General features: G+C 41.5%; 9 protein-coding genes across 13 annotated transcripts; 5 read left to right on the top strand and 4 right to left on the bottom strand.

Moving 5' to 3' along the window:
* Window positions 1-1,626: 1,626 nt before the first annotated feature.
* Window positions 1,627-57,215, bottom strand: si:ch211-232b12.5 (zinc fingers and homeoboxes protein 3). 3 transcript variants are annotated; one of them, XM_034212313.1, is made up of 4 exons: window positions 57,195-57,215; window positions 56,919-57,020; window positions 4,149-6,964; window positions 1,627-3,239 (listed from the first exon to the last, which is right to left on the bottom strand). In XM_034212313.1, the coding sequence occupies exons 3-4, from the start codon at window positions 6,875-6,877 to the stop codon at window positions 3,206-3,208; spliced, it is 2,763 nt and encodes a 920-aa protein (XP_034068204.1). In that variant the 5' UTR covers window positions 6,878-6,964; window positions 56,919-57,020; window positions 57,195-57,215; the 3' UTR covers window positions 1,627-3,205. The 3 variants fall into 3 exon arrangements, with proteins under 3 accessions (XP_034068204.1, XP_034068203.1, XP_034068206.1); XM_034212312.1 differs by lacking the exons at window positions 56,919-57,020; window positions 57,195-57,215 and adding an exon at window positions 15,552-15,809; XM_034212315.1 differs by lacking the exons at window positions 56,919-57,020; window positions 57,195-57,215 and adding an exon at window positions 12,584-12,607.
* Window positions 15,432-28,409, top strand: fam83d (family with sequence similarity 83 member D). Its single transcript, XM_034212317.1, has 5 exons — window positions 15,432-15,715; window positions 18,530-19,359; window positions 21,462-21,629; window positions 22,272-22,396; window positions 26,714-28,409. Exons 2-5 carry the CDS (start codon window positions 18,883-18,885, stop codon window positions 27,549-27,551), a joined length of 1,608 nt encoding a protein of 535 aa, XP_034068208.1. The 5' UTR covers window positions 15,432-15,715; window positions 18,530-18,882; the 3' UTR covers window positions 27,552-28,409.
* Window positions 49,390-56,988, bottom strand: mafbb (v-maf avian musculoaponeurotic fibrosarcoma oncogene homolog Bb). The gene is made up of 2 exons (XM_034212319.1): window positions 56,923-56,988; window positions 49,390-50,931 (listed from the first exon to the last, which is right to left on the bottom strand). The coding sequence occupies exons 1-2, from the start codon at window positions 56,971-56,973 to the stop codon at window positions 49,984-49,986; spliced, it is 999 nt and encodes a 332-aa protein (XP_034068210.1). The 5' UTR covers window positions 56,974-56,988; the 3' UTR covers window positions 49,390-49,983.
* Window positions 54,683-57,753, top strand: si:dkeyp-97e7.9 (DEP domain-containing mTOR-interacting protein). The gene is made up of 9 exons (XM_034212318.1): window positions 54,683-54,789; window positions 54,899-55,077; window positions 55,403-55,526; window positions 55,674-55,852; window positions 56,039-56,248; window positions 56,359-56,484; window positions 56,591-56,661; window positions 56,930-57,034; window positions 57,150-57,753. Exons 1-9 carry the CDS (start codon window positions 54,707-54,709, stop codon window positions 57,273-57,275), a joined length of 1,203 nt encoding a protein of 400 aa, XP_034068209.1. The 5' UTR covers window positions 54,683-54,706; the 3' UTR covers window positions 57,276-57,753.
* Window positions 57,754-58,151: 398 nt separating this feature from the next.
* adnpa (activity-dependent neuroprotector homeobox a) lies at window positions 58,152-62,439 on the top strand. Its single transcript, XM_034212316.1, has 4 exons — window positions 58,152-58,539; window positions 59,412-59,524; window positions 59,729-59,821; window positions 59,920-62,439. Exons 2-4 carry the CDS (start codon window positions 59,417-59,419, stop codon window positions 62,236-62,238), a joined length of 2,520 nt encoding a protein of 839 aa, XP_034068207.1. The 5' UTR covers window positions 58,152-58,539; window positions 59,412-59,416; the 3' UTR covers window positions 62,239-62,439.
* Window positions 62,440-64,166: 1,727 nt separating this feature from the next.
* On the top strand, window positions 64,167-67,546 carry LOC117543686 (bcl-2-like protein 1). 2 transcript variants are annotated; one of them, XM_034212138.1, is made up of 3 exons: window positions 64,167-64,309; window positions 65,391-66,025; window positions 66,923-67,546. In XM_034212138.1, exons 2-3 carry the CDS (start codon window positions 65,510-65,512, stop codon window positions 67,061-67,063), a joined length of 657 nt encoding a protein of 218 aa, XP_034068029.1. In that variant the 5' UTR covers window positions 64,167-64,309; window positions 65,391-65,509; the 3' UTR covers window positions 67,064-67,546. The 2 variants fall into 2 exon arrangements, with proteins under 2 accessions (XP_034068029.1, XP_034068028.1); XM_034212137.1 differs by having other exon boundaries at window positions 64,206-64,358.
* Window positions 67,547-71,933: 4,387 nt separating this feature from the next.
* gata1a (GATA binding protein 1a) lies at window positions 71,934-77,575 on the bottom strand. Of its 2 annotated transcripts, none has more exons than XM_034212132.1 (6): window positions 77,401-77,575; window positions 75,103-75,342; window positions 73,787-74,254; window positions 73,160-73,305; window positions 72,952-73,077; window positions 71,934-72,553 (listed from the first exon to the last, which is right to left on the bottom strand). In XM_034212132.1, the coding sequence occupies exons 2-6, from the start codon at window positions 75,311-75,313 to the stop codon at window positions 72,275-72,277; spliced, it is 1,230 nt and encodes a 409-aa protein (XP_034068023.1). In that variant the 5' UTR covers window positions 75,314-75,342; window positions 77,401-77,575; the 3' UTR covers window positions 71,934-72,274. The 2 variants fall into 2 exon arrangements, with proteins under 2 accessions (XP_034068023.1, XP_034068024.1); XM_034212133.1 differs by lacking the exon at window positions 77,401-77,575 and adding an exon at window positions 75,983-76,107.
* Window positions 77,576-85,326: 7,751 nt separating this feature from the next.
* On the top strand, window positions 85,327-88,171 carry si:dkey-13a21.4 (uncharacterized protein LOC494576 homolog). The gene is made up of 5 exons (XM_034212221.1): window positions 85,327-85,461; window positions 85,688-85,814; window positions 86,409-86,627; window positions 87,139-87,264; window positions 87,377-88,171. The coding sequence occupies exons 1-5, from the start codon at window positions 85,406-85,408 to the stop codon at window positions 87,461-87,463; spliced, it is 615 nt and encodes a 204-aa protein (XP_034068112.1). The 5' UTR covers window positions 85,327-85,405; the 3' UTR covers window positions 87,464-88,171.
* On the bottom strand, window positions 87,325-106,626 carry hcfc1a (host cell factor C1a). Its single transcript, XM_034212220.1, has 28 exons — window positions 106,355-106,626; window positions 105,074-105,259; window positions 104,374-104,522; window positions 103,204-103,364; window positions 102,886-103,094; window positions 102,557-102,641; window positions 102,345-102,451; window positions 102,075-102,254; window positions 101,739-101,981; window positions 101,480-101,628; window positions 101,210-101,389; window positions 100,905-101,126; window positions 100,505-100,606; window positions 100,158-100,386; window positions 99,775-99,908; window positions 99,516-99,663; window positions 98,345-98,565; window positions 96,718-97,552; window positions 96,473-96,630; window positions 96,167-96,283; window positions 95,872-96,079; window positions 92,441-92,725; window positions 91,809-91,915; window positions 91,593-91,727; window positions 91,330-91,515; window positions 90,901-91,198; window positions 89,925-89,988; window positions 87,325-89,808 (listed from the first exon to the last, which is right to left on the bottom strand). Exons 2-28 carry the CDS (start codon window positions 105,252-105,254, stop codon window positions 89,769-89,771), a joined length of 5,133 nt encoding a protein of 1,710 aa, XP_034068111.1. The 5' UTR covers window positions 105,255-105,259; window positions 106,355-106,626; the 3' UTR covers window positions 87,325-89,768.
* Window positions 106,627-107,774: the final 1,148 nt, after the last annotated feature.

Genomic DNA, 107,774 nt, shown 5'->3' with positions numbered 1-107,774 from the left:
CCTCCTGTTATATTCGTTTTTTGTAACAGCAATAACCATCGTGGGTCAATTTGACCCAGTGCATGTTTCATTATCCAAAAATGGTCAGAAGAAGTATTTTGTACATAGTTTGTACCTTTGTATTACTTTCAATGAAATCAATATTTAGTGCAATTGTGTTATCTCACAGATCATGGTTCCATTAGAATAAGTCACTCGTTTTTCACAAAACATACATTCAAACACATGTTTCTAGTTTCTTTTTTACATTGGAAAAACCTTGATATAAAATACATTAGTTTTGCATTGCATTTTTTAAATTACTTTCAAAATGTTCCAACTTTTTTTCCAATATGTTGATAGAGACGAGACACCTCTTCTCTTCAGGGTCAAATTGACCCGTTCACTTAGAATCAAGCCAAATGAGTCAAGGATTTGTATTGAAAGTATTTTATTGTAACAGCAATTAAGAACGTGGGTGTGTTCGAGTGGGGTAGTGTGTCCCCTTCTAGCCTCTACTTTCACTGCCAGGTCCCATTTGAGCCCCCTCTGACCCCTTCTAGCCTCCACTTTCACTGGTGTGTGTGTGTGTACATTTCTGACCCCTTCTAGCCTCCACTTTCACTGCCGAGTCAGATTGACCCGAATACCATCTCTGATATAGATCAATATTTACCAGAGTGGTTAAAAGTTCACATTGCACCGTTTAGTCTTGACATATTGAAGAGATAAGAGATGTCCAAAGCCCCAGTTTAAAGAGGCCTTTTATGCTTTTGGGATTATCCCTTCATGTAGTGTGTTAAGATTAATTTGTTGCATGTTCTGCAAAGGTTACACTCCTTGTTTCCTCCAGAGAGAGTTTCTCTCCCATTACCTGTCTGAAATTCCTCCATTGGACTGTATGTCCTCTGTAACAGTGCCATAAATGTGATTGGCTAAGGGGTGGGACATTTCTGAGTTTGTGACCAATGGGCTCTGGTTTCAGACAGAGGGTGAAAAGCGGTGCTTTCAGCACAGGCAGAATGAGGTACAAATAAAGAGCTTTTTGAACATAGTCACAGGCACATATTACAAATATGAACCTAGAAATGATACCCCAATCATTAGCATAATAGGACTAAAAAACATGCATAGAGGACTGAGATTATCAGCCTGTGAGGTGGGTTTAACAGCATTTAAAGACAAATGAACAGTACCAAGAATAAATTATATCCAATCCTAATAATTGAACTTCTCCTTATGGATGGATGTAGGCATTTAAAAAATGTCTGGTGTACTTATTCCTGTGATAAGTAGGCTGTAAGTCTGGTAACATCTGGCAGGCTTGAAGCATATTATTTGCCCACTTTATTAAATAAGACACCATCTGCATTCATACATAAGGCCTTATGCCTAATGATACACCTTGCAGACGATAAATAAAGGGTCTTTCGGTCTGTAAAATTTAAATATTTCCTCTGTATCTCAGCTCCTGGCACTACCTGTACTGCCAGCTGCTCTCCAGCAGGGGAGGCTGTGTGCATTCCTCCAGTGGATTACCTGCTACTTGTTCAATCATCACTGAATAATTCGATTGCTATCCATGCACGACATCATTCATATTCACTCCTGGTGCAAGGTGCTGAAACAAAAATAATGAGGCGTGACTGCTTGGTGAGTATTCAGTTTATTCTGTAAAGATTCAGAAGTGTAGAAAGGATGATACAACAGTGCTTTATGATCAGACTATTTCATAAAAGTTTTTTTTTTTTTTTTTTTTTTTTTCTTTTTAAATGATCATAACACCGTAAGTCCAGATTCCATGTATCTCAAACCAAAATAAATTTGTAACATTCGACACAAGTGCATACACTGCTGGTAGGAGATTGACCTCCAATTTCACTTTGGATGGTATAGCACCGTTCTTAGCTATTAGCAGCTTGACAAAGATGCAGCTTCATAGGATTCATGTAGTGACTGTATGTTTATATGAACACAAGAAAATTCAGAGGAGAGCAATCCTCATTTGGCTCTCTAGCTAGCACAATATCTCACTCTGTCAGTGTCTAGGGATCAAATTGATAATTTCGCTTTAAACAACATTTCGCCAGTAACAATATTTGATACAATTACAGTTTAAAGTTAAACATCTCCAAGTGTACAGAAAGCAGCACAAGATTCTTTTCACAGATATAGACAAACAGTGACCATTGATGCACTGGCATATTTTTTTGTCTTTTTTTTGTTTTCAGGACAGCACGATAGCTGGAAAGCAAGTTTATGGACAGACAGGTCATATAAACACATGGACAGAGCTGAGTAAGGCAACGTTAGCGTGGCAGGCTTCTCTCTGTTCAGTTTGCAGGGCAGTGTAGTGTATTGATCTCCAGCGAGCGCTCAATACCTTTGCTGTGGGGCAGTGTGATTTTTAGCATTGCTGTCTTCATTAGTGCATTGTATATAGTCTTTTGCGTGTAGCTGTTCTGCAAAGTGATCACTAACATTTATACAGATCTAAATAAACCATGTTTGATTGCATCTGGACTTACAGTGACTATAGAAGAGTAAATAGAATTGAAAAAACCAAATAACGGAAAAAGTAAAATTCAAGGCAGTGCTGAAGTACTGGTTGCTAAAAAAGTAAAAAATATCACAAAGCCAACAATAACATTTCCTTGACACGTCTTTTTGTTTGTCCAGTCAGTACAAACCCTCTTTAGTGCAGTTTCAATCATATATATATATATTTCTCCCTCTCACCCAAACACAATATCTCGCGGCCCTATCCTATCTTCGCTCATTCAAGTCAGTTTTCCAGTCAGTGTGCGTCTTTTCTCGTTCTTTTCTTTGATCCCTCGTACTGACCTCATTGTGCACCCTCCCCACACAACCACAAAGAAGCATGAAAGGCTTAAACATCACAGGACTCAAAGGTGAGAAGTTCTTTCTTTTGACGATGGCAGGAAGTGATGGCAGGAGGAGGAGGAGGAGGAGGAGGAGGAGGAGGAGGAGGAGGAGGAGGAGGAGGAGGAGGAGGAGGAGGAGGAGGAGGAGGAGGAGGAGGAGGAGGAGGAGGAGGAGGAGGAGGAAGAGGAGGAAGAGGAAGAGGAGGGTTGGGGGGTATTCACAGTTACAGTCAGAGTCCATCGGTCCAGCTACAATCACATCTGCTGTCATTATGAACACTCTTGTTTAGACCTCGTCCAGGGGAGCGAGCCTTTAAAAACCTCTCGTTCCTCCGGCTTCATCACACCTCCAGCAGCTCCATCCTCAGGCGATCCCTGTCGGAAACACACAAACATGCAACAAATCGTGAGGTCGTGATTGTACACTTCCTGTTTAAGGAGGCTTGCGTACGGGTTAAATCGCCTCTTGGAAATCCATCCCATCAAAGACAATTGTCATGATTTATTCACATATATTAGCATGCGCTCTCGATCTATAATTCAGCAGGCCAGACTCCTACTTCTCTAAAAATAGCGTCTTGAACACAGACCTTTGATTGCCTGAAGAAGCAGCTCAGCGTGAGTACCTGTACACTTCTTCTCCTGCCTCCTTTTTACTGTACATCACTGAACCACCACTACAAACTACAAGCTGTCAGGCTTTCATCCCGGCATCTGGCTTACATTGTTTTTGTTTTCCTTGATTGATAAATGGCACTACGACGAAGGCGCTGTGAACGAGAATCTTACTAGAGTTGGAAGAAGTACTCAGATCTTGTACTTAAGTAAAAGCAAAACCACCAAAGAACAGGAATACTCTGTTACAAGTAAAAGTCCTGCATTCAAAATCTTACCTAAGTAAAAGTATTAAGTACCAAAAGTAATCATTATGCAGATATACCCATTTCATATAATATATATTTATGTTTTGATTATAATTATTGATGCAATAATGTGTTTATCTAAGCTGGTGAATACTATTGTACACTGCAGGGTAGTTTGTTGATTTTACTCCAAGTGTAACGCAAGTCTTATTTAAGTGTTGATTTAATATCAATAATCAAAATATGCAAAGTAACTAAAGGTATTAAATAAATGTAGTGGATTCAAATTACTCTATTAACCTCTGGATTATAGTGGGGTAGGGGTGGCAAAACATGGAAATACTCAAGTAAAGCACAAGTATCTCGAAATTGAAAGTACAATACTATAGAACATCTACTGAGTCACTGATGACGGACGTACCTGGCCTGATTGGCGTCACTCTGTTCGATGAGTGCCTGCGTGGCCTCCGGCTGCTGGTGGTCCTCGGCCCTCTGGGCCCAGGGGTCCTGCAGGACTACGGGCTGCGCTGCCTCCTCAGCTCGGCCTCGATCCACACTCCCCTCGGACCCCATCAGACCCAGCAGCGGGGAGAATGAATTCTGCCACACAACCCGCGCGTTCAGTCCTGCCTCTCCTTCAAGGTGCTTGTTCACGGCGAGCTCAACAAGTTTCTTTTTGGCTGCCGGAGCGTCCTTCTGCGACTCGTCATCCGCTTCTCCGTGGCTCCTCACTTCCTCTGTCACTGGTGGTAGCCACTTCGGCTGCCCGTTCTTGTGGCTGTAGCGGCTATCGCTGAACCAGCGCACCACCTCCGACTTGGGAAGGCCCGTCTGGCCGCTCAGCTCCTCGTACTGCTGACTGCTCGGCCAGCGCGTGGTGGAGAACACCTGGCGGAGGATGTGCAGCTGCTGGGGGGTCTTGTTGGCCCAGGGCGGTGAGAAAGACAGCACCTCGGCTATCTCGGACTTATGATCCCGATGTGCAATCTCAGCCGTAGTATCTGGTTCGTTAATCTTCAGCCTCTTAAGGTTGATCTTGATGGGATTGATCTTCAGCTGCGGACCGCTTCTGTCTCCAACATACGGGTTCTCGTCGTTGATTAGTTGCTGTAGGATTGACATGCCTTTTATGGGAACGTCCTTGTTGCATTTACCCTCGTCTAAAACAGAGGATTTCTCAATGACACAAGTGCTGGTGCTCTCAGTTGGGGATTTGCTGGCATGGTTCAGGTTAGGGACACTGTCATTACAGGGAGTACTGGGGTGTTCATTGATAATACTGCTGTTGTTGCTCTTGTTGTTGATGCAATCGTCGTTCGGTTCAGCTGCGTTGCCCTGCTCTTGTGGACTGATGATGCCGTTGTTGTGATTGTTACAGGTGATGGTGAATTTGCTGGTGCTGTCGATGATCACTTGACTCTTGGGGCCGTTTGAACCTCCCAATCTAATTGGCGAACTGCTTTGGACGTTTGCTTTCCTGTTGGAGTTGGCAACACAGTGCTCATCATTATTGCTAATGTTGGTAGAGCCAGTGGCGAAGATGTTATTTGGGCTGCTGTTTTGCACCGGTTTCCTGTTGTGAGTCTCAACCCCATTACTACTGCTGGAATAGCTGCTGATGCTGCTGCTGCTACTGCAGCTACTGTTGCTACTGCTGCTCCGGCTGCTGCTGGTGCTACTCACACAAACGCCGCTTCCAGCCATATCCAAGCTCAGGCCATTGCTCTTGTGTGGCTCCACAGTGGGTTGAATACTCTTGGTCAGTACCTGCGTTGTTCTGACAACAGATGGGAACCTTGGGGGGAGAATTGGAGTAGAGTACGAGACCCTGGTGACATTGGGGTTGGTTGACATGCTTGTTTGTGTGGCTCCGACAGGCCTTTTCAAACCACCAAAGGGAACTTTGGCCATCTGAAAGTTTGGTCCTTTTGAGCCTGCGTGGACAGTGTGGTGGGTTACAATGTGATTGACGTGCCGTTGTACAGCGGGTTGCTTCTGCGGCGCTCCACCCTGAAACACAGTGTTGAACATCTTCCTCCTGGCCTCGTCGATCTCTTCCGGAGACCAGCTGATGCCCTGCTTGAGCCTTTGGGCGGTAAACCACAGTTTGATCTGCTCCTCTGGGAACTCTGAGACCACCGTTAGGTAGCAGAGCTCGGCTTTGGTCGGGTAGGGGAATTTGCCAAAGGATGTCTTGAGAAAGCTGCTGGTGTCCATGGCGGCATCGTAGGTGGGGATACTGCTGAGGGGGATCATCACCTTTGGAAGGTCTCCATTGGATTCAGAGGGGGAGGAGTAAAGGGAGGGAGTGTGCTGGTGAAAGACTTGGTTGGGCACTGTCGTCCTCGTCACGTGAGCGACAGTTGTCCTCGGCATAGCTGGGGCGGCAGAAAGACTGAGAGCCCCGTTTTGGAGTTCAGGCACATTTGTCATCATGCTGGGGTCTACATCCTTTCCAGTGTCTATCTTGCGTACCTCCACGGTGTGAGAAACCACAATTTTTTTGTGCTCCCCCTTGCTTTTCATCATCTTTGCAATTGGTGTTTTTGTGAGGGAGATTGAGCATTCTCTGTAGTCCTCTCCGCTCTCGGTGAAGAGGCTCTGCTCCACCGTGGTTACTCCATCCCTCTTGTTGACAGTCAGGGAGGCAGTGACCAAGCCCTCCATTATCTTAGGGTGGGCGGTAGCATTATGGAGCGCCAGAGCCTCAAAGCGGACGACCGACACCTCACAGTTCAGGCAGTAGAAAGTGGGCTGAGCCCTGAAGTCTAAGTGGCAGTTGTGCATGTGATCCAAAAAGTAGTTTAGATCTCTGGACTCGAAACGGCACTTTGGACAGCTGTATGCACCTCCTTTCTGCATCTCGCTGCCACTGTCGGATTTGGAGGAGCTGTGAGAGAAATGGCCAGACTTTTCTCCAGAGATGCTGAGTATGCTGTCTTCTGGGATGGTTGGTAGCAGTTCTGGTAGCGAGCCCAGTATGATTTCCTCACGCACATGTTTGGATTTGGATGGTATCATGCATGGTACCGTGGATTTCCTCTTGCTGGCCATGATGCAGCTCTGTGTTGATGGAGAGTGAGTGATTGCTTGTCCGGTGTGATGAGAACAGAGGGCGGGTGGAGAGGGTTTAATGAAGTTTAGTGTCATGGACCAGCCACTATGATATCACAGTGTTGCTTCATGCCCTCTGCAGGACTCCTGTCACATGGACAAGTTTAACAGCTCCAAGGGAACCTGTGGGGAAAGAGGACAAAAAACAGACATGTGACTCTTTTATTTTTAATCTGGTATAAAAAAGCAGTATATGGCACCAGAGCATCAACACAATTACAGATAAAAAACTGTTTTATATGGAAGGCAGTTTATAATTCTGCTTTAAGAAAATTCCAATATTAAATTCATGCATGATGTATTTAAGTAAGCAGGATGATGAAAGATAAAGCCCCCACACTGGGTCTACATCCTTTCCGTGTAGGTGGTATTTATCAGCAATTATAGCAGAACATGAAAAGAGTCTAGGGCTTGTATTTGGAAAAAAACCTTTTACATTATGCCTATAATTATGAAAGTGGATTTCGTTCTCTAGACAAATGTTTTTATTTTTAAATTGGCAAAGTGTGTACACCATTAATATTAATATTGGACATATTAAATATATCAAGTAAATCTACAAAACAATAATCCAGGGCACTAAACTCAGTCAATCAACTCAGCCTGTCAAGGTTCTAGTAATTATTGTAGATTTAAAGACTCCTGTCATTTTCTATGAATTCAGAAAAAACAGCATGTAAATCGACAGAGACAGAAACGGCAGTCTAATTCACGGCTGCCGTAGGTTTGGCTCTCCTTATTAGCCTTGGCACCAATCCACAGAATTAATTTTAGAGCAGCCTCATGATATTAACAAAACATGTAATAAAAATGGCGGTTGGCACCAAAGTTAATATCATATTTATAACGTGATGTTTGTATCAGTGTTTGTGGATTATTGTCACCAGATGCCACCTGCCCGCCTCCTGGAAAGAGTTAATATCAGTATATAAATATCATCCGCAGAATACCTTGGGGATTTTGTACCTACTGAGTGAGAGGCACTTCACTCCAAATTGATAAATCCGGGTGTATTTAACCTCACCAGCTGCCACACATTGTCTGCATCAACCGAAAATATGCAAAAATATGCATGTGTCTGTTTGTCTACAAAAAAATATTTGGGTAAGCATTTATTTTTCGTGGAAAGAAATCGGGACTTAAATAATATATAGAAAAGTGTCACATGCTCTGAGTTGTGCAGTCTTTGGTTTTATGTTATGAAGAAGACATGTGAAGGTTAAATGACTGCACTGGAGTGTGAGCGTTTAACCGCCACGTTTGGATGGCAGCCATCGGACGTTACAGTGATCCTTCCCAGCATAATGTAATGTCAAGAGGGGAAATCAGGTGACTAGTGTGTGTGTGTGTGTGTGTGTGTAAGAGTGTGTGTGTGTCCCAGCAGTCAGCTAACAACAGTTTTCATAGGATCTGAGAAGCTAAAAACATCTGAAGCTTTTTCACCAGCTGCAGGATCAGCCCATTTCATCTTACACGTGTTCAACACACAGCATGGCGTCGCCCGCATGCATACGAACACAATACACAGATCCCTGGGTGCACAAATCCATTAGCAAACCACATCGACAGGCTTTCACTCCCTCTAACACTGCAGTCATGAGGATGGATCCGGATTGTCTCTGCAGGCTGTTCTTTCTACTCTGCATTATAAAGTGAAAAACAGGCCTCTGTTCTCTCACAGAGCCACAAATATTCAATAAAGTTTCTAGGACAAGACAATGCGACGACTACAGCCAAGTGTTTCATTCGCGATACGGCTGTTTTTTTATAGTCGTTTTAATCACCGGAAAGTAGAAAACATGTCATAGAAACAATGAGAGAGAATATCAAAGGGGCGCTCTGCACCCTCTGCCCTCCGCATGAACTTCTGACACCCACACAGCCTCCGAATGCCACTCTCTTCTTCTTTTCTGAAGCTGGAGAAGCATTGATGTGCGACAGAAAACTAGTCTCAGCCTATCATTATCTATCCATATCACCCAGGCTTTGACCTCTCCTGCAAGCCTATCATTCTGGAAATAAAAAGCATCAGCGAACATCATCCCAAAAGCAAACCTTGACATCTTGCATTGCATTCTGTCGCTTACAATGAAAACCATATCTCGTACTTTTTTCCAACTCACATTTTTCTTTTGTTATGCTGCCTTTGAACCCCGTGGAACGCACTTTCACAGACTTTCGTCACTGCATCCACGGCCGGCTGGATGGTAAATAAAAGATGAACCTGTTCCAGAATTAAAACCCTCAAATGACTGCCCGTCGGTCCCAGACAGGCTCACGTCCTCATACCTACCTACCTTATTTTTTTTATTTATACTGACTGGCTGACGGGAAAAATAACAAAACAAACAACAACAAAAAACTAGGCCACCAGCATCTTATGCAGTAATCCCGGTTCACTGCATCCAGACACGTGCGAGTGCTGTATGTTTTGTCGCCAGAGAGGTCATGATATCCTCTGACGGCTCCCTCGGTTAACCCCTGTTGAGGACACGGCTTTCATTGAGTTTCTTTCCACTGAACGAGGGATTTAGGAGCCAGCTTTCACACAGCCGAGGGACGCAGTCAGGCACATCTGAACATCTGTGTGAGAGATGTCACTATGCTATGGAACAGATCAGTGATTCATTGTGTTTGTCCCAGAGCGGTGGAAAGTAAGTAAGTACATTTACTCAAGTATTTTACTTTGATGTACTTTACTTGAGTATTTCCATTTTTGCTACTTTGTTCTTCTACCTCACTACAGAGGTAAATCATATACTTTTATTTAGTACCTTTAGTTACTTGGCAGATTTGGATGAATACTTATACCTCACAAGCTACCTTACAGCATACAAAGCAGTTAAAATGAGCTCCATGGTTACCAGCTTTGATAACACTCAATAATTATAATCAAAACATATAATATATATTATTCTGAAATGGGCTCATCTGCATAATGAGTACTTTTACTTTTGGTACTTTCAGTATATTTTGATGCTAATACTTTTGTACTTTTACTTGAGTAACATTTTGAATGCATGACTTTCACTTGTAACAGAGTATTCATAAACTCTACTTTTACATAAATACAAGATCTGAGTACTTCTCCTACTCCCGCATGATAACTAAGCGGTGAAATGGTGTAGAAGCCCAGAAGAGGGGATGCCAAATAAAACCCAGGACGAGCCATAAGTTGATAAAGGTTACGTAAAGAATCAAGTCACCTAAAAGAACAGGCTGCTTTGTCTGGTGAGCGAGACGTGCAAATCTCAAACACCTGCGTTAGAGATGCCACTGAGCTATGGAACAGATCAGTGTTGAATTTTCTTTGTGCCACACACAGCATGCCGTAAGTTGCAGAACATAAAGTGATAACGAAGCGGTGAAAGGGTGTAGAAGCCCTCTAACCCAGCAGAGGGGATGCCGGTATGAGAAACCCCGGGACAAGCCAAGAGTTGAGAAAGGTTACGTAAAGAATCAGGTCACCTGTGAAAAGAAGGGGCTGCTTTATCTGGCGAGCGAGACGTGCGATCAGACACAAGACAAGGGCTTCCCAGACAGGGAGCCGTGAATGGTGTCTCTGAAAAGCCGGGCCTTGTGTTTCGAGGTATGATCGCTGTCCCCTGTGTGTCGTGTGTCCTCGCACTGGCACTGGATCCACGGCACGGGGGGAGGAAACTCTTTTCAGGGGGGGGGGGGAGGGAGTCGTACTGTTTTCATCTCCGCAGACCGGGGGAGTCGTATTGGAGGCGAGGAGGGGGAGAACGTGGCAGCTCTCAGACGTGCTTTCTCGAACACCCACGCTTAGCGGAGGGTCCTTGTTCGCCACGTCTCCGCCATTCAACTTTTCAAAAACAAGCGTTTCAAAACAAATGGGATTAGGCTAGGTTTTAAATTCTGATGGGATTTATACGCTCCGCCTCATTTAAAAGCAGCTTTAAGATTTACAGGAGGGGCCTCCCTTATGCGCTCTTACACTCGTCATTTCCATAACAATATTATATTTACATCTCATTAATATTTAATTATATTCTTTATACTTTTACATGGCAAACAGATGAGTGCGCTGCTCCCATCTCAGCGAAAAACCAATTGAAAGAAAGCAGCGTGTATTCCCTTTCATCACCTCATAAACTGCTGCAGTAATTACAATATTACAACAGGAGAAACACGCTCAATGTGCGGAGAGCTGCTACCAGCGGACAGGGAGGCGAGGCGGCAAAGTGGTTTGCTAAACATTACAATTTAATTCAAAACAGCCCACTGATTCAGACACTCCCAGATTGTTGGGTCACCTACAGTTGACATTAACAAACAGAGATTGGTGTTTTGTTGTGCCACCTGTCACATGAATGAGAATGCGGAGGCTGGAGGAGGAAGAAGGACAAAGGAAGACAAAACTCATACATTTGGGAGTGAAGTGAGAGGATGACTGATGGTGATGACAGGCTCTGCTGTTTCAATATTCCTCCCCGCTGACACCTCGTAGGCACACACACACACACACACACACACACACACACACACACACACACACACACACACACACACACACACACACACACACACACACACACACACACACACACACACACACACACACACACACACACCTCACCTCCACAACATTTAGCACCTGCACCGTGCTGAAAATCTTCCTCTTTGAAATGAATAACTGGCAAGGAGTCTCTTGATGTCGCAGAAGAGCTAAGAAAAAATGAAGCGGCATAAAATCGTAGTATTAGTTTTGCGTGTCATTTGTTTTGACAGTGATCTGCCGCTGTCTTGAGTTTCCAAAAATATCTGCCAAAAAATGACCTGCCTCGGGGTTTGGGCATGGAGGGGGGGGGAACTCCTGATGGATACATTTGAATGATCAAAAATAATCTGTTTAGCAGGGAAATGTTCTAGCAAATGTCCATTAAATAGATTAACGGCATGTGAGTGGATCAGCTGGACACCCAAATATAAGCCAGAGACAGAGAGCAATTACTGTCCTCCTCAGAGGAGAGATTGGGAACAATGGCGCCACATTTATAAGGGAAAACGTGATCCAGCCTGACTGTAAGAATTATGATTGTTCTGTTTTTTCCTGGGTGTCTCCTGTGTCCATCACGCCGACACAGTGGAGTAGTGTGAGCTTTTATTTTATTGACAGTAAAGATGGACAGGTTTCAATTATGGGGACATCTCTGTGTGAATGGCACTGTACGCTTGCCAGAGTAAATGAGTGTCAGGCTCTAGTGTTACGTGTGCTGAAAAACAATTCAGACTCATCAGCCTCCTTAGCATGAGGCTCGTACACACACACACACACACACACACACACACACACACACACACACACACACACACACACACACACACACACACACACACACACACACACACACACACACACACACACACACACACACACACACACACACACACACACACACCGGCGTCTTCAATGTCCAGCTGAACACACGCCGTTACTTCAGTGTGTTTCCTCCGTCTCCCCCGCGGACTCTTTTTTATTTCTCCATGGGTGTGTTTGTGTGCTTATTAGTGTCTGAATGCCTGAGATGCAGGTGTTGTCAGCCTCACACACACACACACACACACACACACACACACACACACACACACACACACACACACACACACACACACACACACACACACACACACACACACACACACACACACACACACACACACACACACACACACACACACACACGCACACACACACACACACACACATTCCCCCCTTACCTCCATGACTGCAGCTCCGTCCACTGGGAGACCGGTCGGTGGTGCCACTCATGTGTTAACATTGCCATGGCAACCCCTCTCTTCCCCTTGCCCACCACGCCACACACACACACACACACACACACACACACACACACACACACATACACACACACACACACACACACACACACACACACAACACACACACACACACACACACACACACACACACACACACACACACACACACACACACACACACAACCGAATAACTCGCCCACACCCACGACCTCAAAAGACACACACACACAGTGAATTCCTTGGACTGCATCCGGTGCAGGACAAACTTAATCCACATGCTGCCATCCCTTAGAAGTCTATTCATGGGTCTCTTTCGGATAACTTTGGGTGAGGTCCGCAATAACAACTTGGCTTTTTCTTCTTTCTCAATCAGCTCCGCCTTTCTCGTGTTCACGACGGAGGTTGATGAAAGAAATATCGCGGGCGTACAGATGACCTCCTGTCACAATGTTTCTGTCTCAGTAAATCAGCGCAGAGGCCTGCAGACGGAGGCGCTTTCACTACATTCACTCCGGCTGTCTGAGCCTCTTTTTTAGCCAAGTCCTGTTTTGTGTTAGGGCGAACGCTAACTGATTAAATCTTACATTGTTTTATCTGTGGCCCAGATGAATGACAGACAAATAAACCATGGTTCGCAGAGAACGAAAGAATAAAATCTGAGTCATGCATCCGTTTAAATCACTTTTGATGAATAACTTCTTCAGTTCAGTAGCCAAGACTACAGGCATTCATTTGGCAACTTAAGGAGAAAAGGAAGAAAGATGGCGGCGCACCGCACATTGTACTGTCCATCCTAAAATGGCTGACATCACAGCCTCCTATAACTGCCAAAGACTGGCAAATGCCAGCTCCTGCTGACCAAACCTTTCTTGCATGGGACAGAGAAAGTGGCAGGGGCTCTTTCCTTGCTAGCCCCAAGGTTCCCCCCCCCCTCACGGTGCTCAAGCGTTTCTTTTGCTTGGAACTGTGCAAACATGCTGTTTTAGTGAGGCTTTGAGCGGTCTGGGCTTCGATACGGCATTGGTCCGGTGACAAAAGCAATACCAAAAGGGATGAAAGACGCACATAAAACTGAACCTGTATAGAACGCCGTCCTTTCTGTAGGAGAAAAATAGGACTCTGCATTTTCTGTGAGGATCATGAGGTATGCCGCGGTCTTGAATGCTTGTTTGTGTTAAAAAAGAGCGATTTGGAAAATAGATGTGGTTGGTGTTAGATTAGATTTTCTTCTCCTCTGAACTCAAGGAATGTTTTACACTCCATGTCAAGTAAATCTACAAATCATGACCATATGACCTTCCTCTGTATGCTCTGGCAGGGGATTCACTTTGAGCTGTGGGAGGCACACAGAAACACAACATACACAGTGTTGTTGGAAGTAAGAACACCAAATCCTGAAGAGTACAGTGTTCCAGGTATACGAGGGGCGGCATGTGCCGAGACGCTGTTCTCGCTGAGGGGAGCAGTGGGCAGTCTTGGCCCGCTACATTGTGTCTGTGTATACAAACACTGCGCTGTGGCCATAACGAAAACTGTGAGCTGGGCCTAATTGCAGGGAGAGACGGATGAAAGGCAATATGCCTGGCCTCATTAGAGCAGTTCCGAGAAGGGAGATGGAAGACTGTTCCCAGGGATCCACAAAGGGAATTGACATTCCCCCAGAGTAAGCGTCCTGCCGGAGTGAAATCCTCCACACACTCTCAACTCACCGGGCCCAGAACCCGATCTGCCCGGATCTGCCCAGCAAGAGCTCATTTACCTTTGTATCACACACAACTTTCGGAGAGCAGAAATGTCCCCTGGACTCCACACACACTTTGGAGTCACTCCCCACAGACCGAACACCCACTCTCTCAGGAAAACCTCAAAATGTTAACAAACTTTAATGGATAAATAATTAAAAAACATTCCAAAAATTGCCCATGATTCATGCCTGTCTAGTTTGTATAATCTGGGGTTGTTTCTTGTGTTATGGACAATGCACACAGATCGGCAGGCAACATTAGTCAGCACAGAGGTCCTACCGCTGAGGGCAGAGGGAGACACATGGCATTCAAAGCTGGCACAATATTTACGTATGGGTAGAAAATGTGACCATACTGAGCTGATATTTTAAATACGATGCCTCAAGGATAATCCACAGTTTGCTAAAATATCTCCTGAAATCAGCAGCTTTACTGTTCTGTATGTTTCTGTGCGTGTGTACGTGTGTTAGTAGGGCAGCAGCACATGTTGGCAGGAGCAAGAGGAGGAAATGAAAGAAAAAGAGTCCTGTGCATAGAGATACAGGCCTACCTTTTCTGCTCAGGCAAGAGGAAGAAATGTGTAGAGAGAGTGAGAGCGATCAATAGATGGAAATTGATACTTGGCGTGCAGTTTTGAACATCTATGGACTCTTAAATCAGTCGTACCGCCCGCTATAGCACTGCTTTTGGAAGTCTTTCACAACTAAATAAGCACTCACACTCACACAGCCTAGTGGGGGAAATACAGAGCGTTGTGCAATAAAATAAGCAGATACGCCACATTGTATAGCGCAAGGAGGAGCGCACATTCAGCCAGACGGAGGCTCGGTTTGTTGTAACTGTAACAAACTGACGAGTTAACCCGTTTCTCTCCATTCACACGGCTGTGGGGCAACACACCGCCTCGAAGTGTACTTGCCAAAGGCGATCTGGCACTCTATATAACCTTATGAATATTCCCAAAAAAACTCCACCCCCCTCCTCCACCTACTGTCGCCATTTTATACATTGGCGACTTCATATAAACTGCCTTGACTACACAGCACCAGATGAAAATGCAATATTCAATAGCGAGGCTTAATTTCAGTAAACAACTTTTAGAGAACGCGCCCTCGACAACACAGAGAGAGGTATTATTTTTTGGAAGAGTAGATCCTTACCTCAACAGTCGGTGGGAAAAAATTGAATCCGACATGAATATATAAATGAATAATATTGGATTAGCTCCGATCGTTGCGTTTGGAGAAGAAGAGGAGGCGAGCAGGGGGTGGGAGCTCTCCTCAAGTGAACCCGGTGAACTGGCGTGAACCCGTCAGTGACCACGGTAAGGTACATTACATTATATTACCTTTCCACCCTTCAGCCACACTGTATGGAGACGGCAAAACAACTACGGTTGGCGGCGCAGGACGAGGCAGCTCCAAAAAATTATAGCGAGTGTATTTCCTATGGACACGTGATTCGGAGCGTCATCCAAAATCCAAAAGCCCTTTCATGTAAAATGTTGGAGAGGGGCGGGGAGGAGATGGAGATGTGTGTGCGGGCGTGTGTGTAGAAGGGGAGGAGGGGGGTACGTATACTGAGCCCCGTGCACATTTGGGTATGTCGTTATAGGGGTAAGGCAGAGCTCTAGCTGCAGATTGGGTTATACACATAGGTTATACATAGCTACAATGGCGCCGCGGAGCAGGCAGAGCAGATGTAATGTATTGTGTACATTTGGAATTGACAGGAGTTTCGTGATCGGCCGTTTGAGTGAGCTTCATCATCCAAAAGCTCTTCTTAATTAGGTCCCATTGTTGTTGTTTTTCAAAATACTGCTGACGTTTTGAGAAAAGAAAAAAACACTTGATAGGCTACTCTGAATATTAATCGGTGTGGGAATTGCCATTTAAAGCACAGGCCTATTAGCCCAAAGGCTTTAAATAGACTTTTACGCACACGCGTAAAAGTGGTAGATTACGCAGGTGCAATGAAACCTAGTGGTTCATATCCACTATCGTAGTTGAATATGAGAAGACTATCTTTCCTCGAAATCAAATGACCAATGTTAGTTATGTCTCGTTTTGAAGAATAGGGGCTACCGGCTGTGACCCTCGTGACCTTGTTGGCCTTATGTGCCGGGCCGCGGAAAGCGCAGAGACCCTAAACCAGTTTGCATTAAGGGTCTAATGAAAAATTTAATTAAAGGTGGTAAAATATTTTTAAAACATATGGAGAAAACATATCAACAAGTCATTACAAAAAGAGAAGTGGACTAGCGCAGCAATAGTACACAAACAAGTATTAAGTGTGATACATAAAGTAGAGTACTACAGGTTTTTGTAGAGAAGCCTATTAGAGATATCATTGTAATATTATGGATATATGTGTACACTTGGCTACCTGTATGTGTAACAGGTAGCGGGACTACACAGTAAGAGGCCTACAGCATGAGCAACACTTACAACATCCTTAATGCCTTGTGTAAATATGGACATATAGGGCTACTACTACAGGCCTCCATTATTAAGGAAACGCGGATTTGCTCTTCCCTCCCAGTTTGTCCTGACTGGGTTCAGACGTTGCCTGTAGCTGTACAGTCATGACAAACAAAGATTTCTAGCAGGAAGATGGATCACTCTATGGTAAAAAACAAAGTGAGATGTGCAGTATGCATTAACTGGTATCGTACTATAGGAATAAAATAAGCGTTGCTAAAATATAAGATTTTCTTGATACAGTTATACATTTGTGGCACATATATGCTTGTATATAGTTATGGAAAGGATACCAGCAGTCATGGCTCAATACGATATATATTTGTACTTATTAGCAAACAGTTTCTGTATTATATTGTGTACTTTGGGGGAGTGTGTGTGCGTTCCTTTTCTTTGGCACTATCTCCTGTATTGCAGGCTTCTGTCCCCGTAGGCTTATGCACAGCAGGACATTATCCTTTTTGAATACTGATTAGAGGTTGCCAAGATGGAATGCTTTCCTCTTGATTATCTTCTAATTGTAAAAAATAACATGCTGGTTTGTTTAGGATTTAAGGTGTATAATCATTTTCTACATTTGAATTTTCTGGAAGACCATTTTCTGGAATTCTATTTAGCTGTTCAGGTTTGGATGAAGGCGAGGCTGTTTGCAAATCATAGACCATTTTTATTGTAGTTTGTAGTCAATTCAAGTTCATGCACAGCATCCACCACAAGTAGATACTGTTGCTATGGTTACCCAGTGTGTGCACCTTACGCACTGGTTTACAAAGGAAGTATGTCATCTTAACGTGCACTTTCTCTGACCTTGACATAGCTGAGTATTCAGAAGAAAACTCTGTAAAGATGTATTGGCTTTGAGTGCTGCTCTGTTCCCACTTTCAGTTTGCCCTTAAAGCTTTATTACATTTTTGTATTTGGTTATGTTAACATTTTTATTATGCTTGAGGGAGCCTCTGATATTTTAGTTTCTATCGACTGCTTCTCTGTTCTTGGTGTGCTTTTGATAATAAAAATCTTCCTTACTATGATAGATGACAGCCAAGTGAGCAGATGGGAAATCTACTTTCTATGTGTCTAATTTAATCTAAAGTGAAAGATAAACCATGTTTAGGAAGTGTAGGAATACTCTGTTACACATACAGTCCTGCATTAAAATGTTACTCAAGTGAAAGTACAAAAGTATTAGCATCAAAATATACTTAAAGTACCAAAAGTACTTATTCTGCAGATTGGCCCATTTCAGAATAATGTATATGATACGTTTTGATTATAATGTTTTGATGCATTAAAGTGTTATCAAAGCTGGAAACCCGCAGCTAGTTTTATTTACTGCAGGGTAGCTTGTGAATTGACTCCAGGTGTAACTTAAGTCTGATTTAAGTGTTGATTATATTTGACATCATTAATTAAAATCTGTAAAGTAACTAAAGGTATTGAATACATTTTATTGATTGAAAGTACACGATATACCTCTGAATTGTAGTCGGTATAAGTACAAAGTATAATACAAAGTCTCTCAAAATTGAACTTAAGTACACTACTTGAGTAAATCTACTTAGTTACTTTACACCATGATATTTAAGTGAACGAGAAACCATTGGCAGAAAGTGGGTGTTTTTAAATGTTCTTTTTTGTTTGTTTGAAACTGAGAATAGAGGATCCTGGTCCCAAGGAATCACAGAGTTCATGGTGCCCGGATAAAGCGTCAGAGTGAAGCCTCTCTGCTCCCAGCTGCTATGTGCTCTGTAACCGGATCAGGCCAGAGAGAGGGTCGGACCGGAGGATTGTTTGCCTCCAAACGAGCCAATGAGACCGGCTTTACATTAGACTGACAGCCCGCCTCATCGAGCCGGGAGACGCCAATCTGGTCTGACAACTTTCAGACAGCCAATACGAAGAGGAACGGAGGGAAAAAATCCAAATACGAATCTGGCTTCCTGTAAGGTCGAACACGTTACCTCTCACCTCACCTGAGCGTTTGGAGGAGAAAGGGGAACAAATCGTGGCGATGTCGCAGTGCCTTGAAGACTCACCTCTCCGGTTAGGGACCAAACTCATCGGGGAAGACGAGCTGAAGCTGCAGGAGCTGTACAACGAGAGGCACCGGCTGGCTCTGGAGGAGCTGCTGTCGGGAGGAATAGACAACTTTCTGGAGTTCCTCAGGAAAGAGAGGATCCCCAACTTTCTGTCGGACGATGAGATGCAGCGGATCCGCAGCGCTGCTGTTCCTCCTCCGCGGTGTGTGTCTTTCCTCGGGGAGGAGCAGGGCACGGAGCTCAGCAGCTCGCTGGACTGCTCCTCAGTCACGTATTTCCCCGAGGTGTCGGACGTGGAGCCGCCGGTGCTGGAGCTCGGCTGGCCGGGCTTCACCGCAGGCTCGTACCGGGGAGTGACGCGGGCCGTGGCGCACTTCCAGCCGAGCTACGGGGAGAGCATCTACAGCTGCAAGGAGGCTGCCAGGCGGATGATCCAGAGTGCCAGAGAGGTATGCACAAACACCTATTAAAACCACAGCAGTTTAAAAAAAAATCGAACTACCACGTTTAAAAAAATGTAATGGTTTTACTGCTACATTACTGCTTAATTTCCTTTAGAAATATCTGAAGGAACATGCTGTGCAGTATGTAGTTATAGTCATGTTGTACTTTCTACTCCCCCATATTTTTACAATTACTTTTCCAAATAGTTCCTGATAGTATTTATTAGGCCTGACTGCTACAGTAATGGCAGTATGGTCTGTGGTATCATCCTAAAACTGTTGTTTTAATATTTGTCATTCCATCATCAAATGCCCCCCTGTCACAAAATGAGTGAGTGTATAGTCACTTATTAAACTTTTTTGGAGGGAAAATCTAGTTTCTGTATCTTCATTGTGTTGGAAAAGTGCCAGAGAGGTTTGTAAAAACTATTAAAAGCACAGCTGCCGCCTTTAAAAAATACTCTCGATTTGGCAACTGATTATATTATTTCCTTTAGAAATGTCCTGCAGGTACATGAGGGAACATGGTGTACTATATCCAGTTTTAGTAATTTTTGTATTTTCTACTCATCCATATTTATAATAATAACATTACAATAGTTTCTAATGGTATTTATTAGGCTTAATTGCTTTTTGGTATCATCCTAAAACAGGGTTATTTTTTAAAATATGTGTCAAATTCAAGTATAAAATGCCCCCGCTGTCACAAAATCAGTGAGTGTATATAGTCACTTATTGAACTTGTTTTGGAGGGGAAATCAAGTTTCTACATCTTCTTTGTGTCATCCTTAAAACACATGCCAGATTGTCCCTACGGAGTTCCCTTGATCAGTGAGTAGATTTGGAAGGTTTTTGATGTGTTGATCAGACAGAAAGTAATGACCAAAAGGATCTAACTAACACAAAAAACTGGCCATGAATATTCATGGTGACGCTTCCTGATGTGAGCTGTCAGTCCGGCATGTTTTTTTTTTTTTTAAAGAAACATTCCTTTAAGGAGGGAGTGCGTGCAGCACCTCAGGCCTGCGTGCCAGATGTGCCTCGACTTGCTGTGCTCCCTTCTATCAAAGTTTGCATTCCCTCTTCATTCAGAGCAATTAAAATGCTGGTTTCCCTCTCTGGGTTGTGGCTGAAAGGATGGTGTGCAGGCAGACAGTTTAAACCAGGGCTGCAGCTAGAGAATACTTTCATTGTAGAGAAATTGGACGATTATTTTTCACAAATATTCCATTGGTTTGGATTCTAAAATGTCAGAAAAAGGGGAAAATGTAAGTTTTCCAAAGCCCAAGTTGACCTCCTAAAATGTATTTCTGTCACCCACAACTCTTACGTCTACAAAGTCATAGAGGAGTAAAGAAACTGGAAAATATTCACATTTGAGAAGCTAGAATCAGATTTTTGTACCTTATTTAAAAATATACTCAAACATTAAATGATGATCAGAAAGAAAGGTTGGCAATTAAAATGAATAGTTGACAACTAATCGATTAACCTTTGCAGCTCAAGTCGAAACCTTAATGCAAATATTCTCGTCCAGGTTTACGGTCGGCTGTCCTTTTGTAATGTCAAACCGCTCACGGCACACACAGGATTCGTTATACGAGGCAGCTTACGAGCAACAGCCTGCTCCTGTATTCCACAAAAATGTGTTTTTTACACATTTCCCTAAAAATAAGCAGGGAACTCCTGACTAAGCTGCATATGGAGAACACACAGTTTAAAGAAATACATTTGAGCTATGTAAACATCCATGTCTAATCCTCGACACGTCACACAACCTTTACCACAGCGTGTGAAATTCCTCTCGTCCTTGCTATAAAACCAGAGAAATCTCCATTTGAACCTGAGCTTGTGGAGAACAGAGGCTCGTCTCCTGCATGAAAGTATAACTTGTTTGCTGACCAAGCGTTACCGCCAATCGCCATGGTAACAGACCACAGTCAATAGAAAGCTCATCAGCACAAACATTAGGTGACAGATTCACGGCTCTGTTTGAATAAGGTCTTGATCATTTGATAATAATAAAACACAGTCATGTGCTGAGTGTGGCGCTGCTGCAGCTCCTAAAAGGAATTCTATTATATTACCTCTGTAATTTTCCACTGCAGGTGATTGCCATAGTTACAGACTCCCTGACAGACCTGGATATCTTTAAGGATCTTCAGGAGGCTTGCACCCTACGCAAAGTCCCCGTCTACATCCTGCTCGACCAATCGTGTGCTCCGGCTTTCCTCAAGATGTGCAGAAATGTCAACGTTCGCCTGGACGACCTTCGGGTATGTGGTTGGTTGGGTGTGGCTCTGTGTGCACAATAATAACATCAAGATGGCATCAGATTAAAGTGTGCCCTGTAATGGACGAGCCCTGACATCCTCTTCAGATGGCTTTAACAAAATCCACCCAAAATGAAATGGGTGAAGCAGCTTTTATTAAATACGCTCCCCAACTGTGTTACACCCTACCAGCAAACATCAGAGACAGACTCTTTCTGCTCTTTACCTTTCTGTTTCTATTTATTTATTTTAGTTTTATTAGCGATATCCCCTTTTTAAATTGGTATTTTAATCTTTCTTATTCAATTTTTTTTATTATTCTTATTTTTTAAATAATTGTTTTATTGTATAGGTCTTTATAAATAATAAAAATAATCTTTATTGTTATTTATTACAGAGAAGGATCATTATTTATTTTATTATCTCTCGTTGTGTATGTGCATGAGGTTTAAGTGTTTGACCTGCAGTTACTTTCTTGTTCTCTTTTTTAATTTGTGATGCAATGTTGTTAAAGCACTTTGAGCTGCAACTAGTTTAAAAAAAATACTAGACAAATAAATCTTCAATATTTGATATGTCTGGTCGTGTCTGCACTAATTTCTCCCTTTGTTCTTCCTCTTTTTTTCCCCTTTATAATCCGTTCAGCAAATGAAAGTGCGAACCATAACTGGTACAATTTATTACATGAGATCAGGAGCCAGGATTACCGGGGAGGTTCACGAGAGGTTCATGCTGATCGACGGCAACAGAGTGGCGACAGGCTCCTACAGGTAACGCCTGCTAAGCATTTTATCTGAAGGCAAATGCTTAAGCTGTGTATTATGCAGCGAGGATATGCCTAAAACCTCCACATCTAACAGAGAGTAATGTAATACCATTTTTCTGTGAAACTTTCTATGACACCCTAGACCAGTGGTTCCCAAACTTTTTGTGCCCAAGGCACACCAAAGGTGTAAAAATCTCAAGGCACACCTATTGTGCAAAATAGCCCTTATAACACGTGTTATCACTCATATCATGTAAAATATCTGTAAATGTGCATAATTATTTACTAATGCCAAATAAAATATACTCAACTATATTACTCATGAAATATTTATTAACGAAATATTTCAGAAATTAATTTGAAACTTTATCAAATTAGGCTTCATCAACGCAGCAACACACTCATTTAAACCAGACAGGTCACAAAATAAAAAACGAGAGAAAGGAAACTCAGCAGAAATTCAGCACAGAGAACTGTCAATGCAAGGAAGCTGCATTGCATGGTCCTGAACTACACATTATAAATGTAACATTTCAGCAATCAGCATTGAAACATGTGCTATTGTAAATATTTTGCCGATTTACAAATTAGTGAGATACAGGTGCCTGTCGGGGCGTGCATAATTAGTTAATCCTTGGTGGCACTGAGGAGAGGGCCACTCGCAAGTCCTGTTCAACAGAGAGCCGTGACCTCCTGTTGTTCTTCATGTAAACCAGAGTAGAGAACGCCAACTCCAGAGATGGGGTCGTTACTAAAAAATGTAATATATTACATATTACTTTTTAAAAAAAAGTAATATATTACACTACTTCGTTACTATCTACATAAAGTAACTCGTTACTTTACTCGCCGAGCACGTACGAACTGCGCATGCGTGAGTGGCAATAACTTTCCTTACCAGCAGGCGGCGGTAGTGTGTATTTGTCATTCAAAACAGGCAACAACCGGAAGACAGAGAAGAAGAACAGACTACGTGATATAAACAAACAATAAATAGCGTGTGCGTTAGCTTCACCTTAGCATGTGTTCTTTGCAGGTGCTTGTTGAGGTTTGACGTGGTGTTTGCAGCAGTGGATAACAGCTTCTGGCCTGGACACAGTTTGCACCTCACCGTCACATTCCTGTCTATTCTTCGGACGAACTCAAAATAATGGACATACCTCCACCCCTCGAGAGTTATCGCTGACTCAGCCATGTTTATGCAGCACTGCACGTGGAGATGTGGACGCGCAGATTACGTACATATAAACCTACAAAGTACTGATATAGTAAATAAAAAAATTATTATTTTTGTGTAGTTAACGATAATAACGTATGGTTGTCACAAAATCCCACGGCACACCCGGACTTGCCTCACGGCACACCCGGACTTGCCTCACGGCACACCAGTGTGCGGCACACCGTTTGGGAACCACTGCCCTAGACTATATTGTATTTTAAACATACTTATGATGCATTATAATCTGCTTATAGAGCTGTTTAATACAAATCTGAAATGAGCGTTAAGGAATGTTCATAATACTTATTATTATGGATTCATGGAACGCAAAATAACCAAGTTCGATATAAAAAAAGTCTTCCGTTCACACGGTATCAGCTCAAGAAACTTGTCCGTTCACACGAGACCGCTGGAGACGCTGTAGTACATATGCCGGGCCTGTAAGTGGCGCTGTACTTCCGCCACAAAATACACCAAAAGCAGCGAAGAAGACCCCCCGAGCATGGTTGCCATGGTTGCCCTTCTGTTTATGCTCCGCGGTGGATTTAGCAACATGTAGTTCATGTAGTTCTCCATGTCCACTTGTTGCTGATGGTTGTGGTAGAGGAGCTGTAGATTTTGCACTAACATCTGTAGCTACTGACAGTAGCTACTGACCATGCTACAGCAGTGAGCAGCAGAGGTGGGGAGAGGCGGGGCTATGGCTTCATCGTTATCAGGAAATGATCGTATAGGAAGTACACACGGAGCCGTTTGGCCCCCCAGAGCGTTCCGTCCGCAGATCTATCCACCTTGGGACCCGTTATCGTTTGAGGGGTCCGTTTCCGCGCTTCCGTTACGGCCTCGTGTGAACGAACGGGCTCTACGAAAGAGAAAAGTAGCAGATACTATGGAGTCAGATTTGGGTCAATATTCTAGCACGCAAAACAAGCTACTCACGAGCGGAAAATGTGCTTTTACACGCGCATGAAATGACCCTCGCGTGCAGATTAAACCCTCGCGCGCAGATTAAACCCCCGCGAGCGGCTATGCGCTCGCTCGCGAGAGAGACAGCCCTCTTGCTCGCTCGCGGGAGTGTCAGCCTCACTCGCTCGCGGAGTCTGTCTACGCGCGTGTGAAAAGTTTCTGGCACTTTGGGGCGGAGCCACCGGACTTTGATTGACAGCTGCCAGGAAGCCCGGAGTTGCCAGGTTTGATAAATGCCTGAACTACCAAGAGCCGAGGAGTGACAGCTGCAAGATCAGGTGGACGAGATTGATTGGTAAAGTTGTCCATAAAAAACTATTATATTCGTAAAGTGTACAGCTAATATATATATATATATTAATTTTATATAAAACAATATATTTTTGAGTGGAAAACTGCTAGCTACTGTCTGCTGTATGCACCTCCCTTACGAAATGAACTATAAATGAATTATAGTATTACTATAAGAGTTGTATAGTGTCCTTTAGTAAGTTTGTAGTGTTCTGTAGTATTTTTCACCAGCTATTGTATTACAATAGTTTTTTCTGTAGTGCCATTTTATTAGCTATAGTAGCCCTATAATATTTCAATAGTAATACTATGTATCTAGATCTTTGTAGTATTCCTATATTATTTTAAATAGTATAACTATAGTATAATATAGTGTTTCCGTAGTTGTTTTTTAAACACACTATAGAACACTCCTAATAGCATGATATTGTCATAGTGAATGCATTCTATTACTATAGTGTTTGTAAAAGTATTACTATAGTGTTTTTGTTGGTCCGTATTAAGACTATATTATTTTAAATAGTACTACTATAGCATAATATAGTGTTTCTGTAGTTGTTTTTTGAACACACTATAGAACACTCCTATAGTGATAGTATGATGTTGTCATAATGAATGCATATTATTACTATAGTGTTTGTAAAAGTATTGCACCTAGAATTAATGTGTCATTTTTTTATATCAAATTAATTTTTATATATATATATATATATATATATATATATATATATATATATATATATATATATTAGCTGTACACTTTACGAATATAATAGTTTTTTATGGACAACTTTACCAATCAATCTCGTCCACCTGATCTGGCAGCTGTCACTCCTCGGCTCTTGGTAGTTCAGGCATTTATCAAACCTGGCAACTCCGGGCTTCCTGGCAGCTGTCAATCAAAGTCCAGTGGCTCCGCCCCAAGGTATCAGAAACTTTTCGCGAGCGAGTGAGGCTGACACTCCCGCGAGCGAGCAAGAGGGCTGTCTCTCTCGCGAGCGAGCGCATAGCCGCTCGCGGGGGTTTAATCTGCGCGCGAGGGTCATTTCATGCGCGTGTAAAAGCACTTTTTCCGCTCGTGAGTAGCTTGTTTTGCGTGCTAGAATATTGACCCAAATCTGACTCCATAGATACAACCCCTTTCGTTCCCGCCTAAATGGAGATGGACATTTTTCACTGTTTATGAAATGTCAGAATCATTTTAGATAATGAAAATATAAGAGTTAGTTTCAGCCCATAGTTGTGATACTTCATATATAATACAAGCTGGTTATAAGACACCTAAAGTAAAGTGAAAACTAACACCAGCTATTATGATTAATTGACCTAATAAGTGATGATAAAAGCTTTGTAATGTGTTATGATAACTGCTGTATTGCATTATGAATATTTAAAGGTGGTTTAACTATAATTATACACGGCTATAAGCAGAGTAACACAGGGTTCCTGCAGCTGCAAAAAAGTCTTTAAACAAAGGGCATTAGATTTAGTACAAACATTTCTTAAATCAATATTCAGTTCGAGAGATTACAATTTTGTATTTATGTATTTCGTTTAGTTTTTATTTGAAATATTTATAATTAATAATAATAGTAAAAATAAACTCTTATCTAAAAGCCTTGAATTAGCATTATGCAAATCCAAAGATTGGATAAATCGCATAAACAATTTATTCCAAATGTTAATTAAAAAAGTAAATATAACTTATTAGCTATAAAGGAAGCCTTTTTAAATGCATTATAAGTATGTTTGTATGAGCCTACTGGAAAGTTTAACCAATTTTTGGTTGATTATGTTGTGTATTTCTGTAATGCATACATGTTTTTAAATCCCGCTCTTGTGCAGGTACAACTGGACCGACGGCAAACTGAACAGCAGCAACCTGATCGAGCTCTCTGGCCAGGTCACAGAGAAATTTGACGAGGAGTTTCGGATCCTGTACGCTCAGTCTCAACCTGTGAACACTCGAGGACCTCCGAGTGTCCGGAACAGCGGCATCTTCGAGCAGCTCCTCATCAAAAACCTGGGGGCCTCCTCCCCTCACCTGGCCAGAGAGAGGCCTCTAGAGTCAGCGCGTCTCACCAGCACACCGAGCCGCAGAGCCTTAAATCTCTCTGTCCAGCCCCCGTGTGAAGCCTCGACTCCAGATAACCACAAAAGCAACCCGGTGTCCAACACCTCCACTTTAGATGAGGACTGGACGCAGGGGCCGCACACGCAGGAGGAGATCCTGGCAGGAAGCACAACTCAGCGTTTATCCGCAGATCAGCTCACAGAGAAAGAACCAGCGAGCTCCATCACCTGCCACGCCTCCACTCAGACCGGCCTGTCGGTGACGGACAGCGACACGCAGACTGACCAACAGATCACGCCTCAAACCCAGGCCGCCTCTCTTTCCTCTCCGAGGCAGAGCTCAGCAGCAGACGGCGCCGTAAAGCACTGCTTCAACCAGCTGAAGGAGGAGCGCCAGCACCACTACTCCAACATCCGCTGCAAGCTGGAGCACATGGTGACCAACCTGTCCCAGAGGCGCGAGCTGGCGGACGTCACCAACATGACTCAGGGGCCTGGAGCTCACAGCCAGCAGAGGGAACACAAAGACAGCGAGCAGGAACCAAACCCCAGACTGCTTGGTGAAAGTGCGGGCATGGGCACGTGGCCAAGAGCCAGATGTGTGCACTAGTTTGTCCTCTGGGATTTTTCAGAAGGAAGGTGGTGGGGGAAGAGCTGTGCCAAGGTTTCTAGAGGATCCTCTGTTTTAAATAAAGGGTTCTGGTTTATGCAGTAGGTTATTTTATTCTTTTTGTAGGTTTTTTAAAGGACTTTATTGTCACGGAGGCGTGTGGCGCAGTGGAAAGGTCCTTGGTGTTGGGATCAGGGGGTCACAGGTTCAAACCCCACTGCAGTCAGCATGTCGTTGTGTCCCTGGGCAACACTTCACCCAAATTGCTCCTGTGGGGATTGTCCACAGTATTGAGTATGTAAGTCGCTTTGGATAAAAGCGTCTAACAAGTAACATGTAATGTAATGTCATATGCACTGCTACAGTGTAGATATGCAAGCAAAGGCTCCTCCAACAATAAAACATGAATATATATAGAAGACAAATCCAAATAAAATAGTGCAAGAGAATATTGCAAGACTAGTTTGCAAATAATGCAGGAGAAGTTAACTAAATGCAACTAAAATAGAATAAGATAAGCTAAAAATAGAATGTAAAATGAATGCTGTATAGTCTGCTTTGCTCACTTTTGTCCTTTTCATTTTGTGTCCTTTCCACGTCTAAAGCTTTATTTGTGTAACGCAGAACTGTAACCAAAGACAGTGCAATAATACTCTTTTTTAAAACATCTCCGTTTAATTAAAAATCATTCACACAGCACAGGCGATTAACACTGGATAATATCTGCTGTAGTTTGAGTGAAAAGTGCTGTTTTGGTTGTTTAATCACAGTTGGCTGCTGTTTCTGCTTCTGAACAACATTCCTGGGGGCTGCTGGCTCTCGCTGCGCTTTGCTAATAAACAAAGTAGTGTTTTGCTAGATGAGTGTTTATTGTCTTTTCTAACATTTCCTACTTATCCACCAGTTTAAGCTGCAATTAAATCATTGTGAGGACTATCTCACAGTGAAATATGTTTAGAAGTTGGAGCACAGTGACAGAGCACCTGTGCTTTATGCACTGCAGTGCCTTCATGCAATTAGCTGAGAGAAGACATCTGTGATACTGGCACCTCTGCTGAAGATTCAGCCAATCACTGTTCCTGTCCAGGGTGGGTTTGGAGTCTCCATCACAGATTACAAACAAGAAATTAGGATGAAGTAAACACTTCCTTACACACAATGGATTTTAAAACCACTGATTACATGCTGTTATATGTGCTTTTATTGTTTTACATTCAACACAGATTCTTGTCAATTAGGGCTGCACAATTAATTGAAACCGCAATATGGAGTAAGTGCCAGAGTTGCTATGAGACAGAATATCGGAAGATATTATATTATCATATTTTAGTATATTCTGATTACGTGTTAAAGGTGGGTAGGTAAGAATGGAGAAACCAGCTCGAGTGCGCTAGAATTTGAAAGTACACAACTGAAAAAAATCTGCCCCTTCCTTCAGACTTCCTACAGAGCCCCTCCTCCAACCTTTATATATACAGTCTATGCCTCCAACACACGAACGCGCACATGACCAATGAGGGCACGAGATAAGTTTGTATACAGATGGAAGGCTGACAGGCAGGTAGGCCATACAGTCATTTTAGCCGGGCCGGCATAAATTATTGGTCGTGCTTTTTACAGCGCCACGCCCACGGCTTCCACAGATTACATTTTTGTATATATTTATTGTCAAAGCATTTAATTTATTCATTGCTATCAGGAAGAGCATTCCATGGAATATAACAAAAAGTGTTTCTGAAGTGAATTACCTACCCCACCTTTAAGTTCAGAAAACACAAGAGAAATCAACTATGATCAACAATGTTTCAAAAATGATAATTAACTCTAATATAGCTATTGTAATTTCAGTTAAAATATAATCAGTTATTTCTTCCAAATTGTGCAGCATTATTATCAATGTATATATTTGGGGTCAGTGATTTTAGATGGCTACATAGCTATTTTTAATGAAGCAAGTGATTTGGAGAGCATGCAAAGCTGTATATTATTAATAATCTACTTGAGGTGATTCTGTTTCCTGGTTCTACAGGTGCACTATGTGCCGCTGAGCCTGGCACAAGCTTCTGTTTACGTCTTCATATCTCACTCTGAAGCACAAAGGTCCTACTGTAGATGGTGAAAACACGTCGTCGCTCTGGTGGGACGTGTGCTCTGAATGACTCGAGTTATAAATGTCACTCCGAACTTTATTGTGACTAATGTTTAACTGTATCGAGGAGATTAAGGTGTAATTTATATAAGGATGTACAGGTAGCTTTATTAGCAGAGCAGAGACCTGTGTGTGGTTCCAGTACGTGACGCAGAGCAGGGATCCAAAGGTGAATGAAAGATGGTGGTTGAAGTTGGTAAAACGTGATTCTCTGATTATCTCATTCTTCGAGATGAAAGGTTACTTATTAGTAAATGTATTTTTGCAGTCCAGTAGTTTTAAACTAAGGCTATCACACTTTTACCCACATTTCAAAGTATCACACAGATAATTAATGATAAACTGCCTAAAACACAATATAAATGTATTTTTTGAAATGTTGATACTTAATTACATGTTAGACGCTTTTATCCAAAGCGTCTTACATACTCAGTACTGTGGGAAATCCCCACAGGAGCAACTTGGGGTAAAGTGTCTCAGGGACACAACGACATGCTGACTGCAGTGGGGTTTGAACCTGTGATCCCCTGATCCGAACACCAACGCACTAATCCACTGCGCCACACGCCTCCCAGACTACATAGACTATATACTTCATATTACAGACTATATACTTCATATTACACAAACAATTCAAAAGTAGTATGTTGTATATGTGTACTTTTACTTAGGTTTACATCTCAGAATCAAGTCGGCCATTATTGTTTTGATTGTTTAGTGAAACAAGTGCTTTTTGTGGTTGCTAAGACTGGTTGAAAGAAACGTATTACATTACTTAAACGACCTGTAGTTAAGTCACATTTGAGGTGTTGTTCTTTGTATATACAGTCTATGGTTTGTACTTGGAAGTCAATTCATGACAGCTTCTGGCAGACAACACCAATTTGAATACAAGTTTTAAAATAGTTGGAAACATTTGGAATAATGTAAGTTCACAACTCAACAAAATATATAATGAATGTATACTTCATTATTCTGACAACTATTTATTATAGTTTCTTAGACACATTATGAGAGGATTTTATCATAAAGGGCTACAACAAATCTGTCTATCGCACATTTGATTGATTTATCAAATAATCGCCTATAACAGCCTGCAGTTTGAAGGAATAGTAAAATCACACATTTTAATGTGGCTAATAATCCTTATCAGAGTAACCTTTATTCGTCCCACAGAGGGGACATTTACATTTGTTACAGCAAGTAAAGAGCCAAAGATAGCTTGATTATTCATTAAGAAGCATGCATACAAATGTTTAAAGATAAAAGTACAATATTTATAAAATACACATCGAGTAACAGTTTTGAGAAATAGCAGCCAGGTGGAAGTATTAAAGGTGGAAGTATACAGTGTATTGCACAGGCTATAGAGATGGCACAATAATGGACTCACTGGCTAGTTGTATTTCACCTGTATTGGTGTTACTATGCTGATAGTCTGTTGAATAACTCTGAAGTGTATTCACGTACTCATGTTTATAGCACATACATCTGTTTACAGTCCACATATTTATATATTATTACAGTAAGTAGTACTGTATTCCACTGTACAGTATTTCATTTTAGATTCAGTTTTATCTTATGCTATTTAACATGTTCTCAGTTTACAGAATCCTGCATTTGACTTGCACCACTTTTTTAATCGTTTATTTGGCGGGGACAATGCACAGTGATGAACACTTAAACATTAAAATGTGTCAAGCGTAGCAGTGCCAGATTTAGCTTTGAGCTCATTTCCACCCGCAGTCCCTCACATAAAACATTTAAGAAGTTTACATTTTACAAACATAGCAAAAACAAAATACATGATATACAAAAAGTGCAAAAGAGCAAGAGCAGCATATACAAGTATTCTGTGTCTCTTGCACTAGTTTACTTCCACTGTTGGAGGAGCCTGGGATTTAACATTGCCAACAACTGCTGCATATGAAAATGAAGCCTTTAAATCTTTGAATATAACCTCTGGTTTGTTTTAAAGAGAAATGTACTAAATGCTCATAATGAACCATGATTGTAACCACTAACTATATTTAAAAAATTGCAGTTAACTACAGCTTTAACAAACACCAGTGTTATGAATGTTTTTCATTTACAAGATGCCGCTTTGTTACCATGCAGACTTAACATGGCCTGGAGTTTTAACTGCTACTGTACACGGCAATAAGGTGCGAGCAGCAGGCCGCTCTCCTGCGGTGCAAACACATCACCAGCCTCTGCATTCATTATGTGAAATGGTGCAACTAAAGGGAATTGATCCACAAGTAAATACAATGGTGGTGAAATGTGAGAGAATGGTATTTGCTTTTAATTGGCTGCTGCAAAGCAACCACCGCCTGTAATGAAGGAAGCAGTGGGGGATAAAACACAACACCGCCAACTGCACCTATTACCCTCACTGTTACACAGAAGAGCTCCATGCTCCACTTCACGTGAGACAATTAAAAAAAACATATCTGTGATTTACTTTTTAAATGATTTGATTTGTTTTACCCTGGTTGAAAGTTAATATTTGTACTTGTTTAGCTTTAACTGTAATCTGGGTTGGATCATACATGATTTAATAATCAGAGCACAAAAAATAAGAACATTAAAACATATTTGAAAGAATGTGAAACTAGATGTTACTAACATAACATTTTTCATTAGGTCTTTCAAATATTACATTTTTATGGGAAATGTTTTACTGTATATCACTCTTCTAAGATTGCAAGTTTGTAATTGGTGACATTACATACATTTTTTAAGCATGTTTTATTGATAATATAAATTAAATGTCGCGCGGGCGCAGGAGTCAAACCGACATGCTGGGCAGTGGATATGTGGCCTTTGATTAAAAAGCAGCAACAACAAACATTAACAACTAAAATAAACAGCATCCCATTTGTCGTAGAATACAACCAGTACACCTGGAGTTTGTACCAATACTTGTTTTTGACTGTACATGTACGAAAACAGTACTGGTACAAAGAGTGAATGCTGAATATGCAAAAGACATTTTATTTGCCTTTAAAATGTTTTTTTATGTGTTAAAAAAAAGATTTCAACGTTTGATTTTAAAACTATCCAAAAGTATTTCGATAAGATTACAATTTGATTTTGTAATCTGATGTTTTTTGTTACTAATGACAACAACAGCCATGTCATTTGTACTCAGTTACTGATTACATTTCACAGTAATCTGACTGTAGCACTAGCAGCACTCAGCCACCAGAGGGAGCTCTGTTCTCAGCTAAACAACTTCACTGCCTCATTTTATTTACTTCCTTTATAATAAACTCCGGAAATACCCTTTATGTAGGCTATATCTTAGAATAAAACAGCAACCTATCTGTCTTTTTCATCACAATGATGCTTAATGATCACGAGTTAATACATATTTTAGACTATTTGTTATTATTTGTTTCTGATATTAACTGTGAAATGTTCATTTTTAACTTTGCCGAGGCCTCACAGTGAGGAGACAAACAGCCGCCGCCTGATGTCCTCTTCAGGTCACTTGTGGTCCCCAGAGATGTAGTGGTGGAACCTCTCCTGCTGCATGCTGGGTAAAATCCTTGTGGATGTCAGCATGTCTGGCAGAAGGTGTAACGTTATATCCTCCCAAATATTGTGTTAACGCCTAATGCAGTTAGTCAGCACGCATATGCTGTTGTGCATAATGACAAATCGCACCCATGCAGATGTGAGCAGCCTTTTCTGTGCAGGTGTAAAACCAGCAGAGGTTAAAGTACACGCTGAATGTCAAAGGGATGTAGATGGGAATGTATTTGCAAAAACTGTGATTGTCCAGTACACGTGCAGATTTGTATGTGGATATGTGCAATGTAGATATGACAACATGTCCAGTATTGGTAGGCTACTAAGTGTATTTTTTTTAAGTATTGTAGGCTACTTATGAACTGTCTTTAATGCTGTTGGGATGTTGGACTATGCTCTGTAGCTGGCATTCAGTATCTGTCTTGTGTTCTTGTTTCACGGTGGTTGTTATTTTCCTCGTTTCTTGTATGGTGTTTTTATTGAGTGTAAGGTATTGATTTCAATTCAATCCTCCTTATCTATAACCCAGAACAATTTGCACAACAGCTACTTTCCACAATTATAGTGTATATATTACCCACTGTATATGTTTCTGTTTCTATGTGTCTATATAGTTCTGTTGCAGGGTGAAACTGTCTAATGTAGAGTATTACAATTGTCCTTTACTGTAAATATGTATATTAGCTGTTGATCTTTTATCAGATGTGTATCTTATTCTATCTTTTAAATATGTTGTACTGAATGCTTGACAAGATTGCTGCAGTGACAAAAGACAATTCAGAATTTTGGATGAATATAGCATATATCTATCTGACTATAATCAACCTAAAATGAACCTCAAGCTTCATCTGGGACAATTTATGTATTGTGTATTGTCCCTGCTAAATGAACAATAAGATAAATAAATGACCAGCCCCTCAGAGTCCCACAGGACACAATAGATCAGGATAATTCAAACAGACAACACTCGTCAAACAATTGATTATTGGACTGATATCCATCACTGTGTACGTTTATGTGCTTGGGTGTTAATGGACAGATTGGACTTCTAACGGTGGCCCAATGAATGTGTTATTGCAGTATATTCCCAAATAAACTAAACAAACAAGCGGTGCATTTTGTGTGAAATGTTCAGATTTTGGCTCGGGCTGCTAAAAAGAGCAAACATCAGGTTTGGCTGACACCAACTGACAGTCAAACGGCTCTCCTGGTGCTGAACATAAACCTTTTAATTACTGCAAACATGCTTGATGAGTTTGAAGCTTGATTACTTGGCCTTCATTAGTCAGATTGTGAGCTATAGTGACTCCCAGAGGCACAATTTTGCATCTCGAAACACTGCCAGCCTCTGTGTTTAGCAATTACATTTACCCTACAGTACACCCAAACAGGTGTGCGCGCCCCAAATACACCCCCCCACACACCCACGCACGAACAGGATCAGGTTTGTACACTCATACTTTTTATTATCACCTTGAACAAGCAGGACTGTATGTAGACATTTCAGGCTGTGTTTTTAATTCTGACTAAAAGAAAACACTGATAAAATGTGCTTAGTGTGCTGAGTCCTACATTGTTGCCTGTCATAATGATTTTGTGTTTACTGTGCCATCTTGGATTTGTTTTTCCATCGGGGCGGCCGGTGCTTGTCACTACAGCGAAGAGGCAGCGTTCTGCCTCAGGCCACGACGCGCTGATAACGAATGTTCAGCTCATTGGAAAAATAAAGCGTGTCTGAATTATGTGCTCAGGAATCTGTCCGTTGTTTGGTTGTGTGAGTCAGAGAGGACGTTCAGTTTGCAAGGCAGTCAGTCACTTCCTGCGTTTTTCTGCTGACGCCAGGCCGCCGTTAGGCTAATGCAGGTGGAAGGTATTGTTGATAGGCTCTTTGTGCTTTATACTGCATGTTGAGCTTTAACACACTGTCCGGCAGAAGCAGCCTTGCCGCTATTTTTAGACGGGTACAGCTGCTCCTTAGCACCCACCCTTAAACCAGCCATTCACCAGAGATTTATGGCACGGGCCCATGAGAAACAGCTGTAGTGTCTTGCCACTTGCTTGTGTAAGGAGTGCGAACTGTGGTTTAATAAGAATTGTATTTAATTTGTTTATGCGTATACACAACAGCTGACGGCAGTATTACATGTGGCTATCAGTGAGTGGGATGCCTCACGCAATCCAACGTTTTAAAACCACAAGATTGGAGCGTCCAATGCTGCAGCAATGAGTCAGGCTCTGGTCACAAACGCCACCTGGGTCCAACACAAGTTCAACACTTGTGGCGAGCTGCTCCCCCACAACACCATGTGTCCCTGCATGTTAGCTCAGCATTCTGTACGTGCGCATCTGAAAAACAACATTTTAGTTTGTCCCTGACGAAGGTGACGCTGCGTTTGCTCACGCGACCCTGGAGAGGACAGAGGAAAGATTCCTGGGACTTTGTGTTTTGTTCAAAACTCAGATGTGCCCTTTTGTTAATGACTGTTCCCCTGATACTGTATCTACAGTGCAGCTCACAGCCTCGTCACATGATTACAGTCGTGTAAATTGTCCGGAAGTTTCTATGGAGCTACGGCAGAGAAATTGGCCTGGTGGTGGTAACCTTTATAAGAGTGTGTGTGTGTTGGGGATGGGCGCTAAATACGCAGCTCCCACAGCCTCACTGTAGCAGCTAAGCTTAAGTTTAGCTTATCACTGTCAGTTTGTTGTCTCCATTATTCAAAAGGACACCCAATCAGTTGGGCCGACTCGTATTTAGCCTTCCCCGCTGTGAGCTCCACACAATGATGTTCTACATTGTTCCACATTAGCTCTGGTGTCTATTTCAGCAGCTCTCTATCCATTTATTGATGCATGTCTTCCATTGATCCAGGCATTGATTTGCCATGCAATCCATTATCCATCTGTCTGTTTCAGCTGGCTTTTAAATGATCCATCAGATTGAGCTATTAAGGGGAGTAGTGGTGAAGTCCAAAGGTTGGTGATACATTCAGGGAGAGATGGTGCTCTGAGTGTGTGTGTCTGAGTGTGTGTTTGGGGGTTGGGTAAAGGTATTGTCAGGCATTTATAGGAATTCAATCATTTTAAATGAACACAGTTTTGGTATTGGTGTGGATCTCATAAGTATAATTTATCATAGAGTAAAATTATCAAGTGCAACACAACATTTGTGGGATTAGATAATTACCAAATGATTGGCAATAACCACAACTCTGTTTAACATTTGGGAAGATTGCTTCTTTGTTAAATATGTCTGTTAAGGAACCAAGGAGCCAAGGAACAGTTAGCTTAGCTAGGTTTAGCATAAAGATAGGGGGAAACAGCTAGCTTAGTTTGGTCCAAAGTGGAAAAATATAATTACCAACCCTTAAACAACTCATTAATTAACACCTTCTAGATTGTTCTTTTATTCTGTACACACATTGAATAATTAAAACAGCAATGTGTAGTTTAACATGATGCTACATGCTGAAACTAGCTTATGGCTAGTTAGCTACAGCTATGCTAATTATATGCTCATAGTTTCATACTAAACAGAGAGATACGAGAGAACCATAACATTTTGAATATTTCAACATTTTAAATAGTCCTCAATGTTTTGAAGAAATTCTACAGACCTGAAACTTATGAAAACTTTCAGATATCAATTGGATAAACTAAAAAAACTGCTTGGTCATCAAGCTAAATAAAAACGGTCTGTTTGTCTTCGTTTACGAAAAGTTGACATTTTCAAGGTTTTTAACTGAATATTTAGGAAAAACACTTCCTTTATGCATTCTACCTTTACGTTTCTGGGAATTTATTTCACAGGGATTTTCTTTTATACAGTAACGTAGGCTCAAATGTTTGATGTTTTGTACTTTTCTGAATTATCCAGGTTTTCCAGGGTAACGCTTTAATCTTCCTGTGAGGACACACTTTGAGGAAACAAAGAAAATGCCACCAGCCAAACATAGATGTGGGGGGCTAAGATGTGGGGGATTCCAGATTGAGATGCAAGATGGATTCATATATATTCATGAATTCAGTCAGAAAAGTCAAACGGAAGCAGTATGATAATCTCGCAGTAATTGCATTTTTCCCTCCAACTGTTTTTGGCAGACTCGAGCGCCACATCCATAGACGTGCGACGGGCAGAGCAAGAGTGTTACGGCGCTGAACAGTGGATACACTCTGACCCCGTACCGAAGGCCAGTCAATCCACCGCGGGGTCAAGTGGTGGTTATGCCAAATCCATCGGATTCATGGGTAATGGGATGGCTATCATTACTCTTTAGATAGTCAATTATATGTTTAATTAAGCAAGTGAGACATCAGATAATTGAACTATTGACTGGTCTTTCCGAGTCACATTTGTCTTCTGATTCAGGGAGGGGGGAAATGCGGAAAATCATATTAAATTAGTTCGGAGGTATGAGATTGTGATGATCCAGTCTTTTTCTTTCTTTCTAGACAGATGTCCTGACCACTGACAGAAGAACTTTTTCTGGTTTCATTTTCTGACAGTGCACTCTTTCTCATCCATGCCTCAGGAAATGCCCCCACAAAAAAAACATCCAAAGGGCCATATTTCAAACTATCAAGCTGTTTTTTTCATACATGTCAGTCTGCTGGATACATGTCAGCAGCCGTCGGAAAAGTGCTGACATCGCTGCCCTCCTGTCCGGCAGCCCCGCTCCCTCTGTGTGAACTTGGATTTAGCTCAAGGGTATAGCCACCCTGCTAATGTGATGTAGCTCCGAGAAGGAAACAAATTGGCCTGACGTCTCATACACTGCCTTGTCTTGATTGTGTGATGGCTTCTACTGCTAATGTGTTACGATGGGTAGACCTGCACGGGGAGGGAGACGGGTTTTGTGTGTGTGTGTGTGTTCGAGAGAGAGAGAGAGAGAAAAAGAGCGAGGGAGGGAGGGAGGGGGGAAGTGAGGGAGGATGGGGGAAGGGCCTCAGTCTGCAAGATCAGCACAAGTGGAATTGCATTGATTCAGTTAACTGCAGAGTTGGAGCGTGATGTGGAATTCTGTTTATCAAGGGTGGAGTTTACACGATAGGCTCCATTTTGATCTTATTTTCTACATCGCATTCATAATCAGTCCCTGCTCCCTTTTTTACTTTCAGCCATAAGATGTAAGCTCATTATTAAACATATAACTGAGCCCCACCTTGAGTTTGACATGCTTTAATAAGATGAGCACATGTGTTTTTTTTTTACTGAATTACTGTCTTGATTTAAATGGAAACACATTGTTTGTTTCCTCAGTGTTTTTTGCACCAAATTCATAAAAAGGGAAATACTTGCACAGCTCATGTTTCGATTCTGGCAGATACACACTGTAAACAACATTATAATCCGCATTAATCTACAAGATATGATGCAAACATTTGACATCGTGTTCTGTAAATCACCAGGAAATATGCCGCATATTCTGAGTAAATACTGACTTGTGTTGTTATACTCAAGCGGAAAGCCACTGGCCCAGAAACGACATCTGCTGAATCTCCAGAAAAAAATGCTAAATAAACCTCAAACATTGTACTAATTATAGGGAATAGATTGCTGCTTTCTAATTGGCTGCTTATTATTAATAGGGAGTGTTTGAAAATACACAGACAATACTGTAGGCTATTGTCAGACAAAAGGTGATGAATTTACAAGACTGAAAGTAAAAATATAGAAGGCTTATTCTGAAAATGACTAAATCTTGATGAGATTGGCCAATATACTTTTACGACGTGCAGTCTGTCCGTGTTTTTGGCATTCAGAGAGAGGATGCACGTATTGTAAATTAACGAGGCCCCCTTTAAAACATGCATTTAAAACGGGCATGTTGCAGTATATTTTATTTTCTCCTTTACCTCTCCTCCCTTCTCTTTCCTCTCCTCCGTCTAGCAGTAGGGAATTTGTCTCTAAGGGTTTATCATGACTGCCTCATATTTCCCCCCACCACCCCAGTTTGTCATTTTGCTGATCCAGACGCTTTTCCATATTTCAGTATTCTTATCATCCGCTGGCAGTAAGATGATCCATTTCACTTATTTCTTAGAAGTGTGACTGTAGCCCAAGTCAATATCTGCAGAATGAATTCAGTGAATCACCGAGGAGGGGCAGCTAGTTAGCGTCCGCGGAGGTGGTGGTGGTGGTGGTACTGGTGGCGCAGGACTGTTTTTTTTTTATACAGAGTCAGCAAGGGTAAAATGTCAAGCATTTCTTAGGGAAGGGGCTCCATAGGATTCCATTTGAAGCTTTAATCTTAATTGAGAGCATCGCACATTGATATTCCATAGGCCTCTTTGCCCTTCGCCTCTCAGCTACTTTCATTTAGAGGACAGCCGTACTGCACTAGAGCATGGGGATTGCTTTGTCAGACAGCCAAGAGGCCAAAGGCAAGGTCAACTCTCTTTGTAACGGTGGCTCGCTATGGAGTGAAAGGCATCCCCTCTTTGATGCCGTCAGTACTTTTATAAAACATTTCCGAGTCTTCCTGAAGTGACGCTGAGTCTATTTTGACCTTATTTTGGGAAGAGATATTGCAGATAACTCATTTTTTAGTGCATCATATCAGGTACGCACCTTGACAAATTCCTGACTTGTGGATGTAAACACATTCTCCCCCACAGCTCAAGGCCAAACAAAATGATGATTTAATGCAATGTGGAGTAAAATAAGACATTTGCATATTGAGCAGTCAGAGAGAGTTCATTTAGGCAGCTGCGAATATTATTCAATTATGCTTGAGATTATCTGAAGTAATCGTTTGATCCTGAGTGTCGACTTCTCAAAGAAGGAAGATATTTGTGCCTCGCAATTTTGACGTTGCGGAGCTCACAATGGGTGCAGTAGCGTCCCCTAATCCTCAAACAAAGGGGAAGGACTAACTGGCCCTGCAGATGCAGCGATAAGGCCCATGTCATCAAGTAAGGTGAGGAGAGGAGGAAGGTGCGGGACGGCAACGCTCTCGCCGCTCCTGTGGGAAGAGTCGTCATGCCACCTTTCCAGAGGTGATGAAAACAGATGGAAATAAAGACACACACACACACACCCACAGAAACCGTTTACAGCTGAGTGCACAGCCCCTATCCGTGGGACTGAGGACCGAGCTCGCCTCCATTTCTCATGCTCCTGCCTCGGCCCGCTGCTGACACAGATATACTGTAAAGAGATAGCGGCACAGATAGGTATGCATGTGCATGTCAAAGTAGCCCCCGGGGGTTAGCCGCTCGGAAAACACAGGGAGTGAAGGGATAACATGGGATCCACCTGCCACACTTTCCTCATTAATCTCAAACATTTATGTGACACTATTTGGGAACTACGGCTCGAGAAAACAAGTCTTTGCTGCAAACACAAGTGTTTCTTCTGCTGATGAAACAATGAATCAGGATTAAGGGATTAGTCCTTCAAAGATGTGTTTTACTAGCACATATGAATAACAGGTTTCCTATGCACGGGGCTGTGGCTTCTGACAGATTTATCAGGTGATCGTGGCTTGATAAAGCTTCAGAGAGGCTGCTCCTATTTCAAAGTCTCCTCCTCGGATTCTGTGGGAAAGCCCGACGCTCCTGCTTTCCACTCCTTCCACCGATCAACCACAACAACAGCATTTACTAAACACCTCTGCTGCCTCAGACGAATCAACGCAGTTAGACTCCAGATCTATTCAGACAACAAAGCAGCTGAACTCCTCAGCTGGGCATTGGGAAATAATCATTAAAGGGAGGGTTCACTTTATCACGGATCAATTCAATCTATTGGAGCCAGGCAGTGATACTCCTTCCAATAACCTACTTTCTAACTTTTAAAGGGGACATGAAAGGATTGTTGAAAATGCTTTTTCCCCCCCCTTTATGTCAAAGGTTGCTGTTTGACAATATCTGCTAATTTAGCAATACATTACACAATCAGGGTCTTTAGATATTTAGTCCTATTGATGCTAGGAAACTCAAGGAGATTCATTTTTCAGTCCGGAAAGAGGATGCGCAGGGTCCACACATGAGTCAAAGCTGTTCCTCTCTGCGGGATTTAAATATAGCCCCGCTCGCCATTACTGCTGTCACTCACAGACTTATGGTGACCTTTTGACCTGGCCTGTACAAAAGAGACTTGAAACTGACATGAACACTCTGAAATGTTTGTCACCAGAGCAGCCACACAGAGGCAGAGACGTATTTGAAGCCTCTGTGTTATCAGCTTGATCGTGTGTCATGGTTTTGTTTTCACTCACACATGTCAGATATGTGCCTGATGTTTCATCAGAAGACGGGAGGCAGGCAGATGGGGGGTTCCCACAACAATTGGACAGTTTGAACGGTTTTCAATACCTGATGTGCAGCCTGAGGTCAGAGTTGGTTGGGACACAGCTCAGAGGCCACCTACATGTGTTGTTTTTCAGGCCGGACATGTTGGTGCTGCAGACCAATGCTCAGCCACGTGTGGGCGGTGTGTTGCTTCACACTGTTCACTTTCTCTTCTCTCACAATGGACTGCTTTTTTGCAGTTTTACATTGGTGAAATCATCCAGTTACTTTTTGACTTTTGCAGACTATAAGGACTTGTAAAGTGAGTTAATAATCAGATGTATCTCATGATAATATTACAAATAATACAGTATAAAGCAATTCAGCACTAGATTGACACTTTTTTACAGCAGCTTTGATCAATTATTGGACACTGTGGTAAAAACTATAACAGTTCAACAAAAAGTAAATAGAATTACATTTTGTACAGATATTAATGTACCTCAGAGGAAGAATCCTTCTGACTTTGGTGATTTTCATATTTTTCCTTATCTCCTTGCCACCATGAGGTTGACATTTGTTTGGTTTTGAAAGATATGTCTCAAGGGTTAAAGGATGGATTGTCATGTGACATTGTCCTCTCAGGGTGAAGTGTTAGTTAAACAAAGAGAGTCATGACAGTCATTATTATACTTGCTAAGTGTCAACATGTCATTATTGTCATTACTAGCATGATAGCATGCTGGTGTTAGCATTCAACTCAAAGCCTTGGTACAGCCTAATAGATTCATGGCATGGCTGAATACACTTAGTCTTATTGTATGGAACACATTGTTTTGATATAACAAGCCTTTTTATAAATTAAATCGATCAAATGACAAGGGTTTAAAGATTAAGAGAATGTTCATCCAACTTTGAAAACCCTTCCCAGCTCTATGAAGCCTTTACAATCTTTAAGCTCTTTTTTTTTTTTTATGTTTAAGGCATAAACTTACACTCTTACTTTTACTGTGTTGGTTCATTCTTGCTGCTCTCAGCTTTTTTCAACATGAAAAGCTCTGAATAAACAACGGCAGACACACTGTGATAATTAGTGAGCTCTACAGGGGCTGGGAAGAAGATTCCTTTCAACCTTTAGGCGAGCTAGCTAGCTGTTTCCTCCCGTTTCCAGTTTTTTGGTTAAGCTAAGCAAACTGGCTGCTGCTTGTCGGCTCCCAAAACACAACGCTACATCTATATGGCTTTTATCCAAAGCGACTTACAGCCACTGTATTCTAATATAGTAGGTACAACCCCTACAAATATACAGATATTATCTCAATATAACAGATGAGATTTCAGTCTGCAATTGAAGATGTGTAGATTTTCTACCGTGTACCGGCTCTCTTGGAGCCAAGAGAGCAAACAGTAGTGACCAAAAGGTACAATTAATCCTTTGAAAAGGTAATGAATCATCAGTTTTTTGTCTACAGTTGGTTTTTGATCCTCCTAAGAGGCCAAATAACAGTTTTGTAAGCAGGTTTAAATGAATATATGATCAATAATATTGGTATTGTATAGCAGGTATAAGCATGTACTGTTTTTGTTAACGTTCATTATTTGCATGTAACCATGAGAATTTTATTTCTGTTGGCAACAATCAAGATTTATGTGACTGGCATTAGGTTCAAAGGACATTTGGTTCATAAACTATCTATCTTAAATTCAGTGGGAAAACGTATCACACCCTCTATAAACGTTGTTGTTTACCCGTAACCTTTCATTTAATTCTTTTGAGAAGTAAGTGTTTCTTTTTTTTCTGCCGTTGAATCCCAGAACAAAGTACTTCCTGTATCTTGACCACAAAAAGAGCAAACAAGTACATGGGTTCACTTTAGTATAAAAACTGTCGTCCCCTTAAATAGACGCCTTATAAGCTCCATCGTGGCCAATCACACGCTTCTCTCCCTGACAGTCCGACCACAGTGCACAGATGGTTGAGCCTCAACATCGCGCATGATGACAAAGATGGCCAAGAAATCAAAGAATGGGTGTGTGAACAACTGTTGTGCCAAAGACGCAGGGACAGATACTGCTGTGCTAAAATCATCTTAAAGAAAAAAGATTATATGGCTTTAAGTTCAGCACAGTCCTTCTGAGAAACACGAGGGAAGAGTTACGACACACGGGAGATGTTAACATGACACACTAGTGGGAGAGCGACACACCCAATTCCAAGGAGGCCTGTGAGACTTTACCAGAACGTATGACAGATTCTCATGTCAGTGACACCCGCAGAAACTTATAAAGAAGGGTGTCGAATGGTATATGGGCAGTGACAGTTTTGATTTCAAACCCTTTCATATGTTCATGTCTACTTTTCTCAGTCTTTATGAGAGAATCTAAACTAACGGTGTGTCAAGAAAAATATCAGTTCACCAACTAAACTTGCTCAAGATAATAGTTTTTCTGCAGATACCTTCTTGCAGTCCCTGCTTTTTGAAAGTAGTAACCATGACGACTTCATTATTAAAATTGGGTCTAAAAAAACACCAACATATTCTCACCAAAACATCTTCAAAAGTTATTAGTGCCAAACGAAGGTTAAGGTTAGTTTATTTATAAAGCACATTTTCACACACAAATCAATTCAAAGAGCTTTACATAGGCAATAACACATCAAACAATTAAAAACAAAATAATACGACACAAGGGAAATGTTAACATGAAACGAAGACCTACTTTGCTCTAAACATGTAGTCCTTTTTATGATTTAACTACTGTAAGTATACATAATATATACTTGTTGTTACATTTTGGAGTGCCTGGATTGCCTTCCTATGTATCCTGTTTTGTTCCAATTGCACCCGACACATCCTTCATCTATCGTTGAGAATACGGGGCAACCTGTTATCTGTGTTTCCTGATTTATCTCCTACATTTAAACCCACCAAAAAAACATGCTTTTCTTCTCTTTAGTTTCCTCAAAGTTAGCAAGAACTGTTTACTTTCTCATCCTCAGGGCTCTTCAGTCCCACCATTACTTTTTCCTGGATGCGAGTTTGTTATATACCAGAGACATTACACGGTCCCTGAGGCCTGGACCTGATTTCCAGGTTGTGTTAAACTCGCCAAGGCGCACATGCTGGCGTCTGAGCAGGAGCTGACCCTTAATCAGCGAAGCGCTGCCAAAAGCAACTGAAAGCCACAATTATCTGCCCTATAGATAGGTAGGTTGTATACAGGGGGCCAGGGGCTGTGGAAAGGGAAGAGCCTGTCAGGGGAAAAGGGGAGGTGGGGGGAGAGCCTGAGCTAACCTCTGTGGCTCGTGTTTCTACTGTGCACTAATGGACGCCTGTCATCGTTATGGACAGAAACAGGAGGGCGCCTGCCAGCTGCATGACCCCCATAAAACAGAACAGGAAATCCTAGCAGGGAATGAAAGGAAAAGAGATTCGTTCTTTTTTTTCTAATCTTCTCTTCAGTGAACCTTCCTTTACTCTTTGGCCTCTTGTTTATGCTGCAAAACTCCAGTGTCACTCATAAAACTGGAGAATATGCTCCAAGTATGTAAGCAAGTCGAGGTGTCGGGTGTGCTGTTCCTGAAATGAATCTTAACCGATTAGTCTCTTAGTGTTACCCCTGTTTCGTATGCGAGTACAACACCTCTGTTTTTTACCCCAGGCTGTTTTTATATTGTGTCTGTCACGCTGGAAGCAACGTGTATAATCATTACATACAGTGGTTTGCCCTTCGCTCGGTAACCGAAGTCCAGGGTCCGTAATGTGACAGGACTTTGTCACACCTCTGTCAGTGGTGTCCACTGAAACGTGACAAGAACTTTATCAACGGGCCTTCCAATCAGATCCCCAGGAGATCATGCACAAACACGCTGAACACAACGTCCACAGGAAGCCAGATTCCTTATTACGGCCAATAAGATAGCAAGACAAGCTTTATTGTACTTCTGAAGCTACACATTAATCCACTCTGTTGCAGCCTGCAGAGCCCATCATGTGATAAACTAACTCATTACCAATAGTACAATCATAATTACAGAGGAATCTTTGAGGATGTGGTTACACTGAAAAAAGCAACCATAGTCCAAGCAGCAGCTAGGGCAATCAAAAAAGAAGGTGACAAACATTAACAGTCAGGATCACATGATATTTTTAAGAATGTGTGGCTTTGTGCAAGAGAGGAAGAAAGTGCATGAACGTCTGTATTTGCATAGCCATGTCTGCTCGTGTGTGTATGTGTGCCATGTCCATGGAGACGTCTATGTGCGTGTGTGGCCGCTGCATGATTCACGGTGTCACAACTGCGCACAGAAACGACTGGACATCCTGAACGGAAACCACAGCCGTCGAAGCTGCGTTTTCCTGCAACACACAACCCAACACTCTCACAGAGAGTCACTTGACTGGACCCTCATATAGGAAGTGAAAGAGGAAGCCCCTCGTCCATCCTGTCCTCCATCCCAATCTCAGCTCTACTCTTCACGTGAAGCTACTCTTGCAGACAATATGAGACTTTAACTGTTGCAAAACATCGGGTGAAAGAACTGGCTGAGGCTGGAAACGTCTTGCTATCGGGGGTCAAATGTCTCGTCAGTTGACATTTAGCCACAGGAGATTAGCGCCAATCATTAATGTGAACGCAGAATTCACTGATTGATCAATGGGGTTTGTTTGAATCAAATGAATATTTGCTCAGCTGATTCCTATTTGACTATTTTCTATCTTATCTCTGATGTTTTCTTCGGACAGTCAGTCAGGTGCTCTGCAACAAGATACTCAGTGTTTAGACAGTGGAACTGGGCCAAACCAACACTGTCCAAGAAGATGGCTATGATATCACAGATGGAGGTGGTGAGTGGTGTTTGACCATAGGCTCCGCTGGCCCGGCGTTTCCCTCATGGCTCAAGGCCTCTGGCTGTGTTCATTGGTGACAGTGAACGCAGCCTGGCAGCCTGCATTCCTCTGCCTCTCCCCACACAATGGTGAGTATCTGCAGCATTCCACTGTCTGTGTCCGCTGTCTGAGACGCAGCCAGGCCTTGGCGAACCCCAGCACTCGGCCAAGAGGTTGGCACCACCTTTAACAGATTGTGATGGACACGTTTGAGTGTTTTCACTGAAAGGCCAGTCGACTATAGGCGTTATTTATTGTGTAAGAGCGTGTCATAGTTACACCGAGAGTGGACATCTTAGTCACGATGTAATAAAAAAAGGCCTCTGCAGAAGTGATTTGGAAATAATTTAAGAGATGATGATTCTTCCTCTTTACCCTGCTTCATCATCTCGTTTTTCCGTGCAATCGTTCCTTCTCTCCATCTGTTTTTAAAAAATGCAAGCACGTCTGTTCTAAATCGTTTTCACTGCTCTTTATCCTTCTCCAGCTCTTTTGCTTTCTCTCTTGTTCCGATGCCACAGCCGTGCAGACACCTTTCCCTCCTGCTGACTCAGTAGCCAGCCTCAGGCGCTGTGGGCTGGGGGTGTTGGTGGCGGGGAGGAGGAGGGAGGGAAGAGGGGAGGGAGGCAGAGAGGGAGTGGGGGTAGTGTGAGGCTCCCACATCAGGCCCACCAGCCTATCACATGCGAGGAAAAAGAGCTGGCTAATCGTTTCTACAATGGCACCCTGCACACTGTCACACAGCACCACAAACTGCTCTCCTCGCCAACACTTCTACTGTATTATTCCGCCGTAGCTTAGAAATCCTCATGTGATGTATGTAAGTGCGCAAACGTACCGCACCGAACAAAGAAATGCCCTGTTTGAAAAACCACACCTACGAAAACACATCTGATGCAATGTAAAATATATGCAAGTATACACATACATGCACACCTTGTACCCAGTTTGTTCCAATTGTGCATTTACTAATATACATTTACACATCAGGTTCAAGCTGGTTTATATGGAAAAAAGCTAATATCTTTGTGTTTAAATCAAATACCTGGATATCAGTATTGGGTTGACTATTTGGCCTTTTAGAATAATTACACCATGAGATTTTTGATAAATAATTATCAGTAATGTGGATGTAATGGCTAAGTGGTTAGAGACAAACAATGTGCCAGCTACATCACTCCAAAAAATGCCATCACTTTACGAAAATATCAGTCTTTGAAACCAAGAAAGGACAACATTTGTGTCACCTGAAAACATCCCAATTATAAACCAGTATTTAGTCTCATATCCCTATGTCCACATACTATATCATTTCTATTTATATAAATCTACTTGAGGAAGCCTTCTTCAATCTCAAATGCTGTAGACGTTTTGGAAGGTTTTAATAATTTGCCTGATTGTGTCATTTACAAATTACATAAAGACATGTTCAATTGTATTTATTGAAAACAACAACAAAAATCAACAAAACATGTGAACAAAATTCTTCAATAATAACTGGGAAGAGTTTTCTGCATAGCAGTCATCTGAGTGGGTTTACTGTTAATGAGGATATTTTACGAGTACACTTTTAAACTAGAAGAAAATTGAACTGTGCCTGTAAACAAAGTCTTGTGCCATATATAAGAGCCACTGATTAATGAGCCTGTCCCAATAACATTAAAATATAGAGGAGCATTATTCATTGCCATAACCATCTGGTTTATTTTCTGCTACATCCTTGATGTTCACAAACGTACTCATTTACGTCACGCACTCCCGGTGCAGCGCGCCGACCTTCAGGGATTCGGCCTGTTCTCAGGGAGGAAAGTGTTTTTGCACCTGTGGTTTGATTTTAGAGCTGCTTTGAGGTCAAACCTGTCAGGGGGTCACACATGAAAAGAGAACCTGGTTTCCAGGCTAAAGGGTAGGGCCGTTAACAGAGCCACCTGCCAAACTCTCACTAAGGGTGGGAACAGAGAGAAAGTCTCCTCTGACAGCAAGAAACTGGGAGATTTTTCAGCACAGAGGCTGTAAACTCCATTTACAATGTGACCACTTATCACACATTATTATCACAATGGCCTTGGAGCTATTACGGTTATCCAAATATTATTGTAGTCCTGAACTGAAAACGATCTGTTGTCAGGGAAATGTGCAAGAGGATTTAAAAATGTAGCAGGACAGAAAAAAAAGCCTATGAAGTAAAAAAAAAATCGGCAAGACGAGCAGCAGTTTGTGCCGACGTGGTCGTTGTTTCTCTCTTCCTCCGTTAATGAATGCAGAGGTGTTTGTCTGAGGAAGAGAGCGGAGGGGAAGCCTGATTTCCACTCCATTTTATCTGTGCCCCACAGCCCCTGCCAGGCTGATCTCACATGCAGGGGTCCCACAGGAAGCAGCTCTCCATGAAGGGCAAAGGTCGAGAAGGAGAAGAGAAAGCCACTCTGCCTTTTTATTCTCGGCCAAACCAATAAATACACAACACTGGCACTCCTTCCTCTGGCCGTCCTATTATAATAATATTAATACTTGTGATACGATAAAGTAAATCCACTCGGCCTTTCATTCTCCACCAAACTAACACATACACAACACTGAGGGAGTTCCAGTTCCTCTGGCCGTCTATTTGTAATAATATTAATACTTATGACACGACGATGAAGTAACATGACCTCTTCAAACTCACACTGTGAATGTGTGTACAGAGAGAAAATGATTTGAGTATAAAGTTGAGCTAATGTTTTTGTGCACCTTGTCTTAGCAGTCACTGCACTTAAATGAGTGAGTTCACTTTTACTTATATAAATTATATATTGTGTTAAAGAGTTCTAAAAGATAACGTTATTGCACTTCTTTTAGAGCTTTTAGCATTTATTACTCAGTATATAAGTATTAAAATGTCGGTATAGCACTCATATGGATAACACACTATGATACTAATACAGGTGACTGGTGTGGTGTATGTAACATTTGAAAGCGTGTTAAATATTTCACTGTGTGGATGTTTTTATATAGGATAGTAAATCTATCAGCAGATGAGACACAATTTTTAAAAAGTCACGATAGGTTTATTGATCCATAACAAATTAAAAACATAGTGGGTGAAAACAATTTGCATAATCATATATTATCTTAAAAAGAAAAGCAAATGAGGAACATATCTGTCCAGCAGAATCAGCTTCATAAAAAAGAATAGTCATTATCCTAGCGTAATTAACTTCTGTATGTTTTTTCTATTTTAATGAAGCATAAACACAAAATATAATTGAAGCTACAAAAACTAAGCAAAGCAACAAAAGAAATCACCAAAGTATTGAAGCGTAACTAAAGGATTAAGTAGTATATTAATAAAAAGGGAATATTCTCTGATTTCAAGTATCTCCTGTGAGACAAAATACAGATACGCCTGTATAAAATAAAAACATCTCATACATGTCCTGCATGCATGCTTCATTGTGATTTTCCATGTATAACTTGTTGTCTAGTTGTTTCTATTACAATTATTAGAGAGATATCCTTAAGTCCAACATTAATTACAATTTGAAGAATCCATGGGCCTGTTTGATAAAGAGCAGGGCGATCTGTCAACATAATGCCTCCAATGCCATGGAGATGGGTCAGTTCTGCGGGATGGACAAACTCACATTAAATACTCGGGTGAGGAGGGGTTGTCACTGGTGGACCCGGTTTCGTGGTAACAGTTCGCACCGGACAGTTTCTCGCATTTACTTTTGTATGCATCCCTCTCCCGCATCAGCCTGTTCAGTTCGTGTTTCAGCTGCTCGACCTGTCCCACCAGGCTGGTCTTTTCGTGCTCCAAAACGTGTTTCTGCTGGACGCGCTTGTAGCGGCAGGACTGTGCGTAACCTCTGTTTTTCAGGGTCCGGCGCTTCTGCTTCAGACGCATCACCTCGTCCTTGCCCAGGCCCCTGAGGAGCCGGTTCAGCTCCCTGACGGACATGGACACCAGCTGGTCGTCGGAGAAGTTGCTGTCCGCGTTGGACCGCCGGTCGTAGCGGCTGTGCGGGATGTGCGCACCGAGGTCCGACTCGTCATCCATCGAATCAGGGGAATCACACCCCATGTCATCTTTCATATAAGGGTCTTCGCAGTGACTGCCGGGGATGCCTTGCATGTCGGGGTGACCCGGGAGTCCCGGGTACTGCTGGACCGGCTCGTTGATGTGGCCGTACCCATCGTACTCAGCTTGGAAAGGTGGCTGGTGGTGGCCGTGGGGCACAGATGGGTGTCCCTGCTGTGCCGTGGCTCCGATCAGGGCCTCCATTGCGTCCTCGGGTGTCAGACCGAAAGATTGGGGGTACATTTGCTGAGGGTAACCCCCGTTGTTGGGTAACCAGAACTGGTCGCCCCCGGGGTTATTTCTCGGCTCGCTGGGGTTGAGGTTCGGTGACGAGGGTACCGAGTTACAAGGTGTGCTGCCGGGGGTGGAGGAGACCGAGTCCGGTCTCTGGAGCTGGCTGCATGGCCCGATAAAGGAGCGGTCCATCCCTTGCATCGATTCTTTCTTAACGCCGAACTTCGCAAAGTCGAAGTCGCCGACGAAATCCATGTTGTTTTTCTGAAGTCCCAAATGTGAATGCGCCTCAGCGGACATGTTAACTGACAAAGCTGGTCTCTTCAAAGAGCTCTGAGTGTCCGACGCTATTTCACACAGTCAGCAAAAACGTGCTTACTTTCGAAAAATGGCAGTAATTCCAAACTTTGATTTCAGCTCACAAAGGGAAAAGACATGCGTGCGTAAAAAGCGTCCAAAACTCTGAAGTGGAAATTCTGCACCGCGCAGCCTTTTTTGCTTTCACTCGCTACACACTGAGACTCCACACTGATGCCAGCGAGCTGGACGCACCTCTGCCTGCTCAGGAGAAGCGCACTTTCTTCATAAAGCTGCATTGCTGTGATGTCACGCCTTCCAGGCTACACCTCCACGCTGCACTCCAATGAAAAGACGCTGAGGAGGCAATTTGCATAAAAGCTGCTACGAGTCTGTCCCCACGAGCTTTTCGTGATGATCACTTGACCAAAACCTATAAATGTCTGCACAGCTACACACTATCTTATACAATATGTTTTTGTATATTCTACTTGTCCTCTATTTTATATTTAGGCCTATTTATCTCACAGGAATTTGTACTATACTTGCACTTCTTCTCCTCACTTCTCTTCTTTGATTTCTATTTCTACTTGCACTATTTGTATTTGTTTTAAGGGAAGTACATTTGCTGTTGCATTGTTGGAGGAGCCTGTGACTTATATTTCCATTGCCAAAAGTATTCTGTATCTAAATCAAATCAAATGAAAAATGTATTATAGCCCCAAATCACAAGAAATGCCTCAAAGGGCAGTACAAAGCAAACAAAAGCACCGACAAAAACAATATACAAACGTCATAGCATAACACTTATAAAAACATTATCTATCAAGTATAGATAGTGCAATAGTATCTATTGTGCATATGACAAAAAAGCCTATGAATCTATGAATCTTGACATGAATCATAGTCAAATACCTACACACTGAGTCTAGGCAGTGTGTTTATCTTCATTAAGCAAATCCAATAAACATAGTAGTCACTTTTGCCTAAATATTAAACTTGCTTGATATCATTTTTTTCTTTCAACCTTAAGTTGGTTTATATTTATATCTGGATTTGTGGTCATGTACACACGCCTGATTTCACTTAAACTACAACAAAAAGGAGGATGCAGGACACTTTATTTCACACTGTTGTTGTGGCCATGCTCTGTGGTAAGCACACAGGAGAACACTGACACCTTGTGGCCTCTAGTCTACACTGCAGAAATCCCAATCTTAATATCTACCCTTAGATATGAAGTGTGCACCATCACAGACTTGCATAAGAGGGAACGAGTGTGTTTCTGAGCCAGTAAACTGAGGCTTGTGTTGTAAGAGGAATATTTGTGTTGTCGGGTAAAAACATGTTAGAAAACTTTGTCAGAAGGCTAGCTCTTTTCATCCATCCATCCATCTTCTCCCGCTTATCAGTGGTCGGGTCTTTTCATATCATTCTTTATTTTCTTAATTGTATTTGTGTTCTGGATGTTTTCAGGCTGTATTACTGCTGTTTTGACAGATGAAATGCTAAGAATGATTGGTTAATCTCATGTAGCATTGTGCATGTATTTAATATGTGAATACAGAGATGTTCTCTACCCTAAGCCCCTGACAGGCAGGAAAAGGCAAAGCATCTGACAAATCTATTCTTTCTTAATGTATTTTTGAACCGGAGTTGGCTGAAAGGCTCGTATTCATCTGCAGTCCCAGCTCAGCAACATCTCTAACACAATAAAAAAAAAAAAAACCTGGCATGTTCCAGGATGTACTGTCTGATTCAGGGAACCTAGCGGTGTCCAGAAGTGACACAGCCGCACAGGAAATCAAAGGGTTAATCGACGTTCCTGCCCTGAGGTGACCCTCTCAGGCACCGCTTCCTCCAAAGATAGCGAAAAGCTTCACTGACAAGATAGAGGACTCGAGCCAAAACCAATAGAAAGTGCTGTCCGAGGACGCAGAGGCATTGTTCCAGTCAGGTTTAGTTGCTGGGAATAAAGGAAAAGAGGAGACAGTGTGACTGAGTGGGGATGGCTCAGGGACACAGAGTAGGATTTATGTCAGCATGGCGGGGGGGAAGTATGTAGTATGAGTTATGCTAATGATAAGATGCTAACAGCCCAAATGCACTCGGATAATTCACTACAAAAACACATGCTGTAACACACTAACATTATACATTTGACCCATAAAGCATCAACGGCTCTTGTAAATAGGGTTTCACTTTATTTGGAGTGAGACCATTAAGTGAAAATGGATATTATTTGGATATTAATTGTGCCTACCCACCTACAAACTACACTAATCATGTAGCTTCTTTATAGGCGGTTAAGGTAGGGGCTATAGTACGGGTTTAGATCTGCCAATTTTTGTAAAGTAGGCAGTGTTAAGTGTTGAGAGGCTAAAAGCATGGATGCTGCTTTCACATCCCAAAGACCCACTTGACATAACCTGTGATGTCCTTGATTACAAAACAAATTCAGAAACCACATTACATAGAAGACAACCGCTGTAATGATGCACGGATCAGGTCGATACAGACTCAATTAGTTGGATTTTGTCATTTTGACTCAACAGTCAGCAGAAAGCTGCCAACAAAGCCATTTGGCATCTCTTGCTACATATCAGTGGTTAACTTTCCATGTTAGAAATAATCAAATGTAACCGCATGGTCCTTTTTTGTTTTGTTTGTTTGCTTGTTGTGGGATTGGCTGTTACTGACATGACACAGCAGTGCCTACTGACCATGTATAAAACATTTTAAAGTGAAAAATAAGGCTTGCTTTGCTGGCCCTAAGTGTTAAGTTAAGAGGTTGCGTTGGCTGGTATACTTGCTGCTGATGACGTCAAAATAATATCCCCTGTTGTGTTAAATGGGGCCTATCTATTCAACTATGTTATATACTGAATTTACCAATCCTGACCATTTTTTTCAGAACTTCCTGTTCATTTGGAAGATATTCATTTTCATCAAGTTGTTGGTGCATAAAATATTGTTTTCATATTTAATTTAACAATTCAGTAATACACTTTGTATTTATGTGTTACCTTTAGGTTTGCAAAGTTAGCAAAGCAATGTTTAAGCCAGGCCTGATTTTATTTTAAACATGAAACAAGGATCCCAGTCACTTCCACACAGTAAGGCATACAGTTTATTAATCTAACACCGGTATCAGTTTGGTAGTCAAAGCCCAAGTATCAGTATGCAGGCTTAAAAAAAGTTGGATCAGTGCATCCATATTTAAAATGTGACCTACTTCAAATTCATCCAATGCTAGAAGGCTGACACGTAACAGCAAGTCTTCTAAGAAGCTTTAACATCCATAAAGCACCCTAGATAATCCAGAGTTTTGTTCCATTTCGGGTTGCAACATCACAGCATCCATTAACTGGCTGTCGTCAGTGCATAAGCAGCACGAAAGCAATTAGAAAAGGACTACCATGTGGATATCAACAGTCACTCACTTGTTTCTCTCAAAGTTGAATACAAAAAATGATTCCAAGATGCGCTATGCACCGTCAAAAACAGCCAAGAGGAAAACCAGTTACAGTTCAGCCTTAAGAAACGATAAAAACAAAAGGTTTGACAGGTTTCTGCATTCTGTCTGTGGCATGCCTGACAGAAATGTACCATGTCCTTGTCTTCCTTTCTTTCTGTATACACAACATCTTTCCCACATGGCAATTGGGGTTCTGTGTGTTATTTTGTAAACACAACAGGGGCCATACTGGAAAGTTAGCTTGCATTACCTTCCAGTCCACATAAAACAAACATGGAGAGAGCAAGCAGCTTTAGGAGAAAAACTATGGCCCGACAACATAAAGGAGAGGTCATGATTGCTGGAGAACAACTCAGGTATGAAGAGAGAAAGAGGTGGTGCTGGAGTGGATGTATGATATGTCTTTGGTCAGGTTTATGGGGGATTCAAAGTGTTAGGTCAAACATATGGCTGATTAATTTCAAGGTTGAGGCTACACGATGGAAAACTGATCAAGGACCGACGCTACCACCTGCGCACGTATCCAAACTGCTTTGTGGCACAGGAACTTATAGACTGGCTGGTGAGCCATAAGGAAGCTCCGGATCGAGCGACAGCCGTCTGCCTCATGCAGCACCTCATGGATCATGACATCATTCACCACGGTAATAATGAAGCAGATTGAAAGGGGATATATGAAGACCTTCTCTGAATTAATGTTTTTCTATTGAACTTTTATGAAAAGACAGACTTATTTCAAAACGTATCCAATGGAGCAGATGTGGCTCAGGGGAGCTAACCAATTTAGATGGTCAATTGTTTGATCCCCAGCCCCTGCAGCTGACATGTTGAGCTTTCCTTGAGCAAGATACTTAACCCACATTTACTCTCGTAGGCATGTTTATGGTATTAAAGTTTACTTAAATTGCTTTGGATCATCAGTAAAGTGACATGTAATGTGATTTGAAACTGTATGTTTTCTTTTCATAGTTTGTGATAAGAGGTCAGTATTGAAGGATGCCAAACTACTGTACCGTTTCCGGAAGGATGACGGCACCTTTCCCTTCAACACAGAGGTGAAAATCTTCATGCGAGGACAACAACTTTTTGAACAGTAAGAGCTACAGTTCGTTTTGGTGCTGGGATACTTTTCTTTGACCTAAGAGTGTACAAGTTGGGATCCCAAATTGGTAACTTTGAAATGCTATATCCAGCATTTTCATGACGAATCTACTTAGGGTTTTTGTGTCTCTTTCTCAAGTCTCATAGGGGACAAGGACTCCATTCTGCAGTTGAGAGTGGAGCATGGCGTTGCCTATCAGCGCTCCTTTCCTGGCTGCCAGTTGATCGACTGGCTCCTTCAGAACATGGAGGCAGAAAGCCGGCGTCAGGCCCTGGATCTGTGCCGCATATTGCAGGAGCATGGCATCGTTCAGCACGGTGAGGGGAGTCTTTACTTACCCTTTGATGTATAGAAACAGGACTGTGAGCTGTTGTTGGCAGTGGGGAGGGCTGGCACTTTTTAAAATCTGAAGAAAAAACCCTCATGGAGTTTTTTTTTTTTAAATCCCATACATTTTAAAACGTGTTGTTTTGTGTCTTTCTCTGTCCCTTTCCCACCACTAGTGGCAAAGAAGTATGATTTCTTTGACAGTGGACTGCTGTATCAGTTCTGCATAAATTTTCGTCGCAGACGCCACCTATCTGAACTCTTGAGTGAAAGTGAAGAGGACGACGAAGATGTGGTGATATTGACACAAGAGGACAACCATCTTGAAAGTCCATTTGTTTTGCACAAAAGCCATCCTCAAGAGGGCAGTAGTGCTTTCCAGTCAGGTAAAAACTGATCTCTTTCCATTTTTGCACTATTTTTTGCCTATTTTATAAACTTTGAATACTAATGATCAAATATAAAAGTCACTACTAATTAACTACGGTGGGGTCAGGTAAATATCTGAAACAGGTTACCAGTGGGCGTCGAGGCAGCTTGAATTCCTCTCAGCTTCACTCTGCTGGATTTCCACCCTTTGTCCAGCTCAATTCAACTTCAGTAATATGTAATCCTAAATCAGGCAAGTGTGTAATTAATATTCATGTGTCAAATAAACGAAATGTTCTATTGAGGTCCAAAACTGGAAATGGTGAATGTTCTTGACTTGTTTGTAACACTTTTTCCAGTACTTAGAAGAAGTTATACATGTGAAGAGTTATTGGCACCTGGTGCGCCTTTCATGAAGAAAGTGTTGACGGTGAGTTTGTTATAACTTTTTTGATTTTTAAGGGCTAACATTGGAGGCATCTCTGGTGTGTAAACAGCATTATTCCTGTATCAATTTAACAACAATACTCCTAAATTAAGTGGAGAATTAAATCACTTCAAAGTTGCCTAGGAACAAGATGTAATGCATTTTTGAGAGATTATTCTTCCATGTGGAATAATAATGTTGTTTCTTAACATTGATACAATATAATCTATTTAATTACTGCACAAAGTAATGTCACTCACCTTCATCACAGGTGATAGGAGATGACCTGGCCTGGGGCTTTGTTGTCAGAGGCATGGCTCCCTGTTATGTGCAGGCTGTTGACCCTGGAAGCCCTGCAGCCGCTGCTGGAGTTAAGGTTAGATATATGTTTCACACATGGCACAGAAAATAGTACAATACCCTCAAAGGAATTTGAAAAACATCACATATTTGACTCTTAAGACCTGTGTACTTCACATTATCTTCTTTAGGTACGGCAGTTTTTGTGCCAGGTGAATGGACAGTGTGTTCTCTACCTGGACTACAGGACAGTCTCCAGGCTGGTGATGACAGGGCCTCGCACCGTTGTACTGGAAGTTATGGAACCACTGGAATGACAACATATTTCTGGTTTCAGACAAAACTGCTCTGTTGGAAATGGAGGATCATTTTGTGAAGTTTATTTTTCCCAATTACAGACTGACTGGCAGAGTTCTTATCTACATTGTCTGGGGTCGGGGTTGGAATCACTGAACATGGTTATGGTCGCAGCAAGAGTTAAACTCAATGATTGTGTGTCTATAGTGTTCTCATGAATTCATGAGCAATACATGTTTGCTTTGTATGACTGAAAATCTGAGGTGGAAAAAGTACTCAGATCTTAAGTATTTAAGTACAAGTAGAAATACCAGTGAAGAAAAACTCTGTTACAAGTAAAAGTCCTGCAATCAGAATGTTTTCACAAGAAAGTACAAAAGTATTGGCATCAAAATATACTTAAGTACCAAATGTACAAGTGCTCATTTTGCAGATTGGCCTATATAAAAAATATTTTCTGAACATTGTTATTGATGCATTAAAGTATTATCAAAGCTCGTTAATGTGCAGCTAATTTTAATGACTTTGTATGCTGCAGGGTAGCTTGTGAATTTACTCCAGGTGTAACTAAAGTCTTGTTTAATTGTTGTTTACATTTCGCACCCTTATTCCTAATCTGAAAAGTAACTAAAATCCTAAAACAAATGCCGTAAAAGTAAAAGTACACTAAATAGGCCTAGGCCTACCTTTAATTTGTATTGGGGTAGAAGTACAAAGTAACAAGAAATGGGAAAAAGTGCCTCGAAATTTAACTAAAGTACAGTAGGCCTACTTGTGTAAATCTACGGAGATACTTTACACCAATGCTGAAAATAAAACATTTTTCCAAAACAACCACAATAGACCAACTTTTACCCATCCAACCAGCGCCTGCCCAGCTCCCTGCTACGACTTCCGTCTTTTTATCGTCGCCATTTTCGACTGAGAGTTGGCTTGTTTGTAATGGATAGCGTTAGCTAGCAGGCTAGCCTGACCAACAGATCAAACACAAGACTAACTTGACTTAGCCAGAGAACTGGGTGGTCCTGACAGTTATTCTTGTATATTGTTTTCATTTGATGTGCACCCCTCTGTCCTGCCCTTCCCTCCTCAAGCTAAGTTGGCTAACTGTAGCTGATATAGCTAGCAGACTAGCTTAGTGAGCTAGCTGTGGAGCATCAGCACCGGCTCAGAGGAGAGCGAACATCACCTCATCTGCCCGTCCCGATCAGCCGATCCACTTCTTTGTTGGCCCTTTATGTATTGAGGCAACCGGCGATAGCTAGCCTACAGTCGTATCCTAAGGTGAGTAAATATGTGATTGAACTGATAGTTTAAATGAATAAATAAATAACGCTAACCGGCTATGGAACGCTAGCTTAGCTAAGTAACCCTACGGACATACGCGGGCAACAGAGCTAATGTTGGCTAACCAACTAGCGCTAGCACAGAAAGCTAACAACATGTGGTGTAACTCTGATTACATAATAAATAACGCATCAAATCAGGTACATTTCGCTCCTTGTGACTCATTAACGATGTCTTTATACTACGTATAACATCTGTATTTACTATGTATTACATAGGAATGTAACTAATGTAATGTAACTAATAAACCCTGCACCGTATACGTATATGCTTCTAAATCTGCATCTGAAACGAATATATTTATTTATACATTATTTACATTACTACAGCATTGTTCTGTTATGTGAATTCATTGGAAACTCATGCACTTTACCGCTCTTTTCTCAATTTCTGGTTGGATGCAAACTGCATTTCTTTGTACTCTGTGAAATGACTAAATTGAATCTAATGTAATCTAATCCACTAAAATTAGAATATTCCACACATTTTTTTTGACAAATATAGTTACTGGTTACTTTCCAGATTCAGATTACTAGCTAAAACTATATATAATAAACTAAAAAATAAACTATGATTATATAATGTTAGGTTTAAACATCCAGCATTAAAAGTAGCTGCACCATGCCAATACTTTTATAGATTTGTACTTTTACTTAAGATTTTTACTGCAAGGCTTTTTAAATGTAACAGTACATTTTTTGTACTGTATTAATTCTACTTTTACTTAACTAAAATATACTAGTACTAATTCCTCCCTTGAATACAATTTAAGTTTGCCTCAAACTAATGAGCTGTTAATTTGATTTCAGGAGAGATGTATCAACTTCCAGTGAATAACCTTGCAAGGCTCAGGAAAGCTAGGAAACATGTGAAAAGAGCACTTGGCGACATTGGACTAGAGTACTGTAAGGAGGCAGCAGAGGTGAGTCTATTTTATTTGCATTAAAGTTAAAGCTTATTTATCTTTTTCATTCTTGTTTAAACATAGTTATAAGTGTGTGTAGGTGTGTATCTAAACCTACCGGTCTGGCTGATAATTACAAAATATTGTATGCAGTCAAATGTGCCTGATTTAATATGAACTAATCCTTATTGTGTACGATAACAATTCTAAATCTTTCCACAGGAGTTTAAAGAGTTTTGCCCTGATGAGCAATATGTACAGGCCAGTCTTTGCCTTAATATCTGCTCATGGGATCCATCATATTCTAAAACACAGGTAAAAGTGATTTCTGTGTCCAAGGCCTTTTCACATTCTTATGCACAAATAACTATTTTTGTCTTAATACCATTGTTTTTTCCCGTGATGTTTTATAGGAATACAGATCAAAGCCATTCTGCTGCACGGAGTGCCCGTTTTCCTCCAAGTACTACTCGGGCTACAAAAATCACTTCCGCAATGTACACAGAAAAATCTTTGACGGTAAAATTCAGCTCAACTGTCCTTACTGCTCATTCACTGCAAGCAAAAAGACATTGGAGACTCATGTTAAAATATTCCACATACCCAAAGCAGCACAGCAAAGTTATGGGAACCCACAGGGAGCTGTGCTGGGAAAGAACAACAAAGTGCAAATTGATAGGGTGAGACAGGGAGATGGTGTGGAGAAAGCAATGTACTTTTGCAAAAAGTGCACGTTCCGGGACGCTCTTTACAATGTTGTGAGACGGCACATCTACAGGGAACATTTTCAGCATATTGTGTCACCATATCTTGGTATTGTTTCTGATTCATCTGCCAAAAAAGGTGCTAATTCTGTCAATGGCAACAACATCCTCTGTAAACGCTGCCCGTTTACCACTCGTAGTTATGAAGCTTTAGTGCAGCATGTTGTAGAGTACCACGAGCGCATTGGTGCTCAAGTAACAACTATGATTGGACATGCTAATGTTATTGTCTCCAGGCCTCAATCCTTGCCAGCTGCTTCTCAGAAGTCCCCTGTGATCATTAGGGGCCAAACAATTAGAATTGAACCAATGGCACAATCAGTGATTGGCTATTTAAAGCCAATGGCCCCTGTTGTTAAAAGTCAGTACTCCATCGCATCTGGCAAGGTGCGTATCACACTTCCTGGGAATAACACTGTGGCTGAAAATAATGCTGGTGTAAACACATCGCAGACACAGAAGTGGAAGATATGTACAGTTTGCAATGAGCTTTTTCCTGAAAACCTCTACAGTGCTCATTTTGAGAATGCACACAAGGCAAAGAAAGTATGGGCACTGGCCAAGTACATCATGAAAATCCACAACTTCACCAGCAAGTGTCTGCTTTGCAACCGCTATCTGCCCAGTGACACACTGCTTAACCACATGCTAATCCACGGGCTCACCTGTCCGCAGTGCCACGCTGCTTTCCACAATGTTGAGAAGATCATTGAACACGTCGCCCAGGCTCATCCTGATGACTTTGTTGGACCCCCAGGTGCATCACCTCTAACTTTTGATCTCACCATTAAACAAGATAAGTCCATAAACGTACAGCTTGTTGTGCTCACGTTCAACATGAAGGAATCTAGCAATGGTCAAGATCAGTCTGCTCAGAAAGTTTCAAGGCTGGCCAAGCTAACTAATCCGAGAATGATTGAAAAGAAAAGTGAACAACTTGTTCGAAACTTTGCCGGACAGAGCAAGAAGACTGAGGTCGGGAAGACTTTGTGTCCGCTCTGTTTCACCATCCTCAAAGGTCCCATCTCCGAGGCTTTGGCCATGCATCTGAGGGAGCGACACCAAGTGCTCCAAACAATGCATCCTGTTGAAAGAAAGATGACATACAAGTGCATTCATTGCCTGGGTGTGTACACCAGTAACATGGTGGCTTCCACAATCACGCTGCATCTTGTGCAGTGCAGAGCTGTTGGTAGGAACCAGGCGAGCCAAGGCTTCAAGTCCGACTTGACGCTCAACTCCTCCGGGGCTGGCTTCCTCAAGAGGCAGCCACCAACTCAGGCCTCAACCGACCCCAAGAAGATGAAACTGAGCAAGGAGTCAAATATTTCCTCCACAACTGTTGGAAATCAGTCCATACGTGGCGGCCTCGCTCTGGATCCTGGAAGCTACGAGCACAAGACTTACGAGGCCCGGAAAGATTTTCTGACGGCCTACTTCAACCAGCGACCATACCTCTCTACTTGGGAAGAGGAGACGCTGTCTGCAAGTCTGTGGCTCTGGAAATCTGACATTACTAGTCACTTCGCAAGCAAGCGAAGGATGTGCGAAAGACACTGCGAGTCCAAGAAGCTGTCTGTCCTGCTCGGCTTTGACATGCACGCTGTAAAGAAAGTTAAGCATGACTTGGAGTTTGTGGAAAGCACGATTACTGGCACCTTCACGGGGAGATCTGGAGGCCTGAAGTCTGGTACTCCAAGCACAGACCAAAACAAGCAGAGTGAGACACTAAAATGTACCTTAAAACTCAATACATGCACAGAGACTATTTCCATTGACTCAGACAGTGAAACAGAAACCGTAGATAAACCTACTGAGAATGGAAATGTTGACACCAACCAAGATGATAATGGAGATGCTGACACCAACCAAGATGAGAATGGAGATGCTGACACCAACCAAGATGAGAATGGAGATGCTGACACCAACCAAGATGAGAATGGAGATGCTGACACCAAACCAAGATGAGAATGGAGATGCTGACACCAAACAAGATGAGAATGGAGATGCTGACACCAACCAAGATGAGAATGGAGATGCTGACACCAACCAAGATGAGAATGGAAATGCTGACACCAACCAAGATGAGAATGGAGATGCTGACACCAACCAAGATGAGAATGGAGATGTTGACACCAACCAAGATGAGAATGGAGATGCTGACACCAACCAAGATGAGAATGGAAATGTTGACACCAACCAAGATGAGAATGGAGATGCTGACACCAACCAAGATGAGAATGGAGATGCTGACACCAACCAAGATGAGAATGGAGATGCTGACACCAACCAAGATGAGAATGGAGATGCTGACACCAACCAAGATGAGAATGGAGATGCTGACACCAACCAAGATGAGAATGGAGATGCTGACACCAACCAAGGTGAGAATGGAAATGTTGACTCTAACCAAGATGAGAATGTACCATCTGAGGAGCCAGCAAACCTGACAGAAGAGGCTGAACCTTTGAACACTGACGACCCCTCTAGTGAAAAGGAAAGCTCTTTGCCAGATGAGAAAGCAAATGCTATGATGACTTTGTGTTAGTGTCGCTGCTTAGAAGTGTGCCTTGTAAACAGTATTCAAGGCAAACAAAAAGAACAGGTCTAAAGATGGTTACTAATCACAAATATTTGGTCAAATGGCATGAGTGACTAAAATGAAACATTTTGATTTTGGGTGGGGGGGAATGACATATAGTGCATAAATGTCATATGTAATTGACATTGTATATATTTTAGCCATTATTCTTTTGATAGTTTCCTCCTATGTTATTCACCTTAACTGTCCCAAGATTGGTTAAATGATTATTCAAACTTCCCCTCTTACATATTTTCTTTGTTGGGACAAAAAACGGTATCATATTGTTATTTCACATTTAGAACATGTAGGATATGCTAAATGCTCATGTACATGTTTTAATAAATATGTTTGTTAAATAAAAACATTTGAAGTCTGTTACAATTTTTGATTCAGGTCTTATGGGAATAGATATTTTCTCATGTATAGAACATAATAGAGCTTTACATGTGTAATAGGACCGCTAAATAGGTATGTATGAAGGTTTAATGTAGTTATGTCTATTCTCAATCGAAAAAAATAAATATTATTTGGATTAAGTTTAGTGTGTACTTAAATGTAAAGAAAGTGATATAAAAAGGATTGTAAAAAAAGTCAATTTGTTGTAAGTAAATGTAGGTTAAGTGCATGTTGTCAACGAGAGCTCATACGTTACTGAACTTTTAATTCACAGAATTAATCATAAATGAACAAGATCACATTTTGTTTACGACAAGAACTAAGGACATAAGATTTGAATGAAAATATCTCCCCAGCTTTTTTCTTTGTCATGACTTTAATTATAATTGTTCTTTTGGTATGATAACTCTGAATCAGGTTTGGGGTCTATCCATGTCTTCTCAGAGGTGGAAGAAGTACTCAGATTGTGTACTTAAGTAAAGTAGAAGTCAAAGTCCTGCATTCAGAATATTACTCAAGTAAAAGTATTACCATCAAAATATACTTAAAGTACCAGAAGTAAAAGTACTCATTGCAGGGTAGCTTGTGAATGTACTCCAGGTGTAACTAAAATCTTGATTGTATTTGATTATATTTCACATCATTAATCAAAATCTTCAAAGTAACTAAATCAATGTTGGAGTAGTCTGTGGTATTCAGTACAAAGCAGCAAAACATTGAAATACTCAGGTAAAGTACAAGTCTCTCCAAATGTTAGTTAATTAAAGTGCATGCGTAAACGTAGTAGGTTACTTTACACCACTGCTCGTTCTGGAAAAGGAAATGACGAACATTTCTCCAGGAAAGAAACGTAAATGCTTTCCCAATAAATGTATTTCAACGGGCCCCTTCATTTCCGGTCTTTCTCAGACGCTGATTGGTCCAGCGGCCGAAGGAGGCGGGACTTCTGGCTGTACAGTAGCCGAATTGGCCAACCGCCAGCGTGCATCATAGTCCAGACCATAGTGTGCAGCTGCAAAAATGTCCATAGTCTGTTTCTATTCACAACTACAGCTTTTAGTAAGTCCATAGCTGCACTCTGAAAGGGAAAACAACCTTTTTAGCAGTTGTAAGTATAACTGTCAAATGATGATTACCTCATATCCTTCCCGTGAATGTAGTTTGTGGTCGGTTTTAGATGCGTTTACTAAATATAAACAGCTAGTTAGCACGTTAAGCTAAAACTAGTTATATCTACGTGACGTGTAACTAAAGCTGTCAAGGTGGCAGGTTGGCACATATATGTCTTCATGTACATCGTAATGTTTTAATGCTGTTGTATTTCCTAATGTTGAGCTTGTGAGGGTGCTTTGTTTTGATTATTTTTGTTAGCTTCAAATGTTTGCGACACTATTCGATGTTTCATACATATTTTCTGTCATTCCAGACACCCATTAGTTTGAATTCATATAATAACAAAAGTGAAAGTTATCAGCAGATTGCTTAACCGTGCAGTCAACATGTTCACTTTATTCTGTGCTAATGTAGAGCAAATACTTTGTATTCATTTGAAAGTATTACTCAGACATGAAAATGTGACTGAATGTCATGCTTGTGATGAATTACACAAGTCTTGAATGTTTTATGAGTCTCCAGTTACATATTCATGTCGTACAGTAATGAATGGAAACCAACGGGTGCTAAAACACTTGAAAACGTTGCTGAATGTACCTATAGGTGGAAGTTATTAGAGTCTAAAATACTCTACTAAAAGTGAAAGTCCTGCATTCAAAATGTTACTCTAGTCAAAGTACAAAAGTATTTTGTAAAAGTGCATGTTTTGATTATATTTATTGATGCATTAATGTGTTTATCAAAGCTGGCTAAGGTGCATCTAGTTTTTACAGTTGTATTTATTCCTGGGTGGTTTTTTAATTGAGTCCAGGTGTAACTAAAGCAAAGGTTTAAAAAATATAGTGGAATACAACTACAATATTTGCCTCTGAATTGTAGTGGGGTAGAAGTACAAAGTAGCCAAACAAACGTTCAATACTCAAGTACAAGTACCTCCAAATTGTACTTGAGTGCATTACTTGAATTAAAGTACTTAGTTACTTTGCACCACTGCATGGACTTCACTCCCCTCTCTGTATGCTTCCAGGCTGCACCATAAGGAGAAGACGCTCTAATGTGACGGCGCACAGACTGAGAGGAATGGCAGGAGAAACCATGGGGTTTGATTAGCCTGTCTGTGTGTTGGACGATCACTCTGTGGAAATCATGTCGCACAGGAACAGAGAGCTGGTGGAGTTCTTTGTGAGCTACAAGCTGTCTCTGAGGAACTACCCATGCTCTCTGCTGAGGACAGAGGACGCTGGCAGGAGGACTGAGGGAGAAAAGGCCGGCTCGGCCGCCAGCAACGGCTCGGCGGTCAACGGGGGCGGCCAGCCTGGGACGGCGTCCCCCCCCCCGGGTGATATGGAGCTGGTCAAGGAGGCTCTGAGGGACTCGGCCAATGAGTTTGAACTGCGCTTCACGCAAGCGTTTAGTGACCTCTCCTCGCAGCTCGACATCACTCCTGACACAGCCTACCACAGCTTTAAGAGCGTGATGGACGAGGTGTTCAGGGACGGGGTCAACTGGGGACGTGTGGTGGGCCTGTTTGCATTTGGCGGTGTGCTGTGTGTGGAGTGTGTGGAGAAGGGTATGAGCGAGCTGGTGTCCCGCATCGCAGACTGGATGACCATGTACCTGGACGAGAACATCAGTCCGTGGATCCAGAGCCAGGGAGGATGGGTGAGTCAGCAGGGAGGAAGGCAGTCAACATGCAGGTTTATTAATGGCACTGTGACTGAGTCTATCCAAAACAGATAATGAGTGGCACACAGTGAGGTAAAAGTGTGGGAATAAAAAAAGCAAATCAATACTCGGTATTAGCAGATCGCCTTTGTAGGCATATCAAGAAAACTACTTTTGTTTGAAGATATATTGTCCAAGAAATCCGTTCACGGAATTCTATTTTTTTTTATTCCCAAGTGCATCCCTCACTGTGTCTAGTGATTTAAAAAGCAATAACACAAGAAAAATAATCAGATTTTGGTATCGGAAACTCTCTGCCTAGAGGCTCTATATCCAGTCAGCTTTGAGTCACAGCAATTATTCCAAGGAGTGGCCAGAAAAATATCAATCATCAAAACACTTCTCCAACCACTCCTGCAGCATGGAGCACTTTTGTGCCATTTGTGCACTCATGCCTCATTATATTATTTATTAAAACATCTGAAAGGTACTTTTATTAACCAGTATTTAAAAATATCAACAAACATTTGTTATCATCTCTCTTGTTGTCATTTGCAAACAAAAACAGGTATATTAAACTCCAACAATTTTCAATGTTTAGCGAATTATAAATGTCTTTCTTTCCTCATTAATATATTAGTGACAACACATTAAAATACAACAAATACATGTCTATTAGAAAAACAAACAGAAAATACAAATACTCTAAATACACACACATTTTCTCATTTATTGCAATTTTTAGATCATCAATTTTAAAGTTGTTCATTGGTGCAAAAGTAATATTTTAACCCCAAACTGTAGATTTTCTGTGAAGTAATCCTTGATATGAATAGGTACGAGGCAAATCCTCTTGTTTTTGTTTTGATTGTCTGAATCATTTCTGTTTTCCAGGACTGCTTTGCTGAGATTTTCGGGCAGGACGGCGCTGCAGAAGTGAGGCGATCTCAGGAGAGGATGAGAAGATGGCTGCTGGCTGGAGTGGCGCTGCTGATGGGAGTGCTGGTCGGTGTGGTCGTCACTAAGAAACGGTGAATGTGCGTTATCGTGGCACCCCCCTGTGTATTGCCAACAAAAAGTTAAAAACTAAATAGTTGATGTTTACAAAAAGCCCTGTCTGCTTGTGCACTGACAGAATGTGGATTGGCTGACAGCAGTTTGCGGGAGTCTCTATAAAATGTAGCTTTGTGAGCCGTAACACCTCTCACCCCGCTTTGTCCTGTAACTTTTATTATTTTTAACACACGGCCAAGACTTTCAGTTGTTAAAGGGTGTTAACGTCCAGACTGAAAGTGCTTTAAATGATAAGCTAAGTGAAATAGATTCAGCTGGTTTGATGAGACTGCTTATTTTATGTTATTTCTCCTTTGTGCGTTTTCCAAGGACCAAACTTTTATTACTTACAAACTGACAGATAGAATATACGTTATACTTCCTGTTCACTGTGTAATGCTCAGCTCCTTTGTTGGCTGTACTGGAGTGTTAGGCATGCTTCAAAAATAAATATATTTATGTTTTTCTTGTCTTTTTTTGTTGTTATGTAGGTGAATTAGTAAACCGTTAGAAAAATAATCCCTATTTTGATAATTGATTAAGTAATAACCTGCAGATTATTTTCCGTTTAGTTTGATATTAAAATGCCTTTATTTTAGTTTCAGACTGAGAAAAACAACACATTCAAAGACATCACCTCAGACTTTAAGCAACAACTGGGATGGACCATTTTTTGCATTTCCTAAAGACTACAAATCTCACATCTCAGACTTAGTCAGCGATTCAAATTTGTAGAAGGAAATAAAACTCTAATGCAACAAAATGACACCATCGTAAACCCAAATAATCTCCTCTTTTGGTGCAGAGAAAGATATTTATATCTACATATATAAATGTTATGTTTACATTATCTGTTTCTATGTTTTACATGCCTCGGGGGCTCCAAAGATAATTCTCCTGCTTCGGCCTGACAGGAAAATGTATTTTATTCTAATCGAGCAGATGTGATTTTGTGCCCACTGAATACCAATTTATCAGATTATATACCAATATTCTGATATAGACATCACTGAATACATCACTTGTTTATTAAGTACAGCAATCATAAAATCATAAATGTTTTCATTAACAGTATCCCAAATATTTCTGATCTACATGAAAGGATAGATCAAATATCTTTAATGAGGGAATCCACTTTAAATGTATTTTACCCAAAGCCTGTATAAATAAAGCTTTTACCAGATTAATTCAACACATATTCTTTTGTATTACGTGACACGATTGTCGTTGTTGAAGCAAATCAAGAATCACATTTAGAGCATCTTCAAGAAGTAATGTTATTGTGTACATTCTTGATGTAACCCACTGTGTCTAAAATGTAATCATATTCAGCTCAGTATGCTATCATAATATGAGCCATCAATGAACATGACAACATACGCACACAAAAGAGTGTTATCTCCAAACTGCAGTGTGTGGAGTTGGACATCCTGTGTCAGTTGGTGAGAAAGTGGAGCTGCAGTGTTGTCTCCTTCCCTTCAGGGGGCGCACATGCACCACATGTTTCAAAAGAAGCATGCTGCACAGTAAGCTGAGGCAGTTGCATTCAAATCTATATTATAACAGTAGTGTTGACATGTGTTCTGTTATTCAGACATGCCTCTGTTTCCCCTTTCAGAAAGACTGTTGTTGGATATGACTCAAACACATCATGATTATATCCAAGGTTGGTTATGATCTATTTAATAGTCTCACAACGTATCAAAAAAGATAATAAAAGCTCTTGATAAAAGCATCCATGTTATAGTAGTTTACACAAACAGGCTGAAGGGAGAGCAGTCAGACCCTTCAGCAGCAGAGGAGCGCTAACGGACGGCCTTGTGAGTGAACTTGGCGGCCTGTGGTTCCTAATCTTTCCCTGTCATTTGTTGCCATTTCCCCAGAGCAGAGCTGGCGGTCACAGCAGCAGATAAACAGCAGATAGAGACAGTTCATTTTATTATTTCATGTCTTTTCTTTTACAATGTATTGTGTCTCTTGTGAAAGTTTTACCATTTTCTTTCTTGGGCTCACTATAGTTTGAATGTTTCTCTAGCAAGACACTCAAAGGAGAAACTTCAAATGTATTCATGCACTGGTCCATTTTGCAAGTTTGGGCATTTTTCTTCCATAAGATTAGAAAAGTAAACGTCTAAAATGCTAAATAAGCATCTTTAGATTTCTCCTAAATCCACAAGAAGTTAGCATGCGCATATTTAAATCTAAAGTGTTGGGAAATAGGTTTTATTTTTATTTTATTAAATAAATGTTACATAATTTTATTTTCATATTATTACGAATTACTTGATTTCTAAGACATTTGAATCTGAATGATATGCACTTCACATCAACGTATAATCCCCCAAAAGATTTCTATGAAAAAAAGAAACTGAAAATGATTCTTCCTCTAAGACTAGTTGAAAGAAAACAAACAAAATACAAATGTGTCTGAGCTTCTGCAGATTTCTCCTAAATTATACAATAACAATATTCAAATACTTTTCTCTTATCTAATTTGCACGTAGTTTTCTCTTGTGAGTATTGTCCACAGATTCAATATATTACATGGCTAATTGCTCCTGTGGGGATTGCCCACAGTATTGAGTATGTTAGTCGCTTTGGATAAAAGCGTCTAACAAGTGACATGTAATTAATAAAATGGAAAAATCAAATAAGTATTTACACTTAAACACTTATTTAGATAAGATAAAGCCTTGTTTAGAAATTAAATAGGACACTTTAGAAAACTTGCAATAGAAAAAGTAATTATCTTAGTGAAAGATATGAACTGGGGTAGTTTCATGATGATGTATCAGTACAATATTCACCTGTAGTGATTTAGGGTCAACTTTGGGCACATTTGGTAAATACAATCAAATATAACACCCCTCGTTTCACCCTGTTACATCACATGACATCAATACATTAACTTCCCATCACCACAGTCCCGAGGGAATCATGGGAAATATGCATGACAACACTTATGTTGGTTAGTGGACTGCTCATAAACTATGCTGCACTAGAAATGATCACAAGTTAGACGTTTGGTAATGAACTCGTACAAATGCTGATCATCAAGATATTTTGATGATCTGGTGTGTGTGTGTGTGTGAGTGTGTGATGAGTGGGTGTCGGGCCCAGATGTTCGCAGGGCCGTGCATGAATGCAAGTCTTATTTCTCCTTGAGGTCTGCAGTGAAGCGTGTACACATTTGCTGAATATGAAAACACTCTCAGTGTGTGCCCACAGATTATGAACCACGACCGAGAGTTCATCTGACCCGAACATGACTCGTTTATTTTGAAACAGTGAGGGAAAGTAAATCTATATGCTTTCTTTTATAACATCTTCCTTAAAACCAATGAAGATAGCTATCGGTAAAATAGTTAATTTGACCTAGCAGTCCTTCATGTGCCTGCAGATAAAACCAAATGATTTATTGCATCTGGTATCATGTCCTAACCCCTAAAGAGGCCTGTGCTCCGTGCTGTCTAACCGTCAGGGAGTGTGAGGGTGGTGTTGCCAGCAGCAGGTGGATGTTTGGGGGTCTGTGGCCTCAGTGATAACCTATCAGTCATCTCGCAGAGCTCAGTGGCAACCCCAGCCCTGCAGCTCAGCACAACACACTGCACTTATGCATTTGAAATACACTACATCACTGAGGAGATGGTATGCAAGGACAAGAAATCTAACATGTTTCTCTGCATTTATGGATTTACAGTTATTTTATGTTGCAAAATCCTGTGAAAAAGCGTGCACTATGTAGTGTAATCTAATCATACAGTAAGACATGCTCAAGTATGATCAGTATGATACCGTTATCTCTTTTTATAATAATGGAAACTGGAACCTGAATGTGTCCTCTAATTACTGCAGGACATTTTTATTATTTTACTACAGTATGTGGTCAAAGTGATGGTGGTTTTGCTACTTTTACTCAAATAAAGAATCTAAAAAACGTCCAATATACTCAAATCCATGTCTTTGGACTCTAGAAAGTAGCGTTACCACATGATGAAAATACTTCCAATCGCACCTATGTAAAAGTACAAAAGTTTAGGTACTCATTGTGCAGAGTGGCCATATCATCTCATTCATTAATAATGAGTTCACAATAATGTGTAAGTGTCTGGTGATGAATGTGGGGCTATTATCACCTAATACGATGCTGTAATGTTATTATTATTATAATTTTTATTTTTTAAATAATTGAATCTGTAACTTTGTATAAATGTTGTGTAGTAAAAGTAAAAATGTTCTCTCATAGATGTAGTGCAGTGGAAGTATAATGTTAGAATACATGGAAATACTTTACATTAAAATTGTACTTTAGTACAGTTTTTGAGTATTAACTTTCCACTTCTGTGAGGAAGAAACAAAAATGGATGTCAGAATCTGTCATGTCAAGACACATTGTACTCTCAGTGACCCTCACGAGAGTGGACATTTTACGTATGAAAAATCCCCTAAACAGTAATAGCAAAAGCAAACATGAGAGAGTGTGTGTGTGTGTGTGTGGTGTGTGGTGTGTGTGTGTGTGTGTGTGTGTGTGTGTGTGTGTGTGTGTGTGTGTGTGTGTGTGTGTGTGTGTGTGCGTGTGTGTGTACTTGAAGCTCAGTTACTGATAAACTACATTTAAAACCCAGGTTAAAGTGTTTAAGTACTTTAGTTTAATGTTCTTCCTTTCCACAGAATGGAGAATTTGCATAAACCCGCTACGCACGATCACACGATCAAAGAGACTTTGATCCACCTGAGCAGAGGAGGACAATGCACCCACACAGGAGAACTTTCTGCGGTCGGGTCACCGCGCTAAACGGATAAAGTGAGAATTCAAATAACATCCAAAACAAAAGCCCTCGCAACTCCCAGCTGAATAAGTCACACGGTTTTTATTTTCGACTGTAGAGTTTCAATATGAATTTATGGATACAAAACAGACACAAAGCTTCATTTCACATCATGAATAATAGAAGATATAAAGCAGTCAAATTAGTATTTACAGCTGATTTAATTCCCTTATCAGTGTGTTTACATGCGCAGCAACCTCAGCTGAGTGATTGTATCTGACTTCAAACCTACATGATCAGATAAAAACAAATAAAATACAGTGAAAAATAAACAGAAAACTTCACAACCAATGTAGAAACGTATATGTACAAATTCACACAAATAACTGGCCAATTGCTCAATATGGCTCCCAGGGGCCTGTTTCTACACCATTGTGGGCATCATACCAGTGTTGAGGTGGTGTGTGTATTGAAATGAGTGTGAGGGGTGCAGCGGTTGGGGTGTTGGCATGAGGTGGGGTGCGTGGCTGTAGGAGAGGAGGGAACCGGGTCCGAGGGAGTAGGGCCCGCAGTCGTCCATGGGCTGAGGCCCATCGGAGTACGACTCAAACATGGCCACCTTCTTGCTCTTCTTGTTCTTGTTGGACACCTTCCTGTTGCGTGTCTGGATGCCCTCCTTCTTCATGGCGAGGGGCCGGTTCACCTGGGAGGAGAACCAAATCAAAGGGTCTATTTAAAATATAATTTAAAATGTAATGCAGCTCTTTAAAGGGGCCCTATTAAACGTTTTGGGTTTTTCCTTCCTTTCCGTTTGGTATATACGTAGGTTTTTGTGCATGTAAATGGTCTGCAAAGGCTACAATTACAAATGTCTCTCCCACACACTCCCCCCCTGCCTGAAACGTCTCCATTGGACTCCTTTGTTTACTTCCTTAACATAGTTACATCACATTGTACGTGATAGGCTAAAGGGCGGGACATCTCTAAGCAGTTGACCAATCAACACAGAGCTGGCAAGCTGACCAATCTGTTATTCAAGTAAGATGTTGTCTGCAGAAAAAGAAGGAACAAGACAGAGTTTTATCCAGATGACTGACTCACATTGTGCAGTTTGAAGTAGAGTCCACAGGCGTTACACACAGGCTCTCCGCTGGCGTTGCGTCTCCACAGTGTTGTTGTGCTTGTTTGACAGTTGGCACACACTGTACCTGCCCGCTTGCTGACAATCTGGAGCACAGAAAATAAAATCAGGGTTTTTAAACTGCTGATGCAAAGGAAAGGTGTGTTGGTGCATCCTATTGGGTCGTACCAGTCTCTTCTTGGGGCGGATCAGGGGTCTGTTTTGGCCGTTCATCTTGTGGTACAGTCCACAGGCGTTGCACAGGTAGTGGCCCGTACCATCCCGGCGCCACAGAGGGGTGGCTGTGGCTCCACAGTTAACACACTCTCTGGCCTCTGTTCAAAATAACCAATACTCAGTTATTACTCAGTTATGTATTGTAGTAAATTAAAGGGTTAACACAAAATGCTTCACATACATTTAAGAGATAAACCATGCTTAAAATGAATCAGGCAGTGTTTGGAAGCAGATTCTCCCATGGTAATTTGCCAAGTCTCATAATACAGTATGGGATCATTCATCACATTTAGTCCATTTGTTTTCTTTCTGAAGCTTTCAATCATATCACATGATCTCCATTAGCAGACGGATGTACCCAGTTGTTACCGAAGAGTAGAGTCGTACAAATGTTTTATTCAATTAGTCTATTTTGTTTAAAGAATTTTGTCAATGGCACCAGAACAACTAGATTTCTGGAGGTGGGCCACGTGACTTGATGTCAAGTTTGAAAGAAGGCCATTTTATTTTTTCAAACGTTTTAAAGAAGACAAACACACCAAGAAATCCTCTCTCCAAAAAACACAAGTGCATTCTCACCTGGAGTGGATATCCTCATCTTGTTGCGGAGTTTCGGGGAGAAGGAGGGGTTGATCCAGGCTCCTGGTCCGGCGTAGTTGTAGTCCTGCGGACCCGTCATGTACGGGCTGAAAGTGCTCAGCATGTGTGGGTGTGACGATGAGGTGTACACACTCCCAGCAGCAGGAGTCAGATTCAGAAAGCTGCTGCTGACCCCCGACCCCCCCAGCGGGCTCAGCCTCTCGGCCTTCAGGCCCTCTTGGAGTCGGGGGCTCTCCCTGCCCGGAGACCCATATCCATCCCTGGAGGAGGTGAAGGAGGAGGTGAGGCAGGGGGTGTAGAGGGAGGTGGGGGTGTGGGAGTGCATCTTAGAGAGGGGGCTGCTGCTCCAGGAGGATCCAGGGGGGGTGTAGTGGGAGTGGCTGCTGCCTGCCCCGTCCAGCAGCTGCAGGTTACCCAGGAGGCTCGGGGAGGAGAACACCTGTCGGACTTTGGGACAACAGATTTACTCAGATTAGATTCAGAATTCAGATTCGGAGTACTTAATCAACCATTAAATTGACATATAATGGAAATGTGTCTTTGGCAAGTGGTTGGTTCTTCCACTGTCTTGGGTCCATTAAAATATCAGCTGTATTAGAAATGTATAATTTACTACACAATAATATAAACCTATACAAGTTAAATTAGGTGATGGTGTTGGTGGCAGAGTGTCCTATAAGAGGTATCATCAAGGATTGGAAAGGGAGCCTAATTTTGTGTCAAGGTGCATGTGTGTGTGTGTTTGTGTGTCCTAGCATTACTATACTTGTGGGGACCTAAATCTGTTTACACAGTCAAGTGTGGGGACTCGCCTCCCTTATGGGGACAAAATGGAGGTACCCATAAGGGGAATCATTAATTTTAGGGTGAGGACTTGGTTAGGTTTAGGTTAAGGTTAAGGGTTAGGGTTAGGCATGTGTTGGTTAAGGTTAGGATAAGTCTCCAGGAAATGCATGTAAGTCAATGTAATGTCCCCTGAAGTGATGTATACATGGTATGTGTGTGTGTCTGTGTGTGTGTGAGTGTGTGTGTATGTGTGTGTGAGTGTGTGTGTGTGTGTGTGCATGCGTGCGTGCGTGTGTGTGCGTGCGTGTGTGTGTGCGTACGTGCATGCGTGTGTGTGTGTGAGTGTGTGTGTGTGTGTGTGTGTGTGTGTGTGTGTGTGTGTGTGTGTGTGTGCGTGCGTGCGTGCGTGCGTGCGTGTGTGTGTGTGTGTGTGTGTGTGTGTGTGTGTGTGTGTGTGTGTGTTTGAGCAGGTATGATATGTGATGGGCGACAGTGAAAGGAGCACTGACCCGAGCTGTGTCTGTAGGTGGGAGGCGCTCGGATGTGGCTCGGGGTGGAGAAGAAGGAATGGAGGCCGGAGTAGTCCGGTTCCTGGCCGGAGAAGAAGGCCTCCGCCTCGTCTCCGGGAGGCAAGAGGCCCGGCTCAGAGGAGAAACCGGCCAGAGGATCTGAGCTGAGCAGAGCCGGAGAAACCCAGTGAGACTGCTCTGAATCCTCCATGGTCACAGATAAAACCTCAACCTAAAGCACTACAAGAAATACATAATAATGTGAATAATGCAAAGGCTCTACGTGCAACAGCTTTTAAGGTTACTATTCTAATGGAGCTCAACATGTATTAAATGCATGTATTTATACAAATTAAACAACAGTTAGATGTTAACAAAAGACCAAAAAGAATCCTAAAGCACAATCAGAGCAGGGATAGGAACAATATGTAATTAGACAACTACATTTACTGCATTTTCTTCGTTACATAACATATCTTTGAGTTTAATGGAAATAAAGTGTATGTGTTGCTATATTAAAGCTACTGGAACCACATATAGTTGGATAGAAACACATGAGATGACACTTGAAGTCACGAAGGAAAATAAAGCATTATGCCTTAAAGGCATTAGCTAAATCTTCCCACACCAAAAATCTAAAGTGTCTCCTTTACTGTATGTAAGTTTGTCAATCCATCAATCTTTGCATGCTTGGTATATAAACACATTTTCCTTATTAGTTTTAAGTTAACACGCACATATAGTATTGTTGAGTTAACTGCAAAGCAGGGTATGTGAGATTTCTGCCAAATGAATCCTCTGGATTATTTTTTCAAAAACTAAAAGCCTTCATCAGACATTATTTTTTTTGCAGCGCCACAATTAACTGTATTTGATTTACTGTCACTTTGATTGCATTATCTCCACTTCATAACAACCAATGCAACTTGAAGTTATCAGGGATTGCGATCTCTCGACAGCAGGCTTCTTCAAACTTCCTTTTCTAGGATCCTCATTTCACTGTGGCTGAAAGTAAAAAGACTTAAAATAGGCGAGTCTATAAAAGTAGTGATGCAGCCAGTGACCAAACAGTTTCTCAGCGGCCTTTCTACTGTAGGTGTGCCAGTTAGAAGAATGCAAAAGACATGTCCTCTGGGACCCCCCATCGCAGTACAGGGTGGACAAACCGACTAAAAAAAGAGTTGTTTTCTAAGTGAAAGTATTGGTGGTTACTTCTGTCACACTGCTTTAGATGATGAGATGTTTTCACACCAGTTCTCTCTATTTGTGAGGGTGTACGTACCAAGTAATGCTGAATTACTCACAAATAAACACCATTTATGACACAATGATCTGTCCTAGAGATGAAAAGCAAATGTGCTGCCCTTTAAAAATATAAAAAATGACTGCTTAACTGAAGAAATTATAAAAAAACGCGGAAATGTCAAAGTAGGAGGCCAGAGCGAGGCCGCTGTTGCTCCATATCTTTGGAGGAAAGAGAAGAGGAAAGACAGAGAGGCTGATAGAGGCTGATAAAGTCTGAGAAGATCTGATAGACAGCATTATTATAATGCTAAATATATCCACTGATACTACAGGAGCTCAGAATCTCATCTGATTCATAGAAATCCCTTTTACTAGAAATGCGACCAATGTTCAAATACAGCAAGGTGAGCATGGAGAAATTGTAGATAAACACAAAAAATAGGCACTTTTAAGTAATAGATTTAAAATCATTAGCAAAAACAGGAACAATTGATTCCCAAAATTTAAAAACAACAACATTTGTTTGATTAAATACCTGGATTGCATACACACACAATATGTCATATTTAAAATCAATAAAAAATACCTGTTTTAATGTATTTCCGCAAATGAGGCATTCATTAATGCTCACACAAGAACTTAATGATAATTGGAAAGAACCTAGTTGTTACAGTTATCACTTATAACATCATTGATATGATTTTAATCGGATATTTAATTAATTGAACTCTCTTTAAGTCAACGCATGATGAAGAAGGTCAATGTTGATGTTAATTGATTCCTTCACTAGTTTACACAGACCCCAGAAAAATGCTGAAAAAATATACAAAATAGTAATAATTGAAATGCTAGAAATAATGTCACCCTACTGCAAAGACCTCATCTCTCGTATTTCTAGAAGTCAGAGTCAATCAAGCGATAAATGCCCTGAGTTGCAACTCCAGAAAGCTGGTTAAAGTTTTAAATGCATTTGTTTTGATCACACTCTTTAATATATAATCTGGATTATGTGCTGGTGTCTCCGAGGAGTCAAAGAGCCGAGGGGTCGCCTACCTGAGGGTCTCAGAGGAGCGTCAGTGGAGAACGAGTGGAGCTCCTCACTAAAGGCTGAAGGCAACAAGAACACAAACTTCTCCAACCAGCAGACAAACTTTAGGGCTCAGAGACCGTGGGAGGGGGGACAACTTTTTAAAAGACACACCTCTTTGGTCCAGAGAGAAATGTGAGGGTTGGATGAAACATGACTGTGTGACTGTGTAATTTATTCCACAAATAATGTTTGTCTTATCAGAGACTTTTGGCTCTCACAGGAAGTGTGAAAGGCGAAGGTGTCCCCTTTAAATCCTTCCTCTAATCCGTGAACCAATCCCAATTAAATGTTTGTTCTTTTACTCTGTTATTTAATGTTGTATTCATATATAAAACTGCAGGTGGTTTTTGTTATTTTAACGTTGTTTCCTTACAATGTATTTTCAACGTTTTTTTTCGAGATGTTGTGAACCAAACCTAAGTTATTACTATGAATGAATCATTTGTTTGCTTATTTTGTACACTGTTATTTTATTTTGTAATCAAATGTAAAACGACATATTATTTAATTGTATTTTCGTAAACACCTTTTTAAAGAGCCCTGTAGTGGGATTGGATGGTTGGGATATAAAGTCGACTCTTTCTTTGTATATTTTATTTTTACTGAGTGAGTGAGTGCTTGAATACTTTACAGCATTTCAACATGTTATGGGGATATAATGTATAACACTTTTGGATACTTCTTTTTGTGTCTTTTCTGAGAAGCAGCTCCAGTAAGGGATGTCCTTTACGAAAGACAATCTTCTGCTCTGTCTATGAATGTGTGTGCAGGTAGACTCTCTGATAATGTCCAGGGAGAACGTATCTCAACATCAGCTCCAAACTACAACCATTATCAAACAGCAGACTGAGCTACATGTAATGCATCTTCATGTGGAAGACGTGTAAGGAGGCGTGTGGTGCAGTGGGTTGTGCGTATGTGTTCGGATCAGGGGAGCACAGGTTCAAACCCCACTGCAGTCAGCATGTCGTTGTGTCCCTGGGCAACACTTCACCCCAATTTGCTCCTGTGGGGATTGCCCACAGTAATGTAATATTTAGGACACCATGCAGTCGGTGCAGGATGGGAGTTTTTGGTCTGTTGATGAAATGTGCATACAGCTCCTGATAAGAGCGAGCCCGCATGGAAAAGTGTTGCGCAGACATTTGAACAAAGCGACTATAAAATGCAAAGCCTCAATTTCTTTGTGGTACGGCAAAGCTTAGAGTGGAACACAGTAATGCAAATCGGGTGAGGAGCTGCAATCATGGGGGGGGGGGGGGGGGGGGGGGAGATATGGCCTGGACTCTATGGCTGCACACAAGCTGACACTGTGCCGGCATTTGGTAGTCAAAGCAGCTTCCCTACTCTCCTCTCTCTTTGTCCATTTACAGTTTTCAGGGAAATCAGGGGAGGAAAAACAGTTGGGAAGAATTGAGACAGAACTTTTTTTAAATGCATTTTATGCCATTAAAAAAACCTGCTGCAGTTCAATTGTAATGATTTACTGATACGGCGGTGAGCTGGGCCGAGTAACTGTATCATTTGTGTCTGATGCAAATAGGTGATAACTGTGAAAGAGAATAGTTTATTGAGCCATTTGTTTCCTTAAACTTGTCACACTTTCTAAAGCTACATGGTGTAGAGGTCACAATACACAACACATTTATTACATTTAATCTCCTATTCATCAGGGTGACAGGAGGATTTAGAAATATGTATTCACAGAAACAAGCTGTGTTTATAGAGCTAAACAGGTGTGGAGTTAGCCTGCTAGCATGTTGAATAGTGACTTCATCAGACTGTCTTTCGAAATGTAGCTAATCCCTATATACTCTCATTTAATTGTGTCATGTTGTGTCAGGTTGCTTTATCTTTTGCATTATTTTCAAAAGAAAAGGCATTCAGTATATTTTTTAAATGTGACATAGTATAATCGGAAGACTTCAGAATAATCTTTAAAAAAGGTTAGAGGGAAATCAAATGGTTGCGAGAATTGAACTTTTACTTTGAACAACCAGTGATGAAACACCCCCAATGCATGCTAGGTAGGCTCCATCTGACCACGATTAGCTATATTTGTTTCACTTGTGTCCCTGGGAACATTTCGGATTTTTTTCAATACCTTGTTTTCTTGGAATTTAATGTCTATGAAAGTGCATGAAAGATAAATACAGTATAGAATGTAAGGTCATTCCAGACAAGTACTTGTATTATGTTGCATATTTATTTGTAGTAGAAGTGTGTTATTCATGTTTAATAATGGTTGAAAGGATGATGATCCGTCCTTGATTGTTAATAACTTGACAAGAGTTGATTTTTGTTGTGTCTATATTACTATAGTGTGTAAAAGTGTGTTGGACTGATCAGTGCGGACCCTAGGAAGAATAGCCACGCTCATGCCAGTGCTGATGGGGATCCCCATAAAGACAAGACACAGACATATGAAGCCTGTGTGTGAATGAGCTCCATCAGTGTGTGTGTGTGTGTGTGTGTGTGTGTGTGTGTGTGCGTGTGTCCGTGTCCGTGTGTTTGCGTGTGTGTGTGTGTGTGTGTGTGTGTGTCCGTGTCCGTGTGTTTGCGTGTGTGTGTGCGTGTGTGTGTGTATGTGAATGACAGTGATATTATGAGTGCATTGTGGACAGCTGGGCAGGGGTGTGGGGTGTGCCTCTATGCGAGTGTGTGTGTGTGTGTGCCGTGTGGGCTGCTCTGCTCTGATAAGAGGTTATCAAGATGAAAGGAGGAGGGCAGGAATTACAGGCCCTCAGCTCTCTGTCGTGCAGCAGCACAGACACACACAGACCTGCAGCGAGCTCGTGTAGCGTAACTCAGGCAGTAACTGATTACATGTAACAGGATCACATTAAAAAAGATCACTGTATTCCGTTACAGTTACAGTTATATTATACTTAGAAAGAACAATGCATTAAGAAGCTCCTGCACACACCTTTACGGCATGGCAAGGCTTACCTTAAATTCTTAAAATACAATGCAATACGTTAGTCAGTTCGATACTATACGATACAATATGATACAATGGTACATTACGGTGCGATACGATATGATATGATACGATACAATATGATACGATATGATACGATACAATATGATACGATACAATATGATACGATATGATACGATACAATATGATACAATATGATACGATACAATATGATACGATATGATACGATACAATATGATACGATACGATATGATACGATATGATACGATACAATATGATACAATATGATACGATACAATATGATACGATATGATACGATACAATATGATACAATATGATACGATACAATATGATACGATATGATACGATACGATATGATACGATACAATATGATACGATATGATACGATACGATATGATACGATACGATATGATACGATATGATACGATACGATATGATACGATACAATATGATACGATATGATACGATACGATATGATACGATACGATATGATACGATATGATACGATACAATATGATACGATATGATACGATACAATATGATACGATACGATATGATACGATATGATACGATACAATATGATACGATACGATATGATACGATATGATACGATACGATACGATACGATATGATACGATATGATACGATACGATATGATACGATATGATATGATACGATATGATACGATACGATATGATACGATATGATACGATATGATACGATACGATATGATACGATACGATACGATACGATATGATACGATATGATACGATACGATATGATACGATATGATATGATACGATATGATACGATATGATACGATACAATATGATACGATATGATACGATACAATATGATACGATACGATACGATACGATACGATACGATACGATACGATACAATATGATACGATATGATACGATACAATATGATACGATACAATATGATACGATACAATATGATACGATATGATACGATACAATATGATACGATACAATATGATACGATACAATATGATACGATATGATACGATACAATATGATACGATACAATATGATACGATACAATATGATACGATACAATATGATACGATACAATATGATACGATATGATACGATACAATATGATACGATACAATATGATACGATACAATATGATACGATACGATACGATACGATACAATATGATACGATATGATACGATACAATATGATACGATACAATATGATACGATACAATATGATACGATACAATATGATACGATACAATATGATACGATATGATACGATACAATATGATACGATATGATACGATACAATATGATACGATATGATACGATACAATATGATACGATATGATACGATACGATATGATACGATACAATATGATACGATACAATATGATACGATATGATACGATACAATATGATACGATACAATATGATACGATACAATATGATACGATATGATACGATACAATATGATACGATATGATACGATACGATATGATACGATACGATATGATACGATATGATATCAAATCAAATCAAGTTTTATTTATATAGCACATTTATAAACGATTTTTGGTCGAGCCAAAGTGCTGTACATATAATAAAAATAGCCTACAGTAGAGACACTTTACAGCAAATACAACAGCACAGATTGTTCAGAATATCAGTATGAGAAAAACGACACCCTCTATCATTAGACACTCACATCGTACAAGGAAAAACTTCCAGAGAAAACCCACAGTTTAAAGGGAAAAATGGGAGAAACCTCAGGGAGAGCAACAGAGGAGGGATCCCTCTCCCAGGACGGACAGACGTGCAATAGATGCCGTGTGTAAATCGAAGAGATCATACATTTTACAGCATATCTATATTATCTATACATATATGATACAATACAGAAAATGCCATACATTACTGTAAAGTAATGTACAATACGATATAGTAACACAATACTTTGCTGTCAGGTGAAGTCTGAATTGTGTCATGCATCACAGCAGCAAGGACAACATATTTAAGACAAAAAACGGACTTTTAACATAACATCAAGATCACTGAAGACAACATGTTCAAGACCCTCTAACTCTGTATTTAATTTGAAGATTGACTGGTGCGCAAAAGAGTGCTTCATGTCCAACCGCCCTGATTGGACGGTTGTTCGGCTGGCTGACGGATGGTGTTGTGTGTCAGCAGTGGACTTCGGGGACAGCTTTTCTAAATTCCCAAGAAACCGGCTTCTGTGTAGGCGGGGGTCTTATCTCTGCCATGCAGAGCTGCAGCCACATACCCAGGAGAGCTCTCACACACACACACACACACACACACACACCACACACACACACACACACACACACACACACACGCGCACACACACACGCACACACACACGCACGCACGCACACACATACCATGATACATCACTTCAGGGGACATTACATTGACTTACATGCTTTCCTGGAGACTTATCCTAACCTTAACCATAACCAACACATGCCTAACCCTAACCCTTACCCTTAACCTTAACCTTTACCTAACCCTAATCAAGTCTTCACCCTAAAATTAATGATTCCCCTCATGGGGACCTCCAATTTGTCCCCATAAGGGAGGCGAGTCCCCACACGTGACTGTGTAGACAGATTTAGGTCCCCACAAGTATAGTAATGATAGGCCACACACACACATACACACACACACACACACACACACACACACACACACACACACACACACACACACACACACACACACACACACAACCACCACACACAACCACTAGTCTAGTCATTTAAGAATTACTAGAATCCATGTGCTTTTTCCTAAATGTGATGTTTTGTGTGATATGAGTCGCCAGCACTGACTAATAAAGATGTAGGCTAGATGCTTCCGTAGCCAGAGGGTTGCATCATCGGAGCTTTTTTATTGCTGATTTTGTGTAATCTCAGTATTTTGATGCACCTCTGGCAGTATACACACACACACACACACACACACACACACACACACACACACACACACACACACCACACACACACACACACACACACACACACACACACACACACACACACCATGACATTTACATCTTACAATAAGAATAAACCATGAAGAGACAATCTCAGAACAGCAAGAAGCATGCAGCTACATTAGCTTCAAATGGCTAATAGTGCATCATTCAAATGAGCTAAAATCCTTCTAATAAAAGTACTACATTTTATTTTCATTTTGAAATGTTTTTGGTTTAATAGCAAGGTGCAGGCGAAACAGGGAAAAGCACGTCAGCATTACCTCAATGTATTTAACTGTAATTGCTTTTCTCACTTTCATAAGAATTTGTTTTTTTGTGTTTTATTTTTAGTGCAGCTTCCTATTTTTATATTTTGTTCAACTCTTGTTATATTTGTTTAATTCTCTTTACTTTTAACTGACCTCAAACCATGACTGTTGTTGATTCAAGAATACTGAAAACAAATCTGATGTTTTATAATAATAATAATAATAATAATAATAATAATAATAATAACAATAATAATGAAGATAATAATTAATAATTAATTAATTATCTTTAATTATGTCTATGGTTGTAATTGTCCATTGTAATCTTATTATGTCTAATGACATAATTTACTATGACATAGAATCAAATAATACTGTATATTAGTTTCAGAACTACTTAAAACTAAATAATAAAACATGTTGTTACGTCTTATAGCACAAATCAGTCCTGCTGTATTTAAATCAGTTTTTAAATGTTTCGCTGTAGGAAGGGTTTGTAATGTCTAATAATTGCGATTTTTTTTATAGGATTGCTAGTTTCTTTTTAAACCTTTCACTTATTACAATAATACTTTATTAAAGAGATATAAACAATCCCAATGTAAGTTAACATGTATATGAAGTGTTGGGTTGTCTGCTTTCATGGTGGCTTTTGTATGGGTTTACTTTAATATTGAGGAGTAAAAACTGATAAAAAACATGAATCACTAAAGATATTGTAGATAACAGCAGCTCCACCAGAGAGCACATCCTGTGAGGAAGGTGGATCACCTGAAGCCTATGCTGCCCCCTAGTGGTGCAAAAAGAGATCATCCAATAATAGTTGACAGCAGATTGCTTGGTAATTGGAAATACTTTTCTTAGACAGTAAAGATTATGTATAACAGAGGAATGACATATTTGTTTACATGAATGTACATTAGATATTTGTCTATCTATACTAGAAAGTGTTATAATAATAATTTCTTGAAGTTTTATTTTGAAATCAGCTTTGCCTTTGTGTTGTGACTCAAACAGGACACAGGTCAGCTCTGTGCCAACTGTCAAATGGTGCCTTCAAACACTGATTTAAATACTGTAATTTAACAGGGAGAATATGAAACAAGAAATATGTTGGATTCTTTATCCTGAAATAAAGCCTTAGCCACTGAAATGCAACTTTATGTAACTTTTATTCAGGAAATATAAGCACCCCAAACATGTTCAGGAACCTACAATCCAGGGAGAAATAATGACATATCGAGGCTGCGAAATGTAATATACTTCTTACTTTTTTTTACAAAAACATAACATAACAATAAACTGGGAAAACCCACAAACCAAAATGAAACCTTCAATAAAACAAAACAAATCAGAATCAAGGCAAGGCAAGGCAAGGCAAGGCAAGGCAAGTTTATTTATATAGCACTTTTCAACACAAGGCAATTCAAAGTGCTTTACAAAAAATGAAAGAGATTAAGAAAATGGCATTTAAAATCAGTCATTAAAAAGAAAAGCTAACTAATCAAACTGACATTTAAAAAAAGTAAAGACAATATGGCTGAAAATAATAACATAAAATAGACTTTCATTTGGGACTTTCCTTTTCGTGGCTAGCCCTGAGTACAGTAAAAACACTTTGGTCCACTGCTGATGAGACACACCTCAAATTACATATCCGCAACATTCCGAGGTGCTCCTGAAGGCAGCAGCAGCTCCTGAGGAAACGAACCTGAGCAGAAGTGAACATGAACGACAGAAACAAGCCGGTGACCCTGAAAATCATCCTCGTAGGAAACTCAGGGTAATTACAAGATGATAGTGTTTTAGGAATATAATTTCTCTTGATGAAAAGTGTTGTTTTAGTGCTTCACCGAGATTTGTTTCACTTTCATTAACTCCTTAATAACGTACTGCAGACTGAAGTGTAAATACTTTACCAAAGTTATCATGTCAGTGTAGCATCTGAAAGGAGAAAGAGGTTTTAGTGTGTTGTGTTTCTACCTTTAATGTTTGTGTTGTTTACAAAGGGTGGGGAAATCCTCCTTCATGAACCGGTTTGTGAATCACCGCTTCACCAACATGTACCGGACCACCATCGGGACAGACTTCCTCTCCAAAACAGTCACCATGGATGGGGACACCGTCAACCTGCAGGTGCATACATCCATCACACTTTAAAGGGGCTTTAAAGGGGCCTCTACTGTGACTATGTCTCCATTCTTTAATGTTCAAAAAGCTCTTTATTGTTCTCATACTGTCTGTGCTGCAGCACCTCTTTTCACCCTCTGTCTGAAACCAGATCCCAGTCTGCTCTGATTGGTTAGCTGGCCGACTCTGTTGTGATTGGTCAACAGCTTAGAGATGTCCCGCCCCGTACAATGTGTTGGAGCGCTAGCAAATAGAAGAGCGAGTGTATAGTGATGTCACTATGATACAGAAGTATACAAAGGAGTCAAATGGAGGCGTTTCAGACAGGGAGTGTGTGGGAGAGAAACTCCCTCTGGAGGGAACACAGGGATGAAAGCCTTTGCAGACCATTTACATGCACAAAAACATATAACACATTACAGGAAAGGGAACTACAAATATGAACCTGAATATTAGCCTAACAGGCCCCCTTTAAAGTTTCCCACCATGATTGAATTCAAACTATTGTTTGTATATTGATCTTGAGTTTTCCATACAATTTAGATTTTTAACATTATTTAAGAACAAATAAATAAATAGATGTAAATGTTCCCTCCTCAGATCTGGGACACCGCGGGCACGGAGAGGTTTCAGTCTCTGGGCACACCTCTGTACCGAGGAGCTCACAGCTGCCTGCTGGTGTTCGACGTCACATCCAGAGACAGTTTCTCCGCCCTGGAGGAGTGGAGGAAGGAGTTTCTGATCCAGGGAGAGCCTCAGGACCCGGACCACTTCCCCTTCATCGTGCTGGGCAACAAGACCGACCTGAGCGACAGGGAGGTGTGTAGTATCAAGAAGATGTGAAGCATAGATACTATGATTTAACTTGTGTCATCTGAAGGTTGACATGAGTAACAGTATTTTTTAAGTCAGTAATTTTTCCATTAATCATAATGACAAAGTTAAATTACAATCTTAAAATCATGCCTTAATATCTCGAAATAATAATACAAAATACTTCCTCAAAATAATGACAAACCTTAATATCTTTACTTAGGCAAATCAGACCAACATTCATTATTACAGTTTCTCATGACATTAAACATTTTAATGGTCCATCGTCAGACAAATGATGGCAAGCCATTTTGATAATCGTTCATTAGTCGCTTTATATATTTTCCATATTACAATTATTGTAGAAAATAATATAATCCATAATGAAAATAGCTGTTAGCTGTAGACCAAAAATGTTATACAAAAACCAAATTGTGACTTCAGATTTTATTACATTTTTCCTACGTCCACATATGCGCCGTTGTTGTTGATTTTAAATATGTGCATTTCTTGGCAGGTGTCTGGCGCAAAGGCCCAGCAGTGGTGCAGCAAAATCGGCGCACAGTATTTTGAAGGAAGCGCTAAAGCAGACCTGGATGTGGAGAAGCCGTTCATGACAGCGGCTCGGAGCGGCATACAGCAGGTGATTCAACACTCCTTTTAAATCATAGAGAGAATAAGAAATACACAACATCTCTCTCTATATGTTTAACATGTTTATTTTTTGATGATAAAAGATACATTACTCCCTACAGTACAAAAAACACACATTGGAAAATACAGGACATTTCCAGATAACCTGCGAACAGCCGAGAGAAACTCGCAACGCCTGTGAGTGCTGAGTCAGCGCTCGTCCCCGAGAGGCCGGGGGAAAGTTCAGAGAGACCTCGGCACTGCTGATGATGACCTATCTAACGAGGGTGCAAAAATAGTGACCCAGCAAAGGTACTGTGGAAGGAAAAGGACACATTGTATACCACATGGAGAGAGGAACAAACTCAGTAAATGTTTTTTCTGTTTTTTTTTTTATCTTGAGAACCTTCAGTTTATGGTCTAACTTAAGGCATCACTACTAAAAAACACTGCTTTTGCATGCATGTCTAGTTTTTGTTCAACAGACACACTGACACACACACACAAATTATGAATGCATATGAAGAGAGTTTTTGAGAAAGAAAGAAATTGGGAGAAAAGCACAAAACATAGACACCGAGGCGCCGGCTGGAGAAAAAAGGCGGCAAAGCGGAAAACCTCGGATCTTCCTGGCCTTTTACCGTGACAAAGTAGATCTACAGTCCTGCAACGCTCCCTGTACAGATCGTCGTGTTGTAATGAACCTAGCAGTGATTCAGACTCCCACAGTGAATCAGCTCGACAGAAGCAAACCATCAGGGAGACTATATATCTATATCTATATATATATATATAGTCTCCCATATATATATATTTGTTTCTTTTATAAGTAAAGACACGAAAAGGCAATCGAGAGATGACCGACATGTAAAAACAGTTTGTTACAGCAGGTAAATATATAAAAGGCCAAGATGATGCATTTTTTTTGTTTGTTTTATTCTTGCTCTATGAACGAACTAATTTACAAGTGAGTACACTCCGGCTATGTAAGCTTTTTTCCCCCAAAAGACATCCCCATTTTCCACACGGGTTTTACACATCACAGTTAGCTTGCTGAAATAGTCGGTCGTCTGAAATACAGAGCCATGGAAAGAAAAAAAATAAAATGTATTAAATGGATTCACATACATTAATAGGAAAGGGGAACATATGTCTAATATAATTTGCCATTCTAAAAAAAAAAAGAAAAGCATAAAAAAAGCGGGGGACAATTGTTTAGGTTATTAAAGGGGGGAGGGGGGAAAGATCTGATGTTTTGTCCTCATACTTCGTGAGATTTCATGTTTGGCAAACAAAGCAACAAGCATTGAGTAGTAAACAAAGTAAAAACTCTCCTGGGTCCACGTCAGAGTGCCCTTCAGTCCTACAACCTCGGTGGCTTCTACTTAGAACAAATACAAAAGTCTTTCTCTCGTTCATTTACCTTCTGTCAACAACAAGAACATACAACCGGCTGAATGAAGATTTCTTTTAAAAATATAGTGGCAACCTCAACACAGCCACCGATCGTCCCACGAACACAAACTATGGGGATGAACAATTAAAAAAGTGATTGTTTTTTTTCATTTTTAAAATGCACACGACATACACATACACACAGGAGGAAAGAACAAAACAAAACAAGCTTAAAAAATACAAAAATAAACTACACAAAGATCTTCTGCGTCATTGCTGCTTGCTAATTTTTTGGGAAGATTTGTGTGTGTGTGTGTGTGTGTGTGTGCTGCAAGTCTCAGTCCTATAGCAATGTCTGTCATTCATTCTCTACAAATCTCTTCTTGTCCACGTCGAAGAAGTGTCAGCCACCAGTCCTCACATCGGGTATAAAAGCGCACAGTGATGACATTACCAGGAGACTGGAGTCCAGTACGGCGAATACAGACTTGGTTCTCGATGAAGCACATTTTTGTTTTCAGCATAAAAAGAAAGAAATGATGTCCTCTGTCGCTGAGGACAAGTGCTTTATTTGTATCCATACCGATTTTCCCTCTCATCTAAACTAATGCCTCCACAGCCTTTTTTCCCCCTCAACACTGTACATCATTTTGTGTAGTCTCTCTCTACATCCCCTCTTGGATTCACAAAACAAAGACAAAAAAAAAGGTAACATTGCGCTCAGGCTGGCTCCCAGTTTGTGAAAGATGTAAATGCTTCTCTATACTGCTCAACTACTGAAACAAGCCAAAAGTAGATGTTAAAGATGGAAGGGGACGTGACAGAAAAAAGATAATGTGCTTCTAAGTTTGTGTTGCTCTAAAAATAGTACAACCAACAGAAGGAGGAGGAAGGAGGGTTTTATCTACAGAAACATCTCTCAGATTGACTTTCATCTCGGCTTCATACGGTTGTTCTGCCTCCATTGCTGTCTGGGTCTGAGACTTGAAGGGTGGAGGATGAGATTAGGATGGAGAATGAGGTGGTGGAGGAGGACGAGGGGTGAAGGTCAGTCTTCCTGATAAAAAGGACAGCGAGTGGAAAAAAGGACAAAAGACTGGGAGGGGTCTCCGGGTGACCTCACTGGTCCGTCCTCGCTTTCTTTGGACCGGCAGCCTTACTGCAAATGCAAAGAAGAAAAAAAAAGAAACCGGCATGAGTGTTGCACGTTTGATACTCCAGTGGCATGTGAACGTCTCGCCTGTGTGCACAGTGTGAAACATGTACAGTACTTACGTATCAGGAGAGGTGCCTGGTCTTTTTGGGGCCGGTTTTGCAGAGGCGGCGTCTTTGCCGGATTCTAGAAAAGCAGAACGATTTGTTAAAATATCTCTTTTTCCAATATAATAGTCATACACAAAAACAGTTGAAAATAAATGAACTCTCACAAGGCATACAAATTGGGAGGGATGAAAGCCCTTCAATGGTCACACATGCAGAGCAGAGCACACACAGTAGTGTTCTCTGCATTTAACCCATCCTAGTACTAGGAGCAGCGCACGGGGAGCAATGGGAGTGAGGGGGGAAGGGGGGTGCCCAGGAGGTGAACTGGGACCTCTCCAAGTAGCAGTCCACACTCCCTATTTAGGGTCTGGTCGGGGACTTGAACCGACAACCCTACGGCTCCCAGTCCAAGCCCCTACTGCCTGAGCCACAGCCGGAGATTTGTGACATTGGACACCCCAATAAGCCATCTGAACATTAAAGGGGCCCATTATGCTTATTTTCAGTTCTCTTTAGTGTTTTATACCTCTACTTTGACATGTTGACATGCTTTAAATGTTAATGTTGCCGACCAATTGCATGCACGGAAACCTATACAACACACTACAGTACAGGGGAGGGAAAGCCCAAAGAGCACAATAGTGGCCAAGACAGTAAACACAAACCTTAACAATGTTTCTTAATAACAATTATAGAATTGGAGAGAATCCATGTATTATACATACAACATATGAGCGAAAGAAAACATTAAAACTACACACTCAAAACTAATATAATCAAACACTAACTACTTAATGGTCCAAACACCAGTATTAAATATAATAAACACAGACACAAAAAACAGTGTAAATTCTAACGAGTCACTTTATAAGTCCTCCGCCATTCAGTGTATGCAAGTTCAGATACATTTTATTGAGAGCTGCTGCCTCTTTTCAAATATCACAAGTAACTGATTACATTTCAGTGTTATTTTTGTAATGGTGCTCACCTTGCAGCCATCGGACTTGGGTGGCGGGGCCGTAGCCCTTCTCGTTACGGGCGGCGATGCGGAAGATGATAGCGGGCTTGGTGGTGTAGTCGATGTGGGCGTTGGAGAGGCTGGACGACTGCACCAAGCAGGAGGGGTTGGGCCCGCAGTACACGCGCATGAAGGCTAGCTGCGCTGGGGTGGAGGCCTTGGCTTCGGCTGTCTGGTTGCTCTGGATGGCCAGGTACACAGAGTACTCGATGATCTTCCCCGACGTCACCGAGGGCGGCTCCCAGGTCAGGTGGGCACCATCGGGGCTCTGCAGAGGGACGAGGAATGATTACTACTCAGTGCCTGGGAGCACGACTCTTGAGAGCAGCTGCAGTTATCATGTGATTCCACAACGAAAAGAGAAAACAACAAGGGGAAGGGCTTCACTGGGGTGTTTACCTTGCTGATTTTGATGGCGCAAGGAGCCCCTGGGAAGCCTGGTAGGCAGGTCTTGAAAGCGGATATCTCTGAGAAAGATCCACGGCCACAAGCGTTGATTCCAGCAACACGAAACTTGTAAGCTGTGCCAGGCTGCAGCTCCATTTTCTTCATTTGGCTGTAGTCTGGCATGTTGCCAGAGTCATCCTGCAAAACAGAACAGAGATTAGAGATGCTCCCAGCACAGTCATCTGAGCAGGAACGGAGCCTCCTGAAATACTTACATCTCCCTGAGAGTCATCTCCTGGCATATAGAAGTGGGTGACGACCATATTTGTCACTTTAACGATTCCAACATCGAACCACTGGTTGTCTTTCTTTACAACAGCCTTCACCGGGGTTGGCTGTGGGGCTTGTTTCTGTAAGATAACAGAGATACTCGGTTACATAACTCCTCTTCGACCTTAGCTGAACCGGCCAGATATTTCACAATAACTCACCGATCCCTCGATCCCATTGGCCACATCTGCCAGGGCGGCTGCTGCTTGCAGCTTGGCTGGACTTGCCACCGATAAAGATGGAGCAAATGTGCTCGAAGGAGCGAGTGCTGTGGAGGGAAAGGGAACAACAGGGTTCATACACTTTTCCCCCAATGATTTCCAATGACTTCTCCATGACCTTTACCTAATTTTCCATGACCAAAAAAATGACTCTTTCTCAGCGGTACCACTGAAAATTGTTTATTTTAACATGGAACAGGAAAATAAGGTCTGCATATGAAACATGTTGTGCCTATCTAAATCAAATAATAGGCTTACTAGCTTCTACGGCTAAAGCAACTCAAACCTCTCACCAGCAAAATACCTCAACAGTTAAATGCCATTTCACATTTCATTACTATACGATACAGTATTTATTATCATTATAGTATTACTATTTCAGCGATTAGATAAAATATAAATTATATTTGTTTTCTAGAACTTTTCCAGAGCCTGGAATTAGCATTTTGAATTGCCATGACTATTCCAGGTCTTTAACGACCGTAAGAACCCTAGAACAAGACAGAAAAGGTTAATTTGCTGTAAAAAGAGACATATTGAGTAACTTTTAGATAAAAAAGCACAAGTCTTACTCTCGGCAGTGGTGCGTGGCAGCAGTGAGGCCACAGCGCTGGTGACTGCGGCTGCCATCTCATTGTGTCCGTTGCTCTCGACGGAGGGGTCGTTGAGGCTGTCTGCGGGGGCCAGGCCCTCAGTGGGCAGGTTGGCCTCCGCGCTGGCCTGCTGCGCCACGGCTTGAGCCTCCTGCAGCTGCAGCTGCTGCAGCTGCTGCTGCTGCAGGACCAGCGCCGCCAGCTCCTGCTGGGTCAACATGATGGGGATGGTGGTGGGCTGCTGGCTCTCTCCAGAGGCCTCATCTTCATTTGAAAAGAGAGAGAAATATTTTAGAAATCATACTACATAACTTAACTACAACAACATCATTAGGAACTGAAATGATTGGGGGGTTTGCAGTAGTTACAGAGCTAGAGCAGCTTGTCAGTGTTATTTGTTAGGAGGTATAAGCTACTAGGGATGTAACGATATACCGAATATCGCGGTAAATAAACGTCCCAATACCGTCGTGAGACTGACAAAATCTACCGCGATTTTTCTTTTAAATAATACTTTTTTTTGTTTTAAACCTTTATTTAACCAGGTGGTCCCATTGAGATCATCGATCTATTTTTCAAGAGAGACCTGTCCAACATGGCAGCAAGTAGGTTACAACATGAACATAAAACAACAGATAACACAAAAGGACATCGTATTTACAGGGCTACATGTACACACCTAGAGACATTGACAAGTACCAACAGTATATTTATATCTCTGTCAATAAGCCTCACCTTCTTGACAAACACTGTATTGTTTTTGAAGTGGTGGAGAGACAATGCACAGTTTGACCCACTGCTGTCACCCATGGCCAAAGCATATCTCTCCGTCCCACTGAGGTGGCGTTAGACTTTTTGACAGACAGGATCGTAAAATATCCGTCATAATCCCTTATTACCCGTCGGGTCTGAACAGTTCACGAGAGAGCACGCTCGTGAACTGTCAACGGGGGGGGGGGGGCGGTGTTATGCCGTGTGTGCATGCACCTCGCGGGAGCGCACACAACGTAAAGCAAAACCTCCCAGACATGTATTGATCTGTACGGCAAAGTACGGTTTGGAAACTATATCATTTCCTTTTGGAGGGCATGCATTAGGGCTGAACGATATACCGTGTCATGGCGATAACCGCGGTATGCGCATGCGCGGTATTCACAACGCAGGGACGTGCGGTTTTATTAATTTAAATTATTTATTTTTTTAACGCACTTTAGCACAGAATTCAAAATAAAGATACCCTTATTACTTATCGAAACTGCACATACAATATATCCGATTAAAGCTGAGACTCCACAGATTATTTAAGTATAGTATCATCACTAAGCGATCCGATCTCGCAACAGGGGAAGCAAACACAGACATCACAACACGTACCTTTTACGGAGCTTTTACGGGAGATCGTCTCACCGTAGCTGTCAATCTGATCAAAAGACGTGTTCAATGGCATTAAAACGAGAAAGAAAAAACGCGGCTGAATCGGTTGATCCATAGGTTGATAATGTATCTGTGACTTTGAAGCAATTGTTTATAATCCATAATTCAATTTTTATGTAAAAATCAGAGCACAAAAGTTAGCTGCTAATGGTAGCCACCAGAGTGTATGCAGCTTCCGGTTTTGGCTACGCGTCACTCTCACTCTTTATTTGTTCATGTGTTGGTGTGTGTAGAACTTCCCCTGCATGCACAGCAAACCACCAATCACAATCATTCTGTATCAAGATTGATGCAAAACAAGTGATTTGACCTTTTTAGACGGATTTAGCACCAAAAAAAACTCTTTTTGGGCCATTTGGGTGGATTTTCCATATCTCTGTGGACCTTGCTGAATTTTGACATGTGACATCTCTTTCTGACCGTCATAGCCAATGGAATCGAGGGGAAATTACACAGTCCTTATTTGGTAATGTGTGTGTGAGAGACTTCCGCATAGCCAAGACCAGAAGCAGCAGCCACTCTGGTGGCTACCATTAGCAGCTAACTTTTGCTCTGCGATATTTACATAAAAATGGAATTATGGATTATAAATTAAATATTTTTTTATACAGAGACGTTAAAAACCTATGGATTAACCGATTCAGCCGCGTTTTTTCTTTCTCGTTTTAATGCCATTGAACACGTCTTTTGATCAGATTGACAGCTACGGTGAGACATCTCCCCTAGAAGCTACGTAAAGGTACGTGTTGTGATGTCTGTGTTTGCTTCCCCTGTCCGAGTTTGGATCACTCAGTGATGATACTATATACCTAAATAATCTGTGGAACCTCAGCTTTAATCGGATATCTTGTATGTGCAGCTACGATAAATAATCAGGGTACTTTTATCTTGAGTTCTGTGCCAAAGTGCGTTAGCATTTTTCGCTCAGGGGTCATTTAGATGCTCCTTATGAGACTTGTGTTTTGTTTTGGTAAACATGGTTTGTATCGTCAGTTAGCTGAGATTATTTCCGTTAATCTGGTATAACACATTAATAGGTTCTTAAATATTACGATCCCCTGAGACACTGTCAAAAACAAAAAAAAAGTAAAGTACCCGCCGGGACTTTGGGGTTTAACAGGTTAAAAAAACAGCAATATATACCGCAGGGGGGGGGGGGGGGGAAAAAATCGCGATGTCAGTTTTTTTCAATACCGTGCAGCCCTAGCATGCATAACACGGCATAACACCAGAGCCTCGCTGCGGGGAAACGTTGGCGCTGTTCCGAGTTTGTTCTAATCTGTCAAAATGATAGACTGCTTTCAGATTTTTCCGTCATTGATAAATAAAATATTCGGTTAACGCGACCACTGCTGTCCCAGCAACATCAGTACCAAGCCAGAGAGTTTTTTCCAGAGCAGGGGATATTGTAAATGCCCAAACATCCCAGCTTATAAATACCTGGAAATGTGGACATTCTCATATTCCTAGAAACCTGTCTGATGATGCTGAGTGAGTGACTAGTGAGTTTTAAGTGAAACTTTATTTATTTTATTGCAGGGTCTGATTATTAAATGTCCTTGTTTATTTGTGAGATGCAGTGGCACAAAGAAAATGCCTACTTTGTTTGGTAGTACTAGTATAGTAGGTACAAAAACACTGGTTTTCTTGTTCTAGTCTGTTACTGTCATTTTGTTTTTGACACTTTAAAATACTGCTATCCTACTAAAATGCTGTACAAATCAGATTTATTATTTAATAAAGAAACATTTTCCGAGTAAAACATTTTTTTATTGAAAAAATAAAATAGAAAATTATTTATTATTCAATATCGCGATAAATACCGTACCGTGGACTTGTTATCGCGATATTATCGTACCGTGAGTTTTTGGTATCGTTACATCCCTCTAAGCTACACAAGTCTTTCCATGCCTTTACCCTACACAGCCCTCGATCTATGAATATGTTGAGTGATCTGACAATGCGGTTGAACTTACTCATTACGGCTTGCTGTGCTGCCTGGAGGACGGCCTGGATGGCGAGCGCCTGGGCTTCTTCAGTCGCAGCTGCCTGAGCAGCGGCTTCTGCTGCTGCAGTCACAGCCAGCTCCTCGTCCGACAGCCCCGTCACCATCAGTGTGGCACCCTGAGCCTCGGCCATCAGCTCCGAGGGCAGATTCAAGGCTGTAGCTGCGGCTGCTTCACCCTGAGAGAACATGTTATAGGTCAAACATAATATATCTCTGAAAGCATGGACTTCAACAGAGAATGGTGATTATTACACTATATTTACCTCGGCTTGTGTCTCCATAGCAGACGCTCCTTCTCCAGCAGGTGCAGCTTCTGCTGATGCGGTCTCATCCGTCTGCATGGGCTCCTCTGGGGAGCCGGCTGAGATGGATGAGATCGACTGGAGAGAAACAAAAGAACAAACCAAGATTAGTCACAAAGCGGAAAAAAAATACATTTTAGAAGTTTCTCTCTTGATGAATAGTTTAGTGTATAAAATGTCAGAAAACGAAATGTTGGAAATAAGTCCAAGGTTATACTTTTGAATACCTTGTTTGCATCACCCCTAATAGAAAAGTGCATTTCTTACGGGTACAGAGGGTCCGGGAGCGGGTGTGGACTGAGTGACAGTAGTGATGGCCCTGCCCTGGGTGGTGGTGGTGGTGGTGGTGACAGTGCTTGTTGCTGCAGTGGTGGGGTCCACTTCTGTGCTGGTGGTACTTTCTGCTCCCTCCTCCGTCTGCTGGCCTGCTCGGAGACACAAACACATAATGTAAGCTTGACTTCATACCAATACAAAAACATCTATTCCATAACCATATGTGTTGCCCGTACCTTCGCCTGTCTCCATGGTGCAGGTGGCTGTGGTGGCTGTGTTGGTGGTGCCGGTCTCGTGTGTTTCGCAGGGCGGGTTGGAGCACACTCTCTGGACCGGGCCTCCTTCTGCGCTGCTCTGGTCTCCGCCCAGGCTGGAGGTGGCTGTAGACGGGGTGTTGGTGGTCCCGGTCTCGTGTGTTTCGCAAGGCGGGTTGGAGCACACCCTCTGCGCGCTGGAGCTCGTCTGGCCCGTGCTCATGTTGGAGGACGACTGGGTGGATGTGTTGGTGGTACCCGTCACGTGGGTCTCGCAGGGCGGGTTGGAGCACACCCTCTGCGCGCTGGAGCTCGTCTGGCCCGTGCTCATGTTGGAGGACGACTGGGTGGATGTGTTGGTGGTACCCGTCACGTGGGTCTCGCAGGGCGGGTTGGAGCAAACCTTCTGGACTCCCCCCATGCTGCTGGACGCTGTGGTGGCCGTGTTGGTCGTCCCGGTTTCGTGGGTCTCGCACGGCGGGTTGGAGCACATGCGTGGCGTCGACATGTTTGATGAAGCCGTTGTGGCTGTATTTGTTGTGCCCGTTTCGTGCGTCTCGCAGGGTGGGTTGGAGCACACTTGTCCTGCTCCCATCGCAGCAGAGGCGGTGGTGGCCGTGTTGGTGGTGCCGGTCTCATGGGTCTCGCAGGGCGGGTTGGAGCACACAGTGCCAGAGCCATCGCCAGACGCTCCGGCTTCAGAGGAGCTGGGCTGCTCGGAGGTGGGTGAAGCCAGGATGGACACTGGTAGGTCCTGCACTGGCTGAGCTTCAACACCGCTGGGAGTTGTGATCAGAGTCACCTGGGTGGGCTGGTTCTGGGCCGAAGAGACAGTAAAGATAAGTTCTAAGAGTCCCACAGCATGTTTCATACTCAAAAAGGAAATTATTATTACAGGGTTCATACACTTTTTCACCAATGATTTTCAATGACTTCTCCATGACCTTTACCTAATTTTCCATGACCAAAAAAATGACTCTTTCTCAGCGGTACCACTGAAAATGGTTTATTTTAACATGGAACAGGAAATTAAGGTCTGCATATGAAACATGTTGTGTCTATCTAAATCAAATCAAATAGGCTTACTAGCTTCTACAGCTAAAGCAACTAAAATCTCTCACCAGCAAAATACCTCGACAATTAAATGACATTTCACGTTTCATTACTATACAGTATGTATTATCATTATAGTATTACTATTTCGGCGATTAGATAAAATATAAATTATATTTGATGCAACTTTAGTTACATTTCCATGACTTTTCCAAAACTTTGGGAAAAATATTGTTTTCCATGACTTTTCCAGGGCCTGGAATTTGCATTTTGAATTTCCATGACTTTTCCAGGTTTTTAACGACCGTAAGAACCCTGTTATTAACTATTATCTTAATGTTTTTGTAGCAGTAACTTTGTTACTAATTTTCTAGTTATGAAAAAGCATAAACTCCCTAACCTTCAGTTATTTTTATTCTAATATAGTTACAAGGGCTGCAATATTAATTGAAATGTTGGACTATTGCAATATCCAAATCGCAGCTCAATATTTGCCAAATGCAACATTTCTAAAAACAGACTTCGCCTGAAGAAAAAAAGACGTGGAGATTCTTACCTGCACCGTCATGGTGGAGGAAGAGAGGGTGGTGGCGGAGGTCATGCTGGTCTGAGCGGCTGACACAGTTATGGACGCCGGGCTGATGACCTGGCTGGACAGGGTGGCGATGGTTCCCAGTGTGGTGATGGGGGTAACCAGAGAGGCGTTGGAGCTGTCTGCAGCGGCTCCTGCCAGGCTGGAGGAGACGGTACCGGTGACTGTCCCAAAAGTGGTGACACCTGGAAGGAAAATAAGTGGTTTTATTAGGCATGTGATCTCTCCGGCCTTATTGTAGGAGATACAGGAGCTTTAAAACACTGACAAACAGACTCAAAAACGGTTTCTACCCCTGGCCCACAAGGCTACAGTCCTAAGTACAATACCTAACTTGTATGCACTTTATAACAGGGTCTATGCAGGAATCCTGAAGTCACATGTAAGACCTTTTAAGACCTTTTTTAAGACCCTTTCCACACATTTTAAGACCTCATCGCCACTTTGAGTTTTAACCGGTTACCTTGGTGACACACTTTACCTCACATTGACTATATACAGTATTGATTGTCCTTCCTCCTCATCTTCCAACCATTTGGACGCAGACTTGCATTTCCCCATAACGACGTTGGTTAGCAACCGGCGTAAACGGACCTTCGCGCGCTATCAAGCAGTGAGCGTGCGATGTCCTGTTCAGATGACGTCAAACCCAACGGGATGCCATAAATAAACTACACAGAATCACACAACACACCTACGCAGTGATTACATTCAGGCAGACTGTAGAATACAACCTCTTTGGACCATTTATATACTTATTGAAAATAAGCTACAAAATGTAATACCTTGGAAAATGCCGTTCAATACTTTTTAATAGTCTTAATTTTCGCTAAATTGATTTATCAACTTTTAATACTTCGTAAGACCCCGCGGACCCCCTGTATAATGATTTTTAATGCACTTCATAGCTTTTGATGCCATTGTCCTTGAGTATGTATCCCCCCTGTATGAGGGTTTACCTTTGTTTGCCCTACTGGGGTTTTTTATGTTTGTCTGTTTTTGTCTAAGGCACACTGTGACAGGGTTGCACTCCAAAAATCTCATTATATATTTTTGCACAATGACAATAAAGGTTTTCTATTCTGTTCTTTCCGAGAATAAATTGAATTTTTTTACAAGAACAAAGTATTCTTACCTGTCGTCCTATTGACAACCAGAGTGGTCACATTGGGCTTAACAGAAGACATGGTCACTGGTGTCACAAGTCGAACACCACCGACTGTGCTCATAGGCACAGTGCGCAGGATAGTGCCAGGTTGTCCATGAGCACCCTTCAGGACGACCTAAAGACACACAGTTCAGGATTAGTCACCTCAGGTGCAACATACATGGGCAGAACGACAAAGTTAATCTATATAGAGATATCTTTAACTGCTCAATCAGAGTCAGTGTACCTGTGTGAGTCCCTGTTGTCCGGCAGTGGTGAGTTTGGGCACTGTAGTGATGAATTTACTGGGAGTTCCTGTACTCATCACTTTGGTGGTGAGGATGGTGATTGGCGTCTTCATGCCTCCACTGCTTGTCACACCTAAAGGGACGAAAGGATGATTGTAAGTACATTTTCATCTAAGACACAAAAACCAAAGTTAGCTAATTGACACCTGCAAATAATTCAGATGTTTGTTTCAAAAGGTTATGGCAATGGCAGAAACAATGTGTAAAAAACGTAAGACAACACCATCATTACTTTTCTTTATCCATGCGTTGACCTGGTTCAAACTCACATTTTTTAATTTCTGTTCTGTTGTGATATGTAGTAACTGAAAATCAAACTTGCGTGAGTTTAGACCTGCAGCTCCAGACTGGCTCATGATTGCAGACATGGGGATGGTCTTAATGATGGTGGTGCCCTGCTTAGTGGTGTTAGGAGAGACCCCACTGATGTTGAGGATCGTGGGCTTGTGTCCAGTGCCTCCTGCCTGGGAGGTCGTGATGATGGTTGTGGGCTTACCATCTGCGGAGGTCACCAGCTTAAGGATGGTGCCGGCTGGGAGGGGACCCTTTGACTGAGCAGAGAGAGAGCCACATGTTATGAGGATCAATGTGGAGAAGGACATCTGGTGTTGTCTCAGGAGTTTTAGACTACCTCCTGTGTGTTTTCCTGATTTTGTGCACATATCTGACCTGTAGGAGCTGTGTGAGAGGGTTATTGGAAGCCTGGCCTGTGATAGATGTCTGCACTGGCTTGGTTTGTACCACAGACATCATCTTGCCAAGGTTGGAGATCTGCAGACAAAGGAGGAAAGCCCAAGTCATTATTCATGTGAAAACATGAATTGCACAGGGACTTCAGTTTTGGCTCAACAAATCATTACAACTATAACTGAACATAGATCATGCAGATCGCTAACACTATGCTTCCCAATGACTTAGTCACTGGAGGACGGACTTCCCTCACTCCCCCCATGGGTCAAGCTCAATGAACAACAAATACAAGTGTGAAGAGGCAATTTACAGAACACATGATTTACAGCGTGGATGATGTTCCAGTATTACATTGTGATAACAAAAAATGCTATCTTACCAGAGTGCCACTGCCGCCCATGGTGAGGGGACTTTTGACCAGGGTGATGGTCTTGGTAACTCCTCCCACCACTGTAGTAACCACCTGGGCTTGCTGGGCCACAGTGACTGCTCCAGACTTATGCACAGTGATGATGGGTCTGGTGTTGGTGGGAGAGGAACCAGTAGCTGTTCCCACCTGGGCTGCAGCGGTCTTCAGCATCCGGGTGGCTGGGTTACTGACCTACAAGAACAAAAATACTTATGAGAACTGATCCGTGACGGACAGAATGCACTTAATGTTGGACCATTTAGTGAGGACTTTACCATGAGTGGAGATGCCATTTTCATTGTGGTTGTGCCAGGGGACATGGCTACAGTTTTGAGAATGGTGGCTCCGGCAGGAACATTGAGGAGAGTGCCACCAGAGGGCGGGATCTTCTGTGTTGCTGCAGCTGCAGCAGCTAAAGCTGCCATGCCACTCATCTGAGGGCTACTTCCAATTGGCTGAAAAAAAGACGATACAACATGTTTGGACACATTTATTCATTAAGGATGATATACTTCAAGATAAAATACAGGGGAAATTGTTCTTACCGATCCTTGGGTGGTCTGGGCAGGCATGACCATCCTTACACCCGGCGGGAGGGATGTCAGAGTGACGGGGGATTTCCCGGGCTGGCTGGGGCGGACTGTGACAATAGATGTGCCAGTGCCAGACTGTTGAGCCGCAACCTTCAAGATGGCTGAAACACAAGGGGACGGATGATTAGACTTCTTTGCACTTGTTGGTGTGGCAAAGACAGTGAACATGGCTGAGTTTGAAACATGGAATTGTTGGTCACTAGTGAAGTACCTGTCTGGGGGAGATTCTGAGCAGAAGGAGCTGCAACAGCCAGTGCGGGGCCCTTCGGAGAGTTCAGAGGCTGCACGGGGCTGGAAATCATAGCTGCAGAGGCAGTAGCTGGAGTTGCTGGGATGTCGTACTTCTGCAGCTGCAGTAAGTAGGTGTCAGCGGTTGAGACGGCGCCCCAGCTGACCTCGAGAGAGTTTGTGTTGGCACGGACTAGCTGCACCCGGGCAGGAGCATGTGGCCGCTCTGTGGAGGAAGAGAGGTTTAACAACAATGATACTTTCACTACCTGAGCCGAGGAACTGCCTCTTAGTATAAACTATGTTACAGCACACATACCGGTTTCCAGGTACCAGAGGTCTTTACAACAGACTTGGTTGTTCCAAGCTTTGCGATAACCGTCGCGGCCACTCCAGACGTAGAGTCGGGAATTGATGGCCACGGCACAGTGGCCGGCACGGGCCCTAGGGATGTTGTCTTCAAGAGTATCCATCAACACGGTCTCCCAACAATTGGAGTCTGCAGACACACACATAAAGATTAGTGAAGCCACTTACACTCAAAATATATATATCTTTTATAAATACACAGGTTATAGGTTATACAAACCTAGATTTAGGCAGGCGAGAGTGTTTGTGCACTTCCACTCCTTCTCGTGTGTGGCCACTTTAACGTCATCCATTACCAATGGAACCCATCCTCCAAAAACATACATCCTGCAAAAAACGAAATGAAATCAGTGAGATGCAGCTCCCGCATATTCTGTTCTTCTGGGAACTCAAACAGGATTGAAGAAAATGTTCAATGTTATTGATTCTCACTTGTTTGTGATGGTGGTGGCAGAGTGAAGACTTCTGGGTAGCGGTGCTGTCCCGTTTACTGATGGTTTGTTCCATGTCAGGGTATCTGAAGACAATGACGAGCAGTAGGATATTATATAAAAGGCAGTGTGAAAGGAGAGTGTTTTTAAACGCAACCAGTTAACCGCAGCTACGGGTAATTCTCCTTGTCAAACATTCAACTGTTTATCCTCTCTAAAGTGTGGCCTCTTTTCCTCTGTTCAACTTTAAATTGCAGCACACTCTCCGAGTGGCACCGGCTGGGGCATATTTTTGCTGTCATTTTTCTATTCACACATTTACAAACCTACCGATATCAAGTGTCCACAGATCTCCAAGGCGGCAACCACTCATGCCTCCGTAGATTATCAGGCGAGATTTCCTGCTCGTCTTTTCTGTGTAGACCACAGCAGTGTGGCTCTCACGCGGAGGAGGCAGGACTCCGTATGTGATCGGAATATCCCATCCAACCACACTGGATCCCGCACGCAGCTCAAGTGTGTACAGATCATTTAGGTATCTGAGGAAGAAAAAAAAACAGACAGAAGTTACAATTATGTTGCTTGTGGAAGTAAAATATCAAGCATCGTGTGCAGGAAAAAAAGCCTGCTGGAAAACAACATCTGTACCTGGGAATGTTGTTTTTTGGGTCCTCGCTGTCATTGGCAAGTCCACCAAACAGGTAGCATTTATTGCCAACCAGGGAAAAACTGTGGCCCAGACGAGGACAAGGAGGGGGGCCATTCTTTGGGTTTTTCGCTTTCAACTTTTTCCATTCCCATCTGCTGGCCTGTTGTGAAAAACAATGTTCATAACAAATTAAGCAATTGAAAAGATCATAGCAGAAGCAGTTACAAACACAAGCTGACCATTTTTCCTTTTCTGAGAATATGATAAAAAAGGTTCTGTCAAAACTAGGACTTAACCTGAAACCTAATCTTATTAAATGTTGCATTTATTTATTAATTCCTATTTTAAATGTGATAATTGTACAGTCCACTTCCAAGTTGCTCATAATCCATCCTGACTCTTGTTGACAACTTGATAGGCTTGATACCTACTTTATGTCAAAACCAAAAACAGAGAATATTTCAAGTGTAAACTTCTGCAGTATACACAAAGTGAATTTTTTGACAGGAGGACAATAAAGACACATTGTGGCACGTGGCACGTTGCACTGGCAGAACAACTAGCTTCTGATTAGTGTCACGTTTAATAAACACATTTACTTCTTTAGGTCACCCCTCCCCTGTCAAAACATGATTTCCCCAAAGCTTTAAAAAGCAGCTTCCGATTGGTTATCTTTTGATTTAGTTGATGGAGCTTGGTGAACCCACTGCATTTTGATTAACAAGTTTTCTAAATCCATTCAAAATGTTTTGAGGGAAAAAAGGAAATCACGATGCATCTAAGAATCTATTATTTTTTTGCAAACACTTGCACTGCATTAGCAATTCAATGTCATTATCTGGAGCACAGTGTGAAATAAAAGACTCAATGGGACCCAAAAAACTATTAACAACACCAAGTTTGAATTTGATAAATCAGGATAAGGGCTCAATGGCCTACCATAAAATGTAATTTACTAAACTGCATGCAGCCCATAAATATCCACAGCCACAAAACGTACAACTTGAAAAGATAGATTTACTTTGTTCGGCTGTTACTGTGCTTAAGTAAAATAAATTAACCCATAATAATGAAACTATAACTTTGTATCACTTAATTTAGAAACATTGCATTATCCTAATGCACACATTTAATAGAAACATGGAGATACATTTGTATAGATAGATTACCTGAAGTTCATAGAGATCGTTGCTGTACTTTCCATACTCCACCATTCCACCAAACACCAGCAATCGTGTGCCATCACATACAAAACCATATGCAGCACAGCCGGGGGGAATATCACCACGGACCGCTGGGATAAACCACTGGTTTGTTGCTAGAAAATAAAACACAATGATGATTCAGTTGAGGCTTACTGATATCAATCCATTTAAACTATGACCAAGGTTTGTTATTGTCTAAACAAAGCTGTGAAAAACCTTACTATTACCACTATTTTGTAATTATTAGTGCATAAACCAACAGATGTATTTAAGGATGGGGATGAAAAAAACATGTTTTTATTAAATGTGTCTGTCCTTATTGGTTTATGTACAGGAAATTGGGGCATAGGATATAGTTAAACCAACCAGCATCATCCATTTTATTTTAGCCCGCCTTTTTTAACGTACAATAGCACCTTTCTCCAGCAGAGGGGGCCAAATGTAATCAGACACGGGCTTGTTTGGCCTGCTGAGGCTTGTACTCTACTTAGTTCTGCACATCACGAATCGATCTTTAGAAATAAAATAGAATGTTTTTTTATGCAGAGGCTAAATACTAAAATGCATTGTTTACCATTTCACATCTGAAGATTTGATAAGTAAACATCATTCTCGCTGCCAACAGTCATCAGTAAAGTTATACATGCAAAAGTTATTATCTTACCAGTGTTGTAAACATGCAATTCATCCACTATTCCTTCGTTTCCACCACCGAAGACAACCATAAGCTCCTTTATGGCCACAGCTCTGTGTCCATGCCTGGGCCGGGGAACGGGACCGGACCATCCGAGGACCCGCTTCCACCGCGGCTGCAGAACCGACGCCGTGGAGCCAGGGGCAGACATGATTTCTGTCGGAAACATTAATAAAATAAAAATTCTTGCCTGATGAAATGCTCCTGGTTGTACAAAGTTATCGACTGTAGAAAAAACTCAGCAGGATGGAGTCGCGCACTGTGGCTCACTTCTAAAAACAGTGTGTGCCCCAAGCTCTAGTTAATGAACACATTCATTCATTAATAAAAACAAATGCGTAGTAAGAGCTTTCCAACTTGTACTGATTAAAACCCCTTGCAGTTGTGCAAAAATAAATACAAGGAAATGTTCATACACCCAAGTTGTGTTGTCTTCTAAACCATTGAATTCAATCCATGGAAGCAGCCATCTTGTAACCAAACAAACCCCCGCTAACACCGCTGCCAGTCTGAAAAATGGCGGAAGCGAATGAAAAGGAAAAATAGCTAGCCAACTACAACAGCGAAGGAACACAATAAAATGAAAACAAATCCACTAAAGTGATAGCGGTTGAAAAGAGGAAAACAATGCACATTTGCAGCACACACTTAATCCACAGTTAGAACCGTTAGCAAGAGTCGGCTATTTTCATGCTTCTCTGGGAGTCGCCATCTTGTAGCTAACTAGCTTAGCGTTATCTGCAATCCCTTTAACGTACTTATTAACACTATAACTATAAAAAAAACCTCAATATGAACAGTTGCACCGATTTGGTACACACATCCCTACAACCCCGTCTATAAACTTCTTAAAATATACTTAAAATGTAAGCCAAATCGGGATAATCAAATGAATGCTAACATTAGCTGAATTCCGTTAGCACAAGCAGCTAGTTGCTCAAACTCATTAGCACAAGCTAACAGCGTTAGCATCTGTCAAAGCGTCGCGCTATTTCACAATTAAATGCAATGCAATAACGTTTTATTGTGACATGCATATTTTACCTGATATAAATGTAGTTGCAACAACACCCGTTGAACACAGCTAAACTGAGATCAACTGCATAAAGAGAGTGTTATTATGTTTCATGCCGTCTCTGGAAGCAGCCATCTTTTCGACACTCGGCCTACTTCTACAGCTCCCACAAGAAAAATGGCCGGGCGGTAAACCACAACAAAACACAACAAACCCAAAAAAAGATTATTACTCACTTATATCGATGCAGTAGTAGCAAAAACACGGGTTTGTGGTCTAATCTTGCGGCAATAATCCAAATTCATTCGATTTGTGAAGAAGTATTTCCTCTCATGCCTGCCTGGAAGCTGCCATCTTCTTGACAACCAGAGGCGGAGGAAAATGGTAGAGAGCTGGCGTCACCCAAAGTAAACATGGCGACTGAGACCAGCTCGCTAACCATTTCCGACAGAAACGCCTTTTAGGTTGTATGGTAAGCCATCGTGAATAGACGAAGGGTGCTTTGTATAATGAGGTTTTGTACAGGACACTGAGAATACATATACAGTTAACAGAAGCAAGTTTCAGGAAATTACAACAAGTTGTGTTTTAGCTTGGCTTATTGTCCCTTACTAAAGATGGCGACATCCGCCCAGAAACCGCTTAATTTTCATATTGTAGGGAATGCTGATTTTATTCCACCCTGAATCTGCTTAGAGGGGCATAGAAAACACAAAAATGGTGTTAAAACGGTGGGTAATTTACAAATTTAGCGCTCAAATGTACTACATTTGCCACGCCCACACACAACATTAGTTCTCTTTATACATCCATGAAGTGCGCCCTCCACTGATAAAAGTACTGTATTACTATTGACATCAAATACTTCACCCTTTATTTACAAAACAGTAAACAATGTGTTCAGCCATATTTCTCTGATGGACTCTCACTGAATGAAAAATAATAGAAAATGCTCCAAAATGTGGATATTTTGAAACATTATTAAACTTCTCAGTCTATTTTTGTTATTGAAAATAGATTAATTTGTGTGTTTGTCAGGAAAGTTAACGTTTGTTGACAATATACTCTGCATTTATTTAGAATATATAGTTATTGTATAAATAGGGGATAACCAAAAGGCACAATATATTTTAGCTTTCGAGAAATTAGAAACCCTATTGTACAATGGGGATGTGGCTTTACATTTACCAACTGCATTTCACTGGAAAGAGTAGCCTGTAGCCTTTTTTTTTACAACACCTTAGGCAAAATCTGAATTAACATTCATATTACATAGCCCATTGTAGTTACAGTGGTTCTGTTAGAGTCACGACTTGAAGATAGAGTAACATTGCACAAAGCACGAATTTGCATATTTACTATGTTCAGAATCAAAATCCTTTGTTAGTTCCACAGCGGGGGAAATGTACAGTGTTACAGCAAAAAGTGGCATAGCAGGTACAATAAAAAAATGCATATAATAATACAGAATAAGCAAAATTATTATTATAGAGAAGAAAAGCATACATTAGTTATAAAGACAAATAAGTAGGTAAGTACACATCCATGGCTAAAAATTATGAGCAGATAATGTTGTGTGAAGGCAAAATCATATTATTTAATTACATTTTTCTATAAATGCATATCATTGGCTTTATTCACAGTTTATAATGAGGT

Source organism: Gymnodraco acuticeps, unplaced genomic scaffold (genome assembly GCF_902827175.1).
Source record: "Gymnodraco acuticeps unplaced genomic scaffold, fGymAcu1.1, whole genome shotgun sequence".
Classification (NCBI taxonomy): domain Eukaryota; kingdom Metazoa; phylum Chordata; class Actinopteri; order Perciformes; family Bathydraconidae; genus Gymnodraco; species Gymnodraco acuticeps.
The sequence above is the reverse complement of the archived record's forward strand: the minus strand, read 5'-3'. Positions and strand labels throughout refer to the sequence as shown.

Bases quoted from the DNA above. Each gene is read 5' to 3' on its own strand.
- si:ch211-232b12.5 (XM_034212313.1), bottom strand. From the start codon at position 6,877: ATGACACTAAACTTCATTAAACCCTCTCCACCCGCCCTCTGTTCTCAT. The intron at 3,240-4,148 runs GTACGTCCGTCA...TGTTTCCGACAG, and splicing joins AGTGACGCCAATCAGGCCAG to GGATCGCCTGAGGATGGAGC.
- fam83d (XM_034212317.1), top strand. From the start codon at position 18,883: ATGTCGCAGTGCCTTGAAGACTCACCTCTCCGGTTAGGGACCAAACTC. The intron at 19,360-21,461 runs GTATGCACAAAC...TTTCCACTGCAG, and splicing joins TGATCCAGAGTGCCAGAGAG to GTGATTGCCATAGTTACAGA. The intron at 21,630-22,271 runs GTATGTGGTTGG...TAATCCGTTCAG, and splicing joins TTCGCCTGGACGACCTTCGG to CAAATGAAAGTGCGAACCAT.
- si:dkeyp-97e7.9 (XM_034212318.1), top strand. From the start codon at position 54,707: ATGGAGAGAGCAAGCAGCTTTAGGAGAAAAACTATGGCCCGACAACAT. The intron at 54,790-54,898 runs GTATGAAGAGAG...ATTAATTTCAAG, and splicing joins ATTGCTGGAGAACAACTCAG to GTTGAGGCTACACGATGGAA. The intron at 55,527-55,673 runs GTAAGAGCTACA...CTCTTTCTCAAG, and splicing joins GGACAACAACTTTTTGAACA to TCTCATAGGGGACAAGGACT.
- mafbb (XM_034212319.1), bottom strand. From the start codon at position 56,973: ATGCCTCTGACAACAAAGCCCCAGGCCAGGTCATCTCCTATCACCTGT. The intron at 50,932-56,922 runs GAAGGTGAGTGA...CATTCACATTTG, and splicing joins CATCTCCTATCACCTGTGAT to GGACTTCAGAAAAACAACAT.
- adnpa (XM_034212316.1), top strand. From the start codon at position 59,417: ATGTATCAACTTCCAGTGAATAACCTTGCAAGGCTCAGGAAAGCTAGG. The intron at 59,525-59,728 runs GTGAGTCTATTT...ATCTTTCCACAG, and splicing joins ACTGTAAGGAGGCAGCAGAG to GAGTTTAAAGAGTTTTGCCC. The intron at 59,822-59,919 runs GTAAAAGTGATT...GATGTTTTATAG, and splicing joins CATCATATTCTAAAACACAG to GAATACAGATCAAAGCCATT.
- LOC117543686 (XM_034212138.1), top strand. From the start codon at position 65,510: ATGTCGCACAGGAACAGAGAGCTGGTGGAGTTCTTTGTGAGCTACAAG. The intron at 66,026-66,922 runs GTGAGTCAGCAG...TCTGTTTTCCAG, and splicing joins TCCAGAGCCAGGGAGGATGG to GACTGCTTTGCTGAGATTTT.
- gata1a (XM_034212132.1), bottom strand. From the start codon at position 75,313: ATGGAGGATTCAGAGCAGTCTCACTGGGTTTCTCCGGCTCTGCTCAGC. The intron at 73,078-73,159 runs GTACGACCCAAT...TCTGTGCTCCAG, and splicing joins TCCGCCCCAAGAAGAGACTG to ATTGTCAGCAAGCGGGCAGG. The intron at 72,554-72,951 runs GTGAGTCAGTCA...TTCTCCTCCCAG, and splicing joins TCTACTTCAAACTGCACAAT to GTGAACCGGCCCCTCGCCAT.
- si:dkey-13a21.4 (XM_034212221.1), top strand. From the start codon at position 85,406: ATGAACGACAGAAACAAGCCGGTGACCCTGAAAATCATCCTCGTAGGA. The intron at 86,628-87,138 runs GTGTGTAGTATC...ATTTCTTGGCAG, and splicing joins CCGACCTGAGCGACAGGGAG to GTGTCTGGCGCAAAGGCCCA. The intron at 87,265-87,376 runs GTGATTCAACAC...TACTCCCTACAG, and splicing joins CTCGGAGCGGCATACAGCAG to TACAAAAAACACACATTGGA.
- hcfc1a (XM_034212220.1), bottom strand. From the start codon at position 105,254: ATGTCTGCCCCTGGCTCCACGGCGTCGGTTCTGCAGCCGCGGTGGAAG. The intron at 101,982-102,074 runs GTATGTGTGCTG...CTTCCTCCACAG, and splicing joins CCTCTGGTACCTGGAAACCG to AGCGGCCACATGCTCCTGCC. The intron at 91,516-91,592 runs GTAAGTATTTCA...TCTGTTTTGCAG, and splicing joins GAGATGACTCTCAGGGAGAT to GATGACTCTGGCAACATGCC.